The sequence below is a fragment of the Mesoplodon densirostris genome, chromosome 18 (genome assembly GCF_025265405.1).
Source record: "Mesoplodon densirostris isolate mMesDen1 chromosome 18, mMesDen1 primary haplotype, whole genome shotgun sequence".
Classification (NCBI taxonomy): Eukaryota; Metazoa; Chordata; class Mammalia; order Artiodactyla; family Ziphiidae; genus Mesoplodon; species Mesoplodon densirostris.
In genome coordinates this window covers 56020368-56164546 of record NC_082678.1, presented here as the reverse complement: position 1 = coordinate 56164546, position 144179 = coordinate 56020368, and the positions used below count along the sequence as shown (strand labels likewise).

The window sequence follows — 144179 nt, the reverse complement described above, 5'->3', positions numbered from 1 at the left end:
CTGCCGGCCCCAGAGAAATCCAGGAGGCTCAGAGGACCATTCCAGAACCCCTGCTCTGTCCTATTGTCCCTACGAGGAAACCCTCTGAATCTTTGTCAGACGGAATGAGCCCACTGAAGAGACTTATGCGGGTTCACGTTATGAGATGCTCCTGATTTAGCCACCGCTGGATTTGGTCATTCCACATCTATGAGAGGTACAGTGGAAAGCCATTGACCTCACAGTCAGGAACACTGAGCACCAGCCCTCGATCTGCTACTCACTTGCTGGGCCACTTTGGCAAGTCACTGGCCCTCTCTGGGTTCTGCTTTTCTTAATTTTAAAAGGAGATGATTGAGCAAAATGAGCTCTAAGATCCCTTTCTTTGATCCTACCTCTCTATAAAGTACCTCTTCGATGTAGTCATTGGACCAGGCCGGCAGTGGCAGATACAAAGAAAAATAAGATAAGATCCTTTGTCTCAAGAAAGTTTGATTGGATGTTTAACCTCTTTTACTATTTCTCAGCTCCCCACAGTTTCCTGGAAGCTCACAATCTCAGAGAGTATACACAGGGTGGCCACAGGCACGTAATAAATTATTTATTGATATATTACAATGCATGTGTAAATAATATTGTCTGCTTCCCTGAAATAATATTGTCTGGCCACCCTGAATTTTTGTACAGGTGACCACACACTCAGAAGGCCAACATATAAATAAGTAGACCTATAATAACAGTTACATTTACGTGTAATAATGGCCATAATTTATTGAGCACCTACTGTGTACCAAGCTCTTTGCTAGATGCTTTAACATTTTTATCTCAAGAATCTTCATGACAATTTTGTAAGGTAGGCTGTGTCATCTCCATTTTACACACGAGGAAACCAAGACTTTTAAGAGGTTGAGAAACTAGCCCAACCTCTTATTTATAGTAAGAGGCTTCACATCCAGTTCTTTGTGGTTCCAGAGCCTGTACCTCTAGCTTTGGGTGTAATATTTTGCAAAGTATGTATATGTGTGTGTGTGTGTGTGTGTGTGTGTGTGTGCACGCGCGCATGCGTGCACGTGAGTATACATATCTCTGCAAATTTTGAAGATAAGTAGATTCAAGCACAGAGAGCTTAAGTAACGTGCCCCAAACCCCTCAGCTGGAGAGTGGCAAATACGGGACTCAAAACCAGGTGTTCTGACTCAAAAAACCACCTCGCCACACTGCTTGTGCAGCATTCTCTGGCTGACTTGCTTTAGTAAGATCTTTTGAACCACCCCCTTCAGGTGGGGCAGGCATGCCACCTGTATCTCCCCCTTCCTACTGTTTATACACAGCTTCCTATTTCCTTCCTCAAACCTGCTTTTCCTGCAATCTCTCCCAATTCCGTAAATGACAAACCCGTCTTTCTACCTCCTTGTGCCTCCAAACAAGGAGGCATCCCTTTCGCTTATACCTGTATCTAACCCTTCAGCAAACCCTGTTGGATCTTCCTTCAAAATAAACCCAGAAGCTGACCACTTCTTGGCCCCTCCATCCACATCCTCTCAGTCACCCCAGGCATCTTTCCTATTTTGCCTAATCTGGTCCCACTGCTTCTGCCCTTGCCCCCTAGAGTCTATTCTCTACAGAGCAGCCAGAGGGATTTTGTTAAATCGAAAGTCAGATCATGTTCTTCTCTGCTTGTAAATATCCTGGTGGTGTCCCATCTCACTCAGAGCAAAAGCCTGCTGTGAGGTACTTGACTCCAGCCATAGGGCCTCCTTGCTGTTCCTGGAACCCACCAGACACATTCCTGCCTCAGGGCCTTTGCACTTGCTGTTTCCTTGCCCTGGGGCACTTTTCCCCCCGGATATCTCCCTCAAGTCTCTACTAATTTGTCATCTTCTCCATGAGGTTTTTCCTGCCTACCTTTACTAAAACTGTAGCCCACCCCCTGCTTGATATTCTTGAGCCCTATTCCCTTGCCTTTTGTCTTCTTCTTCAAAGCATTTATCATCACCTGACAACCTATGTATTGAACAACTTAATTCTGTTTATTGTCTGTTTTCTCAACTAGCTATAAGCCCCAGGAAGGGAGGGATTCTTTTTTTGGGGTGGGGGGCAGGAAGGTCTGGTTCATTCACTGCCATAACCCCAGAATCTAGAACAATGCCTGGCACTTATTGGTTCCCAATAAGTGTGTTTTTTTTGCGGTACGCGGGCCTCTCACTGTTGTGGCCTCTCCCATTGCGGAGCACAGGCTCCGGATGTGCAGGCTCAGTGGCCATGGCTCATGGGCCTAGCCGCTCCGCGGCATGTGGGATCTTCCCAGACCGGGCACGAACCCGGGTCCCCCGCATCAGCAGGCAGACTCTCAACCACTGCGCCACCAGGGAAGCCCCCAATAAATGTTTTTTGAATGAATGAATGAAAGAATGGAACTCCCCTGGTGTTTGAATTTCAACCCTGCTGGGTCTCATCTTTTCATGATCTGCAGAGCAGATCATTTTTATCTCAGTCACATGGCCACTTCCAAGGTATGGTTCATTTATCACTGCCTTTTCACCTGAGCCCAGCTCCTACCCAAGAAGCTCTCCCAAGAGACTTGGGTGATGCGCCACAGTCATGGGAGTTTCTGACCTAATCCACGTTCTGTGATTGTAACAAGGGACATGGACTCAGGCGCCATCCTAGACTCCTCCATGAGATGTTGCCTTCTCCTATAACACTCTCATTTTTAGGAGTCACTCAGCGGCTGAAGGTCAACCATTCAGCTTATTGAATATTAATTATTCAAATGTGCCTGGTCATATGGGAAATGTTCAGCCAGCAATGACATGAGGGTGAATCAGGGAGAGAAAGAAAGCTCATATTAATACCCATGTTTTCCCCCCTCTCTAAAGGGGTAAATGCCCTTGAAAGAGCCCCTGTGTTTCTGGACGGAAGAGAGCGCAGGAGCACAGGAGGAGAGACAAGGCTATTCATTTTGTAATTTGTGAAAAAGGAGTCAGTTATGCAAGTTTCTGCTTGAGATATTGAACGATGGAGTTGCCATTCAAAGTTTCTTTCGGGGTAACATTGCCGATTGAAAATGAAGCATGTGCTCCCATTTTGTGAATGAGGAAACAGACATCAAGGGACAGTTGTATTTGCCTCCATCTACCTGAAGTGCCCCAGACCGGCTCTGGAGGGTGTGTGTCATTATGAAATTACCCAGCAGTGAGAGAAAGAGGGAGAAGTGAAACTCCCTACTCAAGCCCCCCACAGTGTGGAGTCAGGGGTGGCAGCAGAGAAGGCAGGGCTGGGAAGAACCTTCGAAGTGACATCAGAGACCCAGCTGGAATGGTCCCTAGAGGTCGTCTAGAGCAACCTTAGAGGTCATTTGCACATGTAGAAGCTGGGGGGCAGAGAGGATGACTCTGGGTCCTGGTCACACGGGGAGTTCGTAACTGGAGAGGAGCCAGGATTCTCCTACCTTCAGGCTCCACATGGAGCCATGTCCAGGGTCCTCAAATGACCTTGGTGACCAGCTGGTCTCATAACCTCATTTTCCAGATGATGAAACAGAGACCAGTAAGGCAGAAAGAGCAGTGAGGCCGAGGAGGATATTTAAAATGGACCTTTGCCCCTTTGGGTTCTCTCGAGTTTATTTAAGCAGGACTTGCAGTTCTCTCTGTCCTTCAGTGTCAGAGTAACTGATACATCAATTCTGTCTAGTCCTCGAGGAAATGGTCTTGAACTTGAAAAACAAATGCCTAACTTCACTGGACCACGTTAGTTTCTTGTACTGTCCCTTCTGTTCCATGCCAGTGTTTCTGTCCAGAAGTGGGGTCGGTTTGGTCACAGCAGGGGAAGGAGGTACAGTGGACCCCCAGAGCCATCGCTTAGCAACGAGAAAAGAGGGACCCCTAGGACAGTCTCCCCAGAGTGGACCATCCCAGTGTTCTTGGCGTACAGCAGACGCTTACAGACGATTGCTGGAATGCCTTGTTAGATGCCATGGTGGGAAACTTGTAAGCTATCAGTTCCACAACTGACCAATAGATGAGTTCACTGACCACCCAAATACTCTATGTGCAGAATTATACTTGGAATTGTGCAATAGTCAAGACAGATATGTGTGTTTTTATTCTTACCCTCAGGGGCCTGGAAATCCTGTCCGGAAGTCAGTTCTGTCACACGTGACACAAATTGAGCAAAATATAAAACAGTTCCCAAGTAAGACCATATAACTGATAGGACTGGGGGAGTGGATGTAAAAGCAATTTCTCTATCATTGTGCTGATGTAATAGTAATCATAGTAATAATAACAGCTGCCTTTCTCTGAGCAGTCACTGAAGTTACCATCTGCACTTTACAGATATTGTCTCATCTAATCTGTACAACAACCCTACCAGTTTAGTACTAATGTTACCCGCCTCGTCTGAGGCCTCATAGCTATGGGGTGAAGCTAGAATTTGAACCCAGATCCATCTTGCTCCAAAGCCACCTCCTCGGTGTTGACACCCACAGCAAGAACTCAGCCTTCAGCACATACTTTACGCCTCTGTGTGTGTGTGGCTTCTTTAAATATGACTCTGAGGGTTTTTAAACCCTCTCCTCATCCTCTGGCCACCATGTCTTTCCAGACCAGTGGTTCTCAAACTCACAGAATAGGGTCCAGACGAGTGAGAAAGAGAGGGGAACTGCTCATAACCTGGGGCCCACTTGCTTCCACCCCAGCTGGCAGTGAGGGGCGCGAGCGAACACTGTCCCAGTGTTACCCGCCAGGTGGAACATCACCCCTACTGCTGTGCTCCCGCTTTGCCCCTGTACTCCCTGCTTTCCTCTGTGCCAGCTTGCTCTCGTGAAGTCTGCCTTAAGTGCTAGGAATAAAATTGTCTCTAAAATGGCCTCTGTTCTTAACCCACGTGTGTTTCCCTGGGGGGTTCAGACACTGTGGGTCCCGAGTCACTGCTCCCCTCTATGGTTGTGCCTGGGAACTGCAGCTCTCCTATTCCATTCTCAGGGCCTCCAGTAGTTAGGTGCTGGGTTTCTTTCTTTCTTTTTTTGTGTTTTGGCTGAGCCGCGCGCGTGGCATGCGGGTTTTCAGTTCCCGGACCAGGGATCAAACCCACACTCCCTGCGGTGGAAGCGCAGAGTCTTAACCACTGGACCGCCAGGGAAGTCCCTAGGTGCTGGGTTCCAATTCCACCCTCTCCCATTCCTGTACTCACTCAATCTCCAGGTTAATGTGGAAGTACACCAAGTTGACAAACCCACTTGACCTCCTCAAATTACTGCCTTGGCTTCTGGGTACACTGAAATTAAAACCACCCTGATATTACTACTACTACTACTATCACCATTACTACTACTATCACCATTACTACTATCACTATTACTACTATCACCATTACTACTACTATCACCATTACTACTATCACCATTACTACTACTATCACCATTACTACTATCACCATTACTACTATCACCATTACTACTACTATCACCATTACTACTATCACCATTACTACTACTATCACCATTACTACTATCACCATTACTACTATCACCATTACTACTACTATCACCATTACTACTATCACCATTACTACTACTATCACCATTACTACTATCACCATTACTACTACTATCACCATTACTACTATCACCATTACTACTACTATCACCATTACTACTACTATCACCATTACTACTATCACCATTACTACTACTATCACCATTACTACTATCACCATTACTACTATCACCATTACTACTACTATCACCATTACTACTATCACCATTACTACTACTATCACCATTACTACTATCACCATTACTACTATCACCATTACTACTACTATCACCATTACTACTACTATCACCATTACTACTACTATCACCATTACTACTATCACCATTACTACTACTATCACCATTACTACTACTATCACCATTACTACTATCACCATTACTACTACTATCACCATTACTACTACTATCACCATTACTACTATCACCATTACTACTACTATCACCATTACTACTATCACCATTACTACTATCACCATTACTACTACTATCACCATTACTACTATCACCATTACTACTACTATCACCATTACTACTACTATCACCATTACTACTACTATCACCATTACTACTATCACCATTACTACTACCATGACTGCTACCACTACTACCACTACTGTTACTACCACCATTAGTACTACCACTACTAGCACTATCACCACTACAGCTACGGCCACTATTACTATTACTACTACACCATCACTACTGTCTCTGTTAGTACTGCTACTACTACCACTATCACTAGTCGCTATAGCTACGACCACTATTAACACCAGCACCACCACTCCTCCTCCTCCTCCTCCTCCTGCCATCACTACCACTACTACCACCATTAGTACCTCCGCTACTACTACAAGTACTACTACTGCCCCTGCTACAGCTGCTGCTGCTGCCGCAAACGACTTGCTGTGTGCTTGGCTCACAGTATTTTACTTAAATTGTCTCATTCCATTCTCACAGCAATCCTTGAGGTGGGAAATACTCCCATCCCAATTTTACAGATAAGCTAACTAAGCCTTGAAGAGACCCATGAGTTCTCAGAATTTCCACTGCTGCTAAGAGTCGAGTCAGACTCTGAATCCAAATTGTCTGACTTTCAGAGCCCATGCACTTAACCCCTATGCGCAGTGGTCTGCCACGTAAGGAGGTGACATTGGCTTTGGAGTCAGGGCGGCCTGGGTTAGACTCCCCACTTAGCTGGGTGACAGGCAAGTTAGTCTTATCTGTAAAATGGGGTTTTCACTGACACGTATAGAGTTCTTTTGAGGATTAAATGAGAGGATGTATATAAAACACATAACAGAGAAGCTGCACATAATCTACCCTGACTCCCAGGGAGCCTAAGAGACCTTCTGTCTGTGACTCTCCTCCCACAGCCAACAACAGGTCCTCTGCAAACGTTTGCAGAATGATTCACTCTCCACTCAGGCCGTACAGACTACACGTTAATCATTCATTCGTTCATTCACTCATTTATCACACAATTATTGAGCACCTACTGTATGCCAGGTACAGTGCTCAGGCCATGGGGCATAAGAAGGTGAGGAAAGGAGATACGGTCACTGCCCTTGCAGACCATACCCTAGTGGAATTGTCTCTGTACAGACTCCAGGGTACGCAAAGGACAGTGTGGACAGGCAAGGCACACAGGTGCTAGTGGGTTGGGAAAGATAGGTAAAATAAGGCCACCAAGATGAAGAGGTAAAACGAGGACCTCACAGTGAAGATTAAGATAAACGTCTTAAGAGACTGGGGAACAGAGAGCTGAAGGGAGAGAACTCCCATCAAAGGAAAGAGAAATTCCGCTGGTGGATGGATCAGGCAAAGCTTGTGAAGGGAGAGGAAGGGGCCAAAGGTAGAAGCCTGGAGGTGCCTGCCCGGTGACTGGTGCCTTATTCCTGAGGGCAGTAACCAACTATTCTCTCCTAGCAGTTTCCCTGAGGAGGGGGCACGGAGACGGTAGAGGTTCCTCTAGAATCAGTAAGGGACAGATTACTAACCAAGTGGAAATACTCCCATCCCATGCCAGGCACTGGACTGGACTCCAATCCTCACCACTGGTGAGTGGGCCCCCACTTCACAGATGAGAACATGGAGGCTTACAGACGTTCAGCCACTTGAATTCATGTTACTGAATGGGGGAGTCAGCATGCAAACCTGGATCCATTTCGTTCCACAGGCCACACTCTTTCCATCATAGGACACGCTGCCTCTATTTTACTGAAAAGGCAGGAAGCTCAGTGAACTTTCTCACTCAGATCTGATAGCTCAGGGGAGGGGGGCCTGAGGCAAGTGTTTCCTGAGATCTAAAGGAATGGCAGTGTCTTCCATATGAAGGAGGCAGTACCTGGTGCCACACAGGGTCATTGACAGGAAGAGGTCAAGGCCACCAGGCAGTGTGGCATAGAGAGAGGCTGCAGAGAACAGCGGTTGCTGTCAGGCAGACCTGGGCTTGAATCTCAGCTGGGCAAGTTTTTTAACCTCTTTAAGCCTCAGTTTGCTTATCTGTAAAGTAGAAGGTAAACCAGTAGTACTTACCATAGGATTAAATCAGTTAATACAAGAGGAGCTCCAGCAAATGCATGTATATGGTAAGCAGCCAGTGCGTATTACTAGTTATCAGTATTCTTTTACTAGAAGGTTGTAGGACAGTGCGAAGTCCTCAGGATGCAGCTACTCCGCTTCCTTTTTTCCAGAGCCTGACAACATCCTGGCCACCATACCCGTAACCCATGAGTCAAGTGGGTGCTTCATGAGCTTATGAATTTTTATAAGGTTCTATTTTTGCAATTTCATGTAATGCTCCAGTGCCATTGGACACGTCAGCTCCTGACCTTTCAGCCGGTGGAGCGCTTCCCATAAACAGAGCCATAAAAGCCCACTGGTTTTCTCCTTGGCATGTGAGCGTGTTTGGTGCTCTCGCTCTCTCCTTCACTATTTGAATAGTGATGTCATATTCCAATATCCTCTCACCTCTACTGAAAAAGCCCTCCGCGTGATTCCCTCCTGAGCACTCAGCAATCCCCAGAGGGGAAGTTGTGGTTTCAACAAGGTGCAGGCATCATGAAACCGAGAGAGAACTGGCAGGGTGGAGAAGTTACTCAAAGGTAGGAGACAGAGAAAAACATCCACGTGGTTTATAAATCTCCAGTCAGTGGCCAGTGGCCGAGTCAGGTTTTTTTTTTTTTTTTTAAGGCTTGCTGTTAAGACGCTGGCGTAACAACATTTAAGGACATATAAATAGAATAAAGCATCCACCCATTTCCTCCCCTAAATGCGAGCCCAACTATTTTCCTCTGTGACTGCTTTCAGTTTTTACACATATTTTTATGAACTTTATAATCAAGCTGTAGGTTTAATTTGGAGTCCTTCTCTGGTCTCTTAATGTTCTTTCAGGAAGGATTCTTCTGCACTGCTACATCTTCACACTCATCACAGAGGCTGTGGTGTCCAGCTTCATTCCTGAGATTCACTCACTCGCTCCAGTGTCTTGGTCCTAAGCAATCCTAGGGATGAGTGGAATAAAGTCTTTGGTTCAAGCCTTGGTTCTGCCATAATAGCCATTTAGTGACTGCCTAGTGCTCCGAGTCTTGGTTTCCACATCTGTGACAGAGCTGCTGTGAGGTTTTGAAGCATATCCAGACCTGTCAGAGAATTGCTTCAACAAATGGCAGCTATTAATAGAGATGTGCCGTGGTTTACCTGTTGTTGGATAGTTCTAAACAACACCATGATGGACATCTTTAATAAATTTTCTTTTCCTTTTGACTTTTCTTTTGATTATTTGGCCCAAGGGTATAGACATCTTTGTGGCTTTTGATATGCAATGTCAGTTTGCCTTCTAGAAAGCTGATACCAATTCACAGAGTTGGAAGCGTAACCTGCATTTGATCCAAAGCTAGCAGCAAAGGAAGGTGCGGGGACTAGTAACGTTAGTAATGTAGCTCAACAATAGGCAGGTTCTTTAGGAACCAAGATGCAGCAGTTAGTGGAACTTTTGTGCTGGAAGCCAGCAATTGGCAAGACAGTGTGGAGGGCTTGGAAGTTAGGCTGGGCATAGTTACAGACCAACCAAAGGCAGATATTTATTTTCTGGGTGTTTGTTAAAGCAGGTACTCCAGTAGGGCTCAAGTCTTTGATATTAAAATGTGACTCTTGGGCCTCCCTGGTGGCGCAGTGGTTGAGAGTCCGCCTGCCGATGCAGGGGATACGGGTTCGTGCCCCGGTCTGGGAGGATCCCATATGCCGCGGAGCGGCTGGGCCCGTGAGCCATGACCGCTGGGCCTGTGCATCCGGAGCCTGTGCTCCGCAATGGGAGAGGCCACGACAGTGAGAGGCCCGCATACCGCAAAAAATAAATAAATAAAATAAAATAAAATAAAATAAAATAAAATGTGACTCTTCCCAAATATATTTCTGATATAAAGCCTAAACAAAATTTCTGCTTAAATCTTGCCTTTATGTTTAACTCTCTTCCTCTAATTGCTGCATCTCTAGTTCTTTCCGTGGGGAGTTAATTAACCTGTTAAATAGAAATTGCTCCATTTATCTATTCTTGATTTTTATAATACATTGAAGCTATTGCTTTGCTGGTTTTTATATTTCACTTAGCTAGACTGTAAACCTCAGTGCACAAATACTGTTTTCCCATTTGTGGCGTGGGAAGGTCAGTGCTATGATATTTTCATTTATGCTTTACGACTTAACACTATACCTCTTCAGTGGGGTAGAGAGAGCACTGAGTTGAGAATTATTTGATCCGGGTTCAGGGCCCTGTTCTCTCATTACCTTATAGTGTAATTTAGGGCAATCACTTCCTCTTCCCCAAATTCTGATGCTTCCCTCCATGGAGACTCCCTGCTGTGGGGGCCATGTTACAGGTGACAGGTGGGAATATAGCCCTTCGACCAGAGTCTCCTTAAATTATTTTTCATTTCTGGGACTTCCCTGGCGGTCTAGTGGTTAAGATTCTGCGCTTCCAGTGCAGGGGGCGTGGGTTTGATCCCTGGTGGGGGAACTAAGATCCCACATGCCGGTGCAGTGCAGCCAAATAAAGGAATAAAATTATTTTTCATTTCTAAGTGTTAAGATGATCTGAATTCCTAAGTTCAAGGGCATGGTTTCCTTGACTCTGCCCTGTCCATCATCCACCTATACTGTTCTACAGCCCCATGGGAACTGCTGTAGGACTCCACACCTTTAAATTGAAGACACTGAACTAGGTAATATTGAAGGTCTCTATCTAGCTCTTATTTCCAAACAAGATTTAGAAAATGTTGGAAGTGACCCAGGAAAAACACTTGGGCAATGAAAAGTACTAAGGTCATTATTCCTTTTCTTAAGTTTGATTTACAAAGGTGATAACTGGAAACGAACCTAGTGTCCAACACTAGGAGAGGGTTAAGCAAATTGTGGCACATTCACATCATGTAATGTTTTGGGGGCCATTAAAAATATAAGAGTTTGAAAGAACATGGAAAAAGACTTCTGGGATAATGTTCAGTTAACAAAATCAAGTATGACGTCAACTAAGTACTAAAAACATAGCTGTGAAGAGGAAAAAAAAAAACCGGGAAGGAAATATCCAAAGTGCCTCTAATGATTTTTTTCTGGGTATTCAGATTTTGAATGATTTTATTTTTTCAACTTTTCTATATTTTACCAAATTTTATATAATTTATTTCAATTTTTTTAATAACCAGAAAAAAATTTTACTCAGGTGTTATAAAATTTTTGAGACTACTTTATTCTAACCAGGAATCAAATTACCCCACGGTTTAAAACTTTCTAGTATTAGAAAGTAAGGTCAAGGCTTCCCTGGTGGCGCAGTGGTTAAGAATCCGCCTGCCAGTGCGGGCGACAAGGGTTCAAGCCCTGGTCCGGGAAGTTCCCACATGTCGCGGAGCAACGAAGCCCGTGAGCCACAATTACTGAGCCCTTGCACCACAGCTACTGAAGCCCGCGCGCCTAGAGCCTGTGCTCCTCAAGAAGAGAAGCTAACGCAATAAGAAGCCCATGCACTGCAATGAAGTGTAGCCCCCACTTGCCGCAACTAGAGAAAGCACGCACGCAGCAAGGAAGACCCAACACAGCCCAAAATAAATAAATAAAATAAATTAATTTAAAAAAAAAGAAAGCAAGGTCAGAACAGTCAATTATGACATTAAAATAAAAATGCGAATGAGAAAAATGGGCAAAATTTCCTGCTTTTTACAAAAATAAAACTACTCAGCATGATATATAAAAGTGATTTGGGCTTCCCAGGTGGCGCAGCGGTTGAGTGTCCGCCTGCCAATGCAGGGGACACGGGTTCATGCCCCTGTCCGGGAAGATCCCACATGCCGTGGAGCGGCTGGGCCCGTGAGCCATGGCCGCTGAGCCTGCGCGTCCGGAGCCTGTGCTCCGCAACGGGAGAGGCCACAACAGTGAGAGGCCCGCGTACCACAAAAACAAACAAACAAAAAAAAGTGTTCCGAATTTGAGTCAGAGAACATGGGTTCAAATCCCAGTAGAATTCTGGCTGAATGACCTTGGGCATAATTAACTAATATTCCTGTCAGTTTCATCTGGGCCATAAAATGCACCTCTCAGGGTTGCTGTAAAATCAAATGAGACAACGTCTGTAGAACTCTTCTGTAAAGTGTTAAGTTTAATAGGGTAGGCTAATAACTGGGAGAAAAAAGGGAAGGGGCGCTTCTCTGCTTTCATTTGAAGGAATAGAGCAAGATTGTTCAAACCATGGGTCCTGACCCATTTAATGGGTTATAAAATCAATTTATTGGTTCACAAACAGAAAGCAGTTATTTATTTATTTATTTTTTGTGGTACGCGGGCCTCTCACTCTTGTGGCCTCTCCCGTTGCGGAGCACAGGCTCCGGACGCGCAGGCTCAGCGGCCATGGCTCATGGGCCCAGCCGCTCCACGGCATGTGGGATCTTCCCGGACTGGGGCACAAACCCGTGTCCCCTGCATCGGCAGGCGGACTCTCAACCACTGCGCCACCAGGGAAGCCCGAAAGCAATTATTTTTAAAAGAATATGATTGTATGGCAGAGTAGTGGCATTGTTTTGTGAAGTATACACATCAGATAATAATGTAAAACATGTATCTTACTGCCCTGAGGCCCTAAGATGACTGCATAGGGCCAGAGATTCTTTGGCTTTGAGGTCAATACCCATGGGGAAACCAGAATAGCAAAGGCCCCTTTCTCATGTTTGCTGCCTGAAACTCAACGGAATTAATGTCTGGTGGCTCGTGAGTTAGTTTCAGGAGGAGAGGGGAAGTTAACGAGGGGTATGGTTTACTCTACTGCCTGACAGTAAAATATTTACATTTGTAACATGCTCTGCCATTTGTAAATATCTTAGCGCATAGGATCCATCCTTCTTTCCTTCTTCCCCCGCACCCACCCCCCAAAAAAACCCCACTTATTAGGCACTCAGTGTTGTGGACTGAATTATGTCCCCCTCAAATTCACATGCTGAAGTTCTAACACCGAATAGGACTGTATTTGGAGCTAGGAACTTTAAAGAGATAATTAAAATTAAATGAGGTCATAAGAGTGGAGCCCTAATCCAGTATAACTGATGCCCTTTTAAGATGACGGAGAGAAACCAGGGGTATACACATACAGAGAAAAGGCCTTGTGAAGACATAGTGAGAAGGTGGCCATCTACAAGCCAAGGAAAGAGGCCTCAGGAGAAACCAAACCTGATGATATCTTGATCTTGGACTTCCAGCCACCAGAACTGTGAGAAAATAAATTTCTGTTGCTTAAGCCACTCAGTCAGTGATATTTTGTTAAAAGCTCTAGCAAATTTATACAAACTTATACACTGCTATGTGCAACGTTTGGTCCTAGGTCCTGGGGGATCCAGAGGTGAAAAGATCAGGCCCCTGTCTTCCTGGAGACAGATACACAAATAAGTACTTAAAACACAATATATTAATTGCAGTATGATGCAAAATGCTGCTCAAGGTTCAAAGGGGCTCGGAGGTAGCTGTCTCTAAGTCTTCCCAAGGGAGTCAGAGGAGGAAATTCTAGAGGCTTTTTCATTCATCCTATTTTCTGACACTGTTAATACCAGATCAAAGTACAGGTTCCTGATTCGGATATCTTTATTTCTAATCTCTGACTATACCTATAGCAGACACAGGGTCTCAGATTGTAGGTATACCTGTGACACCTACACAGGAACTGCAATGGTCTTAAAGGGACATGTGGAGGGGACCACCAAAGGCTCTAATGGAGGGACATTCAGGGCTAATGTAGGTTGTTGAATGCATGGAAGGCCCAGAAGTGACAGAGATAGCTCACAAAGACACGGTTCTGACTCTCTCCGCACAGGGAATTAATCCTTGCCCTCTCCACACATGGTCCCCTGTAAGCCTGTAGAGAATTTTCTTCATGAGTGATGTGTCTTCCCCCCCATCCCCCTTGGAAGTTTCTAGCTTTAGATGGCAAAGCCTGGGATCACTTCCAACATCCTACTCCAAACCTTTATTCTCTATGTGAAGGGCCTGCAAGCTCTTTCTGTAAAGGGCAAGATGGTAAATACTTTTGGCTTCGAGTACCATATAGTCTGTCCAACTGCTGGACTCAGCCATTGTAGTATACAAGTGGCCATGGTTAATATGTAAACAAACTAATGTGGCTGTGTACCAACAAGATTTTACTTATAGACACTGAAATTTGAATCTCATATAATTTTCGCATGTCATGAAATGTGACTTTTTGTTTGTTTTCTTTTCAACCATTCAAAAATGTACAAACCATCCTCAACTCATGGGTATTCAAAACAGGGGGCTGTAGTTTTCCCACCCCTGACTCACATGGTCACATATATTTTTCATGAATTTGATGCTTTTTTTCCCCCAAGTGAATCCAGAGAATCCTAAAAGTATCAAGAAGAAAGTTAAGGATGGTTGAGTTTGCTTTACAGCTTTTGAGTTTTCATAAGTCAGTTCTGAAGTTCTCTATGACAATAGGCCAAGGGAATTTTAATAAAAGAACATCCCTATATTTTAGTCAATTCATTTAAAATACCCTAGGGGGGGAAAGTAATAATAAAATAAGATACCCTAGAGGGGGACTTCTCTGGTGTCGCAGTGGTTAAGAATCCACCTGCCGATGTAGGGGACGCGGGTTCGTGCCCCGGTCCAGGAGGATCCCACATGCCTCGGAGTGGCTGGACCCGTGAGCTGTGGCCACTGAGCCTGCGCGTCCGGAGCCTGTGCTCCGCAATGGGAGAGGCCACAACAGTGAGAGGCCCACGTACCGCAAAAAAAAAAAAAAAAAAAGAATCCACCTGCCAATGAAGGGGACACGGGTTCGATCCCTGGTCTGGGAAGATCCCACAGGCCACGGAGCAACTAAGCGCGTGCGCTACAATGACTGAGTCTGCACCCTAGAGCCCGTGAGCCACGACTACTGAGCACACGTGCCACAACTACTGAAGCTAGCGCGTCTAGAGCCCATGCTCTGCAACAAGAGAAGCCACCGCAATGAGAAGCCCGCGCACCACAAGGAAGAGTAGCCCTTGCTTGCCGCAACTAGAGAAAGCCCGTGCGCAGCAACGAAGACCCAATGCAGCCAAAAATAAATAAATAAATTTATTCAAACAAACCAACAAACAAGCTATAAAATACCCTAGGGGTATTTGCATAGTGACTTGGGGCAACTCTTTCCCTGGCTGGGCCTTGGTTTCCCCATTTTTTTTTTTTTTTTTTTTTTGCGGTATGCGGGCCTCTCACTGTTGTGGCCTCCCCCGTTGCGGAGCACAGGTTCCGGACGCGCAGGCTCAGCGGCCATGGCTCACGGGCCCAGCCGCTCCGCGGCATATGGGATCCTCCCAGACCGGGGCACGAACCCGTATCCCCTGCATCGGCAGGCGGACTCTCAACCACTTGCGCCACCAGGGAGGCCCGGTTTCCCCATTTTTAAACAAGGGGCTGATTTAGGCAACCGCTCAGGCCCCTCCCTCTCCAACATTCCAGTGTCCTGGAGAGAGCGGCCCCACCCCCACCCCATGCTACCGTTGAGGCTTGCCGCCACCCTTGGGCTCTGCCTCTGGCCATGCGCTTGGGGTCTGTGGACTTGGAGGCGTTCTGCTCAGTGTAGCTCCCTTTCCCCCGTTAATCTGTAAGAAAGAACGGAGTAAATATACAGAATTGGAGAGCTAGGCCCTTTGCATCTTTCTTGGCAACCACACTTGGGTGGCCCCTTCGAGGAACTTACTTCCTCATCTTTGTTCTCTTTCCCAGCCTATTTCAAAGAACCCTTTGGAGAACCTGCTGTCAGATTTGGCATGCCCATCCCCATGGGGAATGGGACAGATTCTGGGTACCCACGCGGCTCTGGGCTGGCTCGGGGGACCCCATCTCAGTTTCTCTTGCAGGAAGGGATTATGGCCTGAGGGCCCTAGACACTGTTTATTGGCCACAATCATTGCCAGTGAAAGAAAAATGCCCAGGGCAATGTAATTAAATGTAAATGAGATTATTACTGGAACAAGGTGGGTTTTTTTTGCTTTTGTGTTTTTCCTTCTTTAAGAAAAAAACCCCAGCAGGTTCATGGAGTCAGAGTAGCAGAGTTAAGGGCCTCTCACTCTAGAATAACGCCAGCTACACGTATGAAAACGAATCGGCACACGGCCACCCTGTATCGTCACAATTTCCCCCTCTTCCTACCACCATACTTAGAAGTCAGGCGTTCACAGCCTGTCTAGGACGGTTTCTCAAAACCAGGTGGGCTCAGAGGAACCAGAGAGGCTGAAGTCTGGGTCAATATAGTCTGATTAAATGACCTGGTCTAGTTATGGCCCCAGTACTGCAGCAGCGTTGGGGGTACCGGAGAGGATGGGGTCCCTGGGCCCATGAGTATGCATGCCTGAAGGAGGCTGCCTTGGTACACTTATGCTTGAAGACTCAGAAAAAAAATATTGTTGGCATTAGTCACTAGAGAGGGAAGTGACTGCCCTGCAAGGAAATACATTGAAGTCTCCTGTGGTTAACCCAAGAAAATAGTTGGTTCTTCCTTCTCCCGTCACCTAGGATACTATGAACAGACTTTCACTGTAACCACACATATTTCCTGTCTGTATTTTCCTGTAGCCTTTGAGCTCTAAGCTTTCACAGTCTGGGTCTTTCTTTTTTAAATTTTGTTGCTCTTTTCCAACCTCTTACCGCCAACGCACATGGCCTGTGTCCATAGCACAGTATCTGTCTTGCATTAGACCTTTGCTAGTCAGAGTGTAGTCTGTGGACCAGCAGCACTGGCATCACTGGGGAGTCTGTTAAAAATGCAGGGCTTCCCTGGTGGCGCAGTGGTTGAGAGTCTGCCTGCCGAGGCAGGGGACACGGGTTCGTGCCCCGGTCTGGGAAGATCCCACGTGCCGCGGAGCGGCTGGGCCGGTGAGCCATGGCCGCTGAGCCTGCGCGTCCGGAGCCTGTGCTCCGCAATGGGAGAGGCCACAACAGTGAGAGGTCCGCGTACCGGAAAAAAAAAAAATGCAGAACCTCAGGCCCCACCCTAGACCTCCTTAATTAGGACCTGCATTTAAACCATCTCCCTGAGTGATTTCTGGTACATTAAAGTCTGAGAAGCACTGAATTAGACAACAGGTGTTTGCTGAGTGTATCATGATGACATGGTGTTGCTGTCACTGTCTTGGTGTGCTTCTTTTCTTAATGGCCGGCGCATGCTGCGTGGCATGTGGGATCCTAGTTCCCTGACCAGATATCAAACCCGCGCCCCCTGCACTGGAAGTGCTGGGGAATCTTAACCACTGGACCACCAGGGAATTCCCCCACTGGTGTGCAATTTTTAGCAAGCTGTTTAACAGAGTTGGGACTCAACTGCCTTTGGACTAGATCAAATCAGACAAAAGCAGTATTTTAAGCAGAACTTCACAGAACTATAAGATGAAACAGGCATGAGCCCTGCCCTCAAGAGGTTTGGATTCCAGTGATGGAGAGGAGACAAATATGCAAGTAGTGATAATACAGGGTGAAAAGTGGCAGGTGCCCCGAGAGAAGTACAGAGAAGGGGCTCTGGGCTTCAGAGAAAGAGGAGGCTCCTGCTGGCTCGTTCTACAATTGTGCCCTTCTGTGGCTTCAAAGGAAAAATGAATTTGATGGGGAAGGGCTGGTTGAGACACCTCACACTTTACAAGCTACTGTGAACTAAGGTCCACAAACGCTGCGGCCACTGTTCAGGAGGAAGGGGAATTGCTTAGGAGGAATGTCAAAGATTCTAAGTAGGCGAATAAATGAAAAGAAAAAGAAACATAAGAAAAAACCACAGAAAAGTTTCTATTTCCCATCCATGTTCAATATCACCCAGACTGTGAGATTTGGAGATCGGGGCCTCGTGCTATTCTTCTCTGTGTCCCCAGGGTGTAGCACAGTGTGTGAGCCGCAGCGAGAGCGCGATAAACATTTGTAGGACTGAACCGAACTGCAGTGATTTTCATGGGCAAGACGAACACACCTTTGGGATGGAGGAACACAGTCTTCTCTTGGGTAGTTTCAAGGCAGTGTGAACAAAGTCCTGCAGTGTAGCAAGTTATTATCCTGTCTTCATTCTAGAAAGGCAGATTGTAGAAAGTATTTCCTTTAGTTGCTCAGGCTTGAGTGGGAATTTTCTGAGGACCATGTTTCAGTCTTCTTTCAATAAGCCTTGCGCATTTCTAATGCCCATGAAGAAGAGCTTATCAGTGATGTGCCTTGACATTTGACTGTGAGCATTGTTGGGAATACATCTCAATACACAGAAAGCTCTTTAGAACAATTCTTTAGCTCTTCTAATACTCCACAAGTTGGGTCAATAGAATTGCTTCCATTTTAAATAACAAAGAAGCTAGGCATATTTTCTGTTCATTGTCACCAAATATAACTGGGAGAGAATTTTGGTTTATGGGTTAAAACATATGTCCACTGGAGTCACTGGACCCTGTGTCTATTTCCATAGAAAGAGAGAGGAAAGATGGAAAGAGGAAAGACATCTATTGCTGATGTCAAGTTTCTCCTTTGAGTACATTTAAAACTACAGACTTTATAACCTGGAATCTTGGGTATCATTCATTCATTCATCATGAAGAAATTTCTGGAGACATCTGGTTAATGAGACAGACTGACTGACACGAGCTTGCTTCTCTACAAATTCATAGAAAATCTGGATTAAGTAGAACAAAAAAATTTTTTCCCCAAATACATTGTTGAGTTTGTAAGAAATAAATAAAGAGAAGGGTTCAAAGCTAGAGTAGCAAGTAGGCACCGAGACCATGATGCTTGACCGGGGTCTCAGATTCAGAGATAGGTTTTAGGTGCTGGAGAGGCTAAGTTTCAAAATTAAGTGAAGGCATAGAAGAGGAACCCTGAGGATAAGGAGAGGTGAGGAAGTGGGGTGAATTCTAAGGGCTCCCCTGTACACGAATGGGAACTGGACAGCTGCTCACCAGCCTAGGGAATTTACAAGGAATCTTAATACCCACCTGGGACTCTGGATGGAAGAATAGACACTCATGAGAAATTGTAAACCCAAGCCTGTGTCATATGTCAGTGTGGAGTTTGAATTTATAATATCTAGGTGGGGCAGTGTAAGAACCAGTTCAAACCAGTAAAACCACTAGGGCCCTACAAGAGGCATATGTGAGACTTCACAAAAGATAATTTCTGCTGAAGAAGAGCCCATGATAAAAACTTACAAATTACACAAGGAGCCAAAGCAACATGAGTGAGAGTTAACAGAGACAGTAAGTAGGAGCATTTGTATCCACAAAACTATTGATAATAGAACATTCTGAAAAGATTATAAAATGCATGTGTTTAAAATATTTAAAGAGGTAAAAGGCTAAGAATGGGATACTAAGAAATAATCAGGATATCTGAAAAAGCTGAATTTTTAAAAATGAAAAATATAGGTCACTGAAACCAAAAACTTAATGGATTGGCTAGATGACAGAACAGCTACAAATGAAGAAAAATCAGTGATATTAAATATGGACCTAAGGAAGTCACCCAAAATGAAACATGGATAAGTAAAGGGGTGTATGTTATGGAAGGAGGTTAAGAGACATGAAATATAGAATGAGAAGGTCCAACATACTCTTAATAGAGATTCTAAAAGAAAGTCTAGAGAAAATGTAGAAATGGCAATATTTAAAGAGACCTTGGCTTCCAAATTTGAAAAAAAGATATGAGTCCTTGGGTTAAAGGAGTATACTGAGTCCCATGCAGGATAAGTAAAAGCAACTATACACTTAGGCACATCAGCATAATGAAGCTGCGAAAATAATACAGACCAAAACAAAACAGAACACAAAAATGTTAAAAGCTACCAGAGATAAATACAAACACATTTCCTATACAGGAATGTCAGTTAGACTGAAACAAGACCTCTCATCAGCCACCAAAGGTACCAGAACACAGTGGAAATAATCTTCAAAGAGCAAAGGAAGAATAACCATTGGTGTAGAAATTTATACCCAGCTGAAGTATTATTTGAGAGAGATGGCAAAATAATGATATTTTCAGGCAAAGACAGAGTTTATCATCACAAACCCTCACTGAAAGGACTACTAAAGGATGCACTTCAAGAAGAAGACAACTGAGTCCAGATAGAAGGAGTGGTACTGCAAGAAGCAATATGAGCAAAAATAAAGTATACATGTAAGCATACTGCTATATCTAAATAATCATCAGCTATAAAAATTTTTAAAACAGTAATTTGAGTGAGTTTAAAAATAAAATGAAACTAAAATAGCAAGGTACAGGATTTAGGAAGAAAAAGTTAAAGTATTCTAAAGTTTTTCTATTGGGGGAGATACTGGTTAACTTTATAGTCAGTAAGACAAGAATTTATGTTAAAATTTTAAAGGTTCCTACCAAAAGAATGGAAATACAATGCAAAACTTCCAAACCAAACCAAAGAAAATACAGTCAATTTGGTAGAATGCGAAAAAAGAAAAGATCAAAAGAAAACACAAAACAAAATGGTAGAAATAAATTCACAAATATTGATAATCTCAATGACTCTAATTGGATGAAACTTAAAATTTCTGAACACACACTTGATGCCAGGCACTGTTCTACGCACTGGGGATACAAAAATAGATAAAATACAGCTTCTGTCTTCAAGAAGCTCACAGTCTAGTGGGTGGGGGTGTGGGGACAAATGAAGCAATAATAACAATGGACTAAGTGTTATGACAAAGGGGAACACCGAGTGCTGTGGGGCTAAAAGGAGGGGCACCTAACTCAGCCTGTAGGGAGAGGGTTGGCGAAGACTTCCTGAAGATGGTGACCCTTCAGCTGTGCCCTGAAGGATGAGTAAGAAGGCACAGGGGATAGGAGGGGTGTACCAGGCAAAGGTAACAGCATGTGCCAAGGCACAGAAGTGTGAGAGAGCATGGCATGCTCTGGTCCAACCTTCTTTTGTTATGGATGAGGAAACTGAACCTCAGAAAAGGTAAGGAGACTAATCCAAGGTCACCCAGCTGATTAGTAACAGAACCAGGATTTGGACCCAAGACTCCCACCTCCTCGTACACCCCCTTTCTACTGGACCACAGTGTCTTAGATGTGTAGCAGGAGGTTTGGGAACTGCATGTCACTGAGACGCCAGCCGACTTTGAAGAAGAGCTGCCTTTGGGTGTGGGTGCTGGCCGTGCCTCTGGCCTATCCTGGGCTGGGGCAGAGGCAGGAACTTGGCAGTTTCCAGAGCTGAGCAGCCCAACTCACCCCAAGGAAACCATGGCACCGATGCCCAGTTTAATCATTAGCTCCAAGTTCACAGGGCTGGAGCTGGAACGCACGGGACCTGGGGAGCTAAGGAAAGATGGCTCTTGAGATGGGAAGGGACCCAAGTTTAGAAGGGGGTCTTTTGTTCCTGATCGGGTCTATACCCTGGGCTCAGGAAGAAGGGCTCTTGCTGTTCCTCTCAGTTTTGTGGGAGTTTTACCCATCATGCTGTTGGCTTGATTTCAGGATCCCTGTCAATGTTCACAATATATCGTACTAGCCTCGGCCTCAGCCCTTACCCTTCAGGGTAAGTCTTTACTCATCCATCTACCCCGATAAACTGTGACCTCCTGGAGGGCAGGACTCAGTCTTTTATCTCAGCACCCTCGGTGCTTGGCACAGCCTGGCACGTGGTAGGTGCTCATTAAATGTTTGCTGACTGGTTGAATAAATGAGACCCTAACTCTGCATAAAGGGATTCCAAAGCACATGCCTTTTTTTTTTTAATTAAAAGGAATGAAGAGTGATTTTGCATAAAGACTTCAACAGAGGTTCACGAACATCTCTTGAGATGTTCTGTGGTGTCTTAAAACATCACAGAGCCAAGATGAGGTCCGCTGGTCTAAATGGGATGGAATGTTCTTACGGAGATGAGTCTCCTCTTTCTCCCTCAGTGTTTGGATGACAGCAGGGTATACTGAAGGTTGCTTGGGCACACACGGGAGAGGGGTGCTCTTCAAGCATGAGGTGGCATTGTATTGAGGAAACGAAAGCCCCATAGAGGGCAAATTCCACCAGCATAATAAAGCTAATGGCTGCTTATAATTTCTGAAAGCCTGCAGCCTGCAGTTGAAAAGACTGTTAGTAGTAGCATTACCAAACCTTGAGAACACAACTTTAAAGAGAACAGAAGATTCCACAGAAGAAAACTTCCACTGGAGGGTGAGGTGCAGGTGTTGGCAAAATTTTTGTTTCTTTCTGGTGAATCTGATTTTCCTGATCTGCAAAGTAGAGGCAGTCATCTCTTCTTCACAAGGCACTTGTCCAGATTAAATGGAATAATGGCAAAAGGGCCTTGGTACCTAGAAGATGCTCAGTCATGGTGCAGACATTTCCTCTCTCTCTCTCTCTCTCTCTCTCTCTCTCTCTCTCTCTCTCTCTCAAGAATCCTGAACTTATACAGAAACAGAGATGTGGAAATAAATTCTGCTCTTAAGGCCATGTGACTGGTACCCAGGGATTCAGCAGCCCTGTCTGGAAGGGACAGTCACTCTGCTGACTCCTGGCTTCCAGTGCAAACATGTGCTGGTAGTATTGTATAGTCAGCCCTGGAGGATGCTGGGAGAAGAAACGTTCCTTGTAGGAATAGTCACTCTCCTGGAAAAGCCAGCTTGCCTGGTTGGAGTTGAGCCCGAAAAGCTTTCTCACCCTAGCAAATTCTCTATCACTCCAAGGTCCCGGATACTCTGGGAAGACTGCCCAACGTCAGGGAGCCTCCTTCTGTACCAGCCTCTTGGTCCTTGCTGGTTGGTGGCATACAATCCAACCAGTTTGCATGTCCCTTTTTACACCACCTGTAAGTTCTCAGAGATCTGTAAGTTCTTTAGAATTCTAGCACTCAGTGATGGTTACGTGAGTTAATTCAGGAAAGACCCAGGCTTGGATTCCTCCAGCTTCCCACCTGCCCTGGGTCCCAGCACATCTAGAGCAAGTCACTGAGCTGCCCTGGTCACCTGATTTCTTTCCCCTTGGCCTTTCCATTTCTCTCCCTTGCCCCAAGGAACTGATATGAAATGAGAAGTAAACTGCCAAAGAAGATCCTCTCCTGGGGCAAATTTCCTGTCTTGACTTAGGGGCACAGAGACCCTGAGTGGGGAGGCCAGTGCCAGGCACTCTTCTAGAACCAGCCCTGGGGTGACAGGTGCAGGGAGCATCCACCCTTTCATGGCAGGGCGGGGGTGGTTAAAAAGAGGAGGAGGAAAAAGAAAGACTGTGTAGGAGACCCCAAGGCTGCCCCCATTCCTCCAACCCTACCCCATCCCGAAACTGTCAGTCTCCACCAAGTCTCAGCAAGAGAGAGAGAGAGAGAAAGAGTGAGAGAGAGACAGAGAGACAGAGAGAAAGTGGGGGTGGGGGAGAAAGAGACGGAGGGGGGAAATCAAAGAAAATTGCGAAAGTCAATGGCCTGGAACAAGAGGCAGCCTCAGCAACTGCAGTGTGACTTTGATTCCCCTATCATAACCCTGAATTAAAAATTCAGGCAATTATCTGCATGGCTTCCTTCTGATTAGAACGAGCCGGAGCCTCATTAATGCATCGGCACAGAGGAAAGCCATTAGGGTCTGTGAAATGGAATGTTTCTCTGAGAACAGGTTCCGCTTGATGTAGAATACCCAGCAAAAAGAAATTTCACACATTTTTGAGCTCAGAGTCACAGGACGGCACCCTGCTTCGGGGCTGCAGACCCCGCCACGGTCATCCCCTCTCAGCTGGCTCTGGGTGAAAGCCACCTTTGTTTCCCAGCCTCTCTCTGGTACCTCCATCTGCTGGAGTTGTGTGGAGGGAGGGTGAGGGAGTTGAGGGGCCAGAAGGGACTTCCTGGCCGTCCTAAGTCACCGAGTCAGCCTGGATGCCTGATCTCAAAGTCCTCAAGCCACGAGAAGCACCGGAACTTTGGGGGAATGCACTGCCCTCCTTTGCTAGAAGAACCAGAAGCAAGCTTGTTGGGGACAGAGAAGGTCCGAGACTCCAGAAAAGATCAGACTATCTGCATGTTCCCAAGAGTCTTGGTGCTTTCCTGACCCATGTAGTTACTTGGGCATCCCAAGGTGGCCCAAGCAGGATCTGGTGAAGCTGAGCCAGCCGTGGGGCTTGTTGCTTAGAAAGGGGTGAAGGGTTGGAGGTAAGGAGGGCACCCTTTATTCATCTCTTATTCTCTGAGCCCAGAGCTTCCAGGGATGCAAATCTACCACCCCGTGCCTAAGCGGGTGAACATCCACACGATATCTGGCATTCGGAAGTTCTCGTGCACCCCTCTTTGGGATTTCTAGGGTGCAGCTTTCTTCTTCAAATGACTGTGTTATCGCTTACAGGGGAACCCAAGAGCAGTTTTCCAAAATAACCACCCTTGCAGTCCTGGTAAGTTCATCTCTTGGGCTTGACCCTACTTCATCTAGATTTTCCTCAAGCCAGTGGATGGCGCTTGGGTTCCCTCAATTCAGACAGCTCCACATTCCTCTAATACAGTGTTTCTGGGGACACCAAACATTGATCATTGGGATAAGTCACATAAATAACCTCTTTAGGAGAAAAGCCAGTCTGACATGGTGAGAACTGGAAACCACGAGAAAGGTTTTGTAGGAAGAGAACTAGTTACAGTCAATAGGGTGCCAACCAGGAAAGCGTTATCCTTCAGTGTTTGAGCAAAGCCACATTCTTCTCCTGGCACACCTGTCCCCTATTCAGTGTTAAAAACCAGGGCCAAGTGTCTGCAAAGCTGTAAACACAGCCAGACCGTAATCAGAATAATGGAATCAATGTGTAGCTGAACACAATTTGTACCAATGGCGCCCCCTACTGGACAGCAGCAACCCTAGGCAATCCTAAGCAACCCTAGTGGTCATTCAGGTTTTCAGAATGTTTCCAGTCCTGTCCCACGTTGGAAGGGACATTCCTGGTCACCAGGGAGTTTTTCTGCAGCATGTTTTCAATACTGCAGACAGTTTTATGGATGAAGGCTCCGAGAGGTTACTTCACCCTCTAACACAAACAAGATGCTTGGTGTTTCAACCATGTTCTTTGTGGGCTCTGAGGGTCCGATTTTTCTAACACTTCACTCTCTCTGGACCAACACTCACCAGAGTCAAATGCAGTTGAGAATGACTTGTGACTACAGATGATCCCTGTGTAAAGGGCTGACCTAAAGGCACCTGGAGTCTTGGGTGGGTGGAGGTTGTCTCTCAAGCTTCACCGGCTGGTATGAGAGTAAAAGGGGCCAAAGGTCAGGAATGTGGGCCTTCTGGAGAGGGAAGCCACCGCACCAGCTCCACAGCTGAGCTCTTCTCTCTGCTGTTGGAAAATCTCAGCCTTTGTACCTTAGCCCTATCCACTGCATTCCTCAATATTTTAACCATAGACTCTCTCCTTAGTCAGACTATCCCTTTCTTCCCAAGATAACCCAGTTTCTACCTTTGCACCTTGTCACTCCGTATTCGTTCAGCAAGTATTTTTTGGACACAACGCGTATGTGCCGGACACTGTTCTAGGAAGGGGAGCTACAGCACTGAACACTGTGGAGCAGACGTTCTTGTTGGGGAAACACTTACAGAAAGACAAGTGTGTGTCAACGGTGTAAGTGCCACGAATAAGCCAAGCTGGGAGAGGGGGTAGAGGGGGGAAAGCTACTTTTCTGGGGGAGCGGGTCTCTAAAAAGCCCTTCGGAAAAGCGTCGTGATCCATCCACCCTGGTGAGGGTCTATCTGCTTTCTCTCCTTCAAAACGGGGATTGCCTCTTCCATAAAACCTCCCCAGTTCACTTTCCCTCTCCAGTGACATTCCCTTCAGCACATCTCTGCTCAAGCTTCTTCATCCTTAGAAAGATGTTCAGTTATATCTTGGATTATCATCTCCTGGAGAATAAGGGTCCTGGTCCTGTCTTCTATTTCTCTGCTTTGCTACCAGAGCAGGAGGGTCGGGGAGGCAGGGAGGAGACAAGCATGTCTACTTTGTGCTAGAAACAGTCACACATTCCTTCATTTAATCCCCGCAAAACTCCTGCAGACTCTGGTTTATTGTCCCCATTTTATAAGCAAGTAAAGTGAGGCTTCATTTATCCAAGGGCACACAACCACTGAGTGGGGGAACTGGGGTCTGAACCCTGATCTATCTAGCATCGTGGTCTGTACTATTCCCACCCTGGAGCCTAGAGTATTTGTGAAGTGTCGCCAGTGAGTGATGAGTTTGGTTTCTCGGTGAATGGCAGGTGCAGAAGAAGTGAGGAAACTCCCCCTGTCTGCTGGATTGGAGATCCTTCCTTTGCTGCGTTATAACCAGGGAACCACAGGCACCTCACTTCCCCTTCCAGGGGCTCATAACCCTCCTCTGTAAATTGAGGTTAGACCACACGACCTCCCAGGTCCTTTCCAGCTCTGACATTCTAAGGAACATCATCTTCTGCAAGGAATGGGAGAGGATGGAGTGCGGGGAGAAGTCAAGTGACTTTACTGCATCGAATCCGATTTTTTTAAGAGACAGAGAATGAGATACAACAGTTTGTTCATTCAATTAAAATTCAGGGCTTCCCTGGTGGCACAGTGGTTGAGAGTCCGCCTGCCGATGTAGGGAACACGGGTTCGTGCCCCAGTCCGGGAGGATCCCACATGCCGTGGAGCGGCTGGGCCCGTGAGCCATGGCCGTTGAGCCTGCGTGTCCGGAGCCTGTGCTCCGCAATGGGAGAGGCCACAGCAGGGAGAGGCCCGCGTACCGCAAAAGAAAAAAAAAAAATTTCAATATATACTGAATACCTACTATGTGCCAGACCCTGGTGTGCGCTGAGGATACAGAACTAAACTTTTAAAACATTGTCCTTACCTTGGCATATATGTAAAGGGAAAGACAAGTAGGACACGAAATTATCACAACGATAATAATGGCTAACATGGCACCCACCCTTGGCCAGAAATTGTTCTGAGCACTTGAAACCTTTGAACTCATTTTAATCTTCCCAACCATCTACGAGGTGAGCACTATTATTATTCCTACTTTACAAGTAAGTAAACCAAGGCACAGAGAGGGGTGTATGCCAACGAAGTACTGTGAACATTAATAATACATGAAGAGTGCTTATGTACGGGGCCTGAGATGTCAAGATGAGGACAGGGCGCTATGGTGCCGTATCAATACTGATTTTGTCCACTTGATATCACAGTTATTCCTCGCTTGACCCTGTGCCGCTTGGAATCAGCCACACACGTCCGGTTGGAGGGAAGGGCTTTCCTGGAGTGAGCAGAGAAGGCCTTGGTTTTTGAAACTCAAAATCCATGGCTGTGAAGTAACTCAGGACATGGAATAAACCGGGTGAGTTAGAGCCAGTTTTCTGCCTGCCGGGAAGAGGAGAGGGGGAGGGGGAAAGAGGCAGGTATGGACCCCCTGAGAAGTGGAGCACTAGCCCCTAGGCCCACCTGAGCCAGATATCCAGCAGGTCCTGGGGATCAGGCCCTGGACCAGGAGTGGCTGGTGTGCAAGTTAGATGTGCCTGATGGCCCCTGTGCAGGCGCTCCCTGGGCACTGACGTGGCGGGAGCAACGGTGCCCTGGGCTCGAGAGCAGTTGGAAGAAGAAGTCTTAGGCCTGCAAGGGTCCCTCTGGCCAGCACAGTGTACAGAGCAGAACAAATGTCTGTCTTCCTAGGAGAAGCGTGGAAGGAAAAAGAGGGTCGCTGAACCCAGAGCCCTCTAGAGTGGGAACCGGGGGAAATGCTGCCCCAGGATCAAGTGAGGAGTGGATGTCTCATGGCTGCTGAAAAGAGGCAGTGGGGTATAGAGGCCAGGATGGGGGCTCCTCGAGGGCAGGGGGCTCTGTTTGCTTTGCTTGCTGCTCCATCCTGAGGGCCTGGGTCAGGTAACAACGATCCATAAACATTCGCTCAACGGATGACCTTAGGTGGGCTGCCTCTAAAATCAGTCTGTTGGGTTTCAAACCTCAGCTCTGCCCTTTACTAGTTATGCCATCCTTGCGTAAGTCTCTTCCCCTCTCTGTGCCTCATGTGTAAAATGGGGATAAAAATAGTGCAGATCAATGCTGATCTGAGATAAACAGAGAGAATGCATCTGAAGCACTTAGTGTCTAGTGTAGCACAAGGGCTCAAGGAGTATTTGCTCTCAGTAACAGATGCCACTGCCCCACCCTTGCCCTGCACCTTAGCACCCCACCCTCACCCCCAATGGCACCCTGAACTTATACACAACCTTGAAGAAAAGAGTAGGGCTCCAGAATTGGCTAAGATCAAGCTCCCACCACCACAGTACAATGGAGACTTCTAATACTTCTAATGGAAATGAAACTAAGTGCTTTAAAAAAAGTTATTTTTCTTGCACAGTGAATTTTGTAGCCTGATAATCATATTCAAGAAGAATGCAAGCCTGTGAAAGTCAGGTGTCCCTTGGAGAGCCCTGCCAGCATCTCAACGAAACAGCTTTCTCCCTCGCAGGTATGTCTACTCACAGAGCAACCTACCTCTCACCGTACTCGTCTTTCTAGAAAAAGCACAGTACTCCAGGTGAGTTATCGTCTGCAAGTGCTGCTAACAGAACTAACTTGAAGGCAAAGAGGTCAAGTCTAGGAAACAGAACTCTGTCCTTCCCCCCCAAAAGAGCGCTAAACTTTCCTGAAGAAATTCAGTACCAAGGGTTTTATTTCTTGTTAAGATATGCTCTCCTGGGCTTCTCTGGTGGCACAGTGGTTAAGAATCCACCTGCCAATGCAGGGGACACGGGTTCCAGCCCTGGTTCGGGAAGATTCCACATGCCGCAGAGCAACTAAGCCCGCGTGCCACAACTACTGAAGCCCGCACGCATAGAGCCCATGCTCCGCAACAAGAGAAGCCAACACAATGAGAAGCCCGCGCACAACAAAGAGTAGCCCCGCTCGCCACAACTAGAGAAAGTCTGCGCACAGCAACGAAGATGCAATGCAGCCAAAAATAAATAATTTTTTTAAAAAAAGCTCTCCTGAAGGTGAGTGATAGATATTATCGTTAATTTTTTATTTTTAAAAAAACCTATCTGTATTTACCTGGCTTCACACTTATCTAACTGCCAATAGGTGACTAACTGTCCTCTTTGCCCAGATTGTATGAGTTTTAACACTGAAAGCTTCATAGCCCGGGAAACCCTCTCAGTCCCAGACAAACAAAAATTCTCTTAATGTCCCAGATAATCCCTAAATGCCAATGACAAATCAGGTGGACTTGTCAGCCCAAGGGAGTGTCTGCAGATTTTTTTTTTTTTAAAATGGGCAAGGAAATTTACTCGTTTCAAATCAGAAGAGCTCACCTCACAGAGGAAAAACAAAGCTGATCCCCTGGAGGCACTTTCCACTCTGCTGAGTATTGGCAAGCCTGGCCCTGGAGACCCTGCAAAGGAAGATGCAGCCTGCCTGGCTTGACGTTGAGGAAATGGGAGGGCAGAGAGAAGACTGTTTCAAATGGGGCCACCGGACAAGGCTGCCAAGCCTCATCTTGGCATCGTTTCCATAAAGTCCCTCGTTTTTGGTCAGGCTCTCGACCCCTCAATGAATCCCAGCCACTGCGTAGGACAGTTCCCACATCTCCGAGTCACTGTCAAGCCTGTCTGCCTGTGCAGAGCCCTGTGGTTTGTCCGCATGCAAGAGTAACCCAGGCATGGCAGTTCCCCTCAGGACACATGGAGTGGCTGCCCCAAGCCTCTGTGTGCGTCCCTTTCCCTCAGACCAAGTGTCTTTTGCTGTTTTTCTGGTGTCCTCAGACCTGATGGAATTGGTCCACTGCATGCAGCTTGAGTTTCTGGTCACAGAGAACGTGGCACAGCCTATTTCTGCACCTTGTGGGTGAGTGTAAGGGCCCATCAGGATTGTGGATGTTTGGCTCCGACGTTGGATTCCTGAGGCTGCAGTGCTCGTTCTATGGGTCAGGGTGTCTCATGAAATTGCAGTCAAGATGTTGGCAGGGCTGCATCATCTGAAGGCTTGACCAGGGCCGGAGGGTCTGCTTTCGAGACAGCTCATCATGTAGCTGCTGGCTAGAGGCCTAAGTTCCTCACCATAACATCTCTTCATAGGGCTGCCTGGCATAATTAGCTTCCCCCAGAGTGAATGGTCCAAGTGAGAGAAAGCCAGAGGGAGGCCACAGTGCCTTTTAAGACCCAATCATGCACCATCATTCCCTCTATATTCTATTTGTTAGAAGAAAGTCACGAAGTCCAGCCCCACTCAAGGGGAGGGGAATCAGGGAGGGAAGAGTATCAAAGGATTTGTGTACATAGTTAAAAACCACTGTTTCCCCAAACATTAAAGGGCTGGACCATGGACGAATTCCCACAAACACTGGTTCTGGTAGTAACATAGTAGGAAAAGCACAGGCTTCAAGTCAAATCTGAGTTTGGTGCAAGGCTTTGCTTCTTTCCAGTTTGTGGGATCTGGGGCAAAATGATCATCTCTAAACACTTAGTTTCGTTATTTGTAAAATGAAGATAACAATGGTAATTCTTTCCCTGAGTTACTATAATAATTACATGGGATGACCTAGGAAGGGACAGATCGAAGTTGTACAGGGCACCAGGCTTTTTTTTTTTTTTTTTTTTTTTTTTGCGATACGCGGGCCTCTCACTGTTGTGGCCTCTCCTGTTGCGGAGTACAGGCTCCGGACGCGCAGGCTCAGCGGCCATGGCTCACGGGCCCAGCCGCTCCGCGGCATGTGGGATCTTCCCGGACCGGGGCACGAACCCGTGTTCCCTGCCTCGGCAGGCGGACTCTCAATCACTGTGCCACCAGGGAAGCCCCACCATGCTTTTATAAACTGACAGGCCCTCTTAAGAAAAGAGAGCGCAAAATGACAATCAGAAGTTAGGTACAAAATGAACATTGACATAGAATTAGAAATGACCCCAAAACCCCACACTTTATTTAAAAGCTGATAAATACCACAAATATCACAAAACCCAGAAAAAAATGACAATTCAAAAATGTAACTACCTAAATATACCTCTTTAAAATACCTTCTTTCATTGTTGGTGTATAGGAATGCAAGAGATTTCTGTGTATTAATTTTGTATCATGCTCATGCAGCTCAATATCAAAAAAAACAAACAACCCAATCCAAAAAATGGGCCGAAGACCAAAACAGACATTTCTCCAAAGAAGACATACAGATGGCCAACAAACACATGAAAAGATGTTCAACATCACTAATTATTATAGAAATGCAAATCAATACTACAATGAGGTACCACCACACACTGGTCAGAATGTCCATCATTCAATAATCTACAAACAATAAGTGCTGGAGAGGGTGTGGAGAAAAGGGAACCCTCTTGCACTGTTGGTAGGAATGTAAATTGATACAGCCACTATGGAGAACAGTATGGAGGTTCCTTAAAAAACTAAAAACAGAACTACCATATGACCCAGCAATCCCACTACTGGGCACATACCCAGAGAAGACCATAATTCAAAAAGACACATGCACCCCAATGTTCATTGCAGCACTATTTACGATAGCCAGGACATGGAAGCAATCTAAATGTCCATCAACAGAGGAACGGATAAAGAAGATGTGGTACATATATATAATGGGATATTACTTAGCAATAAAAAATAACAAAATATTGCCATTTGCAGCAATGTGTATGGACTTGGAGATTGTCATACTGAGTAAAGTAAGTCAGACACAGAAAGACAAATATCATGATATTGCTTATATGTGGAATCTAAAAAAAGGGGTATAAGTGAACTTATTTACAAAACAGAAATAGAGCCACAGATGTAAAAAACAAACTTACAGTTACCAGGGGATAAGGGGGGAGGAGGGATAAATTGAGAGATTGGGACTGACATATACACACCACCATATATAAAATAGATAACTAATGAGGACCTACTGTATAGCACAGGGAACTCTACTCAATACTCTGCATGGCCCATATGGGAAAAGAATCTAAAAAAAAAAAAAGAGTGAATACATGTATATGCATAACTGATTCACTTTGCTGTACAGCAGAGACTAACACAACACTGTAAAGCAATTATACTCCAATAAAATTAATGTTTTAAAAAACCCTGTCTTTCCTACATTTTGACTGCACATTTTTTGATCACTCCTCAGCATGACAAAGATTTTGTAATATTTCATATAGTCAGAAGACGATGATAATTCAGTCTTTCCTTAGCATGGCTGATTAAAATTTGGTTTTTATTATTGAGAGTTTATAATTCAGCTTCACAACTCATTGTTCGTAACATCAGGCACTTCTTCAGGGTTGTTGTCAAATTTGGAAAACTTCTATCATGTTTCTTCTACAGAGAAGCTCAGGGTATTTCAAAGTGTCCTGTGTATTGAATTGATGGCACCCATTACGCAGGGCCATTAGAGAGATCTGCACAAGGGAGGGCCTTAAAGCTTCAGCTTCCCTGTAAATCTTCCCCTAGAAGCAGGTATACGTGTAGCCGGAAGACTGGCGTGTACTAGGTGCTCAGGAAATGGGAGAAGCGTGGAGACAACCCTCATCTTCCCTCTCCATTGCTCCAGGCAGTCAGGGACTTCTCATCCTTGATTTCATCTTCCTCCTTCTCCAGTAGGCCCTCCAGGGACCTTCAGAAGGCAGGGACAAAAATACACCCCTTGTTATGATGCAGTGGAAAGAACACTGGACTCAGAATGAAAAGACCTGGGTTTGAGTCCTGACTTTGTCGATTACCAGCTGCGTGACTTTGGCAAATTATCCAACCTCTCTGTGTCTCAGTTTCCTCATCTCTGAGATGGGCATTGCTATGCCAGCCTCATGGGTTGCAGAGATTAACGGCAGGATATAAGTAAAGGGGCTTTGTAAATTGTAAGCAATTTTACTAATGTAAAGTGTTTTATCTGGATGTCTGGAAGTTACCGAGGAGCCAGTTTGGACACTACCCAATGTCTATGAACATCTTGAATTCTTTGTTCTCTGTGGCCTAATGGAATTGGAAATTCAAATTGAACTTTAATCAAACTTGGCATAAAGACCAGGATAACAACATAGTCCACTCTTTCCACAGAAAGGTATTGGGTCCCAGCTATTGCCATAATTTGTGCTAGAGATGAGAATGCAAAGATAGACAAGACACAATCCTGGCCGTTTGTAGATGGGCAGATGGAATCCCGCACGGACATCTGCAGTTTACAGCCTCGGCCTCCCTGTGTCTCAGTGCCTCCTTCTGCCAAGGGGTGTGGCTAAATGCCTGAGAAACAAATGGGTGAAAGCCTGCATATCACGGAGACTCCTTGCGCAGGTGTCCGGCAGAGCCATTAGAGGTTTGCACGAAGCCCCGCCGAGACTGACTGTTCTCCTTGGAGAATTTTCAAGAAGCTTTGAAGTGCCGCCAGGGCAAGGGAGGCTGCCCCATCCTGGAGGTGCATTCACTTGTAATTTACTCCTCCACGTGGGCTCTGGAGCTCCAGTCTCAAAAATACATCACCCACGCAGCCCTGCCCTGTGTAAAGGGAGATGGAGAGAGGAAGGGGGGCCAGGGGAGAGGAATCCCTAAATTAAGGAGGTCCCTGGAAGTGACTGGCCTACAGACACAACTGAGTCCCCCGAGTTTCTCTCCTTGACGCATAAATACTTCCAACTAAGATCACAGACGCCCTTGTCATAAAATCAATGAAACCACAAGGGAAAATGACCTCCCGCTTGACTGCACCAGAGATATCTTAAATGGAGTCATTTCCCCTCCTGCAGAAGCAAGTGTGCTGGGGCTCAGGAACTGATATCCAGGCTCTGCTGTGGAGAATTTGAGGTGAAGAGGAAATCAGGTGGGTTGGGTGCTTGTCTATCTTGTTTTACTTGCTACATTTTGTGATGGCTTCTGAGCAACCTCTGCTGCAATGGGGAACTTTTTCCTGGAGTCAGACTGGGTCCAAGCTCCAGCTCCTCTAATTACTGGCTGGGTGTCTTTGGGCAAAGTAGAATCTCATCCCAGTTTCCTTATCTAGTAAAAAGCGGATGATACTGTAAGGTCTGACTGCCCTACAAGAGAGGTGACAAGATCAAGAGGTCTGTCTATGCAAATGCTTTGTAAACCATAAAGCTCTTGATAAATAACAGGTTTTATTATTAAAAGATAAAAGCACCAATCCAGCTAGTGTACCTGTTAGAACTTCTTAGGCTGCAAGTGACAGAGAACCTAACTCAAATTGGTTTAAACCACATGGGGCTATTTCTCAACTTTCATAACTGAAAAGGTCTGAGGTAGGATTGATTCAGGTGAAGATCAGATTCTAACAACGTCACCAAGGGCCAGCTCCTCCCCATCTCCCCCAGTGACCACAAGCCTCACATCTTAAGATGCCATCCAGAGGAAGGGAGATCCTCTTTCCAGTAACTTCTGTTGAAGAGAGATGGAGAGAGAACAGTGAGGGGCTCTTCTCTTTCCAGACTTAGCATAGGTATCACATTTCATTGGCTCTCTTTATATAGCCAGGGGATAAGACATACTGGCCGAAGAGGATCAAGGCCCATCTCTAGATGTGGGGGGCAGGATCATGATGCCAACCAAACCACATTTGAAGGAGGTTTTTTCTTTTTTTTTTTTTTTTACATCTTTATTGGAGTATAATTGCTTTATGAAGGAGTTATTTTATCAGAAGAAAAGTGAGTAGATACTGAGTTGCATAAACAACATCTATCCAGTACAGTCCACCCCCTTTACCTACTCAATATCCACTCTCACCTATATCCCCATAAATATACCTTCAAAAATACCCACTCTCGGGCTTCCCTGGTGGCGCAGTGGTTGAGAGTCTGTCTGCCGATGCGGGGGACACGGGTTCGTGCCCCGGTCTGGGAAGATCCCACGTGCTGTGGAGTGGCTGGGCCCGTGAGCCATGGCCGCTGAGCCTGCGTGTCCTGAGCCTGCGCTCCGCAACAGGAGAGGCCACAACAGTGAGAGGCCCGCGTACCGCAAAAAAACAAAAACAAAAACAAAAACCCACTCTCTACATAAACACGGGCAACCTCTTTTCCCAAAATGACAAGCCACAGTTTTACCCAGTCTGGTTCTCTGGAATAGAACCTTGTAAATGGAGCTCTTTTGGTCATATGTGGTCCAGTGAGGCTAAATGGTAAATTTAATCACTATTATGCACTCAGTAAACTGTAATGGAGAGAGAGACAGGGTAACTGCAGTTAAAAACTCTCATTTGGAAAAGAAAAGAACAGGAAACAACTCTCAATGGTCATCTGTCCATACATAGTACATGTCATATTCTGGCAGAAACTACATGGACGACCTGCTCCAGCAGCAAGTATATATCTTCCCCAGTTCTTCCCTCTGGAAGGCTCCCCTTTGCCCTTTGCCCTCTGTGGCTCCTGCTTGTCTCTTCCGTGAATTGTCCTTCATGGACCATATGACATGTACAGCATGGAGGATGCCTCTTCTGGGGGCTGCACTGTTTTAGCAGCTCTCTTCCTGTGATGTGAGTTTGGGGGCCTGGAGATAACTCTCACAGACCACTGTAGGCCAGGTTTGAGGTTTCTTTGGCAAAATGATGCCCTTAAAAAGTTAATAGTCTGAAAACTATAAGACAGTGATGAAAGAAATTGAAGATGACATAAACAGATGGAAAGATATACTGTGTTCTTGGATTAGAAGACTCAATATTGTTAAAATGACCATAATACCCAAGGCAGTCTATAGATTCAATGCAATCCCTATCAAATTACCAATGGCATTTTTCACAGAACTAGAACAAAAAATTTTTAAATTTGTATGGAAACACAAAATACCCCCAATAGCCAAAGCAATCTTGAGAAAGAAGAATGCAGCTGGAGGAATCAGGCTCCCTGACTTCAGGCTATACTACAAAGCTACAGTCATCGAAACAGTATGGTACTGACACAAAACCAGACATATTGATCAATGGAACAGTATAGAAAGCCCAGAAATAAACCCACACACTTATGGTCAATTTATCTATGACAAAGGAGGCAAGAATATACAATGGAGACAAGACAGTCTTTTCAACAAGTGGTGCTGGGAATACTGGACAGCTACACTTAAAAGAATGAAATTAGAACATTCTCTAACACCATATACAAAAATAAACTCAAAATGGATTAAAGGCCTAAATGTAAGACCAGATACCATAAAACTCCTAGAGGAAAACAGACAGAACACTCTTTGACATAAATCGCAGCAATATTTCCTAGAGTAATGGAAATAAAAACAAAAATAAAGAAATCAGACCTAATTAAACTTAAAAGCCTTTGCACAGCAAAGGAAACCATTAACAAAATGAAAAGACAACCTATATAATGGAACAAAATATTTACAAATCATGTTGCTAACAAGGGATTTTAATTTCCAAAATGTACAAATAGCTCATACAGCTCAATATCAAACAAACAAACAAACAAACCCAACCCAATCAAAAAATGGGCAGAAGATTTAAATAGACATTTCTCCAAAGAAGACATACAGATGACCAACAGGCACATGAAAAGATGCTCAACATTGCTAATTATTACAGAAATGCAAATCAAAACTACAATGAGATATCACCTCACACCAGTCAGAATGGCCATCATCAAAAGTCTACAAATAATAAATGCTGGAGAGGGTGTGGAGAAAAGGGAACCCTTCTACACTGTTGGTGGGAATGTAAATTGGTGCAGCCACTATGGAGAACAGTATGAAGTTTCCTTAAAAAACTAAAAACAGAGTTAACCATATGATCCAGCAATCCCACTCCTAGGCATATATATCTGGAGAAAAACATAATTTGGAAAGATACATGCACCCTAATACTCACTGCAGCACTATTACAATAGCCAAGAATGGAAGCAACCTAAGTATCCATCAACAGATAAGTGGATAAAGAAGACGTGGTATATATACACAATGGAATATTACTCAGCCATAAAAAGAATGAAATAATGACATTTGCAGCAACATGGATGGACCTAGAGATCAACATACTAAGTGAAGTAAACCAGAGAAAGACAAATATCATATGATATCACTTATATGTAGAATCTAAAAGAATGTTACAAATGAACTTACTTACAAAACAGAAAGAGACTCACAGACATAGAAAACAAACTTATGGTTACCAAAGGGAAAGGGGCGGGGGAGGGATAAATTAGGAGTTTGGGATTAACAGATACACACTACTATATATAAAATAGATAAACAACAAGGATCTACTGTATAGCACAGGGAACTATATTCAATATCTTGTAATGACCTAAAATGGAAAAGAATCTAAAAAAGAATATATATGTGTAACTGAAACAGGTGTAACTTTTTTGTACACCTGAAACTAACACAACACTGTAAATCAACTGTATTTCAATAAAAATTTTTTTAAAAGTTAATGGGATTCTGGTTTATTTGCTTTTGGCTAATGCCATGGATAGTAGCGACAGTCAGAGATATTCCCTCTTTTACTTGTGGGTGGATTAATCTGATCTTTCTTGGAAGATCTTGCTGAAGAGATTATCAGCGCACTCCAAAATTTGAAATTTTCTTACAGTATTCTTAATGTTGAAGCCTCAGGAAGCACACAGTCTGAATCTCAAGGCTTAATAGGCAGTAGGTTACATAGTAACCAGGTGTTTACTGTGACATAAAAAAGAATTACTAAATTCTCATATCAACTCTTTCCCTTCACCCAAATATCTCCCTGTAGCCTTGCAATATCCCACTTCTGGCATTAGATTCTGTATCAGTTAGAAATCTTTTTGTTGAAGCTCAAACCAACTTAAGCAGAAAAGAAATTTGAAGGAGACTGGGAATCATGGCTGGGAAACCTCAGCAGTGACCCCCTCGGAGGAGCTGCCCAGTCAGTGCTGGCCATGGTGGAGATGGTGCTGCAGCCATTCCCTGCTTATTTGCTCTCTGCTGAAAATTCCAATCCCAGGGAAAAAACATCAGATCGGTCAAGCTTGGATCACCTGCTCACCTCATAGCTAGGAGTAGGTAGGACCCAACAAACTATGCTTGGTGCAGAAGATATGATTCCAATAAAGGAAACTAGGGTGATGTTAGGGAGGAGAAGTGATGCAGAGCAGTCCAAATCCAACAAGCTCCCCGTGTACCTAGCAACGTCAATCATATGGCACTGCAGCTGTTATTCCAATTCAGTCACAACAGTTGGATCAAAATGAGAACAAGTTGGAGAGAGGCTTAGAGGAAATCAAATGGCAGTTAGGTGAACGTCAAGGACCATGACTGCTCCCAACCAACACTTATCCTTCGATGTCATCTTCAGGGACAAAATTCTACGTTGGATCTGAGTTATTGTGGTAAGACTCAGGCTCTCAGGGGTTAAAATGTAACAAAAAATATTTGCTTTGATTGATGTTTATTTGTTTATTTCAGATGTTTGTATCTAAGGGACAAAGACAAATGTATTTAGCTGTCAGCATATAATAATGCTCTCAGAAGCTAGTGATTCACTCTCTTACTTATTCACTCATTTAACAAATCACTTAATAGATATTTACTGAGCAGTTTCTTAGTCCTGGGCACTGTCTAGGAGCTAAGGAGATACAAACATGGATGATATAATCTCTGTCCTCAGAGGCTTAATATATGTGTGGTGATACAAGTAGTAGAAATACTTCAGTCTACTTGGAAGGAATGGTTCAATGTGAAGGCTCTTAAGTCAGACATGGAAAAGTGCAGCATTCGGTTTAAATTCCGGCCATGTGATCTTGGGCAAGTTACTTAAGCTCTCCAAACCTCAGTTTTCTCATCTCTATAATGGGGATAATAATAGTTCCTAATTCAAAGGGTTGCTATTCTCTCATTGATTAATACATTCAATGCAATTCCAATCAAAATTCCAGCCAGCATTTTAAAATGGAAATTGATAAGCAGAGTGAGTCTGAAATATACATGGAATACAAGGAGCCAAGAATAGCTAAGACAATCTTGAAGAAGAACAGAACAGGAAGGATCACACTACCATATAACATGCCCGACTGTAAATCTACAGTAACTCAGACAGTGTGGTATTTTGGCCCAAGGATAGACAAATAGACTAATAGAATAGTCTAAAACCAGACCAACACATATAGGTCACTTAATTTATTAATTTATGACAAAGATAATATTGCAGAGCAGTGGGGAGAGGATTTTATTTTTTAGTAACAATATTTGTTCTTTTGTTATCTTCATTCCTTCTTAAGGCTGAATAGTATTCCACTGTGTGTATTACCACATTTTGTTTATCCATTCATCTGTTGATGGACATTGGGTTGTTTCCACCTTTTGGGTATTATGAATAATGCTGCTTTGAACTTCAGTGTACAAATAGCTGTTCAAGTTCCAGCTTTCAATTCTTTTGAGCATATACTCTGAAGTGGCCTTGCTGGATCATATGCTAATTTTATGTTTAATTTTTTGAGGAACTGCCATCCATTTTCCACAGTAGCTACACCATTTCACATTCCCATCAGCATTGCACAAGGTTTACAATTTCTCCATATCCTTGCCAACACTTATCTTCTAGCTTTGTTTGTTTGTATTTGTTTTTGATTATGGCCATTTTAATGGGTATAGCCCATTTTTTAAAATTTACTTTTCGTACTGCTAAATGAGTGTCTCACTTTGTTTCATTATGGTCACTGGTCACTATTTATACTATGAAATTTAACAATTAACATTTAATGGGTGGGGACTTCCCTGGTGGCGCAGTGGTTAGCATCCGCCTGCCAATGCAGGGGACACGGGTTAGAGCCCTGGTCCAGGAAGATTCCATGTGCCACGGAGCAACTAAGCCCGTGTGCCACAACTACTGAGCCTGAGCTCTAGAGCCCGTGAGCCACTACTACTGAGCCCATGCACCACAACTACTGAAGCCCGCGTGCCTATAGCCCATGCTCTGCAACAAGAGAAGCCACCACAATGAGAAGCCCACACACTGCAGAGAAGAGTAGCCCCTACTCACTGCAACTAGAGAAAGCAAGCACACAGCAACAAAGACCCAACACAGCCAAAATAAATAAATAAATAAATAAGTAAGTAAGTAAATAAATAGATTACTGCTAATTAAAAAAAAATTTAATGGGTGCATGTCATAGGCACTGAACTGAGTAATTTATTATCTTATCTAATCCCCACAACAATTCTTCAGCAAAATTTTAATTGAAATATAACATACATAGAGGAAACCGAACAAATCATAAATGTACAGATTGGTGAATTTTTACAAAGTGAATACAGCTATGTAACCAGCACCTAGATCAAAAGCTAAAACATTACCAGCATCTCAGGAATCCCCTCGGTGCCCTCTCCCAGTTTTATCCAGTCCCCTACTATCCATCCACCCCAATAGAAAGCAATGATAACTAATATATTGACTTTTAAAAACCCATAGATTAGTTTTGCCTGTTTCTGAATTTTTTATAAAGGGAATCATAGAATATAAAATCTTTTGTGTATTGCTTCTTTTACTAAGTATATGTTTAAGAGGTTCGTTCATGTTTCACACATAACAATAGTTCATTTATTCTCTGTTAATGTAAAACAATAAAACAGCTAGTTATTTTACCAGCAAAACAGGTTTATTCAGGAGCAGCAAAGAATTGCAGTTTGGGACATGTAACTATGGCAAACCACATGCAAGTCCAATAAAGCAGAGGAAACTCTTTTATAGAGGAAAAGGGGGAAGCTGGGAGGGGCTGTTATAAACAAAAAGTCCATTGGAAGAAACTGGGAGTTCAAAGTATAATGGCTTTTCATTGGCTGGGCTGTGACAATCTCCCACTGGCAGAGCTGTTGCCAGTCAAGGAGAAAATCTTTCCTTCTCCTGCTGGTGGTAGTGAATTAGTGTCAACTTCCTGCTGAAGATGCAAAATACACCCCTTCCTGTTGGGATCTATATTGACGTGGAGGGTATGTAGGTGAAGCCTCCCCTTCTGGCTTCCTAACTCCACTTTTGTGAGGTCTCCCTTTATTTTCACATTTTATTGCTAAATAGTATTCCATTTTATGACTATGCCACAGTTTATTTATCCATTCTACTGTTGAGGGATATTTTGGTAGTTTCCCATTTTAGGCTATTACTAATAGTTCTGCTGTGAGCATTCTTTTGGTAAATACCTTTTGATGAACATCCTCAAAAGAACATATGTACACAATTCTCCTGGGTATTTACCCAGGAGTGAAATTGCTAAGTCAAAGGATATGCATATGCTTAGCTTTAGTGGCTATTTACAAAGGGGTTGATAAGTATACATAACCACCACAGACTATGAGAGCCTGAGAAACTCCAAACACTTGCCCACATTTGGTATCATTTCTCTTTTTCATGTTAGCCATTTTGGTAAGTACTATGGTCTGAATGTTTGTGTCTCCCCAAAATTCATATGTTGAAACCTAATCCCCCAGTGTGATGGTGTTTAGAGGTGGGGCCTTTAGGAGGTGATTAGGTCATGGGGGCAGAGTGCTCGTGAATGGGATTAGTGCCCTTACAAAAGAGGCCCCAGAAATATTCTTCTTTTCTTCCGTCATGTGAGGTTATAGCTGGAAAGCACAGTCTGTGGACCAGAAAGTGGGTCCTCATCGGACACCAAATCTGTGCCTACATTGTGGGACTTCTCAGCCTCCAGAACTGTGAGAAAAACACTTCTGTGGTTTATTAGCCACTCAGTCTATGGTATTTTGTTATAGCAGCCCAAACAGACGAAGACTGAATGCATAGTGGTATGGTATTGCATTGTGCTTTAATTTGCATTTCTTTGATGAATAGTGAAATTGAGCATTATTTTCATGTTTATTGGCCACTTGGGTAACTTCTTTAGTGCAGTGCCTGTTCAAGCCTTTTGCCCATTTTTCTATTGAGTTGTCTTCCTTTCTTCTTATTAAATGTGAAAGTTCTTTGTACATTCTAAAGATGAGTCCTTTGTGTATTGTATATCACAAATATCTTTTCTCACTTGCCTTTTCACTCCCTTAATGGTGTCTTTTAATGAATAGAAGTTTTAAATTTTAATCTAGTCCAGTTTATTGTTTTATTTTAATGGTTAGTACTTTTTGTGTCCTGTTTAAGAATCCTCCAAGGGACTCCCCTGGTGGTGCAGTGGTTAAGAATCCACCTGCCAAAACAGGGGACATGGGTTAGAGCCCTGGTCCGGGAAGATGCCACATGCTGCAGAGCAACTAAGCCCATGCACCACAACTACTGAGCCTGCGCTCTAGAGCCTGCAAGCCACAACTACTGAGCCATTGCGCCACAGCTACTGAAGCCCGTGCACCTAGAGCCTGTGCTCCACAACAAGAGAGGCCACCACAGTGAGAAGACCATGCACCGCAACAAAGAGTAGCCCCTGCTCACCGCAACTAGAGAAAGCCCACGCTCAGCAACGAAGACCCAACACAGACAAAAATAAAAATATAATTAAAAAATAAAAAGAATCCTCCAAGGACATGAAGACAGTTCGTTTTATTCTAGAATATTTATCAGTTTTTCTTTTATATTTAGATTTATAAGCCACCTGAATAAGTTTTTCTGTATTATATGAGGTAGGACTTAGAGATTCATTTTTTTCCCATATACATAGCCAATTGAAAATGAATTAGATTGCAAATGTGGCCTAGTCCAAACACTTAGCTCCTTTCTAAAATATTCCCACAGAATCCTAGTTAGAATCAACTAATTAATTAATCATTTTAAATAAATTTGATAAATCTTTTTTGCACATCTAGTATTCGCTAGTTTAGCTAGGTTTGTAAGGGAAGGCCTCTCAGAGCTGACATTTTAGGTCAGACCTGATTAATGAAATGAGGCCAGCCATGAGCAGAGTTGGGAAGAAAATTCCAGGAAGAGGGAACAAGTCGCAGGTGGCTTGATATGTGCAAGGAACAACAAGAAGGCCGGTAGAGCTGAAGTATAATGCTCAAGAGGAGGAGAAGCCCAAGCTCACTCTTTCGAATGTGAGATCAAAGGAAAGCAGCAGACTGCAGTCATCACGAGACAGTGGAGCAATGCCTCAAAGTTCTGAGGGAAATTCTCTCCGTCAAGAGTGAGGGCACAGGCTTCCCTGGTGGCGCAGGGGTTGAGAGTCCGCCTGCCAATGCAGGGGACACGGGTTCGAGCCCTGGTCTGGGAGGATCCCACATGCCGCGGAGCAACTAGGCCCTTGAGCCACAACGACTGAGCCTGCGCGTCTGGAGCCTGTGCTCCGCAACAAGAGAGGCCGCGATAGTGAGAGGCCCGCCCACCGCGATGAAGAGTGGCCCCCCGCTCTCCGCAACTGGAGAAAGCCCTCGTGCCGCAACGAAGACCCAACACAGCCAAAAATAAATTAAAAAAAAAAAAAAGAGTGAGGGCACAATAAAGGCATTTTGAACTCACAAGAACTCAGAAATTTTACCTATAAAGCAAGTTTTCTTAGGAGTTTTACACAGCAGTCTACTCCAACAAGGAGAGGACAAGAAGAGGACGACAGGAGCCGACCCAGGAAGACCAGGAGGGACACCCCACCGCGAACGCAGTGCGACTTCCCTGGAGGACACTCTGCGGACCCAGCAGCTTTGGGAGAGGTTTGTATTTGTAGCTTCTGCCTGTGCCCCTCCCAATCTGTGATCCACAATGTTGCCCAAGTACACTTGGTACAGTTCTAGGTTCCCTCCCCACCTCAGTTGAAAACCCTCCAATGGTTTGCCCTAAGTTTCAGAATAAAATCCAACTTCCGGTGTGACAGGAAAGTCCCTTTGTTATTGACCCCTGCCCATCACTCAGCAAGCTGGATGGCTGCTCGTACCCTCTGTTCCAATCACTGACCGTTTACAGACTTCTTACAGCTTGGAGCCTTTGTACCTGCTGCTCTCTCTCTGCAGGGAAACCCTTCTTCCCCTCCTCTCCCTGGTAGATTCGTCCTTGTTTCTCAAACCTCATTATCTTGGGGGGAACTTCCTTGACCACCTTGTGTTCCCCTCCTCCCACCACTGGTTTAAGTCCCCTTGGTTTTACCCCAGGATTTCTCTGTGTTACTCACCTCTGGTACACATCTGTGTCTATTTAGTTTTTTGTTTATTTACTGTTCTCCTCACTAGATTATAATCTCCTTGAGAGTAGGAGATTATTTTAATCATTGCATTTTAATCATTGTTGAAGTTTCTATAATGGCTTCCCTGTAGTCAGCTTGCTTATGTTAAAATTTCTGCTGCATCACTTGCTGTGTTGTCTTGGGAACTCGAGTCTCAGTTTCCTCACTTGCCAAGCGATACGGTATTTTTATTTGCAGCACCTGGCACACAGAAGGTGCTCAGTAAGGTGTGTGGAATGAATCCAGGAAGGTGGGCAGAGTTCTGGGGTCGGAGGCTCTCAGCAGGGGAGTAAGGGTGACTCACTCCAGTCAATCTCGACTCCTCCTTTCCCCTCCCAAGGAGGAGTGCTTAGCTTCCTCTCCAGGACCGTTAAGCCCTGAGGGTTGTGAGGAAAATCTGGAAAACGCAGGCTCTTTTCCTGTTCACCCTTACCCATGTGTTGACCTAAGGAATTCAGGATATCTCCCAAACGTGTCACTGTCTGACCATTCCCATGAGGCTGTTTAAATATGGTGTTACTTTAGGACCCACATTTCACTAGATGTGGATGTCTTAATGAGGGGCTGCTGGGAGGAAGCAAAGGGATCATGTACCCGTTCTGCAGATGGAAGACCTCATGATCTTCTCCAAACTTCTCAGAGCCCACGAACTCACATAAGTTGTCACGGATCTACCAAGAAGAGGTCCCTGGCCCCCGGGTGTCCCCTCTCCTCCAGCTAAATGAATATTCTCTTTTGGTTCTTATGGTGGGGGCAACATCTCCATGGGACTGCTCTACTTTGAATGAGTTTCTAGAAACAAGAGAGGGTTGACCCTTCTCAGTGTTTCACAAGATCTGGAGCAGAGTCAGGAATGGATTGTGAACTGGTACATGAGGGTCGTAGCAGCATTAGTCACAATAGCTCCAAAGTAGAAACAACCCGCATGCCATCAATGGATGAATGGATAAAGTAAGAGCAGAAAGAGGAATGAAGTACTAACACATGCTACAACATGGAGGAACCTGGAGGACACTCTGCTAAGTGAAAGAAGCCAACACAAAAGACCACACATTATACGACTCCCCTTCTATGAAATGTCCAGAGCAGGTCAATTGGTAGAGACAGAAAGTAGATTAATGGTTGCTTAGGGCTGGGGGTGGGAAGTGGGAGCAGTGGTGAGAGACTGCTAATGGGTAGGGGGTTTCTTTTTGGGGTGATGAGAATATTCTAATAGTGATTGTGATGATGGTTATACAACTCTGTGAATATATTAAAAACCATTGAATTGTACACTTTAAATACGTGAATTGTATCTCAATAAAGCTGTTCAAAGGAAATAGATCTAGGGAAGTGTTGGGGGGGTGATGGGAAGAAAAGGATGGCTTGTGTCTCACCTATATGCTCTCCCATGTATCTGCTCCTGCAAGCAATCATCTTGCAAGGGAAGAAACCAGATCCTAAGAGTGGGTTTGAGACAGATTTCTGACCATCAGCTCTTCCTCTCCCCCTCAGCAGAGAATAGTCAGATATCAGAGTGGGCTGTAGCTGGGTAGCCTTTAAGGTTCACTTTTTCAAACTCTAACTTCTCCATTTCCTTCCTTCTTTCTTCTTCGCAGGGACCCAATTGCCGTGCAGGGAGACCGGGTGGACCACAGCTTGGATTACACAACTGGGACAACCAGTCTGTCTGGAAAGTGCATTGAGTGCAACAGTGATTCAGGGGACTTCAAGTGCATGTGTATTCAAGGTTGGCCTTCAGCTTTTCTCTGTGCAGGATGCTATAAAGATGGTCCCTGCCTGTAGAAAGCTTGTGGTCAAGCAGGGAGATTGGCCAATTTGTGTCAAGAAAGAACTCAGAATGCAGGTAAAGTGCCTGCTTTCTTCTCGATGAGGCATTAAACTTGAGGCTGGCCAAGGGAGGTCTGCTATGGGAACTAAACTTTTCATGTTTGCCACCAAATTGTTCAACGTGTAAAACTTGCTTTTCTTACAAATGACAAACACCATTCTCTGTCAGATTGAACACTGAGATTGTGTGCCTCAAAGTAATGTAGGTCCAACTTAATTTAAAAGCTAGGAGGCAGAGGGTAAGGCTGCATTCAAGCCAAAGAAAGCAAGGGACTTTGCTGGAGTTTCCAGAAGTTTGCTTGATTACATGAGAGGTGTGACAGGGCAGGAACAGCTGGATGCATACAATGACATGGGGCAAATCAGGGAGTTGAGGGTTAACCATTAGGGCTTTGGACCCTGAAGACAGTGTCAACTATAGGTGTTGAGATTGTGTTGTAATAATTGCTAGCTTGTTTCATGTTGCTTTGAGTCTCTTGATCCCTTCAGGTATGCCACCAAAAATTCTAGTATCTGACAAAGCTGAGAGCCACAGATTATCTACTTACTCCCTGAAGTCCCTTCTGATTAAGATGGCCAGGTAAAATACAGGCAATTCAGTTAAATTTCAATTTCAGAGAAACAACGAATAATTTTTTAGTGTAAATGTGTCCCATGCAATATTTGTTTATCTGAAATTCAAGTTTAACTGGGAGTCTTCTATTTTTATTTGCTAAATCTGGCAACCTTACCTCTGATTCGCTTCTGGTCACTGCAAAAATGATAAATGCAGCCCTGCTTCCAGGCTAATATTTTGTAATGTGCACCATCTAGTGGTTACATGAACAAAGAGGAAACCAAGAACCGTCTCCAAGAAACAACTTGAAAACAGCAATCCAGAAAGCCGAAAAGAAACAACTAGGCTTTAACTTTAAAAATTCTTTAAAAAATTTTTTTGACTTACTTCTTTGGATGTGGTGTCTGTGATCAGGTCAACAGCTTACAGTGTCCAGTGAATATCTGAAATCCCTGGTAGATCAGCCAGTGTTTAAACAGCAACCCTCACTGGGCTGAGGCCTTGGGCTCCTCCATTTACACCTAAAGGCAAATACACAGCCTTGTCCTTGATCTGTTGTGGTTCCCAGCGTTCCTAGTGATGCTTCACAATAAGCATGTGGCATCCAGCCACATCTATCAAGTACAATAAATGTCAGGCTGGTGCAATTTTATTAAACCCAACCAGGCCTGTACGGAGATTTGAGGAAGCAAGTATTTCCTGTTTACTATTTTACCAAGAGGGTATAGGGTAAGTGCCAAAGGGAATTGGCCCCATCCAATGGGCCTCTGGCTGCACATTGCAATCACCTGGGGTGTTTTTAAAAGCACCAATGCCTGTCCTTTCCCCCTTCCTCCTCTTTCTCTCCCTCCCCCTTCTCCTTCTCTTTTTCTCCTGTTTAAATCATGTGAGTTTATACAACCACATGGTATTACTTTAAAGGAGTGCAGTAGGCAACGCTGAAGACGATAAGAGATGGTCACTGAAATCAGATTTCACCTTAAAACGTGAGATATTTTATGGACAAAACCTCTCATCCTCAGCATATCCACTGAGGCTGTGTTTGTGTTTTTGTTTTACAGGCAAGGCTAAAAGACAGAGGAGCTTCCCTGTCTCCAATTCAGTGTCTGTGGTTGTGTAATTTCATCATAAATACTCACTATGAAACGGTATAGAAACTCCATTGGCAGTTTAGCCCAGGAGAAAATTCCAGAGAAAATTCCAGTCTGTTCTTTGAATAGGTTTTAGAATAAACTGGAAGGTGAGAGGGAGCTTGGGGATGGAAATTTTTCAAATACCCTCCAAATTGACAAGGTGTCTCTATATAACATAATTGTATAAACAATGAAAAATAATACCTGCAATTCGTTGAGGGTCTTTTATTGGCCAGGATGCTTTGCACACACTATCCTTTTTAACTCTCAGAGCAACCCAAGGTGGCTGGGGCCTATATCGCCATATTACACACGAGCAAACTGAGCTCAGGATTTGTACTAGGTTGGCCAAAAAGTTCACTCGGGTTTTTCCTAAGAGGACACAGCTGGTGAGCGGCACGGCTGTTTTTCACACCCAGCTTTGTCTGACTGTAAATCCTGTGCTCCTCCGGCTCTGATATTCTGCCAAGACTACAGTGCATAGTTCTGCAGATTTCCTTCCCCACGGGTCGGGCTTGTGACAGAGAGCTGTCTGCCAAGTCACTCACATGTCAATGACACTCCACTGCCAGCCTCAGCCGCCCAGTATTAAGGCACTTGAAACCAGATTTTCAAAAATATTCACTTCCTTCTGGCTGGCTCAAGAAAGTCAAAAGGCAGTTTTCATTTTTTATGGCACTTACCTTTGGGTAGCTGAGTCACGTTGGGGGTCTTATGGGGGCTTTGGTGATGATATTAAAGGCTATCTCTAAGGATCTATGAAGCCCTCCTTGGAAGGAGGAACAGGAAAACAACCATTTGTGAAAGGTAGAGTGGAGATATACCGACCCAGAAACCATGTTTCAGAATCAATCCATTCCTCGTGTGTCAAGGCCCCTCATGCTGAAATGTCACCTCCTCTGGGAAGCCTTTGGGGACCTGCCTCTGCCCCAGGCTCATGAACTGCTCCCCCTTGGCACTGGCCTCTGTTCTCCTTCTCAGCACACAGCAATCAGAAGCGGAGTGTGTGCATATACACCTCTTTCTCTAAACTGTGAGCTCCTTGAGCAGAGCAGAGCTGGTCTAGACCGGTTCAGGCTTCTGCAAGTCTGTGGTGTCCAGAGGAAGGGGTCCCAGGGAGAAGGAGTAGGCAGTGGGCTGGAAGGAGGCGCCTTTGTCAGACTTTGCTTGGTGAGTCAGGGTCACATGGATTAGTCACAGGGGAGGGCTTTGAAAATCTTCATGGTGTCCTGGGACGGTCAACCTTGTCCACGTCACAGCCTGTGGGTTTTCTGAGCACCCTGGATTTTTCTGAGCACCTTTAGCCTCTCCTCTGTGACCTCGTAACCATCGTAGGACTTCACACACTCAATCTTTCATTCAGTAAGTACTTCTTGAGAGCCTGTTAGGGGCCAGGCACTATGCTGGGTGCTGGGATCAGTAGTAAACGAAACTATCACGGCTCCTGTCCTGTGCAGCTTATAGACAAGGGGAAAGGCTTACATTTGCCTGGACCAAAACAGTCTCCCCCAGCACACCGGGAGCTCCTTGAAGGAAGAGACTAAGTTGTATTGACTTTTTAACATTTTCATTTTATGTTTTAGTTTATTATGTAATTCACACCATAAAATTCACCCTTTTAAAGGGGACAGTTCAGTGGTTTTAGTATATTCACAAGGTTGTGCAGCCATCACCATCATCTAATCGCAGATCATTTTCATCAGCCCCACAATAAACTCCTTGCCCATTAGCAGTCATTTGCCACCTCCCCTGCCCCCAATCCCTGGAAACCACTCATCTACTTTCTGTCCTGTGGTTTTGCCTTTCCTAGACATTTCACATAAATGGGATCATGCAGTCATGTGGCCTTCTGTGTCTGGCTTTTTTCACTTAGTGTGATATTTCCAAGGTGCATCCACATTGTAGCAATGCTCAGGGCTCCATTCGTTTTTATGGCCCATAATACCCTACTCTGAAGGTACCACCTTCTGTTTGTGCAGTCATCGGTGGCTGGATGGTTACAGTTACTTTTGTAGTTTGTACCTTGATGTCTTCCTCCTCCGTGTCACCTTGTCTTCTCTGTCTCTCCTCTGTCCATCCCTCCCTCTATGTTCCTGCTTTCCTCTCTCAGATGCTTGTTATTCCTCACCTACCATGTTATGGGCACTGTGATTAGACATCTCATAAAGGTTCCAGTCTGAGGTAAATCAGAAGGCACTATTTAGGGCTTCCCTGGTGGCGCATTGGTTGAGAGTCTGCCTGCCGATGCAGGGGACATGGGTTCGTGCCCTGGTCCGGGAAGATCCCACATGCCGCAGAGCGGCTGGGCCTGTGACCCATGGCCGCAGAGCCTGCGCTCCGCAATGGGAGAGGCCACAACAGTGAGAGGCCCGCGTACCGCAAAAAAAAAAAAAAAAAAAAAAGGCACTATTTAAACATTTTAATTTTTTTTTTTTTTGCGGTACGCGGGCCTCTCACTGTTGTGGCCTCTCCCATTGCGGAGCACAGGCTCCGGACGCGCAGGCTCAGCGGCCATGGCTCACGGGCCCAGCTGCTCTGCGGCATGTGGGATCCTCCCAGACCGGGGCACGAACCCGTATCCCCTGCATCGGCAGGCGGACTCCCAACCACTGCGCCACCAGGGAGGCCCTATTTAAACATTTTAAAATAAATGCCTTATTTTAAAAGTTCCAGATGTATAGAAAAGTTGCTGAGATAGTGGAGAATTCCCATACACCCATCTCCCGGTTTTCCCGTTGGTAACATCTTACCTACTGTGGGACACTTGTTCCAACTAAGGAGCCAGCACCGTTACCTTCCTATTAACTAAACTCTACACTTTATTCCGATTTCACTACGTTTTCCCTAACGTCCTTTTCCTGTCCCAGGATCCCATCCAGGACACTTCACTGCATTCAATTATCATTGTCTCCTTAGGCCCCTCCGATCTGTGATGGTGTCTCAGGCTTCCCCTGTTTCTGATGACCTTGACGGTTTGGAGGACTGGTCAGGTTCTTGATAGAATGGCCCTCAGTTGGGGTTTGTCTGATGTTTTTCTCATGGTTAGATGGGGATTATGGGTTTTCTGGGGATGACCACTGAGGTGAATAAAGCCATCATTTTTAAATTACTGAAAAGCCCTGGAACTAAGAAGTGAGACCAGATTTTTCAGGATTATTCAGAAAAACCAGGGAAACTTTACTTTGGAGACCTTCAAATGGTAGAAGTGCTGTATGGAAGGATTCCCTGGTCTTTTTTCCAAAGAGAGTGGTATGCTGCCTACCCTCACGGTGGTGAAGAAATGAGCCTTTATCTGACATACAAACACAACTTGACACGTGTTCTTTCTCTCCTGTTGGCTCTAAAGTGTGACCTTTGGTGAATCAAGCCCTCTCTCTTGGTGTCTATAGGATTAGGAAGTTGCGACTGATGATCTCCAGGGCCTCTTCCCACTGTGACGGTTTATACTCTAAGAGATGACCTGTAAGTTCCCTCAACAGCCATCAAATCCCTAAGTTTGGCTCCCCATTCTTCCATTCTTCCACAGTTCCAGCCTGTTGTATTCAGGTGGCATTTGTCCCCAGAGGATATATCCACCCCCAACCCCATTTTAAAAACCTTCCTTGCAGACAAACATACTGGACAAACAAACCCCAGCCCTTTGCTGTGCGGATCTCCACTTTGAGGGGCTGGGGGAGCGTTCCAGAGCAGCAGTGCCCAGAGCGGGACCCTGGCCTCCCTGTTCCCCTGCTGACACAGCACAAGGCCCAGAGTGAGGAGGGTCACAGGCAGAGCTACACACTGCACGACGCTGGACACTCTTCACCCCAAGGGGCTGTTTTGGTTCAGCAGCTCCTGTGGCTCGAGTAAGTTAATCACTGATGCCGAGAGATTAATTTGTAACTGGACAGCAGACAAGATAGTTCAGGCTCCGGTGTGGCGGCACTGAACTGTGGCGTGGGCATTTCTCAGAAGACGCCTGCTCCACAGCTTGGTGCGGACGCTGAGAACTTCAGATCCACACCGGTTCCTATGGGCCACCCCCCTTTCCCTCCAAAGGGGGGGAAAATGTGCCCAGGACTCTCCCTTCCTCTCTGCAGCATATTCTCTGGTCTTAGAAAACCTGTCCAGGCAACAGCCAGCCTCAGTAGAAAAGTCCGGTTTAAAAAGTCCACTTAAGGGGGAGCACGTGCCTGCCAGCCCAGACGAGGCCCGTGGACCAAACCGTGCAGGAGCGGAGAAGAGGAGGGAACGAGCGAGGAGGAGGCGGTGGAAAGATGTGGAAGGATGGATGGGAGCCCAGGGTGGGGGTGAGAGATGGTTCCTACAGCCTGAAGCCCCCGGCTCGTGGATTGCGGCCACTCCAGGAAAGGCAGGTCATTGAGGGTCTGTCCTCCCATCCCACGTGCATCCCCTCCGTCATTTCCAGTCTTAGCCCACCGCCCCCATTCTGGGTCCAGGAAAGACAGGTGAATCATGATGTGCAGGTCCCCCTGTGGCCTGACCCTCATGCTCCAGTCATCACTTCTTTATCAAGTAAAATGACCCTTTGTTGCCATACTGGATACGCATGGCCATAGCTGTTGGCTGCGGATGCTGCCATTTTGTCAGCTTCAGCCATCTCTTATTTCTAGCCAGGACAACTTGGAATTCTTAAGTCAAGCCTATTTATCAAGGAAGGCCCTGGCAATACTGCCCTCATGGCACTGGGCTCAGAAGGCTATTCTATAAGGCCACAGTCTCAATAGAGAAAGAAGATAAGAAAAGGTAAATGGAACCAAAAATAGGAATGGGGCCTGCATTAAAAGGGGGTGCAGAAGAACTTCTCTGCGGGTTGCTGCAATGTGGGCTCCCCACCCAGAAGTTTCTGGGAGCCCAGTTGAGTAGTGGGTGATTTGTGCTTGGTTTTCTACCAGGAGCCCGAATTCTTGTCATTTTGGTTCAATCCCACTGCCCTTGCCCATGAGCGCGCCTCACACAGTCTCCGGTCTCTGTTTTTGTTCATGCTGTTCCTTTGACCCAGAAGCCTTTCTCTCCTTTCTCCATGTCACTCACTTTGATCAAGACCTGGCTGAGGTGTCATTTCCACCAGAAAACCTTCCATGAGCCTTCAGCTTGGCCCTCGGCTCCTGCTCTTTGGTATCTTCGGTTCCTTACACCTATTGGCAACAACACCTGTGGATTCTCAACCCTAATAGGCAGCTTGGCAGCACCTGGGGCACCTTGTTAAACATACAAATCCTAGATGCCCAAGTCTCTTGGGGTGAGCTTGTAAAGCTGTATTTTTATTAGTCTTCATGTGTGTTTTGGATGCCAGGCCAAGGTTGGGTGTATCTTCTCTAGTCTCTGTCCCCTAGGCCTGGGCACAGGGCTTAGGTCATGGAGACTGCATGTCTCTGTGCCCAAACAGGAAGGGCTGCAAAAGTGCAAGACCCCTGCCCTTTCATTCACACAGTTTCCATCCTTTTTCTGTTCCTGCTTTGTGCCCCAGACGCTGTGCTGGCGATCCAAGAGCAAAGCCCAACACAATCCGCCTCGTACAGCTGACGGTCTGGTCGGGGAGACAGAGGTGAATCAAATTACTTACACACATCTTATTGCAAAGTGCCACATGAACCTTATAAAGGAAAAACAAAGCTGTTCTGAGGACTTACAGCAGGGACTCTGGCATCAGCTGGGAGGCCAGGGAAGGCTGAGCTGAGCCCTAACTGAGGGATAGTGGAGGACAGGGGTAGCGGGGAGCAGTCTCACTGGGTTCTTTCAAGTGCTCTGTTGGAAGCCGACTGGGAGGCACTGGGGGTCCATGCCCCTCCAGACACTAAGATGGTCTGCAGAAGGAGCTTCTCCTCACACCCACCCCAGGACCCCACCTTCACTTCTGCTCTTCTGCTGTCTCCTCTTGCCATGAGCCTCTGGAAGATGATGTGTCCTAAGCAGAGGAAAGGCCTGTTTCTCCAGGCTGGGGGCTGTCTGCTAGCATCTATGCTGCCATTGCTGAATTCCCAAGAGGTGCGCCTCCCTTTGACCTGACGTAATCTCCTACTGGGCACATGGCTTGGCTAGTGGAGGGCAGGCTCCCCTCCGACGTCCCTCCCCTCTCAACAGTGGAGCACCTTGTGCAGTGAACAATGTGGACAACCTTCTGGGGTGGCTTTGCTGCCGTCGCGAGCAGGACGTTCTGGTTTCTTGGTTCTCCCTCGTAGCTGGAAGATTCCTTTATCCCAGAAGGAGATAATTACATCTTCTGTGGCCATAACTCTGTTTGGACATTTAGACAAAAATTTATATGTATTTTCTGGAGGACTGGGTGTTTCTCTTACCTAAATTGAAAAGAGGCTTCTTTTAAATAGGATCCAAGAGAGTTCTTTCATATGGTAATTCACATACACTTTGGCTGATAAGCCCTAGACTTGGCAGAAGGTTCAAAGCAGAAATTGTGTTCAGATGAGGCACATGGATGCTTTTTGATCTGATTTGCTTTTAGCCACTGACGTTGGGATAATTTTGGCCTCAAAAACCAGGTAAAATGAGATCTTTTTTAAACAAAGTCTGAACCACCTAGAGTGAGTGGAGGAGTCCTTATACATTGGGAGCTGGGAAAAGAAGCATCTTCTGGTGGAAGACAACCCTCATCACATGAAGGCCACGCTGGAGTGGCCCTGGAGGGGCACCTCATCCAGATCCTTCCTTTTACCAGTGGGGAAACTGAAGCTCGGAGAGAGAATGTGGACTGGCTTAGGTCACAAAGTGAGTGGCAGAGCCAGGCTGACCCCTGACAGGCACTTCTTTCTGCACCTGAACCTTGCTGATGGCCAGCAGTGACCAGTGTGAGGATGGAAGGAGCTATGCGGGTGACCGTGTGTATGGGAAGGTGAGAAGGGGACATGTGGGCTGGAAGACAGGGTGTCTCACCAAGTCCAGTGCAGTCCCTCCTCTTTCAGATATGGGAAGCTGCTTTTCCTACGTAAGAAGGGTTAGGGCTACGCATCACCTACAGGAGAGAAAGCTAGGAATACAGTGGGAACTGGGAAGGAAAAGAGAAAGAGGGAAGTTCATCTTACAGACACCAGCGAATATACAAGTGAACCATGTGCCATGCCACTGTTTCACAAATGACCGTAATACTGGTTTGGGTTGGGGGAGGGTTGGGTGTCAAAGTGACATCCTACCTCGGGTACCATATCTTTCCACGTCTGACATGTGTGAAAACACTTCCATTTGTAAAGATAAGTTGAACTTACTGAGCACCCACTAGCTGAGCAACCTAGTGGGTGCTCAGTAAATGGTAGCATCTCTCAGTAGAGATCCTGCTAAGGAAAGGGACAGAGGAAGGGAACATGTTTTCTCCTTCAATTCCCTTAACAATGCCTTCAGGAGGTATGATTCTCCCCACCTAACAGATGAGGAAACAGAAAGGATACGTTTCCTGCCCAAGTCACACAGCTCAAGAGCAGTGAAACTCGGCTCTCCTGGTTGGGAGCTATTTCCACCAGCGTAACTCCCATCAGCTTCAGCTGACAATTCCTCCCCTTGCCTCCAGACCCTGCCACCTCTCCCTGGTGGACATGTAGCAGAGATGGTCCCTAAATTCGAGTGCATTCGAGTAGAGGTGTGGTGCCTTGTGCATAAGCTTTGATTTGGGGGGGACGTGCGTTGGTGGCTCAAGCATTTGAGAATGCTGGAAATGGGAGTCTTTCCCAAAAATGCAAGCTCAGTGGACATTGTGGGACATACCTGGGTTTGTTTTTTATTCCAAGACCAGCTTGTTTTCCATAGGCCCAAGCTCCATCAGCAGGCCAGGACCGCATTCTGATTCAGACTTAGAAAGTCAGCACACACATCTGCAGCTGAGGCCGCTCCTGCTTGGGCCTGAGAAATCCTGGGATCCCCTTTCCTTCTCTTGTCTCCTGGTTCCTCTGCCTCTGGTGATGAGGCAGGGACAGCTTGGAACAAAGACCTTCATCATTTCTGTTGTGAAACTGTCCTAAGATTAGGCAACTGTGAATTTTTCATCCATATTCATTTCTCTAGTGGATTTCAACAAGATTAACTCTAAAAAATAAAAATTAACATTTCCATTCCCCGTGAAGGGTACTGATGAATATGGAAAGAAAAATTATTTTTAAAAAAAATTAATCTATTTATTTGGCTGTGTCGGGTCTTAGTTGTAGCATGTGGGATCTTCGTTGCGGCATGTGGGATCTTTCGCTGTGGTGCGCAGGCTTAGTTGCCCCGTGGCATGTGGGATCTTAGTTCCCCGACCGGGGATCGAACCCATGTCCCCTGCATTGGAAGGCAGATTCTTAACCACTGGACCACCAGGGAAGTCCCGGAAAGAAAAATTCTAAAGGTGAAATCGTCAAACTCTGAAGGGCACATGCAGGAGTCCTGACCAGGCTGGGAGTGAGGAGACCTACATTTTGGTCCTGATTCCCTCCTGCTGCCTGTGTGTCTTGGGCAAGTTGCTTAACCTCTCTGGGCCTCCATGCTTGTTAAGGACTCTTTCAGTGCAAATATTTTATGGTTATAAACAGGGAGAGAATCACCTCAATAATGTAGTTCCTTTGTAGTATTGACTTTTACACATTCACCATGGAGGATACTTGATGAGTTTAGAATTTTCTCTTGGTTGGAACAGGGACTTGAGTTCTTTCCAACTGTGGCCCTAAGTCTGTGGGTTTGGTAGGCCCATCAGGCTGTACAGTCACGTGCATTTGACATTGTAAACATATTTCCCATTTGCTTAAAATAAAATCCTGGAGGTGAAATGGTGTTTCCAAATTCCACTGAACTGTAGCCTCAGAACTAGAGCTGGACCGTGTGGTCCAAACTCCTCAGTTTCTAAGTGTGAAGGCCCAGAGTCACGGAAGGAAGGAGCCCAGGATTCCTGGAGAATTTGAACAGAACTGGAGCTAGAGCCTGGGTACCATCACGCCCAATCTAGTGCTTTGCTTGTGTCCTCTCTGTATGCATAACATTGAATAAAAGCCAGCTGGAAGAGTAAAGGATTATAAATATCAGACCATAATCCTTTTTTTGCGGTACGCATGCCTCTCACTGTTGTGGCCTCTCCCGTTGCGGAGCACAGGCTCCGGACGCACAGGCTCAGTGGCCATGGCTCACGGGCCCAGCCGCTCCGCGGCATGTGGGATCTTCCCGGACTGGGGCACGAACCCGTGTCCCCTGCATCGGCAGGCGGACTCTCAACCACTGCGCCACCAGGGAAGCCCCAGACCATAATCTTAAGAACAACTTTAATCCATGTAAATACAGGCACAGAGATTTTTATTTATATTTTCATTTTAACATGCATCAAAACCCTGCAGTCTTCAAACACCATTATGGACATTCTATTTGCATTTCCTGAAGCCACCCCAGTGAGCAACTCTGAAATAAATTAAAAAGAGTGGTCAAGCCTGAATGCACACTGAGGTTTCCATGTGCTCAGCTCAGCAGATTCAGGTATGACCCCTACAGAGCTTGGACTCTGAACTGGCACTAACATTCTCTACGCTCAATGACCATTTCACACAATGAATTCATCTGTGTAATTGTGCTTAGCTGTCCCAAGATTAACTCCATGTTTGCATGAAGATCAAAATGCTTACTTTAAAAAGTTTGGTTTTCTTCCATTTCTGTCTTATCTGGGGAGGTATGCATGCTTGGAATTTCTTGGGCTTTTCTTTTTCAAATCTGTTCTAGGGATTGAGAATGTGAGGGCAAGTGTACGTGTGTGTGGTGGTGGGGTGATTTACCTTTTATTTTTCTGTTTTTGAAACAACAATCGGCAATCATTCTTCTCTGTTTTGATGTCCTCTTGTCAAAGGCAACCCAGAACATTGGGATCTTAAAGTGGGTAACAGCATTCTTGATTGCCCCATGCCTAGATCCTACATTAGTTAGGATTCTAGAATTCTGCTTTATTAAAATTTTTATCCTGGGTTACAATTTACGTAAAGAGAACACATCAGAAGTGTGCATCTTGGTACACTTTTATATATGCATATACTTCTGCTTTGCTTATACCTTCAGTTATTGTTTGGTACCACTTGGTAGTGAAATATCCATTGAGTTTTTCCAAAGACTGCTGCATCCGCCTGGGGAGGAGGCTGACATTTGGAGCTGCTGGTGTGACTGGAGTCAAGAGGATTTGCTTTCCACTGTTTCACCTCACTTGCACTCCAGCCACAAGTTCTGGGAGGAATATTGGAAGGCACACTGCACTTCCGCTCGCAATGGGGATCAGCAGGGAAGAGGGAGACGTTTGAATGGGGTGGGGTGTTTCCACTTAATCATTACCACCACCGACATCAATGAAAACTAAGTAATGCAGATCGTCCGCATGGGCACCTACAATGAGTGGAAAGGAGACCAGATTCTTAGTAAGTGTTACAATGAGGTAAGGGATGGACAGAATATACAAAACTGAGCGGGGGAAGCAGGGTGGCTTGCATTTCAGCTTCAGTATACAATTGATTTTTGTAGCTGAAGGGTCCAAATTGCCCTGGCTATTTCAAAACAACATCAGGAGAGGAGCAGTTGTGTTTTCCAGCACCCCAGTGGTGGCCCAGGACACGAGGCAGCCTTGAGGACAAATAACGTCCCTCCCTGAAATAGGAAGCCAACTATTTACTTATACAAATAACACTATAAAAAGGCTTTAGAAGTTGAGCTGCAGCTCCTGAGCTTTGACCAGCCCCTAGGTTTGTCTCCAAAGGCTCCTTCCGGAGGAAGGAAAGTCCTGAGGCTCTCAGGTTGAGCACTGGCTCAAACAACAACTTAAATCAAGCAGAGCCTCCACTGTCTCCAAGTTGAACCTGCCCAAGCAAACACCCTCAAGACAGCTTCCAAACAAAGAGGACAATATGACCATCTCAACCTGAACGTGCATCACAACTAGGTTTCAAAATTCATTGTGTGAAATTTAAAAAAAAAGTTTTTATAATAAAATTCACTTTTAAATCCTATGATTTTTCATCGCATTCACTTCTTTACATCCTCCCAATTCTCATCCCCTTCCTTTATCACACTCCTTTGGCAAAATCACAACCCTGGTTAGATCTGACTCTCCGCTCACTTAGTACCTGACCCCATGTATCTGAATGAAGTTCGAGAAAAATGCACAGCTAGGCTGGAAGCTCACACTTTAGATTCATGACCTCAAACCTTGATGGCTCCTTAGTGCTGCCAGGCAATCATATATTGGCATACCAATATATATTGGCATATCCCACTCATCAGTATTTGTTGAATGAATGGGTTAAACAAATGAATTTTATTTAGGGTCCCATGGATGCTATAGTTCTGCTTGTCCAAGTTTAAAAGAGAATTTTATTTTAAAAACATTTTTTTTAAAGTGAGCACTGACCTTGGACGCAGAAGACTTGTATTCCAGGCCTAGCCCCGCTGCTTACTAGCTGGGCGACCCGAAGCAAGTTACCCTTCCTCTCTTGGACTCAGGCTCCTCTATGAGTGAGGCAGCTGGACCAGGACACTAGCAGATGGAGAGTCTCTCTAGATGTCGGTTGAGTGAGATGAGGTTCCTACCTTCTGCCAAAGTTCACAGATCCATGATTCTTCCTTGAGCCAAGCAAGCCCACAGCTGGGTGTCAATCAGGAGAGCGAGACGTGAGGTCACTGACATTTAAAGGAAGCAAGGAGAAACACTTGCAGGAGGACCCTTCTCTTCTTTATTGGTCTCTGATTTTAGTTTCTGGTCCTGCAGCTGGAAAGAGATTCCAAAGTAAGCAAACCTCTCATGATAAAAGCAAACAGTGACTTTGGTTCTGAGCAAACTTCAGATGGAGTGCAGCAGAGAGGTGACACTGGACTGGGATTCGGGGACCCGGATGTAACCCAACTCTGTCACTGGTCATCGGTCCCAACCTCCTCTTGGGCCTCAGTTTCCTCTCTGTATAATGAGTGAATTTAAGTGTCCTAAGCTTTTATCTGGCCTCCACCATTTCCAAGCACTGGTGGCATCTCTTCGCCCTTTTAAACTTGCCTGGCCTGTTTCAGATCAGAACTGGCACACTATCAGCAAGTTTATGGTTTTATAAGCCCAGAAACATGCTTTGCAAATAAATGATGAAGGCATTGGAGTATTGCATGGAAACACCAAAGTCTTGAACAAGAGTAGGACTTTGGAATTGTAAGAGGAATGGAAAGGCGTTCATGGTAGAAACACCTGTCCTTGACCTTAAAACCAGATGGACAAGTGGCCACAGATTGAGGGAGGTCCACTGGTGCTAGGAATACTGTCTGGCACTTTCCCCCAGGATGTGGTATAGTAGGCAGTTTGGGTGCTACCTGGGCAAATCATTAAAAACAAATCAAAGTCTACAGTGAGAAGATCACTTCAATTATCTTTCAATCTCTCTGATTCCTGGGGTCTATTGATGGGCTAGGACATTTTAATAACTCTCAAAACTTTGCTAATCTGTCCCTTTCTCCCTGACAACACTCTCACCTCTGCCCCCACTTTTTATTAAACAGAGAGAAAAAAGGACTCAAGCTCAGAATCTTTACCAGTCTAGAATTTGGTAATATTGTTTTGCTTTATTGCATTTATTTTTGTGGTTACGTTCCATGAATAGAAAGTGGTATTATTTTTTAATTTTAGAGTAGTTAAAATTTTACCTTAAAATACATGTAGTTTAAAAAACTGAGTTAGTTTCTATAAAATTATTAAGGAATAATGTGTGTTCTACACAGATACTACAACATAGGGCAGGTGGTCCCTGGGGTTTGGTGGGTGGCATTCCCCAGTCCAAACTGGCATCATTCAGATAGGGGAAGTTCTTCTGGACACCACAATAGTGCTTATAATGCCATTTATATTTACTGGGTAACTCGGTTTTTGGTCTTTTTTTTTTCTTTTTAAATAAATGTGTACTTTTTCCTGATCACTTTGTGTAAAACTTGGAACTACACAAAAACATGTAGAATAAAAGAACAAAATATTTTTTTTAATATATGGAATAGAATGAAAAATCACTCATTGTCTCTCTACTCAGAAATAACCACTCCTAATACATTGGAAGATTTTTCTTCCTTAGTGTACCAACAGAGCTATTATTAAAACATATGCATTAAATTTTTGTAGCCTATTTTATTTCCTTAACATTATAACAAATGTGTCCCCACACCATTCAAAACTCTTCATAAACATTTTAAGTGGTTGTAAGGTCTTTAACATAGAGAGGTCCCATAGTGGATTTAACCACTGCCTAGCTGTTTTTTTTTTGTTTTTTTTTTTTTTTTTTTGCGGTATGCGGGCCTCTCACTGTTGTGGCCTCCCCCGTTGCGGAGCACAGGCTCCGGACGCGCAGGCTCCGGACGCGCAGGCTCAGCGGCCATGGCTCACGGGCCCAGCCGCTCCGCGGCATATGGGATCCTCCCAGACCGGGGCACGAACCCGTATCCCCTGCATCGGCAGGCGGACTCCCAACCACTTGCGCCACCAGGGAGGCCCTGCCTAGCTGTTTTACATCTGGGTTATTTCCAGTTTTGTCCATTAAAATGTTGTGATGGATAGCCTTATGCATCTCTGTTTGCCTGCATTTTATTTCTTTAATTTTTATTAGAGTATAGTTGATTTATAATGTTGTGTTAGTTTCAGGTGTACAGCAAAGTGAATCAGTTATACATATACATACATCCACTCTTTTTTAGATTCTTTTCCCATACAGCTTATTACAGAGCATTGAGTAGAGTCCTCTGTGCTATACAGTAGGTGTTGCCTGCATTTTGGATGGTTTCCTTACAATAATTCCAGAAGTGGCATTCCTAGGTGGGAAGATTTTTAAGGCTTTTGGGATACATACTGCTTTTCCAAAAGTGTGGGGACCTGAAGGTACTCCGATCTGAACCCATGTGATGGGACACACTTGGGTTTGTGTATGTAAGGTGGGCTTGTTACTGCAAAGAGCTCAGACTCCGCCACTTTGGGCCAGTTACCTAACTTCACCACCTCCTGCTGGTGAGGGTCTGACCAGTCCCTCCCCGACCAAGAGCAAGTGTTCTTCACATCTAGGCTCATGAGTGTTCATATTTCAGCTCAAAAGGTACACATGTCATGAACTTCACCATATGTGATCCTCCCTTCATGTAAAGGGATCAACAACCATTGATTTTTTGAGAAATCTCCATACTGTTTTACATAGTAGTGGCACCAATTTACACTCCCACCAACAGTGAATGAAGGTTCCCTTTTCTCTACATCCTTGCCAACTCTTGTTGTTTTTTTGATGATAGCCACTCTGAGAGGTGTGAGGTGGTATATCATTGTGGTTTTGATTTGCATCTCCCTGATGATTAGTAGTATTGAACATCTTTTCATGTGTTTATTGACCTTGTATACCTTTTTTTGGAAAAATGTCTATTCAGGTCCTCTGCCCATTTTTAAATTGGGTTGTTTGTTTCTGTGATGTTGAGTTGTATGAGTTCTTTGTATATTTTGGATATTAACCCTTTGTCAGATATATTGTTTGCAAATATCTTCTCCCTTTCAGGAGGTGGACTTTTCATTTTGTTGATAGCTTCCTTTGCTGTGTAAAAGCTTTTTAGTTTGATGTAGTCCCACTTGTTTATTTTTGCTCGTTTCCCTTGCCTGAGGAGGCATATCCAAAAAATACTGCCTTTATTTTCTTCTAGAAGTTTTATGGTTTCAGGTCTTACATTTAAGTCGTTAATCTATTTTGAGTTTGTTTTTCTGCATTGTGTGAGAAAGTAGTCCAGTTTGATTACTTTGCAGGTAGCTGTCCAGTTTTCCCAACACCATTTATTGAAGAGGCTGTCTTTTCCCCATTGTATACTCTTGTCTCCTTTGTCATAGATTAATTACCCATATAAATGTGGGTTCATTTCTGGGCTATTTGGTTCCATTGATCTACATACCTGGTTTTGTGCCAGTACCACACTGTATTGATTACTGTAGCTTTGTAGCATAGTTTGAAATCAGGGAGCATGATACCTCCTGTTTTGTTCTTCTTTCTTAAGATTATTTTGGCTATTCAGGGTCTTTTTGTGGTTCCATACAAATTTAGAATTATTTGTTCCAGTTCTGTGAAAAATGTCATTGATATTTTGATAGGGATTGCACTGAATCTGTAGATTGCCTTGGGGAGCATGGTCATTTTAACAATATTAATTCTTCCAATCCATGAACACGGTATATCTTTCCATCTGCTTGTGTCATCTTCAGTTTCTTTCATCAATGTCTTATAGTTTTCCAAGTATGTTTTAATTGTTTATTGATCACCTATCACGTGCCACACATTGTGCTAGGTCCTGGGGATACAAAGGTGAGTAAAACACTCGTGTCTTACTGGGAAGGGTCACATTCTTGCATGTGTATGTTTATGTGTGCAGGGGTGAGATGGAGGGATAGACTTGCAGTAATAGAGCTATCCCGTGCCCAGATGCCACGTGGACCCTGAGGAGTAGGGTGTAGGATTGGTTAATAAAGGCTTCCTGGAGGAGGTGGCTCCTGAGACGTCAGAGAGGCTGAGAAATGCTCTGTGCACTTGCTGTTCCCCTCCTGTCCCCACTGCAGTGTTTGCCTGGGAAATAGAATAGCAATCACTGGGAGAGTTTCTTGGTTGCCTAGTGGTTAGGATTCCAGGCTTTCACTGCCATGGCCCAGGTTCAATCCCTGGTCAGGGAACTGAGATCCCACAAGCCAAGCAGCACAGCCAAAAAAAAAAAAAAAAAGCAATCACTTCTTTGCAAACCATAGAAACTGCACAATAAGCAGCAGATTTATGATAAAAATTCAGATAAAATGAAAGGTCTAGGTCGAGAAATATTTCAACTATTGATGGAATTTCCCTCCTGGACAAGTTGGATTTACTCTCCCTTTTCTGTACTTCCAGAGCATTCTGTACCTCATTATTGCCTTGACTGAGAGGTTTCAGTGTTTGTGAGGTGGGGTCAGAAGCTTATTTTACTCATCTTGGTATCTGCCCTGATGTCTTCAGCATAATACTTGCTCAAAAAGTAAAATTAAGTTGAACCAGCTCTTTGGGTTTTGCTCTCTTTTCTGCGACATTCATTCCAACGGCCTCCAAGTTTGAAGTCAGCGAAGCTGCCAGACTCTTTTGGGTGCTTCAGCCCCACCTGTTTGCTCAATGGACATCTCCACATAAAGGTCTCATAAGCATCCCCACTCCCTGTGCACGCTCCCCCTACAGCCTCGAGCAGCGGTTCTCAATGGGGTACTTTTGCTCCCCAGGGGATGTATGGCAGTGCCTGGAGGTGCTTTTGGTTGTCACACAAGAGTGGAGGGGGGTCCTCCTGGCACCAATAGAGATTAGGGGTGCTGATAAACATCCCACATGCACAGGGCAGCCTCCATAATGAAGCATTATCCTGCCCCAAATGTCAATAGCATCGAGGCTGAGAAACTAGAACGAGAGGGAATCTTGTACAAGGTAGTGAGGCCATGGTACTGCTCTGCTCACAGCCCTCTCAAGGCTCCCGACCTCCTCAGAGTAAAATCGGCAGTCCTCACACCTCCCCTTTCTCTCTAACACTTTCACTGAGATTATAATCCATATGCCCTAGAATCCATCCTTCTAAAGTGTAAAATTCAATGGCTTTTAGTAATCAATTGTGTTCCCATCACCACCATCAATTTTAGAATACTTTCATTATCCCCCCAGAAAACCCACCTATACCCCCTAGCCATGAACTCCCAGTCTCACCTTCCCCTCCCGGTCCTAAGCAACCACTAGTTTACTTTCTGTCCCTATAGATTTGCCTACTCTGGACATTTCGTATAAATGGAATCATACAATATGTGTATATATGGTTCCTTTGTTACTGATTTCTTTCACTCAGCATAATGTTTTCAAGGTCCACCCATGTTGTAGCATGTATCGGTACATCATTCCTCTTTCAAGGGAATAATACAACAATTTACCACATCTTATTTATCCCTTCAACAGTTGATGGACATTTGGGTTGTTTCTACTTTTTGGCTATCATGAACGGTGCTGCCTGAACATTTGCATGCAAGTTTTTGCGCACGTTTTCATTCCTCTTGTGTGTATCTAAGTTGCTGGGCCATACGGGAACTCTGTGTTTAACCTTTTAAGGAGCTGCCTGTTTTCTCCTCCTTTTCTCCAAGGATCCACATCCGACCAACCGCCACAGGCTGTGATTCTTCCTCCTGAAAGTGTGCCCTCCTCCATCTCCGGAAACTGCCTCTCCACTTCTCACCTGGACAGCCACAGTGCTTCTAACCGAGATACCTCAACTGCTTCTCAGAGTCACAGGGAGGAGGGGTTTCACCACCCCAGTGCCCGGGCCACACCCCAGACCACTTGCTGCAGCCCCTCTGGAGGCCGACCCAGGCATCAGCCTTTCTAAAGCTCCCCACGTGGTTACAATGGACAGCCCAGTAGGAGATCCACGGTGCCTCTTTCCCTCTAATCACCACCCTCCCAGCTGAGTGCTTTTTCTAAAGCAAATCTGATCGTGGTACCCACACTCTTCTCGAAACTCCTCTTTGGCTCCCTCACCATATAATCTGAACTCCCCAGGATGCACACCTCCATCTACCTATCTCTTTTTCCTCCCTGACTCAGGGCGCTGGCATGCCCGGCCATGCTGAGCCACACACATTTTCCTCTGTGTGCTTGCTAACCACATCTCCATGCCTCTTCTGAGAGCCTTTTCCCATCTTTTCATCCTCCTCTGGGAAGTCTTCCCTGAGGCTTCCCTGGAGACCTGGCTGAGCGCTGAGCAAGTCTCCCCTTCGGGCGGCCTTCCCTTCCCACAGACTGTCACATTGTGCTCACTGGCCTTGGGCCTGTGAGTTCCTCGGGGCCAGGGCTGGTATGTCATTCATCTTTGTATCTTCCTTCTGCTGATACACAGTAGGTGGCATGCGTTTGTGTGTGTTGGTGGGAAGGGTGATGAATGAAGGTGTGAAGGGGTGAAAACCTACTGGCCCACTTAGGGCAGGGTCCAGGGAGGCAGTCCTACCAACTGCCCAGCTGTACACTCCTGAGTCCCAACAGTAATCCTGGGGCAACAAGAGGCCCTGCTCAGTGCCCTACCCGGACCGGTGAGTCCACACATCTTCCACGCCATGGCCACATCCAGCTGAATTTCCTGTCTCGAGGCTTACATGTTTCAATTCTCTAGCCATGGGCCTGGTGCCAGCACGTGTTGGCAGGAAAGTGGGGGCTGGGTGGGACAGTCCTTCTGCAGCTAAAGGCAAAGTGCCCCAGCGCAGAGATAAATCATATACATTCACTTCCAAAGGGCCTCAGTGGGGTGGAACGTCCCTTGTCCTGTCTTTGGCCATAAACCTCCAGGCTGGAGAAGTTAGTTACCCTCCCCTGGAGAAGCTATAAACAGCATGGCACATCAACAGGCAGCAAAGAGCACAGGCTGAAACATCCCTCTGGGTGGGGCCTGGACTGCCGATACTCTGCCCACTCGGCTTTCCTGGGCCTCCCCTCCTGGCATGGGCTGCGCTGTCTCTGGGGGGACCTGTTGGAGGCTACAGGCCTTGCCTGCTGGTGGAGGCGTCCAGGGAGCATTTGCCCTGTAAGTAACTAGGCTCTTTTCTGCTGCTCTGCCTACACGGATGCTGCTTTCCTTCCCATGAGTAAGAGGGGCACTGAAAAGGGAGTCTGGCTCTGCTGTCAGCCATATGACTGTGGGTGGCTCACTTCTCCTCCTGGGTTCATGGTCCCCTTTGAGGTAAAGGGGTGTGGCGGGGGATGGATCAGATGACCCTGAAGGCTGCTCCAATGTCACAGCTCTCCCCACCTGAGAGCAAAGCTGTGTGAAGTCTTCCTCATAGGGCCTGAGTTGTTAGGAAAACCATAGCTGGGGAGATCAGAGACAAACACATCAAAAAATAACAAACTTGAAAGTAACTTCTGTTTCTATTTTCGTTTCTTCTATATCTGGCCTCTGCATACTCCAGGGGATAGCAGTGCAGCGGGAACAGCACCGGACGAAGGAGGCTCCCAGACCTGAGTTCAGCTCCTGCTCTGACTGGCAGCACCATCTGGGGCAAGTCATTCTTCCGTCCATAGGCCTCAGTTTTCTTACTGGAGAATGGGGATATTTCATACCTCCACTGTTCATTCAACAGACACTTGCTGACAGCCTGCTGTAGGTGTGGCCTGGCACCAGGTTGGGAGGGGGGGAGATAGAAAGGTGGGTGAGATGGGATGCTAACTCTCAAGGAGCTCCCGGTCCAGCTGGAAGACAGCCACGAAAACAGGTGATTGTGGTCCAGTGTTGTGAGCGGCACAAGGATCATAATAAAACGGGCGATAAGAGCTGGCCTTCAGTTAGGTCTTCTCAGCGCTCGGCTCTCTGCTAGGGGCTTGCTTGTTGCATTCAGTCCTGTACTGACCCTATGAACTGACACCACAAACATCCCCATTTCACAGGTGCTCAGGAAAGGCGTCCCAGAGAAATGACGCATGTGTCTGCCGAGACTTGCGGTGTGTAGACTGTGGTGCAGTCTGAAGGGCGGAACCAAGGCCTGGGCATGCACGAGCCCACATAGCTGAAGCCCATGGGTCGGGGGCTGGTGATGACAGGGAGGTGGGGGAGCAGCCACGAAGGCTCTTTTAAGCCATGTAAAGGGGCTGGTGATGGCCCCGGAGAACCAGCTTGGTGGCTGGCAGTTTGGAGAATGGGTTGAGCAGGGTGAGAAAGGAGACCACAGCCCCACAGACCTGCCAGTGACCAGGGCTCTCTGGGAGACTGTTGTCATAATTTCAGGAAGAGGTGAGGACCTGGGCTGAGGGCCGGAGGTCAGAGGGGACTGATGGCCAGAACTGGTGACTGTGGGCCATGGGGGTAGAGGGTGACCAAGGCCAATGAGGTCACGTACCAGGCGGCCTCTTGGAAAGGTGGAGCCCACGTTCCAGCGTCAGCCCACAGTGCCTCAGGCTCACCCTCAGAATGACCACTGGCCCACCCGCCATCTCAGCTGTCAACACGCTGGGAGTGACCCAGAGGTAGAGGAGGACCAGGCCCTCCTGGCCTGGCAAGGACTCCACAGAACCAAGATGGCCAGAGGCCACGCTTTACAGAAAAAATACTCTATGGACACTTGTTAAATGGAAAAAAGCCTCTTTTCTTCCTCTTACAGCTAATATTCATTTCCTCTTAAATAGAAGGTGTTTAAGTGTCAATACTAAACGTTCAGCAACAATTAGCTGCATCTGAGATTCCCAAGTGAAATGTGGAGTTAAGCCCTATCTAGTCAAGAAGGCCGGGCAGAACCACTCTCGTCTCGTGGGTCATCTGGCTACTGAATTTCCTGCTATAAAGCCCAAGAGTTAAAGAAGTTTGGGACTAGCACGAGGATAGAGGAGCAGTAGGATGAAGGGACTAGGAAGCTTACATAGTCCTGCAGGAATATAAGAATGTGGTATCTCAGCAAGGAGGCAAGGCAAACCCAGGGGGAAGGATGGCGTGATTACTACATCAGTGGTGTAGACACCTGGCTGACTGCTTGGGAAGGCACACAGTCACACCTCTGCCTCAAATCACACATCCCGATAAAATTCTAACATCTATGAAAGAGTGCATATAAATCAACAAACAATTGGAAAACAACGTCCCATAGAGAACTGGATAAATTATGGAATACTGATACTATGGACTATTATCAAATCATTAAAGTCATGTTTTAGAAGAGTATTTAGTACTCATGATACATTGTTAAGTAAAATAGCAGGCTACAAGAAAGTATACAGGTTATGATTGCAATTTTGTAGACTAATTTCCCACAATATATCTGGAAGAGTGTTCGTGTGCACACACACATAACTGAAGTGTGTGTGAGTCCACATATATAGTATATACACATACATAGACATGTATCATGAAACATATCAAAATGATAATAGTTATTATCTCAAGTCATTTTTACTTACATATATTTATTGTTTTGTTTTTTCCTAAAGTTCCACAATGAAGATTCATTACTTGTATAATATGGAAAATCAATAAATGTTATTTAGAAAATGAATCTATGATGGTTCTAAATATTAAAATAACTTAAACACTTTGGTGAAAGAAAGTGGAAAAAAATTGGGGGAGCCTGCCCCATGAAGGCTGGGAGTTTGGTTGCCTGAGCAGCTCTACTTTTTCCTGATGCCCTTCCACGACTATAAACTTCTGGAACCCGACACCACGTGTAGGCTATGTTTCTCTGACGAGGGAACCTGCTGGCCCAGTCTTGGGAACCTTGCTCGTGTAACACAAGACAGTCTAGGGGTGGCCCAGGGCATCTCTCCATTACCAGGGGAAAAATTAAGTTCATGGTTAGCGCTTTCTCAATTAAAATTTTTCTCCTATAAAATCTTCTTAAACATTTGATGCCTGAAGTTACTCTGATATATTAGAATCTAGTCTGAGACTCTATCAGATTTAGTCCTGATTATATATGTAACTGTCTTAAGTTGATACATCAACATTTCAGTATGCACTGGTTCTCCAAAGAATGAAGACTACAACAGTCTGGGTACCTGTTTTTCACAAGTTCTCCAGGTGATTCTGAAACATGCCAGCTTGAGACTGCCTGTTGGTGTGTGTTCTAAAGTAGTGGGTCTGAAACTTTGCTGTAATTAGAATCATTTGTGCAGATTTTAAACCTCCCAAAGGCAAAAGTACCCCCGACCGCTAAACTCAGAATCGGTATTTTTTTTTTTAAGTTCCCCAAGTAATTCCAATGTGCAGCCAGGTTTGAGAAACACCGCTCTAATGAGAGCAACCTGAAATCCAGGTGCTGCAGCTTCCGAGCTTGAGAATCACAGCTTTGGTAAAAGCCCTGAGTCTGAATCATTTTGTGTTCTCTGTCTCCATCTGCTGGCCATCCTGCTACATAGCTATAGTTTACAACTTGAGTTTCCAAGACATGCTGCAGCTTGCATGTAGTTTTAAGAATGTTCGCCAACTAGTGAATATAACAAAGAAACAGATTCACAGATATACAGAACAAACTAGTGGTTACCAGTTGGGAGAAGGAAGCGGGGAGGGGAAAAATAGGAATAGGAGATTAAGAGGCACAAACGACTATGTATAAAATAAGTAAGCCACAAGGATATACTGTACAGCACAAGGAATATAGCCAATATTTTATAATAACTGTAAATGCAGTATAACCTTTCAAAACTGTGAATCACGATGTTGTACACCTGAAACTTATATAATATTGTACATCAACAATATCTCAATTAAAAAAAATGTTTGGGACTTCCCTGGTGGCCCAGTGGTTGGGAATCTGCCTGCCAATGCAGGGGACATGGGTTTGAGCCCTGGTCCGGGAAGGTCCCACATGCCACGGAGCAACTAAGCCCGTGCACCACAACTACTGAACCTGCGCTCTAGAGCCCGGGAGCTACAACTACTGAGCTCACGTGCCACAACTACTGAAGCCCATGCACCTACAGCCCGTGCTCCACAACAAGGGAAGCCACCACAATAAGAAGCCCGCGCACCGCAACGAAGAGTAGCCCCTGCTCACCAGCAACAAAGACCCAAGGCAGCCAAAAATAAATAAAAAATAAAATTAAAAAAATGTTTACCAAAAGAATCAGAGAACCAAAAAGATTTAAAATGTTTAAGTAATAGAAATAGCTACCAAATATATTCTTGTTTATAATAGGATGGTTTAAGTGTTAGAAATGCATTAACATAATGCATCTAGGATCTTTTTTGTGCTTGGCAAATAAAAAGCAGCCAGTAAATGTTGATTATTACCGTTATAATTAGGCATAAGATAAACCCCCATCTTTTAAAATATATTTTAAAAATATATTTAGTGCTACTATACCTGGCACACAGTTGGCTATGTGTACCCAATGGTACAAAGATACAGTCTGTACCGTGAGAAAGAGAGATCAAGAGAGTGTGTGTATGTGTGTGTGTGAGAGAGATTTTTTAAATGATAGACGTTTGGGGGAGTATTCTGTACTGTGGGTTCTGCCACGTGCATAGATTTATGTAACTACCACCACAGTCAGGACTCCAAACAGTTCCGTCATCCCTCCAAAGCTCCCTCATGCTTCCCTGTAGTCGAATCCTGCCCCCATCCCAATCCCTGGAAACCACTGATTGGTCTTCCATTCCTAAAGTTTTGCCTTTTCCATAACGTCATGTAAATGGAATCATCGTTTGTAACATTTTGAGAATGGCTTCTTCCACTCAGCATAATTTTGTTCTTTCTGCTTGCTCTAGGTTTTTCTCTTATTTTCCTAGTTAAATTTGAAATTTAGGTGATTGTTTGAAACCTTTCTTCTTTAAAATAAGTACCAAATATTATAAATTTCCATCAAAGCTTTGCTTCAGCTGCACCTATACATTTTGATATGTTATATATCAAATACTATTATATTTTCATTTTGTTCAGTTTCAAGTATTTTCTAAGTTCTCATTTTCCAATATCCTTTGAGACTTCCCCCTTCGACCTCCTATTGAATACTTAGAAGTATGTTATTTAATTTCAAGTAATTAGAGATGTTCTGGTGATTGATTTCTGGCTTAATTTCATTATGGTCAGAGATCATACTTGGTATGATTTCAAATCTTAAAAATCTGTTCAGATTTGTTTCATGATCCAGAATATGGTCTATTTGTCCTATTGGTTACTGAGAAAGGAGTGTTAAAAGTCTCCAACTGTTAGTTGCTGACTTGCCATTTCTCCTTTCAGTTCTATCAGTCTTTGCTTCATGTGTTTTGAAGATGTGTTGTTAGGTTCATATCCATTTAGGATTGTTAGGTCTTCTCTGTGACTTGACACTGTTATCATTATGCAAGTTCCATGTTTATTCCTGGTAAATTTTCTTGCTCTGAAGTCTATTTTGTCTCACAGTATATAGCTACTCCAAATTTCTTTTGGTTAGTATTTGCATGGTGTATTTTTCTTTCTCCTTTTATTTTTAACCTATACTACTTATTTTAAATGGGTTTCTTATAAAACGCATATAGCTGGGTCTTGGATATTTTTACATTCTGACAATCTCTGTCTTTTAATTAGTATACTTAGACCTTTTAAACTTAATGTAACTATTGATATGTTTGGATTTAGGTCTACTGTTTTTTTGTTTTCTACTTGTTCCCTATGTTTTTCATTCCTGTCTTTCTTTTCCTGTCTTCTTTTGGATTATTTGAATATTTTTTAGTATTCCACTTTACCTATTGAGTTTTTAAATATATCTTCTGTGTAATTTGTGTGTGTGTGCATGTGGTTTCTCTAGCAACTACAAAATACTTAACTTTTCATAGGTTGTTTGGGATTAATATTTTATCATTCAAGTGAAATATAGAAATCTTACTACCGTATAAATCTCTTCACACTTCCTCTTTATGTGGTAACTTTCATGTGTATTACACCTATATTCACTGAAGACCCCATCAGACAATGTTATGTCTTGTTTTAACTGATTATACATGTTATAAAAAGCTTAAGATGAGAAAAATAGTCTATTTATCCAAATATTTCTCATTTCTGTTGCTCTTCCTTCATTCCCACGGTTTTGAATTTCCCTCTGGTGTCACAGTTCTATTAACAAAATATTATCACATCAAGAGGTCAAATGAGAAAACCCAGACAGCAAGAGAAAGCAATGGGCATCACTCTCTTGCTGTTGGGACCCCACTTCCTCTGGTCAGAGAAAAGGGTTCCCTTCCCTGAAGCTTTAGGCACCTGCCTGGCTGTGACAGCCTCTGCTGCAGTAGGACTGCCAAGGGGCTGGAGTGGGAGATGAGAAGCAGCAATAAACAGGGATCTCCCTGACTCTCTCTGACTTACATAAGCCCTCTTGCCCCATCCTAGGACCAGAAATAGACAGCTTCTCTGGTAGCTCCTTCTGCCTTCATGGTATGCAGGTCCAGGATTCTGTCTGCTTGGAGTCCAGGCCAGGAGACACCAGAGTGGGAAAAACAGTAAACTTACTGCCAGTTTGGTGGTACTCGGAGTTCTCCTTTCCTTCCCTGATCTTCCTGTTATTCTTTCCTTTCCAACATAGCTGCTCCATGCATTGAGTCCAGGCACTACAGCTGCATGCAGTGGGAGAGACAGGGTGGGCTAGGACTGGAATGAGAATAAGAGATGGATTTTTATGTAACAAACAGGGCCGTGGATTTACAAAGGCTGAAAAATGCTCCCTTAGGGCACCCTAATTGAGGAAGATTCTCTTTTCCCCTGCAGTGTGGTAGGTGGCTAGAAGTCTAATCCTTGGTTTGAATTTTTACATTCATTTTTCCAGATGAACTTTAGAATAATTTTGCCATTAAAAATATTGTTTTTGATTTTGGTAGGACTTAAGCTAAATTTATAGATTCAGAGAGACATGGTCTTTTTATAATAAAGGGTCCTTCTATCTAGGAACATGGTATATCTTCTCATTTTTTTTTGTTTAATGTCATCTTCAATGACCTTCAAAAAAATTTTTTTTTTAATTTTTTCACAAAATCCTTGCATAGGCTTTGGTTAGATTTATTCCTGGGTATGTTATTTTTATTACTATTGGGATAGAATCTTTTTTTAACATAAAAAAATCTTATTGGTTATTATTGATATATAGAGAAGCTATTGATTTTGGCATATTTACTTTGTAACCAGCTACCTTACAGAACTTTTATTCTATTGTTTTCTGAGTTGATTTTCTACAAATAATTATTTGTGAATTCCATCCCTCAGACTTGTGTTTTACAAATAAAGATAATTTGGAACCTCTCTTTGTAAAAACTTGGAAAATTCTACTTTTGGTTTATTTAATCACACTGATCATCAAATCTTACACAATGGGGCTTCCCTGGTGGCACAGTGGTTGAGAGTCCACCTGCCCATGCAGGGGACACGGGTTCGTGCCCTGGTCCGGGAAGATCCCACATGCCGCGGAGCGGCTGGGCCCGTGAGCCATGGCCGCTGAGCTTGCGCGTCCGGAGTCTGTGCTCCGCAACGGGAGAGGCCACAACAGTGAGAGGCCTGCGTACCGCAAAAAAAAAAAAAAAAAAAAAAAATCTTACACCATGTTTTAGGTAACAGTGGTGCTGACAGGCTTGCTTGTCTTGGTTGTGACTTTTTTAGCAAAGTCACCGTCAAGATAGAAATATTTTATGATGTTAACGAAGCATCTTTTTTTATTCATTTTTTAAAAGGATTTTTGATGAGAAAAGAACATTTGAGTTTTATCAAGTGCTCTTTCAGTATCCATAAAAATGACCATTTTAATGAGTTTTCTTATTTGACCTATCAATGTGATAACATTTTGTTAACAGAACTTCTAAATTTAAAAAATACCTGTGTTCCTACAGTCAATCCTACTAGGTCATAGAATAGATTGCAGAGCAATAATTCTCAAGGGCTTCTTCCATTGACACAGCTGCTCCTGTTTAGAATTATGTCTCCAGAGAGGCTGCACTATATTAATGAGGTGAAGGCCAAATGAACCGGAGTAACTAGAACTCACTTAGCTCTTACGTTGGTGAGGTTCTGCTCCTCGTCTGGATTCACATACGTTGCTGCCCTGCTACTCTATAGGTTTCTGTCTACCCTCTAATCACTTTAGGGCACTGGCTCTACCATTAACTAATTCTACAAAAGAGGTTACAGTGTGCATCTTCCTCAGGTTCTAGAAGTGGGCAGGAATTAGTGGGTTTCACAGGAAAGGTTCGAATATAAGTGATGTTTCCTAATGCTGTCAGTTCAATGAATAAAGGCTCTAGACATCTGTGCCAAGCGGACTCCTCCAAATTTTTCTTTTAAGTATCAAAAGAAAGTTCAGAATTTGGCATTCTGAATTAGAATTCTGTATCAGAGCCAGACTTCCTACTGTTTCTGCATCAAATAAGTTCTGGCCCTTTATTCTTTGAGTGGCTTCCTTTCATAATGGCAGCTTTACTGAGGCCCCAGCCCAGGTGTCTGAGAGGAGCCCCTGGCCCAGGTGTACACCCACAAAGCCACAGGGAGAAGAGAATCAGCACCCCATTGGGACGGAAGCCCACACCCTGCATTATGGAATTTCTAGAAGTGCTTACCCTTGCTTTTTCCCTGCATAGGAATATTAACATCTGTTTTCAGAAACCTGGACACCTTAACGGAAGCAAAAGGTTTAGAAAGAAAAAAATTAGATTTTATTCAAGATAAGCAAAGGATGAGAGTGAATCATCAAGTAAAACCATTCGAAGTCACTTCACAGATATTTTCCCAAGGAACCCACCAGTGAAAGCCCAAAGAACCAGGAATAAGTTATATATGCCACATTTTTACTTTCATGAAAACAACAAGCAAATAAACTGCTACTAAGAATATATTCCTTCAAGAGAAGGAAGCCATAAGATTCACTGCAGGGTCAGTACAGGTTCAACTCAGTTCCACGGCCTCTATAAGAAATCGTGTCCAGAATCATCTCCCAAGAAAAGCAAGTCTAAAGAATGCTCTATATGGTAGTTTTTACTGTGCTGGTAGTCTCATTCTTTAGAAACTTGTACTCTACCAACAGAAAAGTGAGCCTTCAGCTATCTGAGCACTCAGTTCCCTAGTCTTTGCCTGAACAGTATTTTCTGAACGTACAACAACACAGAGGGAGAAGAGTAACTTAAGGGCAAACAAGAAAAACTGAGGACGTATGTATGCTGTGAAACATGTACTTTAAGCTAAATAACCATAGTTAAAAAATATATTGCCAAAACCCACTCTACGTATCTTGATTCTTATTTATCCCATATCAAGTATAAGTGTGGAATCTTTTCTTATATATCTCCAAATTCCTGACTGAAATCATTTCCAATAAATTGTTGGTGGTCAAGGGATGCACGCAAAATTTAAATGTCAATAATTTTTCAGCGAGAAATTACTTTTTATAACTGCTTGGGCATTATCAAAATATAACTTAAAAACCTTTCTTTGTAATCATCTAAATTAAACAAATAATTCTTTTTTAAGGCACAAATCCAGAAGTGGCAAAACCACCATAAATTTAGCATATGGGACCACATTCGCCTAAAGGGCGTTAGGAAATTCAGATAGAAGCTGATGTTACGGCCAGGGTGAAATGGACATGGGCCTAGGCCAGAGGCCCTTGCGTGCCAGGTCACTCTTTACAGGCTTGAGGGAAGGCGTGGAGGCTTCCAGGGCTGCCACTTGGGGAGCTCAGTGCAACCGCTATTTATTAACCTGTAAGGAACCGTCTCAGTATTTTAGCAACTGATGCAGCTGTACCAGAACGAACTGGCTGAACAGCAGCTCTGCTCGCAGCTTTCTATAAATGCAACTTGATAAAAATGGTAGATTACGGGCACACTGTTTTAGTTTACTATAAAAGAAAAACAATTCCCAGAGACACAATATACAACATTCTAACTCCTAAATCCTTTTGCTACTCTAAAAATACTCTTCTGAGACTAAACACTCTTTACAACCCCCAGTCTGCTCAGCCCACAAGACAACCCAACTCCTTGGCTCCCATGTGCAGAGGTCAGGGGTTCCAACCACCATGGCCATGGCCAACACAGTGAAACCACTCTCTAAAGCGGCTGAGCCCTTTGAGAAAAATCTAAATAGCGCTAACTCAATCTAAATAAATAGTGAAAGGACTGTTTCTGCCCCTAAGATTAAATCCCACACATCTGATGCTCAAGCTCAGGTCTTCCTGTCATCACTTGACACCTGGAAGGTCCAGTAAAATATTCACCGATTTGTTAATCCTAAGAGTGCTACTTGTGATCCAGATGAGTCAAAATAAACGGTCAGGATATCTTCTAAAAAGCCCATGATGGCCCTTTTGGCTGTGTCGCCAGCCAGTGCCTGGACACTGCTTATGTGCTCCAGGGCTGTTCTGACCATCTGGTCTCTTTCCTGCGGGCTGTTGGGTGCTCCAGTGTCATCTCTCTCTGTTCCTGATTTTAAAAACTGTAGGATATGGGACTGGACCATGTCCCCATTCAATTCAAGGGTTTCTTTGATGCAGGACAGGTCTGAGGCACTGGCCAAGCTCAAGAGGTGAATCAGTGCCTGGCAGATTTGGGTCCGTAGGCTAGCACAGTACTTGAATTCCAGAAAGTCTGTGGTGTCTTCGCTCTTCTGTAAGGCAGTGACCAATGCATTCCAGATCTGAGCGTACTGGTCAACAGACCCATAGTGCTCTCTCTTGCCTGGGACGGAAAGGGCAGCGGCAGATCTGATGCGCACTTTGAAGTTCTTGCATGACGTCACAACTGATGTCAGGGCGTTGTAGGCCTGGGAGGTCCACAGGGCTGTTCCTAGAAAGAATCCATAGTCATTAAAGCAAATGGAGGTTTAAAAGTAAGTGGGGTGAGAGGGGTAGAAGGAAGCAGATACACTAGTGCTCAAGTTAGTCATTTTATGTTTTCATTTAATTCTCACAATAATCCTACAAGATCGGGGTGGTGAGTGACTATGGGACCCTAGGTAAGTGGCCAAGTACCGGCTCCCAGAGCTCTCCCTTTCTCTAGATGAGCACGACATGTGCTCAGGACCTCTGCTACCCTGAATAGGAACTTTGGTGACTTAGAAAGAGGCTCCTTCTCTGGGAAGATGCTCGTCTGAGTGGGTAAGGCTTGGTGGGAGGAGCAGGGACTGAACTGCAGCCCCAGCTGTCCTCTCGGCTGGGTGCTTCTGAGCAGTGCACAAAGTGCACAACTGTATGCCCAGCCCTGCTCATGCTGGCAAAAAGCCATTTCATCACCCAGATTAGCACCCAGACCCTGCTCTGGACAAAGCAAGTCATGCAGTTAATTGCAAAGAAAAAGAAAATGCTGTCTAGGCAGTGACTGGGGCACAGAGGACTCGGATTAACCGAAGGCTCTATTTTCTAATCCTGAGAAGATGATGCCTGGATTCCTGGCTCCTCTCGCTTCCCGTTGGCCCCAGGAAATCGGCCAGCTTTATTCCTCGTCAGAGTTACCACTTACTCCATTTCGGGAGTTCTCAGTCCTCAAGGTCGGCAGCAGAGTAGAAGGCAGCTTCCCTAACGCTCCCAGCCCTTCCCAACATCTCTGATGTCTCTGAAGACAGGCAGCAGATACCCAGCTTCCATGAGCTCCAACCCCAAAGGTGACTTCAGGCTGCTTCCACGGTGGAAAAAGCCACGAGGCTACACCTCCACTGGTGCCCGGCTGACTGGCCCCTGGACGCCCTTGGCAGTAAAGGGGAGCAGGGCCAGATTTCCCTAACATGCTGCAGGCTCTGCCGGTCCAGACCGGCTTCACCTCTCCAGGAACACACACTGAGGTTTCAATCTTGTCACAGAGACAAATACGTAAGGTAAATGCTGGCAATTCAAGCGACTGGGATTAGGAGGCTGTGATCCAGACACCCAAGCAGCTGTCAGCCACTGATGATATATCAAGGTGACAGCACGTCATTACTCAGAGGCAGATCCCTATGCAGCATTCCACTTCAGTACCAAGGGCGCATATGGAATTTCCAATTTATACCCTCTTTCTCCCAGGTCTGTTTTCCCCTTTACTTTTTTCTTGATTGTTAAAATGATAGATGCTCACTGTAAAAAACTTAGAAAGTGAAAGCAGATAAAACCCTACTCATCATCCCATTCAGAGGCAACCACTGTTAATAATTGACTAATTTCTTTTCAGTCTATCCATTTACTGAGATCGTACTGTACAAACAATTTTCATATCCTGTTTTGTTTTGTTTTTTTTGTGGTACGCGAGCCTCTCACTGTTGTGGCCTCTCCCGTTGCGGAGCACAGGCTCTGGACGCGCAGGCGCAGCGGCCACGGCTCACGGGCCCAGCCGCTCCGTGGCATGTGGGATCCTCCCGGACCGGGGCATGAACTCGTGTCCCCTGCATCGGCAGGCGGACTCTCAACCACTGCGCCACCAGGGAAGCCCCATATATCCTGTTTTAATTTGCTTAACATCAGAAGTATTTTCCCAGATTACCAAAATCTTTTTGTAAACATAATTTTAAGTGGCAACAAAGTATCTCTCTGAATATATATACCATGATTTATCTCACCTTTTCCCTAAACTGGGGTGTTCAGTATGTTTCCATTTTTTAAAGCATTATGAATAAAACTGTGGCTTTACTAACAATGCACACTGGTGTGTGCTGTCCAAAGAGGCCCTCCATCAGAGAGAAGAGGGAGACGTTCTTACCTAAGGGAAGAGCAGAATTTTTAAATACATTTCCCATTGCGTAACAAGCATTCCATCGGACTTTCATGGCAGCCTCAATTAGAACAGTAGAAATTAGGGCCTGGATAGCCTCCTCAATGATTTCAGCAAATCTGGGTTTTTCTATATGAGACGGTTGCAGAAAGTGAAGCAAATTTCCAAGGGCCCGGACTGCATTGCTTTTTACCTAGAATCAAACGTAAAACATGCTAAAGACTTGTGTCAGAAAGTATAATTTCCACTTAAAAAACCCAGGAGGCCCAAGACATCTTAAAGCAAGAGAGATAATGAAAAATGCAGCCTGTAAAGGTGCAAGTTCTTAGAACTCGGCAAGGTCTTGTGTGGTTAACGTCCTGAGCCATCAGAGAGGTGAGGTTCTGCAGAGCTCCTCGCCCTGATTTTTTTAATGTTAGACTGGACTTCAGAGAGGTCCATTTTCCTTGTTGTACAGAGATGGTGTGTAAGGCCCAGGGACAACAGGACACTGGTGGTTTGCAGCAAGGCTTGGAGAAAAAGCTAGGTTTCATAATTCCAGTCAATACTTTTCTGCTAGATAAGTCTCAACCTTTGCAGCATACTAGAATCATCTGGGAAGCTTTCCTTTTTAAAAACCAATTCTGACTAAATTAGCCTGATGTAGGGCTCCCCAGAACCACTGTACTAAATTAAGCACTTGCTATCAGTGAGGTGCTATGCTAGGTGCTATTAAAAAAAGGCAACTTGTCAATGGAACAGGATAGAAAGCCCAGAGATAAACCCACGCACATATGGTCACCTTATCTTTGAAAAAGGAGGCAAGAATATACAATGGAGAAAAGACAGCCTCTTCAATAAGTGGTGCTGGGAAAACTGAACAGCGACATGTAAAAGAATGAAATTAGAACACTCCCTAACACCATACACAAAAATAAACTCAAAATGGATTAAAGACCTAAATGTAAGGCCAGACACTATCAAACTCTTAGAGGAAAACATAGGCAGAACACCTCTGTGACATAAATCACAGCAAGATCCTTTATGACCCACCTCCTAGAGTAATGGAAATAAAAACAAAGATAAACAAATGGGACCTAATGAAACTTAAAAGCTTTTGCACAGCAAAGGAAACCATAAAAAAGACAAAAAGACAACCCTCAGAATGGGAGAAAATATTTGCAAACGAAGCAACTGACAAAGGATTAATCTCCAAAATTTAACAAGCAGCTCATGCAGCTCAATATTAAAAAAAACAAACAACCCAATCCAAAAATGGGCAGAAGACCTAAACAGACATTTCTCCAAAGAAGATATACAGATTACCAACAAACACATGAAAGGATGCTCAGCATCACTAATCATTAGATAAATGCAAGTCAAAACTACAATGAGATATCACCTCACACCAGTCAGAATGTCCATCATCAAAAAATCTACAAACAATAAATGTTGGAGAGGGTGTGGAGAAAAGGGAACCTTCTTGCACTGTTGGTGTGAATGTGAATTGATACAGCCACTATGGAGAACAGTATGGAGGTTCCTTAAAAAACTAAAAACAGAACTACCATATGACCCAGCAATCCCACTACTGGGCATATACCCTGAGAAAACCATAATTCAAAAAGACTCATGTACCACAATGTTCATTGCAGCACTATTTACAATAGCCAGGACATGGAAGCAACCTAAGTGTCCATGGACAGATGAATGGATAAAGAAGGTGTGGCACATATATACAATGGAATATTACTCAGCCATAAAAAGAAATGAAATTGAGTTATTTGCAGTGAGGTGGATGGACCCAGAGACTGTCATACAGAGTGAAGTAAGTCAGAAAGAGAAAAACAAATACTATATGCTAACACATATACATGGAATCTAAAAAAAAAGGTTCTGAAGAACCTATGGGCAGGACAGGAATAAAGATGCAGATGTAGAGAATGGACTTGAGGACATGGGGAGGGGGAAGGGTAAGCTGGGACGAAGTGAGAGAGTGGCATGGACATATATACACTACCAAATGTAAAACAGATAGCTAGTGGGAAGCAGCCGCATATCACAGGGAGATCAGCTTGGTGCTTTGTGCCCACCTAGAGGGATGGGATAGGGAGGGTGGGAGGGAGACGCAAGAGCGAGGAGAAATGGGGATAAGTGTACATGTATAGCTGATTCACTTTGTTATACAGCAGAAATTAGCACACCACTGTAAAGCAATTATAGTCCAATAAAGATGTTAAGAAAAAAAAAAGGCATCTTGGAATCCAATGAGGTATATGTAACGACTTCCATGTTACAGAAGAAATTCACCTTCTAGAAGTTAAATAATGCACCAAAGGTCATTCAGCTAGTCACTGGCAAGCCAGGATTTGAACCATGTCTGCCTGACCCTAAAGCTTAGGTCTACATTTTTTAAACTTAATAGTGTAACAGGGAATGTTCAAAGCCAAGCTGCTCATCTTTCTGACTTGTCTATTCTACTTAAAGATTTTTGGAAAAAAACAGCTACATGGACATATCATGGAGTAGTCTTACAAATGGCACTGACGGGTTGCCCTGCTGACGCAGTGGTTAAGAATCCGCCTGCCAATGCAGGGGACACAGGTTCGAGCCCTAGTCCGAGAAGATTCCCACATGCCGTGGAGCAACTAAGCCCGTGTGCCACAACTACTGAGCCTGCGTTCTGGAGCCCAAGAGCCACAACTACTGAAGCCCGTGCGCCTAGAGCCCGTGCTCTGCAACAAGAGAAGCCACGACAATGAGAAGCCTGTGCACCACAAGAAAGAGTAGCCCCCGCTCACCGCAACTAGAGAAAGCCCGCGCACAGCAACAAGCACCCAACGCAGCCAAAAATAAATAAGTAAAATAAATAAATAAAATAAATAAATTAAAAAGTAAAATAAAATAAATGGCACTGATATTTTTCATGAGACAGGAAGGACACTGTACAAGTGTGGCGTATACACTACATACCCTGAGTACACCCTCAATCTCCTTTGAACAGGGATAAATTTGGTGGGATAAAACTATAATACACTAAGTATCTAACTGGAAAATATGAGGTTTTGCTGTCAGTCTACCTTGTCTTTATCCTTGGATGCCTCTATAGCTGATCGCAGCATCTTCAAGAGCAGGAGGCCAGAGAACTCTTCCTGGAAACTTGGGTCTGGTGTTTCCCTGTCCCACCCAAAGCAGGCAAAACATGTTAAAAGGTAAAGCCCAGTTAAATATAGACATGTACAAATTATATTCACTCAGTATAACTATAAAAACAGCTCCACAAATCTGTTCAGATCATACCAAGAACTTACAGTTTATACCTTTTGACCTAGTAGGTCCACATTCTTTTGGATGTAACCAAAAAGAATATCTCAAAATGGGGAGGTTTCATGCACAAAAATGTTCAATGCATACAAAAGCCTAAAATAACATGAATGTTCACTTACAGGGTAATGGTGAAATAATCATCACATAGTGATGACTGTGTAATAATAAATACCAATTTATAAAAAGTCAGTAGAAATCAGGAGAATGCTTATAAATGTTATACGTTAGAGATAAATGACAAAAAGCAAGATACTTGTGTATGAATAAAGCAGTCACCTCTGGGGAGGGAAACTAGGGGATTAAGGTAGGAGAAAGGCTTTATACTGCATACCCCTTTGTACTGTTTGAATTCTTTTTTTTTTTTTTTTCTTTTTGCGGTATGCGGGCCTCTCACTGTTGTGGCCTCTCCCGTTGCGGAGCACAGGCTCCGGATGCGCAGGCCCAGCGGCCATGGCTCACGGGACCAGCCGCTCCGCGGCATATGGGATCCTCCCAGACCGGGGCACGAACCCGTATCCCCTGCATCGGCAGGCGGACTCTTAACCACTGCGCCACCAGGGAGGCCCTGAATTCTTTTTTTAACCTGTGAATATATTACTTAAAAAAATACAAACATAATATTTAAAAAGTAGGGCAACCATTACTAAGGTTTTGGTTTTATAATAGGGCTCAAAGATATCCTCCTGGGACCTTAGGCTTGGAAGTCACCCAGGAGAAATGAGCTGAGTCACCTACATGTTGACAATCAGAGTGTCTGTCAGGTTGCCTAGAGACCAGGCTGCTTTGGCCCGGACATTAAGAGACTTGTCTTGAAGTGACATCAATATTGCATTTGCTGTGTCTGCAACAAATATGACATCCTGTAAGATAAACAAAACAAAACACTGCAGTCACTTTAGGAGTTCACACTGCTACCTTGAAAATTCTCAAATTTATTTGCAGATAAAGCTGTAAGCCTTTACCACAAATCTCTATTTGGAAATCAAAATTCATTTACTCAATCTATTTACTCTTCTTCTTATATATTACAATTTGGACACTCACTAAAATCCCAGGGGAAGGTCTCCCACGATTCTGGTATGTGCCATGCACACCCAAGGAGCCTACAGATTTTGCTCTTGTGAACATCTTATAACCTGGCCTGCGACAACTGTCTATGAATTCTGAGCTTGGCTTGATTTCCACCTCAGGAAGAGATATGGACAATGAAACACATTTCCGAAACACATTTCCAAAACACATCCTGTTCACTTGCACACTTCTCAGAGAGATAAAGGTCACAAGTACGAGTGAAGGAGAAATTTATTTCCTTCTTAGTGAAAACTCTATTAGCTTTCTAAATTATTAGTATTGTATGGTAATGTCCCATTTCATTTTTTCCAGTTATCCATTGATTTAAATATTTACTGCTCTAGGGTCCTGGCCAGTGCGCAAAATAGTTAAAAACAAATGAACTACAGGCAGTAGCATATTTTAGTAGCAATTAAGGAAACCAGATTACAAAGCAATTTCCTTTACTGTCCAACTCAGGAGCTCTACATCCACCAAAGAGAGTAAGAAAATGGACTGCAAAGAGGCGCAGTGGAGCTACACGGGCTCACTCTGACCTGTCTGAGACAAGGAAAAAGCACGTAGACCCCAAGGGCCCGAGAGGTCGCAGCTTTCACTAAACGGTTCTTGCTGTCGTTCAGCCCCAGCAGCATGGTGATGCACAGGATCTGCCTGTCACTCTGCAATGAGAAAGGTTGGCCAAGGAAAAGTGCGAATGAAACAGCCATGAGCCGATGCCTTCCACAAGTGACTGTGACACACCTATGTTGAATCCACATTCAGGAGTTGACCACAACTGAGCCCTTGAGGCCAACTTGGCAGAGAACAAAGGTTCAACTCAGATCCAATTATCATCTGAGTACCCACTCGGGGCAGGGGTACACACAGCATCGTGATTACATTTAACCTCTACCATCGTGAGTCAGGTCATTTTATTCTCCTACTTTAGTCAAGCTGCCTTCCTTACAAAAACTAATTTACATAAATAAGAATGGATGCAAATGCCATTAAGGATTAAAGGAAGTAGCAGTCTGACCACTATGTGTGTTGGGCACCAAGCTATGCATTTTCACATGCTTCATATTACTACTCACGTCATTTACATTTTATAGGTGATAAAACTAACTTTTAGAGAAGTTAAGATAACCAAAGAGCTAGAAGTTAGAAGAGCTGAGATTTAAACCAGTTAGGATTTGAATCCAAAGAGCTAGGATTTTCTAACTTTTGGATTTGAAATCTGTCTGAAATCTGACTTCAAAGCCTCTGCTTTCACTTCTCTCTCCCTGCCTTCTAAGCACAGGGAGTAAAAGCTCCTCTGAGACATTAAGATTTCAGTGCTGCTCCCCACTGCCCTCACCCTACACTCAAATAGAACATGCACCTTTTCCTCAGAGATAATGCTGAATACTGGTTCAAAATGAAAAGCAGTTAAAATCAAACTCAAGCTCTCGTGCTCAGAGTCACAAATTAAAGATGATAAAACACCCCTAAGGTTACCAGCAGATTGCTGAAGGCTTCCGGCAAGATGGAAGACAGGGCATCACAGGCGCTCGCCTGCAGAGTCGGATGCTCTGAATTCTGCAGGGCTCTGGGTAAAGGACCGTTCAGCATCACAGTCCAGAACATCACCACCTGGAACAGAGGCACAGTTACAACTGCAGCCCAGGAGACAACAGTGCAACCAGTTCGATGCTAAGACTACCACTAGCAACCACAGGGATGGAAAGTTTCTCCTTAACGTAGTAGCTTTACTATAAATACTTTTACTAGTACTTCTTCCACAGCAATGAAAGGAACTTTAGAAAACAACTCATTAAATGCTTCCATTTCATTCATTAGGAAACTACAGTCTGGTACAGTCAGGCAGCAGGAGTGATGATAATAATGGGGAGGAAGATGAAGATGAGGATAGCAGTAACAGCAGCAGCAGCTGTTTTTCAGAGAGCTTCCCAGATGCCAGGCATTGTTCTAAGTGTTTTACACATATCTACTCATTTTAATCTTCAGCCCAACTAAATGAAGAATATATCCTTATCTCCATTTTCACACCAGGAAACTGAGGCAGAGAGAGAGAACGTAACTTGCTAGTGGGCAGCAGAGCTGGTCGAGAATCAGATCAAATGACACCCAGCCAGGGCTCTTTCAAACCTCGAGGGCACAAGGGTCGGGAGTCCCAGAGCAGCCCAGAGGCCATGTGCCCGAGTGCAAGGAGCACGGGATCCAGAGCAGGAGCTGGGGTGGAGTTAGCCCTTCAGCTTCTGCTTCCTGTCTCCGCAGCCTCAGGCAAGTCACTGAACCGGTCTAAGCTTTGGTTCCTCTTCAGTAAAACAGGACAAAGAGATCTACTTGGAAGAGTTTGTGTGATAATAAAATGTAAGACTGTGTAAAGTCCCTAGCACAGTGCCGGGTTTACAGTGGAGATTCTTAAATTGAACAACAGGCTCTGTTGTCAGCACTTTGAAGAATTTTCTCACTTCAATGCCCCTCAAGGTAGGCCTCTGCAGAGTATCTTTAACAGCCTCCTTCCCATGCTTTATAAAAACCCTGGGATTTCATGCCCCACGTGCAAATCTGTCTGGGGATTTGGTGTCTCCATTTCCTGCCTCGTGGACTTAGTCCTCAGTTTTGCCATGCACTCACACACCAATTCTTTCACCCCACAATCCTAGCTCCTGGACACCCAATCTGGGTCCTCCTGCCCCAAACCAGAAGAATGTGGACAGGTGTGGTGGCCAGCCTCCAAGATGGCCCACAATGATTCTCACCTCCTCATGTTCAGGAGGCCATCCCCTCCCACACTGACTAAGGCTGACCTGTGTAACTAATGGGGTATTGTGGGAATGACAGTGCAGAACTTCTGAAACTAGGTTATAAAAATCCTACAGCTCTGTTTTGCTCACTCTCGATTCATTTGCTATAAGGGAGGCCAGCTGCCTTGTCAGGAGCACACTTGAGCAGCCCTCTGGAGAGGTCCTCATGGGAAGGAACTCAGTGAGATCTGCCATCAGCCAGCACTAACTTGCAAGGTATGTGAGTGACCGGGCCACCTCGGAAGGAGCTCCTCCAACCCCCGTCAAATTCGGCTGTGACTGCAGTCCCTGCCAGCACCCTGGCCGCAGCCTCATGAGACCTGAGCCAGAACCATCAGGTAAGCTGCCCTCAATTCCTGGTCCACAGAAACTATGTGAGAGAATAAATGTAGGATATGGTTTTAAGCTGCAAAGTGTTTAGGATAATTTATCACTCAACAGATCAGTAATACAGAAAGTATATCTCTTTTTTACATATGAAACAACACTTCAGTACGAACAGTTAAGAGCCTTGCTCAGGGCTTCCCTGGTGGCACAGTGGTTAAGAATCCGCCTGCTAACGCAGGAGACACGGGTTCGAGCCCTGGTCTGGGAGGATCCCACATGCCGCGGAACAACTAAGTCCGTGCGCCACAACTACCGAGCCTGTGCTCTAGAGGCTGCGAGCCACGATTACTGAACCTGCGGGCCTAGAGCCCGTGCTCTGCAACAAGAGAAGCCACTGCTATGAGAAGCCTGTGCACCACAATAAAGAGTAGCCCCTGCTCAGCGCAACTAGAGAAAGCCTGTGTGCAGCAACAAAGACCCGACGCAGCCAAAAATAAAAATAAATAAATTTATTAAAAAAAAAAGAAAAAAAAAGTCTTGCTCAAAGTCACTTGGAACAAGGGGAGAAGTCTGGATTAAAGCCAGGTCTGTCTGATGGCAAAGCACAACTCAACTCCCTGCAAACAGTAACATTTCAGTTTTAGTGGCAGTCTAGGGAAGGGACTAGAGCTAGACATTCTTTTTTTGAAATTTATTTATTTTTGGCTGCATTGGGTCTTCATTGCTGCACACGGGCTTTCTCTAGTTGTGGCGAGTGGGGGCGTCTCGTGGTGGCTTCTCTTGTTGCGGAGCACGGGCTCTAGGCGCGTGGGCTTCAGTAGTTGTGGTGCACGGGCTCAGCAGTAGTGGCTCACGGGCTCTAGAGTGCAGGCTCAGTAGTTGTGGCGCATGGGCTTAGTTGTTCCGCAGCATGTGGGATCTTCCCGGACCAAGGCTCGAACCTGTGTCCCCTGCATTGGCAGGAAGATTCTTAACCACTGTGCCACCAGGGAAGCCCAAGCTAGACATTCTTAATTCTAGCATTCCATCTAGGGTGATGGAAATTGTGAAGAGAAAAAGAATAGGCAGGATGAGGGCAGAGGGAGGAAACATCCCTAATGTTGAGCTGATTTGGTTTTTGGCACTAAGTAGAAGGGTTTTTTTATCGGCTCACATGTTCCTCCTCCAAAGAATGACTGGCACAATGTGGGGCAACACACACAAGCTCAGACCACAGAAATGAACGGGAATAAGGGGGAGGGGCCTGGCAGGGAGGGGCTAAGGGAATTAAGACTCACTGAGCATCTACTATTTGCCAGAGTCTTCACATCTCATTCAATCTTCCACAAGTCCAATGAGTTAAGGACTTTTACTCCTCTTTACAACAAAGAAACTACGCTCAGAGTCACATATTCATTAAGTGGTTTAATCCCATGCCTTCTGATTCCAAATCTTGGGCTCTTCCCACCATTCTAGTCTGTCTCTTGGGCACACTGTGCAACCAAAGTAGGTTTTGTGGGGAAAAAACCCCCCAAAAAACTGGTTCTTCCATTGCTGGCTGTATGTTACACATAATCTTACCACACACTAAATTGCAAATAAACTGAAATGCAAATAAAACCTATTCATCCTAGACTATAAACCATAATTTCTGATATTGGAAGAAACCATACTCTCTATGTCACTTTATCACTGAGCCTCAAAATAAAACTGACTGAAGCACTAAGAAAAGAGAAAACCATGAATATACATTTACTTACCAAGGTGAGTGGCACTCTCTGATCAGGTGCTATGGAAGAATCTGGTTTATACTGTTGTATTAAGCCTGTACCCAGTTCTTCCAGAAGCTGCCAAGATAAAAGAAATAGATTATCAGAGATGAATATTAGAACCATGGAGGTAAAAAGCCACTTCAGTTTGGAGATTACCTCAAATCAAGGGGAAAAGTAATTTCCAACTGATTTTCTTTCTTTTCTCAGTAACTGCTATCTTAGAGGCATTCTTTCCAGGAGCAAAATCACCAAGTATATATTGTTCATTTATTACCAAATCAATTCTTTGGGTTTACATGTAGAGCTGAAAATAGAGGAATGTATTGATATCCCTTCCCTACCTGAAACCTCCTAAAGAAACTCAGAATTGATGGACATGCAGCAGAGGGAAGAACATAAAAGGAAGAGAAGAAAAAAGCACACAGCTTTTTTTTTCTTCTTTAAAATCGGGGTATAGCTGCTGTACAATGTTGTGTCAGTTTCCACTGTACAACGAAGCAAATCATCTATATGTATCCATGTATCTCTTCTCTCCTGGTTACCCCTCCCACCCACCCCCATCCACCCATCTCGGTCACCACAGAGCACCAAGCTGTGCTCCCTGAAGCACAGGGCTTTTAATGAAAATTACCTTTGCTCCATGAAGCTGGACAGACGGATCTGCCTCCCCCAGGCACTTGCAAATCACCTCTCCAAGCTCCATCAAGTAGACCTGAGTCATTGAAAAGTAGCCCCTTGCCAGATGAGCCAACACCTGAAAAGAAAACCGGGGATTAACCCCAAGACCCGAATGCAGGACTGCAATATCCAGAAGTGTTTCAATATTTCAGAAATCACTCACACTCAAAAAGGGGCTGAAATCTGATGTTAATGAAATGAAGAACCACCATAATCTTCAATTAAGTATATCATAAAATAGTATGGTGCTTTATAATTTACAAAATGTGTTTCATTTAGATCATCAATATTATCACACTTAAGCCTGGGAACAGTTTATCTACTGGTAGGCATTTATTGAGTATTTCAGCTGAAGAAACTAAGACTGAAAAAGTTAAAGGTTAAAGAGGTTAAAGGACATGTTCAATATTAACCAGATAATTAGCAGACCCTAGGACCAAAAAACAAATACTTTAATCTAGGGTGTACAGAAAAAACAAATACTTTAATATTTTTAAAATATTACAGAAAAACAAATACTTTAATCTAGGGTGGTTTTCTTCCTCTGAAGGAGCAACTACTTTGTTGGCTCTAAGCAGATATAATACCAAAGAGAAGTTTATAGAAAATTAAACATTTATTTAACTTTCAGATGCAGAAATCAAAGATTAACTCTACAACTGCTTTCAGAATTATTATATAATCTTATACTGACCTGCCATATAATACCTGAGGTGACTAAAATAGCTTGCAACAAAAGGGGACGAATGTGATGCTTTACAACCAATCCCCCCCCCACCTACTCCCCCCAAACAAAACAACAAACAAAGCATTCACACCTGAAGTGTGAATTCACACACAACTCCCGCCAACACCAATGACACACGGCTTGGTTTGACCTTCTTTTCACAGGCCTACTCCTCAGGAAGTAATCACCCCATGAAGAAAGAATGATGACTTCCATTTCAGAGAGGAGGAAATGAAACCTCCTACCTGTAAGGCCTCCAGTCGCAAGGGGAATGGCTCATAGGTGCTTCCTCCTGTGGAGCCAGCATCGCTACCTGAACAGGCATCTTCCTTGGGCAGAACAACAATGGAAATGCAGAGTCGGATGAGCCAGCAGGGCTCTGAAGACGCCTTTGGTGAGCTAAGTGCGGCCTCTTCCAGAAAGGGTCCTGAAGGGGCTTTCTTCCACCAAGCAGGAGGACTGACGTGAGGAGTGGCTGCATTGCTATTGCTGAGTCCAGAAGAACAGGGCTGTTGTAAAAGTAGCTGGACTTCAGGTAGAGGTGCGTGAGTGGACACTATGGCCCCCAATAGTGTGAGACTGGACACACGAACATTAACATCTGTCAGAGGAATCAAAAAGAAACTATCACCACAGGAACGGTTACCATAAGGATCATAACTATCCCCGCAGGCAATTAAGAATTATGGCTTCTTTGTTTAACCTGAATCTAATTAAACCTCTAGACCTAACTTCCAGTTTATGGGACAGAAGTGTAAGTTAACACTGTAAAGAAAATACCCAACAAACTGAGAGTAGGGCTTCCCTGGTGGCGCAGTGGTTGAGAGTCCGCCTGCCGATGCAGGGGACATGGGTTCGTGCCCCGGTCCGGGAAGATCCCACATGCCGCGGAGCGGCTTGGCCCGTGAGCCATGGCTGCTGAGCCTGCGCGTCCAGAGCCTGTGCTCCGCAACGGGAGAGGCCACAACAGCGAGAGGCCCGCGTACCGCAAAAAAATAAAAAAATAAAAAACTGAGACTATACGACATACTATAAGACAATTGGCTTGGACCCTTCCAAAATCAGTGTCATAAAAGAAAGAAAAAGGGCCACAGACTACTAGAGTCAAAAAGACTAAAGTGAGGAGGCAGGACAAGATGGCACAGTAGGAAGATGCTGGGCTCTCTCCTCCCACGGACAGGAAAATTACAACTGCATAGACAGCAACTATCTCTGAGAATGACCTGAAAGACTAGCAGAGAAGATTTTCCATAACTAGAGATAAAAGGAAAAAAAAAGCCACATTGAGACAAGTAGGAGGGGCAGAGACACGGTCTGGCAGGGACCTACCAGTGCTGTGGACCACAGACAGGAGGGATTTCACAGCCTCAGAGGTCGGCTCTGAACCCCACATTGGGCTCCCCAGCCCAGGGGACATGCATCAGGAAGATGAACCCCCATAATGTCTGGCTTTGGAAACCAGAGGGCTGCAGAGAATCCACTCTAAAAGGCTGTGCACAAAAACTCACTCACTCCAGGTCCTGGCACACAGACAGCAGTTTGAAAAGTGCCTGATCATATGGGAAGGAGATTCATTGACTAATAGACTCATTGACTAATATTAAGGCGGGTCACCAAGAGGTACTGAGGAGCTGGCAAGTGCCACTTAAAAATTTTTTTTCTTTGTCTCCCTTTCTACCTAGGTGTCCAGGCACTGGCAGTCACCAGTTTTTTTTTTTTTTTTGGCTGCACCACACAGCTTGCAGGATCTCACTTCTCTGACCAAGGATCCAACCCAGGCCACAGCAGTGAAAGCACTGAGTCCTAACCACTGGACTGCCAAGGAATTCCCAGGTGGTCACCAGTTCTAACTCTCCCCATCTTATTTACTAGCATCACTCAACCCACCCTGGGTTCACCTGTGGATTCCACCCAGCTAGTGCTAATCTAATGCAGTCCCCAATTACAGCCAGCTGCACTGGGAACCAACCCCACCCCCTAGCACACCTGCAGAGAGCATGGTCCAGCCTCAACAAAAGGGCACATGAAACCCACACAGGAGACACTCCTGGAGCACCTAGCTCTGGTGACCAGGGGGGACCATACTACTGGGCCTCACAGGACACCTTCTATACTTAGCCACTCTATCAAGAACAGGAAATGTAGCTGATCTACCTAATACATAGAAACAAACAGAGGGTTAGGCAAAATGAGGAGACAAAGAAATATGTCCCAAATGAAAGAACAGGACTAAACCTCAGGAAAAGAACTAAATGCAATGGAGATAAGCAATCTTCCACATAAAGTGTTCAAACTAATGGTCATAAAAATGCTCTCTGAACTCAGGAGAAGAATGGAAGGACACAGCGAGAACTTCTACAAAGAGACAGAAAATGTAAAAAAGAACCAATCAGAGCTGAATAAAATAACAAAAATGAGAAATACACTAGAGGAAACCAAATGCAGATTAGATGATACAGAACAGATCAGCAATCTGGAAGACAGGCTAATGAAAATCATCCAAATGGAAAAGCAAAAAGCAACAAGAAAAATGAGGATAGTTTAAGCGACCTCTATGACAACATCAAGTGTACTAACATTCACATTATTGGGGTCCCAGAAGGAGAAGAGAGAGGGACAGGGACAGAAAATCTCTTTGAAGAAATAATGGCTGAAAACTTTCTGAACCTGGCAAAGGAAACATACATCCAAGTCCAGAAATCACAAAAAGTCCCAAACAAGATGAACCCCCAAAAGACCCACACCAAGACATATTATAATTAAAGTCAAAAGCTAAATAGAGGGCTTCCCTGGTGGCACAGTGGTTAAGAATCTGCCTGTCAATGCAAGGGACACGAGTTCGAGCCCTGGCCCAAGTAGATCCCACATGCCACAGAGCAACTAAGCTCATGTGCCACAACTACTGAGCCTGCGCTCTAGAGCCCACAAGCCACAACTACTGAGCCCATGTGCCACAACCACTGAAGCCTGCATGCCTAGAGCCTGTGCTCTGCAACGAGAAGCCACAGCAATGAGAAGCCTGCGCACCGCAACGAAGAGGAGCCCCCACTCACTGCAACTAGAGAAAGCCCGTGCACAGCAACAAAGACCCAACATAGCCAAAACTAACTAACTAACTAAATAAATTTATTTTAAAAAAAAGTTAAATAGAGAATCTTAAAAGCAGCAGGAGAAAAACAACTAGTTACATATGGAGGAGCCCCAGAAGATGATCAGCTGACTTTTCAGCAGAAACTTTACATACCAGAAGGGAGTGGCACAAGATATTCAAAGTACTGAAAGGAAGAAAAACCCTTACAACCAAGAATATTCCCTCTGGCAAGGCTCTCATTCAGAACTGAAGGAGAGATAAAGAGTTTCCCAGACAAGCAAAAACTAAAGCAGTTCATCACAACTAAACTGATCTAACAAGAAATGTTAAAGGGACCTCTTTAAACAGAAAACACAAAACTGTAAGTAGAAGTATAAAAATTATGAAAGAGGGCTTCCCTGGTGGCGCAGTGGTTGAGAGTCCACCTGCCAATGCAGGGGACACGGGTTCGAGCCCTGCTCCGGGAAGATCCCACATGCCGCGGAGCAACTAAGCCTGTGAGCCACAACTGCTGAGCCTGCGCGTCTGGAGCCTGTGCTCCGCAACGGGAGAGGCCGTGACAGTGAGAGGCCCGCGCACCGTGATGAAGAGTGGCCCCCGCTCTCCGCAACTGGAGAAAGCCCTCGCACAGAAACGAAGACCCAACACAGCCAAAAATAAATAAGTAAATTTATTTTAAAAAATTATGAAAGAAAAAAAAATCTCACTATAAAGGCAAACATATAGTAAAAGTAGTGGATCAACCACCTATATAAGTACTATGAAGGTTAAAACACAAAAGTAGTAAAATCCTATATATCTACAATTAGTTAAGAGATACACAAAACAGAAAGATGTTAAAGATGACATCAAAAACATAAAACATGGGGGTAGGGAGTAAATATGTAGTGCTTTTAGAATGTGCTCAAACATAAGCGACCATTAACTTAAAATAGACTGCTGTATACCAGGTTGTTATATAATAACCTCATGGTAACCACAAATCATAAAACAATACTAGATAAACTCAAAAAACAAAGAGAAAGGAATACACTAAGTCCCCTACATATGAACCTTCAAACTGTGAACTTTCAAAGATGCAAACATGCGTTCCATCAATGTCAGGTGTGAGTAAAATAGCAGCTTGCCCTCCATCTCCTAGCTGACAATCCTTCAGCTCTACCATCTCCCACCTCCACTCCCTCCTCCAGTCAGTAACTCTTCTTGCCTGTTCACTCGATGCCAGCCCCTGCAGGCCAGCCATTATACTGTACTACTGTACTTTTCAAAGTACTGTAAGATTAAAAATGTTTCATTTTTTGTGTTTGTTTTTTATGTATTAATATTATAAAACTATTACAGTACAGTACTATATAGCCAATTGTGTCAGTTGTGTACCCAGGCTAACTGTTTGACTTATGATCAAATTGGACTTACGAACGTGTTCTCAGAACGGAACTTGTTCATATGTAGGGGACTTACTGTACAAACATAACACTCAAGAAAGTCGTTAAATCACAAGAGAGCAAGAGAAGAGGAAAGGAACAGAGAAAAACAACAAAAATAACCAGAAAACAATTAACAAAAAGGCAGTAAGTACATAACCATCAAAAGTTACTTTAAATGAAAATGGACTAAATGCTCCAATCAAAAGACATAAGGTGGCTGAATGGATAAAAAAGCAAGACCCATATATATGCTACCTACAAGAGACTCACTTCAGATTTAAAGACACACAGAAATTGAAAGTGAGAGGATGGAAAAAGATATTCCATGCAAATGAAAAGAAAGCTGGGGTAGTAATATTTATATCAGACAAAACAGACTTTACATGTACCACAATGTTCACTGTGGCACTATTTACAATAGCCAGGACATGGAAGCAACCTAAGTGTCCATCGACAGATGAATGGATAAAGAAGATGTGGTACATATATACAATGGAATATTACTCAGCCATAAAAAGAAACGAAACTGAGTTATCTGTAGTGAGGTGGATGGACCTAGAGTCTGTCATACAGAGTGAAGTTAAGTCAGAAAGAGAAGAACAAATACCGTATGCTAACGCATATATATGGAATCTAAAAAAAAAAAAAGGTTCTAATGAACCTAGGGGCAGGACAGGAATAAAGACGCAGACGTAGAGAGGACACGGGGAGGGGGAAGGGTAAGCTGGGACGAAGTGAGAGAGGAGCACTGACATATAAACACTATCAAATGAAAAATAGATAGCTAATGAGAAGCAGCTGCATAGCACACGGAGATCAGCTCGGTGCTTTGTGACCAGCTAGAGGGGTGGGATAGGGAGGCTAGGAGAGAGACACAAGAGGGAGGAGATATGGGGATATATGTATACATATAGCTGATTCACTTTGTTATACAGCAGAAACTAACACAACATTGTAAAGCAATTATACTCCAATAAAGATGTTAAAAAAAATAGACTTTAAATCGAAGACTGTAACAAAAGACAAAAAAGTGCATCACATAACGATAAAGAGATCAATCCAACAAGAAGATTAAACACTTGTAAATGTATGTGCACCCCACATAGGAACAGGTAAATACATAAAGCAAATATTAACAGACATGAGGAGATACTGACACTGACAGTAATATAACAATAGTAAGGACTTTAACACCCCACTTCTATCAATGGATAGATCAGCCATACAGAAGGAAACAATGTGTTTAAGGAAACATTGGCCTTAAAGGACACATTATACTACCCTGACTTAATAGATATATATAGAGAGAACATTCCACCCCAAACCAGCAGGATACACATTCTTTTCAAGTGCACGTGGAACATTCTCCAGGATAGATCACGTTAGGCCACAAAACAAGTCTCGATAAATTTAGGAAGACTAAAATCATATCCAGCATCTTTTCAGACCAAAATTCTATGAGACTAGAAATCAACTATAAGATAAAAAACTGGAAAAAACACAAACAAGTGGAGTCTAAACAACATGCTACTAAACAACCAATAGGTCACTGAAAAAAAATCAAAGAGGAAATAAAAAAATACATTGAGACAAATGAAAATGGAAACACAGTGTTTCAGAATCTGTAGGGCACAACAAAGGCAGTTCTTAGAGGGAAGTTTGTAGCAATAGGGCCTACTGCAGGAAACAAGAAAAACCTCAAATAAACAATCTAACCTCATACCTAAAGGAACCTAAGAAAAGAAAAACAAAACTCAAAGGAGAAAATAAGGATCAGAGTGGAAATAGATGAAATAGATACTAAAAAAAAAAAAAAAAAAAAAAAATCAATGAAACTAAAGTTGGTTCTCTGAAAAGATAAACAGAATTGATAAATCTTCAGCCAGACTCATCAAGAAAAATAGAGGGCCCATATCAATAAAATCAGAAATGAAAGAGGAGATACAACCAACACCACAGAAGTATAAAAAGATCATAAGAGATTACTATAAACAGTTATATAACAACAAATTGGACAACCTAGAAGAAATGGATAAATTTCTAAAAACATACCATCTGGGCTTCCCTGGTGGCGCAGTGGTTGAGAGTCCGCCTGCCGATGCAGGGGACGCGGGTTCGTGCCCCGGTCCGGGAGGATCCCACATGCCGCGGAGCGGCTGGGCCCGTGAGCCATTGCCGCTGAGCCTGTGCATCCGGAGCCTGTGCTCCGCAATGGGAGAGGCCACAACCGTGAGAGGCCCGCATACCGCAAAAAAAAAATAATAATAAAATAAAAAAAAATAAAAACATACCATCTTTCCAAGACTGAATCAGAAAGAAATAGAAAATCTGAACAGACCAATTACTGAAACAGACCAATTAATGAAATTAAATCAGTTATCAAAAAAACTCCCCCAAAACAAAAGTCCAGGACCAGATGGCTTCACAGATGAATTCTACCAAACATTTAAAGAAGACTTAATATCAACTGTTCTCACACTATTCAAAAAAACTGAAGAGAATTCAATTTCCAAATTCATTCTACCAGGCCAGCATTACCCTGACAGCAAAACCAGACAAAGATACTACAAAGAAAGAAAATTACAGGCCAATACCCCTGATGAACACAGATGCAAAAATCCTCAACAAAATATTAGCAAACCAAAGTCAGCAATACATTAAAAGGATCATACATCATGATCAAATGGGATTTACCTCAGGGATGATTCAGTATCTGCAGATCAATCAACCTGATACACTACATTAACAATATGAACAGTAAAAATTATATATCATCTCAATAGATGCAGAAAAAGCTTCTGACAAAATTCAACATCCCTTTATGCTAAAACCTCTCAACAAAGTGGATATAGAGGGAACATACCTCAACATAATAAAGGCCATATATGACAAACCCACAGCTAACATACTCAACAGTGAAAAGCTGAAAGCATTTCCTCTAAGGTCAGGAACAAGACAAGGATGCCCACTCTTGCCACTTCTATTCAATGTAGTATTGGAAGTCCTAGACACAGCAATCAGACTAGGAAAAGAAATAAAAGGCATCCAAATTGGAAAGGAAGAAGCAAAACTGTCACTGATGACATGATACTATATATAGAAAACCCTAAAGACTCCACCAAAAAACTATTAGAACTAATAAAATGAATTCAGTAAAGTTGCATAAAATTAATATACAGAAATCTGTTGCATTTCTATTCACTAATAACAATCCATCAGAGAAAGAAATTAAGAAAACAATGCCATTTACAATTGCATCAAAAAAATAAAATACCTAAGAATAAATTTAGCCAAGAAGGTGAAAGACCTGTATTCTGAAAACTATAAGACATTGATGAAAGAAACTGAAGACAACACAAATAAATGGAAAGATATATATACCATGCTTACGGACTGGAAGAATCAATATTGTTAAAATGCCCTTACTACCCAAAGCAATCTACAGGTTCAATGCACTCACCATCAAAATACCCATGGCATTTTTCACAGAACTAGAACCAATAATCCTAAAACTTGTAGGGAACCACCAAAGACCCTAAATAGCCAAAGCAATCTTGAGAAAAAAGAATAAAGCTGGAGATATCACATGCCCTGATTTCAAACTATACTACAACACTGCAGTAATCAAAACAGAATAGAGAGCTCAGAAGTAAACCCACACTTATATGGTCAATTTATCTATGACAATGGCAGCAAAAATATGCAATGGAGAAAAGACAGCATCTTCAATAAATGGTGTTGGGAAACCTGGAGAGCTACATGCAAAGGAGTGAAACTGGACCATTTTCTTGTATCATATACAAAAACAAATTAAAAATGGGTTTAAGACTTAAACGTAAGACCTGAAACCATAAAACACCTAGAAGAAAACATAGGTAGTACACTCTTTGATGACAGTCTTAGAAGTATTTTTTTGGATTTGTCTCCTCAGGCAAGGGAAACAAAAGCAAAAATAAGTAAGTGGGATTACATCAAACTAATAAGCTTTTATGCAGTGGAAGAAATCTTTAATAAAATGAAAAGGCAACCTACTTAATGGGAGAAGATATTTGCCAATGATATATCCACGTGTATATATATATATTTCTTAAAAAGGAAACCATACAACTCTGTAACAAAAAAAACCAATCCCATTAAAAAATGGTCAGAGAGCCCTTTCTCCAAAGAAGACATACAAATGGCCAAGAAAAACATGAGAAGATACTCAACATTACTAATCACCAACAATCATCAGGGAAATCAAAAGCACAATGAGATATCACCTCACATCTGTCATAACGGCTGTCATCAAAAAGACAAGAAACAAGTGTTGGCAAGGATGTGAAGAAAAGGGAACCCTCGTGTACTGTTGGCAGGAATGTAAATTGGTGCAGCCACCATGGAAAACAGTAAGGAGGTGCCTCAAAAATTAAAAACAGAACTAGCAATACGATCTAGCAATTCCACTTCTGGGTATTCACTCTAAGAAAACAAAAACACTGATTTGATATATGCACCCCAATGTTCACTGCAGCATTATTTACAATAGCCAAGATATGGAAACAACCTAAATGCCCAACCTAAGTGGATAAAAAAGATGTGGCATATGTATATAATGGAATACTACTCAGCCATAAAAAAAAAGGACTTCCCTGGTGGCGCAGTGGTTAAGAATCCGCCTGTCAATGCACGGGTCACGGGTTCAAGCCCTGGTCCGGGAAGATCCCACATGTTTCAGAGCAACTAAGCCTGTGCACCACAACTACTGAACCTGTGCTCTAGGGCCCATGAGCCACAACTACTGAGCCTGTGTGCCACCATTCCTGAAGCCATGGGCCTAGAGCCTGTGCTCCATAACAAGAGAAGCCACTGCAATGAGAAGCCAGGGCACCGCAACTAGAGAAAGCCCGCATGCAGCAATGAAGACCCAATGCAGCCAAAAATAAAAAAAAAACAAAAAACAAACAAAAAAACCCCGAAATCTTGCCATTTGCAACAACATGGATGGAACTAGAGGGTATTATGCTAAGTTAAATAAGTCAGACAGAGACAAATACTGCATAATCTCACTTATACGTGGAATCTAAAAAAACAAAACAAATGAACAAACAAAACAGAAACAGACTTACAGATACAGAGAGCAAATTGGTGGTTGCCAGAGGAGGTTAGGGGATGTATGAAATAGGTGAAAGGGATTAAGAGGTTACAAACTTCCAGTTATAAAATAATTAAGTCACAGGGATATAATATACAACATAAGGAATATAGTCAATAATACTATAATAATTTTGTATTGTGAGAGATGGCTAGCTACTAGACTTATCGTGGTGATCACTTGTGATGTATTTAAATGTTGAATCATTATGTTCACCTGAACATAATGCCAACTATACTTCAACTAAAAAAAAAGTTAAGGGCTTCCCTGGTGGCGCAGTGGTTGAGAGTCCACCTGCAGATGCAGGGGACACGGCTTTGTGCCCTGGTCCGGGAAGATCCCACATTCCGTGGAGCGGCTGGGCCCGTGAGCCATGGCCGCTGAGCCTGCGTGTCCGGAGCCTGTGCTCCGCAACAGGAGAGGCTGCAGCAGTGAGGCTCGCGTACCGCAAAAAAAACAAACAAAACAAAACAAAACAAAAAAGTTAAAAAGGCTAAAGTGACATAAAAACTAAATATCATGCATGAACCTTGAATGAACCCAGGTTTTTTAAAAAAAGCTATAAAAGACTTTTGGGGACACATAATCTGAATGTGGACTAGACATTAGATAATACTATGGAATCAATGTAATTTTCTTAGGTGTGAGAATGGTATTGTGCTTTTTAGGAGATTGTCTTTATTTTGGGGAGATACATACTGTGGTATTTAGGGTGAAATATGTCTGTAATTTACCTTCAAATGATTCAAGGGAAAAAAGTCTATATAAATATGTACACATAGACCAAAATATGCATATAAACAAACACACGTACACATATACACACTGATACATATATGTAGAGAAAGAGAGAAAACAAATATGACAGTGTTAACAACTGTTAAGTCTAGGCAGAGGTAACAGGTGCTCACTGTACAACAGTACAGATTTTCTGTGGGTTTGAACATTTTAATAATAAAAGGTTGCTGGAGGACAAAGTCACACACTCGAAAGGGGCCTTTGAGACATGGTCCACTCCCCTCAGTTCGCAGATGAAGAAAAGCTAGTGCAGTGGAATGAGCAGGGGACTGAGCCGGAAGACTTGGGCTGTCTTAATCTTAACTTCTGCAACTAAAGTGATAAGCAAATCTTAAGGCAAGATTTACCTTCCTGGGTCCCCTTTTACACATTGGTAAAAGGGATGAATTGGACTTTGTTTACATATCATTATCTCATTTAAGCCTCATAAAAATCTTATGAGGTAGGCATAGATCTTCCTGTTGGGAGGAAATTAGGGTTCAGAGGTCATGGCTATGCGATGGCAAAAATGGGTGTGAGCTGCAGGCTGACACTGGGTCCAGAACCTCTCCCAGGATGGCACAAAAACATCCGTGCCTCCTTCAAGTTGTACAATTCTGACTAAGAACTCAACAGAATGTGGTCTGATCCTGAAGCTTGCAAACAAAAGAAAAACAAATCTTCTAAAGGCAACACATATATATTATATGTAGAAGTAAGTCAGGAAATAAGAAATAAGACTGTAGTTAGTGAAGATTTGAGGTTCTGAAAATCTATCTGAACTCCAAAGGAGATAACGTTAAAGAAGTTAGGTTTTATATTCCACTTCTTCCTTCTAAAATGAGGATACTGTCTGTCTATCTGACTGTCCATCCGTCCTCTACTTATATCTAAAGGATATGAACTATTACATACTAGGGTGGGACCCTCTGGGATTTTGCTCCGTCTCAATTCTAAAGGGATACTCTGGTCACTGCACTGATGCACTGAAGAGGCATTAAACTTTACAGTTAATTCTCCAGGTCACTTCTTTCCAGTGGTGTCCACTGGGGCTTTAGGGGTCAAAAGTGGGGTTCTAGCAATAGTTGATTCCTCCCAAAATTTGAGGAGAATAAGCAGAGATATCTTAGAGCTATAAAAATGCTCTATTTTTTTAAACTAATGATCTAGATCTGATTGATATAAAGAAGCAATCAGTTTCAAACTACCACCAACCTTTGTGGCGGATATAAGGCTTTATCTGGTTCCAGACTTTGGTCAGCAGGCTGAGTTTCAGACGGTTATAAGGTGAATTTGATACTAAGTTTGCAAGGCACTGCAAAACACAAAGAAGAGCTCATCAGTGGGCCCGATATAGTCACAGCAAAGAGACAAAATTTTAGAGCCTTTAATTTAAAAAGTCTTTATACTTATTTAAAAATCAGTCCTTTTCTTTTTTTTTTTTTTTTTTTTCAGGGGGAATAGCACTTGTATTCTCATTGGTCCAACTTAATACTAAAGATAAAGCAGTATTTTTAGTAAAACATTTATGCGGACATACAGAGATTGTAGGTATGATCAGACAAGTAGGAACAGACTTTCAAACAGGATATCTTTAATAAAATTACTACTTAGTTATATTCTTAAGTCAATTCACTTTTGGGCAATATAAACATGCAAAATGAGAGAAACTGCCTTTGTTAACTCACCAATAACTTGGCACATTTACCTTAATTATCTGAGTAAGGGTCTGTGAGGATGATTCAGCCACCAAAGCTAACAAAAGACATCTGTGCAACTCTTTAATGCTAGAAGCGATCATTACAGAAAAGGGAGTGAAAGCCCTTCTGTGGTCACTGGTATCTTCAGCAACAGAAAGAAACTGCTTTGAGCCTTCCAAGATGGCAGATAAAACTTGCAGAGCACAGGCACGCGTCTGAAATTTCAGGATGATGCACATCAGTTAGAACTCAAGAGTCGAATCCCCTTCTTCCTATATATATGTTTTTCATTTTCAAAGTATTTAGGATCCCTTTAATTAGAGGAATAAAGGCAATGTGATTATCCATCAGGCCCTAAGAGCAGCCGTGAACTAAGCCACCTGAGCGCTGCCCCACCCCCACACTTCAAAAAACCAACAGAGCCTCAAATCACATGGCTGTTAGGGTTTGCTACTGTAAGGAATAAGCCTAAGCTGCACCACAGTATAAAAACCTGATGTCACAAGCATGAAAATAACTTAAAGATGAGAAGCCTAGTTTATTAAAGCATAGAGCCAAATGAAAAGAGAAAAGCAAACTGCCTGTGGGCAGGAAAAACTACATGCATCTAGGGTCTGTTTCATATCAAAGTTCCTGAGGACCTTCTGCTTTACGTTCCAACCTAAAGCATCCATGAGTGCTCAATATTAATTATATAGGATACTAGAAACTTTGTGCATACTCAGCTTGGCAGGCACCATTAGTGACCCAGCTTTCAGAAATATTCTTAGGTACAGAAAATAAAATCTGCAATAAAATCTTTGATACTCAAGGGAATACTATTAAATATAACTTTATGGATAGAAAGGAAAACGTGCACCTTTATCAATGGACGGCTGTATCTATCAGGAATAGTGCCACTGCATTAAGATTTTCTTTATATGGTTAAAAGATTACTTGTAATTGGTATTCTGATGATTCTGCAGTATTAAAACTCAGAAAAGAAAAAAAGAAAGGAAAAGAAAGCCAATTTAACCAAAATGGAATGTAGGTGATAAATGCAGGACTACTAATATGAAATAATACTGTACCCTCTTTGGTCAGCTCACCCCAAAATGTCAATTAAACCTTTCAGTCAGATATTTAAAAAGCAAGGAATCAACATTATAATTCTAGGATCTAATCTAAGTATCTACTCAATATGAAGCATATCTGAGTTTGGTGTGAAAAAGGTTTTCCAGAAAATCTTCAACTGTTATCTCCAAATTACCAAGAAATAAATCATTTCTGCATGTTTTTTGTAGAATGGAATCATAAACAAAAAACTAAAGATTTATTGCTTTGAGAACAAATTTGTAGTATAGTAGTACGAGTCTTTGGAATTAAGCATAATCACTTAAGGAAGGCAGGAAGTTGACAATGTATTAGGAAAGTGTGTGTGAGAGAGACACAGAGAGAGATCGTGCACAAGTCAGCTGGTCCAAGAACTCAGATGAGGTGTTAGCAACCCTCTTCCATAAAGCGCCAGGAGCACAAACTTTATAGTCTAGACTTCGCAGCCCACAGAGTCTTTGTTGCGACCACTCAACTCTGCTATGGGAGCACAGACACTGTACAAAGAAATAAATGTGACTGTGTTCAAATAAAATTTTACTTATGGACAGTGACATCTGAATTTCATATAAATTTTACATGTCAAAAAATATTATTCTTTTGATTAAAAAAATGTTTTTGAAAGCGTAAAAACCATTCTTAGATCATAGGTCATACAAAAACTGGTAGTTGGCCAGACTGGGCCCACAGGCCATAGACTGCCAACCTCTGATTAGATCGCTGGCTGGTCTTAACCGAAAAAGGCGGATGTTATGCTAAACCTCCATTTCTTTAGAACATAATTAAAAATTACAATTTCAACAGCTCACAAACCAAATAAAATTAAAAGCCAAGTTGTAGAAAGAAATAAACTAATACTCAAAAGTAAAAATTTTTCAGCTCAATTAACTTTGGTACCCAAAGTGGGAAAAAGCATTCATAACTATCACAGATGAAAACAAAAGAATGTCACTGAAATTAGTCATTTTTTACCATCGAGGTATAAAATCTATATGGAAATACGATACTATATCGAATTTTACTTCTCATAGTGCTGATTTATTTCCTTTAAACACAGTTTAATATACCTTTGTTGTTATAAAAATGCTATTCATGACCCTGAATCAGGTTCAAGTTCTGCTTCATTTATTTTTATATCAATATTTAATACTGTTTACCATTCTAATCAGCACTTCCAGCAGAAAGTACTGATGTACAAGCAAACCATAAGAGGTGCAGCTCTCCAGAGAGCTCATTTTGTTAAGTTTTTATTGTCTGAATATTTACATTGGTAGATGAAAGCCTTTTTAATCCTATAAACATCAGTGCACTCAGTTTCACTAGAGGGTAGTTTTACCTCCTTGGGCACGACGCCTTGTTCAAAGGTAATGAAACAAGAAAGCACTTTTCCTTTTTTGCTATTTAAGGATATAGTAGAAATTTTTGCTGAGGTAGCTCAGTCAATCCTTATTTTTTCTTTTTTTATGTATGTTCAGTCTCAGCATATTTCTGGGAGAGTGATGAAGTCGTCACTGCTGGGAATGGCTACCACTGAGGTTTCAATGCAGGGCACCTGGCTGTGCTTGTCTTTGTCCAAGTCCTGATCATTCTTCACATATGTTCAGGGTTAATTTCATTTGAGCACACCCCCAAAGTTGGGTGCCTTTTAGGTGGAGGCATGTGCATACTGTGTCAAGGTCTCTAGATTTAGAGACCTCCAAGCAAAGGTCACCTGTTCTTAACTGACCATAAAAGAGGAAACCTGATTACCTACCATTCTGTGACAGTTAAAAGTTTCAACTCTTTATTCTCTTTCCTAGTTATGCTATCTACTATCTAGATTTTGATTTGTTTCCACATTTCATAGCTCTCTAAAAGAGAAACAAATAATCATCGTGGAATGTGAAAATCAGGATAATTCTAAAGGTACCAAGAGGAAGGTATGCCCTACAGTTTGTCCCTTAGGTCACGTCTTGTTGATATATATACATAATCTACTTTTGTAACACCTGAGGGAATCATATAGAAGAAATTCTTAAATTAGTCATATTGTTACTAGTAGCATTTCTGAAGCACATTTCCAGCATGTAAACACGTGACAATTTCCCAAGTACCATCACACTGCCAAATCCTAGAGGAAATTTCTAAGTTTTCTCCTTCTCATTGAACCATTCTAGCATCTTACATTCCAGTTTCCTGAGAGTAATCCCTGTCATTGTTGGTGTTCTGAATGGAGTAGTCCAATCATGTTTCCTTCTGTCCATTTCTCTATGGAAAATTTCTCAGTATATCAGTGACAATTGTGCTTCCAATTGAATCTACCATAGGTCATATAAGAGCTGCCATGAACTCAAAACCATCATTACTGTGTATTTCAAGGAGAAGAGACACTATTTTTGTTTTGTCATGTTTCATCCTGCTAAGACAAACTTCAGTCTATACTATCCAACTCTATACTCAATAAGCACCTGAGATGACCACTCAGCTTTTACACATGGCTGCATCTTTTAACCTAGCTCTGATTAATCCAGAATGCTGTTCTATTCCAATGACATGAACTAGTACTTTTTTTCTGGCCATTTCTTGTGGCATGTGGGATCTTAGTTCCCCAACCAGGGATTGAACCCGCGGCCCCCCGCAGTTGAAGCACAGGGTCTTAACCACTGGACTGCCAGGGAAGTCATGAACTAGTACTTTTAATTTTTGCACGTAACTTTCTAGAAGTCTTTCTAAAAAGCCTCTCTCACTGACATCATCTACCCAAACACTTTTTTCTAACATGGGCATTGGTTCACAATTAATTACACTATGCACAGTTTGCAGTGGTGCGCTCCAAGACCCGTTGTGGACAATTACCATGACCCTTATTTACACCCTTCTAAACCTAGTATCTGCTAAAAAATCTGAGTATATTCATTTCGCTTGCCATTACACTGAACTCATGAATTTTAATCATTACTTTGATCTTTTAAAAAACCTGTATAAGAATGATGACTGGTCTTCCCTTTCTCCAGGACCTTTGTGTGGCTTTCGTGCTAGGCCTAGGGCTTCTCCAGAAGGGAGTTCTATATTTTTTTTCACTCATCATGTCTCTTGCATTACTGAAATTAAACAGCAAGAACATATGTAAGAAGTACCCAAATCAAGGAGGACCACTTTGCAGTAAGTAAAATTTCTCATGGAAATTCAAATGTAAATGTTTGAAAAATACAAAGATATATACATCATGAAAATTATTTCAATCTACTTTCATCTCCATCTCCTTGGCTACTTATGGCAGCTCCCCTCAGCTGGAGGGTCTTCAAAAACATAAATACGTATATATATATATATATATTTTCAACCTTCATAGCAGTTTTCCTTCCAATTACTAGAATGGCCTCATTATTTATTTATTTGCCACCACCATTTTTCAGGTTCTCATTTGCTGATGATTCAGTCAATCTGAAAAATTTCTACTGGTTTAACTATTTAGTATATTGGGTATTTGAAATACCATACAAGGCATTTTTTTGTGTGCATAATAGAGGCTAGTTTATTTTTCTTCACCTTGTAAAAGTGTTGAAGGGTCATTTAGAAGTTTTCTTATATAGTAATTAGCTAGTCAAGGAGATGATCAAAGGGAGTTTCAATGTATGATGGATTGCTAGTCCTCCTTACTTTTAAGGGAAACATCTTAAAACCAGAAAATAATACTATTGGCCTAACAAAACTATTCATTTTGAGAGGGTAGGTTAATTACCTGAGGATACCAGATGCCATGTAGCATGACTTTTTAATGTTCATTATTGTAAGAGGAATCTAAACAGCAGACTGTTTTCCTTATTTGGGTAAAAAGCTAACTTCTGGAAAAGAGCTAACATATCCAAGAAGAGGTAAATATTTGATCAGCCATAGTTACCTTGCTGTAGCTATCCATGACTGCCAAGTTACTTTTCCTTCTTTTCTAAACATAAGTTTTTCTCATTAAAATATGTATTACTATTTATTACATGTGACTTGAAAAATATGGAAAAGTTGAAGAAAAAAACCCACTGTTGGGATCATATAATTCTATATCCTATACTTTCATAAAGCATCATCAGCATTTCCCTAAGCCTTATACATCTTTCATAACCATTATATACCATGATATTCCAGTGAGTATTAAAGCCATTTTTAATTTCTTTCTATTATAAACACCATGGCAATCAACATTTTCATAAAAGAGAGAGAAGCACAGCTGCTTCGGCGCAGCTCAAAGAGGACACTGAAGCAATAACTCAGTGTGCTCATGCTTCAAGCAAGCCCTGGGGCAGGAGGTGAGCTCAGTGTGATCTCCCTCTACCTGATATTCACATAAGCCCATTTCCTATCCTCCTGCCCATTTAGTGGTTCTCAAGTCAGGACTTGGGTCGGTATTAATAAGAGCCTTGTTCAGATAAGATCAGATGGGGCAGAGAAAACAACAAAGACTTGTAAAGATTTTCTTCCTTGTTATAACACTTAGAATTTAAATGCTCTTACCTTTGGAGAAGGATCTTTTAACGTAAGAGTCATCAAGGACACAGACTGTGGGCTTCCAAGCTCAGGTGTATCAGGAACAAAGGCTGACCAGTAGCCGTAAAGAACTTTTTTTTCTATTGATTTTATAGTAGAAAGAAAACAGGCTAACGCTCCTTGGCGAACTTTGGCTTGGTAAGACCTTTAATAACCAAAAGAAGGAAGAAAAAAGCCTTTTAATTGTTTTGAAAAACATAAGCATGAAATGCTATTTATTCCAGCCAGCTCAAATGATACAGTGGGAAATTCAACATTCTAAATGAATCTGAAAGATGCCAACATTTAAAAAATTATTTCAAAATGTGATCAAAACATGTTAAAGCAATTTGTTTATCTAACAAGTTAATAAAGTCAACAATTAAAAACACACTAGATAGAGAATAAGAGGGCAACATTGTGATATTAGGAAATCAGTATTAAATATGAGGTACTGCAGAGTATCCATTCATCCAACAGATACGTATTGAGAATCCGTACGTATGTGCCAGGCACTGTGCTGAGGCTGGCAGACATAAACTAAGCCCCTGCCCTTGACAAGCTTATTAATGGCAGAGACACAGAGTTAAAGAGATTACAACACAGTAATCAGAGATAAGTCAAACAGTCCCATAGGAGGGGTACCTAAGCCGGAATGGGGGTCAGAAAAGGCTTCTCAGAGTATATGATCGCTGAGCTCATACTGAAGATGGGTAGTGGTTAACAAGGCAAAAGGCAAAAAAAGTGAAAGAAAGAATAACTCGGGCAGAGGAACCACATGTACAAAGGCAGAGAAGAGAACAATGCAAAATGCATAGTCATACCAAGTCCCAAATAAAGGAGACCCTTCCAAGTTAAATCACACGCGCGGCAGTCAGACTCTTAAGCAAGGTCAGAAACGTATACACATAACTTAGAAGATAAGGCGTCAAAACAGAACAAAATACCACTACCTCACTTTACTCTGCACGCCTCCTTCAGCATCGGAATAGTCTGACTCACTACTGCTGACTCTCTTCCAACTGCAAGAACTGAAGGATGAGGAGACTTGGTCTTCTCCTGCAGCTCCACTTGCAGCTAATGGCAAACGCGGAACACCCAGGGAGGAGGGGCACTGAGTGTCCCCTCTATGCGGGTTCAGTCTGCCTGAGCCAGTGACTGGGGCTACTTCTCTTTCACCACTGGATTCTTCCTCCTCCTCCTCTCCTTGCTGGATTTTCTTCGCTTTTACTTTTGATTTTTTCCTTTTATTCTGATTTTAGGAGCAAATGAAAACATGTATATGATAGCTATTGGTAACTTCTCATTTGATAATTACTAAATATGTCCCCAACACGTAGTATGGATAAAGAAGAGGAGAAGAGAAAAAAGCGGCACTTCATACTCCATGCGTCAGGCACCATGCTACGTGTTTCTGTACACCTTACTGAACCATAAGAAACAAGGTGGGAAATACATGGGACAGAGCAAAACTTGTGACCTGGGTTTAGATTCTACATCTGTGATCCTGGGCAAATCACTTAGCCTGGCTGAGCTTGCCTCATCTGTTTAAGTACGGACTAATGCCACCTTCCTTGCACGGCTGTGAAAGCATTCAGCCTTCTCAACAAAGGTTCTGCAAGAGATCAAGGTCTACAGAAAATGACTTGAGTGACTATTTTCTCAGGTCTCCCAAACAGGATACGCAGCTAGCACCACTCCAGATGCATAGGAGGGATGTTACTCCTTTACATACTATCCAGGTTTTAGAGCACTGGGGCTTTGTAGATATAAAGTAAAAGCCTGGGACTTCCCTGGTGGTCCAGTGGTTAAGACTCCACACTTCCACTACAGGGGGCACGGGTTCGATCCCTGATCGGGGAACTAAGATCCTGCATGCCGTGCGGCGCAGCCAAAGAAACAAAAAACAAAAAACTTAAAGTAAAAGCCAGTTTCTTTCTCTTCTGCTACTTCCTTCTTTCAGACATCCAAAGATCTTTGGAATCTGTGCTCTCCTCTGCATTCTCAAGGTCCCTAACCTTTAGGAGAGAAGGTCCTCATGACTTCTACCTTGAGTTATTAATGTGGCTCCAGACTCACACCCTTTTATTTGCTATCACAGTGATTTCTCTGAAATGCCCATCTGATCATATCACTCCCCTATATCAGATGCTTCATTTCCACCACCTATAAGATAAAAACCCAAACTCCTTAGCACACTGTATATGACCCTTATGATTTGGCCTCTGCTACACACTTGTCCCACCTTCCCGTCCACACACCTGACACTCTAGCCCATTGTTCAACTCGCATTCCCTAAGTCTGTGTACCTGTTGTTCCCTTTGAATAAAACATTCTCCTTCCTTCTCTATACTATTACTCATTCTTGAGGCTCAGGTTAGCCACTGTATCTTTTAAAAAGCACCTCCTTACTCCTCTATTGGTTGCCCTGAATGTGCTCCTAGAATACCCCGTGAATATTCTGTTGAAAGAAATCATAATACTGCACTGTAGTTGTTTATTTATCCACCTTCACTTTCTCCCCCAAATTCCTAAAACCACAACCTATGTTCCTAATGCTTAGCACAATGTCTGGGATATAACAGATGCTCAGTAAATGTTGAGTAAGTGAATGAGTGAAAGAATTTCTAATTATAAGCATTTTAATCAGGTATTACATTTCTAGGTGTAATACCTCAGCCGTATATCTGTATGCTTTAGGTTCTCCAACAGAAACAGGAGGGAGATGACAGCTATCTGGAAAGACTGGGAAATTTGGCAGGGGCAACAGAGACCTATAATATTTACCAGCTAGCCTTTTGGAGAAAAAGTCTGTTGACCTGTGGTGTTGAGCATTTGAGGGATGCGGATGCTTGGCTATGGGTATAAAGCGAATGCCCATTTTTATAGCTGTTACATTGCCTAGACCGCTTAGAAGTGTAAGATGTTCTAACTGGTAGTTTTAGCAGTCTGATGAATTTAAATTTACTATGCTAAAAACCCTAAGTTGAAATAAAATTCAAGGTGAGCCTTTGGCACAGCAGTGATGCAAATCATAGAAAACACACATAGCAAGCAATTAAAAACAATCCACAACTTAAATCTAAATATACGTAAATGTACCACAGCTGGTCGAGAAGTGCTGGATTCTGTCTGCTGCAGTTTGATGGGTGGTCGTCCATCATACTGAGGAAGTGGAGTGGGGTACAACACCGTGGGCATCTCTATGTTTAGTCCAGGGAGTCCATGGAACATGGTTTTCTAATGATGATGATTAAGGAACAAACACACATACAACAAATCATAAAACAGAATTATTCACCATGTTCTGAATCACACAGATGAACAGATTAACGTTTAAAAGCTTTATTAAGGAAACTGAGATGAGACAGAAAATAGATACCCTGAAGGTTTAGAGCTTAAAGGAGAGTTTAATTTCACCTAGACCAGAGGGATCTGGCTTGGCCAGATCAGGTTAAACTTTAGATTCTAGTTTATTTACTTACTACTTTTACTTACTAATTTAAAAAATTTATCCAATCAGTTTTGTCCAATATTTTATCTATAATTTTTTTAACCAATCTATCATTTTATTTAGCATATCCATGTCCAAATCTAGCTTTCTGTTATCTATTAGAGAGTAGGGGAGATGGTACAGGAAAAGAATTAAAGTTTTAGTCATGCTAAGTTATCATACATGGCTTTGATCTAAGGCCACCACAAAGTTTCTTACTATTTCTTGGCTGAACTGAAGACAGCTGGATGCCCAGAGAGGTTGATCTGACTCTCCCACTGACTGGCAGGCTCAGAAGCCAAAGAATGGCAGCCTAATGATACACATCTTGATTGGCCTGCTTACTACATGGGAGCTAAAGCCAAGGAGACGCACTGGTTCCTCTTTCAAGTCCAAACAGATTCAAGATAATCTAAAATTAAATAATCTACAGATCATACCTCATAACCTATTCCCAATAAAATTTTAGAATTTTCATAAATTTACTAAAGCAAGATTCAGTCTTTTCAGTTCTTAATTTTATGTATTTTTAATTAATTTATTTATTTTTGGCTGCATTGGGTCTTCGTTGCTGCACATGGGCTTTTCTCTAGTTGCAGCAAGCGGGTGCTACTCTTTGTTGCAGTGCACGGGCTTCTCACTGTGGTGGCTTCTCTTGTTGTGGAGCACAGGCTCCAGGCGCGCGGGCTTCAGTAGTTGTGGCTTGCGGGCTCCAGAGCGCAGGCTCAGTAGTCGTGGTGCACGGGCTTAGCTGCTCCACGGCATCTGGAATCTTCCTGGACCAGGGCTTGAACCCATGTCCCCTGTGTTGGCGGGCGGATTCTTAACCACTGTGCCACCAGGGAAGTCCCAGTTCTTAATTTTAAATACGTTTAAATATGAACATTGCATTCTTCTCTCTTAAAATACAATACCCTAAAGCTAGCCTTGGAGTAATGATGTAAACTGGTCCTTATGTCTGGGGTGTAAAGAGGAAAGACACTAACCACATGAGGACCTGGGGTTTAAACGGGCAATGCCTTACCTTTAGCACAGCCAGAAGAGCTCCAAGTTCATCAGTCTGTGTCAGTTTCATCTTCCCACCATTTAGAAGAGACTGTATACCTTTTAATGCATTTTGTAACAACTAGAGAGAAAAAGGAGGCCAAGTTAAAAGGTAAATGAAATTTGGTTGTTCAGGGACCAACTTTCTAGCACCACGTAGGATGGAGAAAGGAAAGTCTTTAGATGATGAAAAAACTTTAGACAGGGGAGGGGAAAAAAAAAGAGCAGAGATGAGGATCCAGAGAAGAAAGCTGATGAGCTACTACTAATTATTTTCTAGAAGAATGGAGTGCTTCTATTGAATAAGAGTGGTCTCTTCGTACGTGTTTATAAACCTGCACATACTAATCATGAGCAAGAAAAAAAAAAGAAGAGATGTTTAGTGGGAAGAGTACGATAGGAATAAAAATGTGGCAGCAGAGACTGGAAACAGGAAATCCCTATCATGCAGTAACCAAAGCAGCTCTTTTCACAGCAGCTCTTAAAAGCAAAGAAATGTATGTGGGGACAGGTTTCTAGAGGGCAATTCTGATCAAGATTAATTTTTTGGCCAGTAATGTCATTTCTAGGGTTCTGTCCTTAAGAAATACTCCCTACATGGAAAGGCTGTGAACTGCAGCCTTGTTTGAAATAGTGGAATCGCTGAAAAAAACTTTAATTTTCCATCAATTATGATAATTATTTAAGAAGCTAACCCTCTGCTACATATGAAACTTAACAATAATAGCAAGCACTTTTCCAAGCATATTTAAGTGCTTTTACGAACAGTTCATATACACCTCATAAGACCTCTACAAGGTGGTTATTTCTCCCATTTCAGAGATGAGGAACATGTAGGCTCAAGAAGTTAAGTAAATTGCCAAGGTCTCCCAGCTACAGCAGTTAGAAAGCATGAAGTGCATCAACAGGTATTGAAAAGATGTCCAAGATATATTAAGTTTAAAAAGGAGTGAGAGGGGCGTCCCTGGTGGCGCACTGGTTGAGAGTCCGCCTGCCGATGCAGGGGACACGGGTTCGTGCCCCGGTCCGGGAGGATCCCACATGCTGCGGAGCAGCTGGGCCCGTGAGCCATGGCCGCTGAGCCTGTGCGTCCAGAGCCTGTGCTCCGCAACGGGAGAGGCCACAACAGTGAGAGGCCCACGTAGCGAAAAAAAAAAAAAAAAAAAAAAAGGAGTGAGAGCTGCAAAACAGCATATTAAATATGATCCCATTTAAAAATTATAAATATGCTCATTTATATACAAAAAAAATCTGGGGGCATGTAGAACAAATTGTTCCCAGTGGTTCTATCTAAGCTGGGGACTATAAGAAACTTTCGCCATCTTTGATTTGTAATTTTTGAAATGTGTCACTTTGAATTTAAATCATGTTAATAAACTGTCATATTTGCATCGGTTTTTTTAAAAAAATAAAATATTGCGGATATTGTTGAAATCCACTCCTTTCCCTTCCAACTAAAAGACAGTCACTAGTCAGAAATTTTTTATTTCCACTTTTACAGTCAGGAGGGTAAAAATAGTTTAAGAACCTAGAATTGTAAAACAAACAAACAAAATGGCAAAACAAAACAAACAAAAATAATTTCTTGTAATTTAAACCTGAAAGATATGGGTTCAGCCTTTTTAGGTTATAAACATCCCCTTATGCCTATATCTCTAGACAAAACTAATACAGCAACAAAATTAAACTCTTTAATAGCAGCTTTTGTTCTACTGCTGCTTCTAAACACATCTGTAACAGTCAGAGGATTAGTGGTCTCACCTACCATGCAAAACGTGATATCATCCATATCAGATGATTTTGGAGACTGTAAAGTGGTCAAGAAAGCTTGGAAGCAGATATTTTGGTAGGGCTCCTCCAAGTACGGCTGTCCTGGCACACTAAAACACACATAGAAAAAGCAGCTCCAACTCAGTCGCCTTTGAAATGGGGCTTGCAAAAGAATAAGAATTAAAAGTAACAGCAATACTGACTAATGGAGTTGGAATATACCCTTGAATGAAACTGTATCATAGAAGATTGTGCACTCCGGTTAATTAACTACTGCTGTGGACGGGCACGAGGCTGGAACGAATAGGAAGAAGAATGGTTTCCACAGGGAAAAGTTACAGAAGTCTGCAGTGAAACAAGTACACAGAAAGCGAAATCTTTTTTTATTACGCTTTTCAGTTCTTAGAGGGAAATAATGCAGACAGGTTGTCAAGCTAGAATCACACAGCTGAAGCTGCCTTCCTAGCCACTGGACAACACTGCAATGTAGAGACAAGATATTACACATCAGTTCAAGCTTGTGCCACTCATTTTCTATTGCATGAATTTAGAATTGGGCAGTTGGGATTGGTTCTGTTTTCTTCAAAGAAATTGGCTTTGACAGATATATCTCACCAAAGCTTAAATTAATATGAATATATCCTTCTAGAAGATTTAATATGGTTAGAATTTATACCAACAGAAAACCTCAACATACTGCACATATATCACTTTTACCATATTTTAGAAATAAAGTCCTAGTCTAAGGTCCTAGTCCTTTACTTCTTCATAAGCTTTCTTCACAAGCAACATTGAAATTAAAAATAAACAACATAAGATGATGTCATTAGCAAAAAGCATGGGAAATGCAAAGTAGGTTATTTTTCTAAGTTGGCTCTGGCTTCAGACAGACTGAACCACCTACAAAGGGCCCATGAGAGGCCCTATCTCATTACACCTGGGAAATCTGACTGAATCCACATACCTGAGACATAAGTTTGCCATACAATGCACTGCAGCTCTCCTAACTTCAGGGTCCGACTGAGCCAAGTCACTCAGCTTCATCAAGAGTCCGCTCTTGCCAAGCAAGTCTGGGAGGTACTGAAACAACATCACAGCCAGTGTTGGCCGAAGAAAAGCTTCTAGGAAAACATTACTTTTTAAATAGATTTCTTTCTTCTTTTTTTTTTAACTAAAGGGACTTTAGGTACCAAAAGACTAGCTGCTAGGTAAATCCTTCAGATAGGCATGCAAAAATATGCCCCAAAAACATCAGTAAGGATCAGCACTCCCAGCCTAGGTTGTTGCTGAAGCTCTTTCGTCTTGGCTGCATAGCTGAAGGGTAATGATAATAATAATAATGATTAATATTTACCAAGTGCCAAGCACTTTACAAGTGGACTTCACCCTCAGAGGAACTATTTTACACGTGAGAAAACGAGGCTCAGAGTGACTGAGGAAGGGTGACTCGACGTTACACATCTAATGAATGGCAGGACAGAAACCTGAACACAGGCTTGCTGGTTCAGGGCCTGTGCCCCCAACCTTTCAAAGGAAAGACAGATGCAGTTTAAACTACCTTTTGACACTTTGAGCCATTGCAGTAAACCAGGGCTGCCAAGGCTTGGAGAATCTGCATGTGTGTCCAGGAACTGCACTGCTGAATAGCAGAAATAGTATATGCCAACAGGAAATCCAGGTTCTGTTCATCAACAATCACCTATCAAGAGAGGGGAAAAAATTATATGATCTAACTTCTAGAAAAATAGTCAATCCTTTTCAGACATGAATGTTCACCTGAATCAAGCTGTGTAAGAGACAGAGAGCGCACGTGTATCCATCCTTTTTGTGTCAAAAAAGATCAGCTTTAAAGACCATGAAAGTTTGATCGAGAGGACCCCCTCCCTGCCCCAGGGCCTTGCTCATTTCTTCCCCTTTACTCCCTCCACTCAAAGTAGAACCTGGCAAAGTCCTTGTAACTTTTCCTTGAACCAGACACTGGCCGCTATAAATACTCAGATATGTAAGACTCAATCCGCTGAAAACTTTTTTTTTTTTTTTTTTTTTTTTGCGGTACGCGGGCCTCTCACTGCTGTGGCTTCTCCCGTCGCAGAGCACAGGCTCCGGACGCGCAGGCTCAGCGGCCATGGCTCACGGGCCCAGCCGCTCCACGGCATGTGGGATCCTCCCGGACTGGGGCACGAACCCGCGTCCCCTGCATCGGCAGGCAGACTCTCAACCACTGCACCACCAGGGAAGCCCCGCTGAAAACTTTTAATTCAACTATGTTTCCTAGTAAACGCTCAACAAATACTTTGTGATTAAATATGTCTGCTGAATAGCTACTATGTCTCTGCCATGATGTGGGGAATATAACAGAAAGAGATGGCATATTCCTGTCCTTAAGGAGTTTATAATTTTATTGGGATAAAGTAGGCTAATCCAAGTACCAATTCATGGACAACTGAAATAAACTGCCACCAAATGTTAGAAACTTGGTTAAGGGCTGTGGGTGCCATGGGTGATTAGGAACTTTTCCAACTGCCAGTGTTAAAAAGATGTTACTGCTGAGAACAGCAAACATTCAGAAGCCACCACATCAGTTTGAAAAATTCTGAACTTGAAAAGAGCCTTATTTCATTTAGCAAGTCACATGCAGCATACACTGTTGCCTGGTTACCCACTGTTACCTTGGTTACCTCCAGCATATTCAGCCCCTCTTTTCTTGCTGGCAGAATACTGATCTTTTTTTTTTTTTTTTTTTTTTGCGGTATGCGGGCCTCTCACTGTTGTGGCCTCCCCCGTTGCGGAGCACAGGCTCCGGACGCGCAGGCTCCGGACGCGCAGGCTCAGCGGCCATGGCTCACGGGTCCAGCCGCTCCGCGGCATATGGGATCCTCCCAGACCGGGGCACGAACCCGCATCCCCTGCATCGGCAGGCAGACTCTCAACCACTTGCGCCACCAGGGAGGCCCCAGAATACTGATCTTATTTGGGTGTCTACCTTCCCCACACGAGACCTGAAGGTAAACCCCAATTCTGCTAAGACAGTGGTTTTCCACCAGTGGCAATTTTGTCCCCCAGGGAACACTTGGCAATGTCTGTAGACATTTTTGATTGTTCGAATTGGAGAGATGCTACTGGCATCTAGTGGGTAGAGGCCAGGATGCTGTTAAACATTTTCCAATGCACAGGACAACCCCTCATAGCACAGATTTATCCAATCCAAAATATCAACAGTGCCAAGGATAAGAAACCCTGACATAAGGGCTGAGCTGCATATTGTAACCATCTAGGGAGCACAGGTCTTCCAGGTGATTCTAATGGGCAGTCAAGGTTGAAATCCCTTGTTTAAGCCATTCATGGTAATACCATTCCCCTGATCAGACTGCTATAGAGGGGTTCTCCTATGACCTAGGTCTCTCCAGCCTGATATCAGGGAAGAGACTGCTGGAGAGTGAGGCAAGCTTCCTCATTGTTAAATAAAAGAGACCAAAAATAAATAGCTCTTTTGCTTCTGCTGGGTGTTATTTATTTTCCATGGGATGCCTGGATTTTAAGTGTGAGAGTTGCTAGCTGAGGATAACCCATCCACTGAGGATGGCAGAAGAGAAAGATGCCAGAAAGCCTCTTAATTATTAAGTGCCCTTAAAGCTGCATCCCTTGGGGCCTGTGATGTAAGATGCTTTTTAAAAAATTATTTAGCTATTCTGGCTTGGCTCTTCTGTTTCTTGCAGCCAGAAGCATCTTAGATTACATAATGCTAATTGATAAGTTTTGTGCTAACTACATTCACATACTCATGTGGTATAGCTTATAGTAACAGCCTCAAATTTTGAACTGTTCCTAAAAACAGATACCGGATTTATTTAGCAAGTTGGAGAAGATTCTGAAGAGAGGGGAGCTACAGTACAGACCTTGACATAAATAACAGGGATCTTTTTATCTAGGTCACCTTGCCCCTAAGCTACTTCTTATGTTTCTATGAAGACCAAAAGTAGGTGACAAAAATGGTAGCTTTGGGAGAGGGGAAAAAGTACTGGTAGGAAAGGGGTAGGGAATATTTCAATTTATTCATAGATATGTCTTAGTCAAATATACCTTTCCTGAAAAATTCTAAGACCTGGGGGCTTGAATGATATTGGTTTCCTGAACCAAATGGATAGGAATACCTCTGATGGACAAATCTGTAGAATCTTTTTTTGGGGTCAGAGTTATATTTGTTTTAATATAATTCTTAGTAAGGCATTGGCTTCTCACATTTGCACAGCTTCTGAAAAGACCAGCCTATCATACTTACCACAGATGGAGTATCTCAAAGGTACTTACTTATTCTCAAAATTCATGATCTGAATTACCTATATGATTACCTGTAGTGTATTAAGTAAATGGTGGATAAGCTGAGACAATTTGCTGACAAGATGATTCTGATTAAGAGGCACCAGCTGGCAAGCTTGGACAAGAAGAGTACTGACGTCCTACCAAAAAAAAAAAAAAAACAAAAAAAAAAACAGACAATGAAAAGGTGTTATACCTGTTAGCCAAGAGAAGACCCGCCCCCAACACAGCCAAATGAGAAAATAAAAGTGAACGTTCACACTCAAAAAGGGAAAGATAAAATATGAGGCAGAGAGTAGGATAACAGCATGTGCTAAAAAAGGAAAAGAATCAATATGATTTTTCTCAGGCTAAAGACTCCAGAGTCTCTACCTATGTAGAGACAGTACAATTAAATAACCAAAGAAAGGATTCCAGAATATAAAAGCACACACTTAAATTAAAAATACCAAAGGGTAAGCAAACCAAATTTGCAATGTCACTGGGAAAATCAGAAATGACACTTGTACAAATTTAATGTAAAATTAGGAATTCTTTTTACCTATTTGCAAATCACACTATTCATTCATCTATTGATGTTTATTGAATTAAAAGGCTCTGAGCACCTTCTCTGTGCCACGTAGTGTGCCAGGTCTTTGGGCTCCAGACATGAACAGACATATTCCTGAATCTCAAAGAGCTCACAATCTAGTGAAAGAGACAGAAATACTATTCACAAATAATTAAAGTGAATTAGGTGCTGAAAGAATTCAGTACAAATTCTGCAGGAATACAGTAATTAGGGAGGTCTTGTGGAGGTGATTTTTAAGCAGAATCTGGAATGATCTGAAGGATGAGTAAAACTCTGCCAGACAGACAAGGCACCGAAAGACACAGCAAGCAAAGGGAATGGAGTGGGCAGGCTTGGAACAGGAGTAGGTGTGGAACACCAGTATGTGGTTGAGGAACAGTAAGTTTTAAAATGACCACACACAGGGCACAGAAGCGGGAGATCCTCCCAAATCAGAGTTTTACTTTTCTAATGAGATTCTTTTCCGCTAAAGAAAAGGTCACTCTGGCAGGAGAGCAAAGAATGGTTTGGAGAAGGGCTGGAGATAATAAGTTAGAGGGGACCAGTGGGACAATCCAGGAGAGTCATCTTGCCTGAGGGCCTAAGGCTTTGGCAATGGGAAATGGGGTGGGGGGTGTGGACTGAGAAACATTTCCGACATAGATTCTGGAGAATCCAGATTGGATAGGATCTGGGAGGAAGGAAAGGTGAAGAACCAGTGTCTGCACCTTTGCTCTGTGCGACTGGGCAGACTCCATGTTTGTGTGTGTTGGGGGATGGGACGGATTGGGGATGTAGTGGGTGTATGGAGACAATGAACTAATTTTTAAGAATTGTCAAGTTTGAGGTGCCTCTGAGCACCAGAAAACGGTGGTAAGACTGGGTCAAGAGTTCAGGGAATTCAGTAGCATCCAAGGCCTGATGTGTGTGAATACTATTGCTCAGAGCCAAAGTACTTCTAAAGAGGCGGCAGAGAGTGCGGAGCTACATGGAATAACAGAAAATGGCCGGGACTTTGAGACACTTTAGTTCCCATTCTAGCTCTGCCTTTTGCCAGCAATATGACACTGGACCTTTTTTGTGAGCCTCAGTATGTTTATCAGTAAAACAGACCTAATAATACCCACGTTCTAAGATCCCTAAAACCGTGTACGGTACAGTACAGTACGTGGTAGTAAGGAATTTTATACACAAAGTGCTCTGAATGCGGGGAGCGGAGGGACGGGAAGGTGGCACCAGAGATGACACCTGCAATGTTATCAGAGCATAAGTTATCAAGCTGGGTTTTGAAAGAAGCTAGTTTGCCAGGCACGGCACGGTTCTTCCAGAAAGGGAGGGCGGAAAATGTGCCACGGACGGAGGGAGCAAACGAGCCTGCAACTCAGCACTGCGGAGTGGGGGTGCGAAAAGGCTAGAGAGGCGGGCGGCAGCCACCAGCTAAGGTCCCTGAAGGGTGGGGCCGGGGCCAGCGAGCCTACCTCCGGGGCCACGCCGCTGCCCTCGCTGTAGTTCTCGGAGATGAGCTGGTCGAAGAGCAGGTGTATCTCGGTGCGGCTGGAGCTGCTGTCATCCGGGCGCAGGGCGCAGAGCCTGGCTGACAAGCAGCGGAATCCACGGCCCTGCTCGAGGGGTGGCTCCCGCTGCGCCTCTTGCGCCGGCCCGCTCGGCAAGGTACCCACAACTTGAGCCGCCGCCATCTTTCCTACGTAGGGCCACAGGGAAATCCTTCCGGGGTATTCCCCGCTTCCGCGCGCCAGTTCCGGAAATGCCTGTTTCAAACCGGAACCTGAGGTGGGAGGGGTTCTGAGACTACAGGACCGATCCTCGGACTAGTGCCCTGTGAATGTATATCAGAAATTATGTGGGAGACTTTTTCGCCGCCCACCTCTCCTTGAGCCCTGACTGAAAAGGGGGGACTCTATTTGTCCTCCCAGAGAGTTTGTCACTGGGCAGGGCTGACATTCCTGTTTAGTACTAAGCGTTTCAGATTCAGTCTAGGGTTGCAGGAAGGCCGCTGTGGAGGGGCGTGGCAGAAACTGCTAGGTCGACATCCTTCTCTTCTTACATCGTATTGGAGCCCCTAATTTTTTCCCTAGACACAAAACCACCCCGAATAAAAACTGTGTTCCCCAGTATTCTTTGCAGCTGGCCGGGAATCCTGTAGATCTTAAAGCACCTAAACACACAGAAGTAATCTGGGAGTTCAAACTGAACCATGTAAAATATAACCTGCCTAAGGGTGACATGGTTGAGATTGGACACCCCAAGATCTCCTGAAACCTTAAAAGCAAGAAGCTGGAAAGGAAAAATAGCCATTTAAAAAGCTGTGAACAATTTTCAGTCACACCGGAAGTGAAGGCTTGAAATTTACATTTGGGCAGACGGGGAAAACCGTCTCTAGGACGTTTGAGTTATGCAAATATAAAGCAACTTCTCACCCATAACTCTTAGGGAAACCCTTGAAGTCACCCACATGTACATATTTTATCCTGTGAATAAAATACTTATGTTTAGCAATGAACATTGGTGATACGCTTTAGAAGAGCGAGTTCTCTGAGAACTTTGGGATTCTTTGAGGAGAAATACTTACTTTATTTTGAATTTAAATTTCATTATGTTTGTATATTATTTCTTCTTGGATGGGCGTATACATATGTATGTGTATTTGTGATACTCAAACATTTGCTCAAAGATCAGGAACTGAGAACTAGTCACTTATTTTTTTTATTTTTTTATTTTTTGGCCACGCTGCACAGCATGTGGAATGTTAGTTCCCCGACCAGGGATCGAACTGCGCCCCCTGCATTGGAAGAGCAGAGTCTTAACCACCGGACGGCCAGGGAAGTCTCTAGTCACTCATGTTTTAGTTTGAATTCTCCTAAAGCAGAGCCTCAGGTGAGGTTGATATGTGAGTGATTTACTCAGGAATGAACAGGAAAGAAAGGGGAATCAACAAACATATGTGCTATCCAGTTGCCCATTGCAAGGGCTGAATGATTGCTCCGTCCTCGGGACTTTATGAGAAGCCTTATGGAATGCTCTCAGAACCCCTGTCCTGAGAAATGGAAGGGGGGAGCATATACCTGCCAGCCTTTGACCTCTGTTGTCAAGTGTTGCTCCACCAAGCATTAATTCTCCAGTGCTTCTGAGTTGAGCATGCATCAGTGTGTAGTGGTTCCTGCAGGAGTCTCTTGTTGCATGGACAAAGAAGTCCTGAGGCAAAAGTGAGAGGTGTGGGCTACTAGGGTAGGAGTCTGACATGTTAGCTTGTGCTGACACGTAGTAGATGCAGGAGATAAAGTGGTTCCTATAGCAATGATTAGGATAAGACTATAAGGCCAAGAGTATGTGAAGCAGTGCATAGGAGTTGTCCAACACACTGGGCTAGAAGGACTTGAGACTTGGTCATCACCACAGTGAAGGTGGCATGAAAGAAACTGTGGAAAGGACCTAGGTTTGGTGTGGCTAATCTTAGGTCGAAATGTGGATGACCCACACTTAGTGTTATTCAAGACTGAATGACTCAGAGATTGTGAACTGTACCAGTCTGTTGAGTTCTGATGGAGTATACCCTTGTGGATGGCAGTGTGGTTTCTCCAAGGAAATGAACATGTCTACTCTCTGGTGATCACCAGCTGAAGGAAATGTATATCAAGCTCTCATAGAGGCCTTTGAAGGCCCCCGGCATTGGCTTGTATTTGGACATTAACCTCCAAACTGTGAAAAATCACCGTTTGGCAAACGCCCTCCCAAGAAAATCTCCTCACACATCCTTGTCTTTCCTCACTCTCAGTATTTTTATAATCTTACAGTGACTGAGGGGCTTTAAAAGGTGCTAAGTAAGTTCACAGATATTTCCTTTTATAAATTCTGCCTAAGGTGATCTGGAGCCTTACTCTGGAATTTCATTTCTTTCATGTTTTGGAACCCTGTTAAGACTTCGTTTTTATTGCCTCATTAGGGTCTGGATCAGACCCTGAAGTAGGCTTTACTTTACATCCCCCTCCATTTCTAATTCACATCCTTACTTCCTTCAGAACATTGACCATAATGTGTAGTTATCTTCTTTATCTGTTTACTTGTTTATTACCTGTTTCTTCTTATAGAATGTGAGCTTTGTGAAGGCACAGATACCATCTGTCTGGTTCACTACTGTATCCCCAGTGCTAGCACAGCACCTAGGATGTGACAGGCAACACACAATACCTGTTGACAGAATAAATGAAGTTACTATTATTATCAGAGCCCCCTATTTGCCATCTGTTGGTTGATATGAAAATCAAATGTTCTGTAAACTGTAAAGTTCTATTAACCTTAGGATCCAAATGAGGTAGATATTATTATTTCTCCCTTTTTACAGCCAAAGAAAGTTTAAATGGTTGAAAGAGAAAAAATTTAAGGTTTAAATGGTTTGTCAGGGGCAATGAAGGCAGTAGATTAGTCAACATCAGTCTACAACCTGGGCCAGTTGAATCTTAGGTCTGTGACTGTGAAACACATAGACAAGAAATTTCAAGTCTATTTTAACCTCCCACATTTCATAATGGGGAAAACAGGAGAGAGGGGCTGGCTTTCAGTATCCAGATCAACTGTGAGAGGCCAGGAAGGAAGATTAGCCTTGTGTTCTGTTCTAGAGTCTTAGAAAATTAGGACTAAGAGTCATTAGCCTATCAATTTGGTAATAATAATAATCATTTAGTCAACATTTACTTAATGTTTCCCACGTGTCAGGCACTATTCCAAGCACTTTATGGAACTAACTGTTTCTACCCTTGCAGCTCTATGAAGTATTGGGGTGGCCAAAAAGTTCGTTCGGCTTTATGGGGAAAACCCGAACGAACTTTTTGGCCAGCCCAATAGATCCTGTTATATAGATAAGGAAACTGAAACACAGAAAGGTTAGAACACTTGTTGAAGGCCACACAGTTGTGTGGTGGGCCTGGGTCTGAAATTCAAAGTTGGATCTCTTAACCACTATGCTATTTATATAACGTATAGGCCTTAGATTGTGACATGGAAGTATAGTTAAGGCCCTGACACTTATCTGCTATATGACTTTGAACAAATTACTTAATTTCTCCGAACTTCAGTGTCCTTATATGTAAAATGGTAGTGAGAAGAAGCATTGTCACAAGGTCATTGTAAGGATAAATTAGATGATACTTGTGGGGCGTATAACACAGTCCTTGTTGCATAGCAAGTGCCCAACAAATGTCATCTCACCCCCACCACCGCCTCCTCCTCCTATCACCCCTCACCAAATAAATTAAGTAGTATGGGTACTTTTAATGATGATGATTTTTTGTGGGGGGGCGGTTCGCGGGCCTCTCACTGTTGTGGCCTCTCCCATTGTGGAGCACAGGCTCCGGACGCGCAGGCTCAGCAGCCATGTTTCACGGGCCCAGCCCCTCTGCGGCATGTGGGATCTTCCCGGACCGGGGCATGAACCCGTGTCCCCTGCACCGGCAGGCGGACTCTCAACCACTGCGCCACCAGGGAAGCCCAATGATGACAATTTATTAAAAGAAACAATTAGTTTCCCTTCCCCACCACACCCCTGGTCATCTCCATCCACGGGCCCCCATTTTCATCTGTCTTCCTAGGCAAGGAGTTTCAAAGAGTCACATCTCTGAAGACAGGAACTCCAGGAAGGGATGAACAAGTATTAGAGAAGGATGGCCCTTAGGATGTCTTCATCTGCAAAATGGACAAAAAAATTAGGCATGAGACCTGCTGTTTGGGGGACCTGGATCCACAGAATACAATTGAGAGGCAAGAGTTCCCAGTTCTGGGAATCAATAAGAACCTGCCAGGAACCAGCAAGGCCATAAGCACCCCAAGGATTGTGGGTGGGTAGGAAAAATAATACATTCTGAACACAAGCAGGTTATTTTTAAAGTATGTGTTGATTCTGTTGTGTTCAATACAACTTAATTTATAATTAAGACTGAATCCTTGTAGCTTTCTATTATGCATTTTTTTCAATCAGTGGCTATTGACAATAAAGGAACTACCATGTTAGGCCCCTGAAATATTTTTATAGTAAAGGGGTTCTTATAGTATAATATGGCAATGTGCACCTAAGGCTTAAAATAAGCATACTCCTTGGTCATCAATTATACGCCTTAGAATTTATTCCAAGGAAGTTAATAAGGGCATATATACCAATTCAGTATTCACTACTGCCATATTAATGATGTAAAAAATAAGAAATATATTAAATGTGTATTAATGGGGGTTGCTAAGTATATGAACATACATGTGCATGAACATATGTGCATGAACATACATGCACATATGGAGCACACGTGAAGGGTATTAAAGATGATGGGATAGAAACATCAGTGTTGGTATTAAAAGTTGTTCACTAACTATTTCTTTTTTTTTTCTTTCTGGGCTGCACTGTGCGGCTTGTGAGATCTTAGCTCCCCGAACAGGGATCGAACCCGCGAACCCGGGCCCTTGTCAGTGAAAGCTCAGAGTCCTAACCACTGGACCTCCAGGAAATTCCCTCACTAGCTATTTCTAAGTGAAATAATCAAGAAATCAAAATAGGTATAAGATTACCTCATTTTAAAATAAATATTATGTATGTGTGTATGTGTTATAATATGTACCAAAGTGTTAAGCAAACATCATTTTGGGGTGGAGGGTTATGGGTGATTTTTATCTTTTTTTTTTCCCTCAGATAAATAGTCTGATCTTTCTCTAGGATATACCGGATAATGAAATTATTTTAAAGATTTGGAAACCACCATCCTGTGATAGGTGCTTCTTTTTCTTGGGAAGGGTGGGTGATGAGGCAGAGGCCACAGAGAGACAGGCTTCCGTCCCACTCATTTTTGGAAGGTCCTATTAGGGCCAAGCGTACCACCTGCCTGGTTTGGACATGGTTTGAGGAAGCAGGGAAGGGCCTGATATTTTTACCTGTCCTTAGTCCGAGACACATTTGTGGCCACAACCATTGCTGGCGCAGTGCTCCTCCGGATCACAGTCCCAGTCACCACTGCAGAGCTCAACGCAGGTGCCTACGTTAGAACAGACCAGCTGAACACCACCATGCTATAGACACAGGTGCTAGAGAGGACAGCCCTTGATTAAGGAGCCAATTCTACTTTCTTCTTTTGGTTCAATCCATAGTGTAATTTATAAATGATTACTCGCAGAATAACACTCATTAACATCTTATATGTTTCAGTGAAAAGCAATGCATTCACACAGTCTCAACAAAGCAAGGCCTACTTTAAAGGAGGGGAAATGCAAAGACGTCCACTTCAATGTCCTCACTTCTCCTCTCTGTAGGGAAAGGGGCAGAGAAGGGGAGACTCACATTTACCAAATATCAGCAAGGGTGCCCTGCAGTCACCTTGTGCAGTGAGTCTGACTGGCCCCATTTTATAAGAGTGGCCGCTGGGGTGCACAGAGGTGACTCTCCTACTAGTCAGTACAGAAGTGGGATCCAACCCAGACCCGCCTGGCCCCTAGGCCAAGCTCCCTCTGCCATCCCACAGGGTAAAACTGACCGTGACCTGAAGAGCACATCTCCAGATTTCAAGGAGTCACTCCTGACCTGAGTGGAGACTCCCCATGTTCCCAGAGCCTCAAGGTTAGTGTTCGAGGGCCAATGAAACAGGTCCAAGAAGCGGGTTAAGACCCCGCAAGGGTTTCTAACAAAATGTGTGCAGAGCTCTGGACAAATGTGTGCTGTGCTTGGGTTGGTTACTCAGCTGTGATCAGGAGATTCTCTACCTGATTCTGTCTCTGCACTTCTCTGGGTCTTTGTTTTCTCATATGTAAAAAGAAGCCCTTGGATCCAGCAGAGGTGGATGAAGTTCACTCTCCAGTGTCAACTCCAATCAATAGAGGTGGCTATTCTGATGCTGGGTTGAGAAGCACTGGGACACCCTGTCCAGGCTCAAAGAGAAAGAGTGCTATGATTGATTAGCAATGTCTGAGGATGTAAGATGGGGGCCTGGTGGGATGTCTACAATGTACCTGCAGACCTCAGAGAAGATCAACACCATCCCTCCATGCTTTTATTAGCCGTTGTTGGTTTATGGTAAGAGAATTGGGAGACTTGTCTCCACTCACAACAGTTTGGTCACTCATTAACATCTATTGATTTCTTACTATGTACAAAGCACAGAGGTAAGTTATTCAGGAAGTACGAAGATGTAAGATCGGGTTATTACCTTCAAGCAGCGTAGAGTCTAAGAATGGAGATAGGATTTATGTTTAAAGTACTAAAAGCAAAGCAGTATGTGACATGTGCCCTGAGAGAGATTTATCCAAAGGACTAAAGGAGCACAGAAAAGAGAGGACATTACTTCTAATTAATCAGGAAAGGTGAGTCTTGAAGTATGGAAATCTTTAAAAGGCAGAATTGAGACGGATGGTAGAGAAGAGAAAAGAATTACTAACCAAAGTTCACAAGGGGAAAATGCAACAGGGTGGGACTAGGGAGAGGTGCGTGAGGTACCCGGGGCACAAAATTTAAGGAGGCACTTGTGCAATCCTGGGAGTGAGCACCTCCTTAAATTTTGTACCCTATACGACTCATCTCCTTACTCTTAACCCTGGAATACAAGAAATACAGGAAGAATAGCAAATGGAAGGCTGGATAAGTATTAGGGAACATTTGGAAGTCAAGGCAGAAAGGTAAGCAGGGGACAAAGTTACAGAGGGCAGATCTTGAGGACCTGAAAAGTTGAGATTTCATTTGGTAGGTCAAGAGAGGGATGTGATGGCCGTTTACTTATGAAGATTATCTGGTGTGAAAGCATAGAATAGACCAGGATTCCACAAGCAAGCAAACTTCAGAGGGAAGAGAGGGGCAGGGAGAGCTGTTAGGAAATGATTGCACTGGCCCAAGCATGGAGTAATCAGGACTGGAAATACAGTGTGGCAATGGGGGTTGAAAAGGAAGGAACATGTGTAAGAAACAATTTCAAAGAATGAATGGTATTTGGGAACCAATTTAATGTAGCGGAAGGAGAACAAAGAGGAGACGAGTTAGAGTTGAATCCAATGACATTTAGGGAGAAGAAGATAGTGACGATCATCTAAGAGAGAAGAAAGTTGGAGGATTGATGGAGTGACAAACAGTCTCAGATGCTGCAGAGGTTAAAGGCTCTGGCTACTGAAGAGAGTCAAGTGATTTGTCAAGAAGATCTGGGAGAGTGATGGGGACAGCAATGGAGACTACAGTCAGTCTTCAAGGGATTAAGGAATGAGTTATGGGGAAGAAAGGGGAGAATGAAGGTTACCCCTTTGAGAATGTTGGTGGTAAAAGGAAACAAAGAGATTGGGATGATTCTTGGTTCACATATTTAAGAAAATATTTTCTCTAGGCGATCCAATTTATTTGCAGCAAGAGACAAAGAAACTGGAGGAGAGAGAGATGCTGGGGAGATGGAGGGTGGCTGATGAGGGTGCAGAAGTCTCCCCTTTTGGAGAGTCTAGATGGAGGGGTGACCCGGGGAAAGGAGGCGAGAAAGTAACAGCAGAAGCAGAGAGATCCTACAGTCAAGGTGGGTCCCTGCAGTGGCTCCTTGACAGGAACATCTTCCCGTCTCTCCTTTCTTCCCCTCCTGCCCCTGCACCCACTGGTCCCCGATGGCTTACTTTCTGGCTCCTTCATACAAAAAAGGACAGGGCTACCTTCTGCATGGACTTACCCAGAAGTTTCAAGGGTCTCAAGGCAGCCTGAAGCTCCTGTACCTCTGAGCTGAGGGTGACTAGGGTCACAAGGAGGAGGAAGCCTCCCAAATTCGTGCTGCTGTCGGAGGTCTTTGGTAAAGATGCAGCAGGGCTGAGAACAGCTGAAATGTATCCTCTTCTGTCCCCTGAGCTGGGATGAAAGGCCAAGGGTGGGGCTAGAGTCTGTGGGAGCCTAAGCCCTGCCCAGAAGCTGACATGTCCGGAGAACACACACCATGTATACCTCGGGTTATGCCACATTGTTACCTAAGCAAGTCTCTGAGCCAAGGGAACACCATCCTCTGACGGACAAATATGACTCCTAAACCAGGAAAGCAGTGAGTGACTGAGAAAGAAGGTGAATTCATTCACTCATTCCTTTTTCAACACAAGTATCAGATGTCTTCTCTGGGCCAGGCACATGCTGGGCATGAGGAATATGTCCTTACAGTGCTTACAATGTAGGAACTCGGTGCTAGCTGGTGAAGGTACAACCTGCTCTTTCACTTCACCCCTCCTTGTTCTGGGCCCTGGCACCTCTGGCCTAGAGGGCAGGGAGAGGCAGTACAACAGCCAGCAAGGGTGCTCTTAGGTCACTAAGGAGGTGACTTGAGCCTCCTTCTGGCTTGGTCTGATTCTTTCTACTCCTGGGCACCAGGCAGACGTGGTGGCCTTTGCCTGTATGGTAACGTGTAATTGTCTTGGGACGGAGTTCCACCTCTTCTTGTCCACGTTCATTTCTGAGGACCCAATTTCCTGATAGACGTGTTAAACTCTTCCAGAATGTCTCCTATCATGAAGCACTGGGGTGGGGGTGGGGTGTGACTGCAGTTACCAACCAGCTAGGCAGTGAATTTCATTTCCCCCCTTCTTGTACACACTCCTACACTAGAGGAGTGATTCTCTGAAACAAGCACTCCCCTTGGTTTTCTGGAGGGACAGGCCCTCTTCCCTCCCCAGTAGCAGCGGGGATGGGGGGGAGGCATGTATGAATTCTGGCCATCAAAACTGTGTTTCAGGGCTTCCCTGGTGGCGCAGTGGTTGAGAGTCCGCCTGCCGATGCAGGGGACACGGGTTCGTGCCCCGGTCCGGGGAGATCCCACATGCTGCGGAGCGGCTGGGCCCGTGAGCCATGGCCGCTGAGCCTGCTCATTCAGAGCCTGTGCTCCGCAACGGGAGAGGCCACAACAGTGAGAGGCCCACGTACCAGAAACAAACAAACAAACAAAAAACAAAACAAACAAACAAAAAACTATGTTTCATACGATGTCTCTCTTAATGTGGGATGAGGACGACTGCGCTGGTGGGTAATGGCAGGACCAGGTTGTAACCTCTTAACAAGGCCCTGGGAGCTGGTTGACTTCTCTTTACAAAGTGCAGCACTTGACATTGCCCCAGGGCCCCTGGTTCCTAATTCTGGGGCTGCAGGAAGAGAGCTGCCCTGTTCTGCTCCATTTGTCACAGTTCCTGAAATGCACCAGTGAGAGGTCCTTTGGGCAAACAGCTGACCTCACAAATTGCTAATACCCCTAGGTGGGTTAAGGAGTACATTTATGGGTTATTCATTATGCAATTTTGCAAACTACCTTAACTCAATCCTGCCTATCCCAACGCTGAGATTGGTTGGTGTCTAATTTCTGTAACAGGGTAAGAGCCAGAAAGAAACTTTTAGAGATGCTGAACGCTGACAAGAATATCAATCCATATGTAATTCCAAAATTTTTTAAATGCTACAAAAAAGTTTAAATTGCGCAAAACTCAAAGGTATGTTGAAATTAAATTCATTTCCTTTTAGATGTCCTCTTTTCTGATTTTATTTTGGGTACTCTGTTTTGCTGGTTCCCTAAGCTGGTTCCCTTAGTTTGTCCTTTTGGTTACTCAAAGCTGAGTGGGGCCTTCAGAGCCTTGGTAATGAGGCCCCCGTCTTCCCTGGATTTACCTTGGCATGCAGTTATTTTGTGCTGCCAGCTAAATAGACATTTAAGCCTTATAGTTTTATAAAGCCTAAGGAAAATTTTGTCCTGTGACAAAAAAAAATCTCAACAAGACCAGTAACCTGATTTGAAGCCCACCCCAGGTGTGACTGAAGGGCATGACAACTCCCAAATGCCATGTAGTGAGCACTGGCTTTACTCCAGGCTAGGTTCTTTACCGACCTCCTCACGTTTGATCCTAACAAGGCTGTGAGGTGGTCTGTTGGTTAGGAGTCTGATTGCTAAAAGAGGGAATTTAGTATGAAAATGCAAGGGCGTCATTTTGGCTTCCCTGGTGGCACAGAGGTTGAGAGTCCGCCTGCCGATGCAGGGGACACGGGTTCGTGCCCCGGTCTGGGAGGATCCCACATGCTGTGGAGTGGCTGGGCCCGTGAGCCATGGCCGCTGAGCCTGTGCGTCCGGAGCTGCAGCGGGAGAGGCCACAACAGTGAGAGGCCCGTGTACCACAAAAAAAAAGGAAAAAAAAATAAAGAAATTATTATTTATTTAAATTAATTTATTTTTGGCTGCGTTGGGTCTTGGTTGCTGCGCATGGGCTTTCTCTAGTTGTGGCGAGTGGGGGTTACTCTTTGCTGCGGTGTGCCGGCTTCTCATTATGGTGGCTTCTCTTGTTGCAGAGCATGGGCTCTAGGCACACAGGCTTCAGTAGTTGTGGCTCGTGGGCTCTAGAGCGCAGGCTCAATAGTTGTGGCACACGGGCTTAGTTGCTCCATGGCATGTGGGATCTTCCCGGACCAGGGCTCGAACCCATGGCCCCTGCATTGGCAGGCGGACTCTTAATCACTGAGCCACCAGGGAAGTCCTCCGCTTCACTTTCACATCTACTTCATCTTTCTTTCTCTGCTGACCATCTTCCTCTGTTTTTCAAACCATATGGTAGGGGGAATGTTACCTCCCCTGAGCCCTCTAGCTCAAGATGAGTCCAGAAAGTACTACATTTTCCCAATCACAAATTTAAAATGCCAGAGGAGAGAATTTTCTTGGCCTGGTTTGAGTCAGATGTCACCCCCGCCCCCCAAACTGACAATACAAACAAAGCTGCTGAGGGCTCTGTGTGTGTGTTTGTGTAAGGGTGTATGTGTGTGTGCGTGTGTGTGTGTTGCGGGGGTATTCAGGGAGCAATTGTAATTAGGAAGACACACAACATTGTTTCCAATACAGACAGGATTATTGCCATTTTACAGATGAGAAAACTAAGTCACAGAGAGATTTAGTAGCCTACCCCAAATGACAATTAAAAGGCAGAGCCAAGCTCAAACTCCAAAAGTAATGCTCTTCTCTAGAACACGTTACTATCAGGTTAGGTCCAAATCCTTAGAAAATAATTTTGATTCCTCTCTGTGGCACAGATGGATGAGCTTTTTTAAAAAAATAAATTTATTTATTTTTGGCTGCATTAGGTCTTTGTTGCTGTGCTAGGGCTTTCTCTACTTGTGGAGAGCGAGGGCTACTCTTCACTGCAGTGCGTGGCTTTCTCATTGCAGTGGCTTCTCTTGTTGCAGAGCACAGGCTCTAGGCATGCAGGCTTCAGTAGTTATGCCATGCGGGCTCAGTAGTTGTGGCACGCGGGCTCAGTAGTTGTGACGCATGCGCTTAGTTGCTCCATGGCATGTGGGATCTTCCTGGACCAGGGATCGAACCCATGTCCCCTGCATTGGCAGGCTGATTCTTAACCACTGCACCACCAAGGAAGCCCTTAATGAGCTTTTGAGGACATAGAATTCTACTTCATCTAGTATGGCACTAATTGTCAAGATTTCATTAGCAGAGCACAATTGCTCTGAGCTAAGCCGCTTGCTAGAGAGGATTCTGAGCACTCAATCAGATCAAAGGGAGGGCTCATCCACCTAAAACTGTACCTTTGGTTTTAGGAGACTTGAGGAACGACAGGTGGCTCTTATTTCTGGCTGTTCAGTAGGTCATTCCGAGGTTGTGAAGATAAGACCAATGCTTGTATAGCACAGGAGATAAGAAAGAGGACTTTAGAGTATGACAGATCTGGTTTACATCTGGCTGCACTGCTTGCTAGCTGTGTGATTTGGGGAAAATTACTTTCCCTTTCTGAGCCTTACTTCCTCATCTGCTAAGTGGGCATAATTCCTACCTCATAGGGTTGTTGGGTAGACTAATGTATATGGACATATATGTACACATACCTAGTCCTGGCAGAGTCCTCAAAGCTATTAAAAAAGTAAAGGGAATGTATGTCTTTCTATTCCCTATAGTAGGGCACTTGCAGACAACTCAGGCAAAACTGTATCCGTTCATTAAAAAAATATCACAGAAGAAAGAGGAATCGGAATCTGTCCATATTTTATTCTGCTGGAAATCATAAACCCAACCAAGAAGAGACTCCAGGGCTTAACCTTCTATTACTGTCAGCTCAACGACTATCTGTGGGTTCATGATTCCTGTATGGAGGTCAGGAAGCTTAGCATGTCACTAATGTCTATCTAAAGAGTCATTAGCAGAGGAGGGTCAGTTGAGTCACAAACAATCTTTTTTTTATTTCCAGGAAACTTCATTGTTTTATTTTAAGAAATTGCTGCAGCCCCCCGAACCTTCAGCAACTACCACCCTGATCAGCCAGCAGCCAGCAGCCATCAACATCGAGGCAAGACTCTCCAACAGCAAAAAGACTATGACTCACTAAAGGATCAGATGATGGTTAGCATTTTTGAGCAATAAAGCATTTTTAAATAAAGGTATTTTTTAAGACATAATGTTAATGGAATACAGTTTAGTGTAAGCATAACTTTTATTTGCCCTGGGAAACCAAAAAATTCCTGTGGCTTGCTTTATTTGACATTTGCTTTATTGCAGTGTCTGTAACTGAACCTGTGATATCTCTGAGGTCTGTCTGTACGTTCCTCCCTTCTGATATCTAAGTGTATTCCATAAGAAATAATGAGCATTGTTTTGACTGTGGGTTTTTTTAAATTGGAGTATAACTGCTTTACAATGTTGTGTTAGTTTCTGCTGAACAACGAAGTGAACCAGCTATATGTATACATATATCCCCTTCCTCTTGTTTTTTTTTTTTTTTTTTTGCGGTACGCGGGCCTCTCACTGCTGCGGCCTCTCCCGTTGTGGAGCACAGGCTCCAGACGCGCAGGCCCAGCGGCCATGGCTCATGGGCCCAGCCGCTCCGCGGCATGTGGGATCTTCCCGGACCGGGGCACGAACCCGTGTCCCCTGCATCGGCAGGCGGACTCTCAACCACTGCGCCACCAGGGAAGCCCTCCCCTCCCTCTTGGACCTCCCTCCCATCCCCACCCCCCATCCCATCCATCTAGGTCATCACAGAGCCCCAAGCTGAGCTCCCAGTGAGTCACAAACAATCTTCTATCATTTTTCCACAAGGTGATAAAGAGCATGGCAAGTGTCTAGAAGGAAATGTCCCCACCCAAAGAGTTCCCGCTCCCAGTGAGAGCCTTTGCAACTTTATTATCAGCAATAACAGGGGCTTATTATCAGCAATGACTGCTCCAAATAACAGCTCTGTTGTTCCCTGTGCTCTGCAATTGGAGCGTGAGACCAAGTTTGAGATGACTGGCAGGCACCGCAGGATAAGGTCTGGACACCACGAAAATCGTAAGCCTGTGCCCTCCCACCTAGACCTCTTTGTGCTTCTAGATCATGCAGCAGGCAAGAGTCTGAGCTTAGGAACCTGGGTCAGATCCTGACTCCAATTTAGTAGCTGTGTGACTGTGGACAAGTCATAGAACCCCTGTGAGCTCTGTTTCCTCCCCCTATAAAATTAACATAAGAATAGTACCTGCCCCAGTGTTGGCGTGAGAATTCAATTGGATAATTATATTCAGAACAATACCTGGAAGATAGCAAACACCCAATACATGCCGCTGTTTTCAAGGATCCATGATAGTTTTTTTTTTTTAAAGGAATTCTTCCTTATAACTCAATGCACCCAGGCTTAAACCTCAGCGTCACCCCTGTGTGACCTTGGATAAGTCATGCCCTCTCTGTGGGATTCAAGCTTCCTCATCTCTAAGAAGAGTTAGTTTAGAACTCCACTGATGCGAGCGCTTTTCTTTTTAAAGGATGCTCCTCCTTTAAATGAAAGGAACTCTGTATTATTGGGCATTCATTATGTGCCCAGCAAGACACCGTGGTGAGTACCAGTGTGTGCAGGAGCATAGGAGGCTGGTGAGAAGGGTGGGGAGTGCAGCTGGAGGCTGAGTGTGTGAGCAGATGCAGAGGTGGCACTTGAGATGTCTGCTTGCTTTTTTTCTTCGTATACAATGTCTCGTTTCCCCGACTTTTCCACTCCCTTCCCCTTCTTGTCTTTGTACCAGGTCCTGTACCTTCCTCCTCCTGACAGTAACAGGTAGTTGCTACCAGGACGCTCCAATCGCCTTGCGAGGTTTTTTTTTTTTTTTTGGCTGCGTTGGGTCTTTGTTGCTGCGCGCGGGCTTTCTCTAGTTGCAGAGAGCAGGGGCTACTCTTCGTTGCGATGTGTAGGCTTCTCATCGCGGTGGCTTCTCTTGTTGCAGAGCACAGGCTCTAGGCGCGTGGGCTTCAGTAGTTGTGGCACGCGGGCTCAGCAGTTGTGGCTCGCGGGCTCTAGAGCGCAGGCTCAGTAGTTGTGGTGCATGGGCTTAGTTGCTCCGCGGCTTGTGGGATCTTCCCAGACCAGGGATCGAACCCATGTCCCCTGCATTGGCAGGCGCATTCTTAACCACTGCGCCACCAGGGAAGCCCACCTTGCGAGTTCTCAGGGCAGCCCCTGCAGGTCTGTGTTGACGATGGGGAGGAGGACGGGCCCCCCTCCCCGCACGCCCCACCCCCGCACGCACATCACGCTGCTGAGTGGCGTCTCCTTTGATGACAATGCAGATGGGCAGAGATGCGCTGTGAGTTACACTCTTCCCCTGTGAGCTCTGCAGCGTGTGGAACCTGGATCAAGACACAGGTAATTGCAAGCGTAATCCCTGATAGGCAGCTGACCTTTCTGGATGATATAGACCTGAGGTTAGCATTGAGTAATGTTTTACTTTCAAATAAGCTCTCTGAGCCAAAAGAAATAGCTTGTTCTACCTAATATTCAAAACTACTAAAGAAGGCTTCCCTGGTGGCGCAGTGGTTGAGAGTCCGCCTGCCGATGCAGGAGACACGGGTTCATGCCCCGGTCCGGGAAGATCCCACCTGCCGCGGAGCGGCTGGGCCCGTGAGCCATGGCCGCTGCGCCTGCGCATCCGGAGCCTGTTCTCTGCAACGGGAGAGGCCACAACAGTGACAGGTCCGTGTACCGCAAAACAAAACAAAACCAAAACCCCAAAAAACTACTAAAGAACAGAGCCCACTTTGAGTGACAGAGAGAAAGGAGGTAGAAACAAAGGGACCTGGTATTTATTGGGCACTTCTATGTGCCAGGTTTTATAAACACACACATACACTAATACACATATATGTATTTTGAATAATATATATATATATAATTATATTGTATATTGAATAATATATATAATTATACATATAATATATACATATAATTATTTCTATATACACACACACACACATTATCTCCACTCCTTTTAAAGATCAAAAATACTCTCAGGGGTTATCTCCATTTCATACATGGGGAGATAATAACTTCCCCAGGTTCACACAGCTTCTTAATTACCCGAGTCTTTCTGACTCCAAATCCTAAGCTCTCTCGTCCATCCAACACTGTTTATGCCTTTTCCTTACACATTCCCACTCACTATATTCTAGACCCAAATATTAATATTACAGGACTCAAGGCTTGATCTAAGAATGGGCATGTACCCTCTCGTCTTCTCCCCCCAGCCTCCATGGAACACTCTAGAATTCCTCACTGGGTCACGCTACTTGAACTGCTAACAAGTAGAAATTCCCTTGGGTAAATAAGCCTCCTGCCATGTTCAGATGGAAGGAAAACCCCATATCTGAGTATCATAGCTTTTTTCCCTCCTTCTACCTGTAGAGAATCCTCAGGCCTCCCTTTATTATAAGTTCTCAGAAATGTGGATCCAGCTTTTTGTATAAGTTTTCATTTTTCCTTCTGTAAAACTGTTTGGAAGGCCTTTTATTTTACAAGGATGGCTCTATCTGACCATTAGGATAGGCCTACTTAACCCATGAGCGTCAGACTTACTGCGTAAATGACTTTACCAAACTCATTTCTTCTTCCTAAGAACACAGTAGAGTACAGCTCCCAGCTTTCCTTGCAGCTGGCCATGGCCATGTGACTGAATTCCAGGCAATGTGAGCAGAGGTGATGTGCCCCACTTCTGGAGCAAAGCCCTTAACTCCCCTCCCCACCCCAAACCCATGCCATCCATCCTCTTCTTCCTATTGTTAGCCTGAAGCACTTAGGCAAGTGATCCTGGAAGCCAAATGTTGAGGCTGATGAAACTACAATATGGAAGGAGCCCGCTTACCAAATTACCACTTGGAGGAAATCTGCCTGCTGTTCAAGGATACCCATTTTGGATTTCACACCAGGGAGGAATAAACCATAACTGAGTTAAGCCAGTAAGATTTGGGGATTTATTTGTTGCAGCAGCTAATTAATACAATGTGAACTCTAATTAGTCACATCACTCTCTCTCTCTCTCTTTTTTTTTTTGTATTTTGGCCACGTGGCATGTGGGATGGCTCCCTGACCAGGGATCAAACCTGGGCCTCTGCAGTGAGAGCACCAAATCCTAACCACCAGGCCACCAGGGAACTTCCCTAGTCACGAAACTCTTGACAAATCCATTTAATCTCTTGCCCCACACCTCCCCCCAACCATCCGACACACACACACACATGCATGCATGCATACACACACACACACATACTCCACTGCTAAAGAGGAGGGCTATTTTGGGGGGGAAATTCCAGTTTCTTTTTTTCTTTTTTTCTTTTTTTTGCAGTACGCGGGCCTCTCACTGATGTGGCCTCTCCCATTGCGGAGCACAGGCTCCGGACGTGCAGGCTCAGCGGCTATGGCTCATGGGCCCAGCCGCTCTGCAGCATGTGGGATCTTCCCGGACCGGGGTACGAACCCGTGTCCCCTGCATCGGCAGGCGGACTCTCAACCACTGCACCACCAGGGAAGCCCCCAGTTTCTTAAAGTCACTATTATTTTTCCTGAATAGTGGTGATAGTGCAGCCGTTATGGAATACTACATTCTTATGGCATTTAAGAAGTGCCAGCCTATGCTATAATTCAGATGTGATTTCATTCCTTCCTTATAGGCTGTGAGGCTCAACGACTTTGGGGTAACCCTACTGTGCATTTTATTGGCATAGGAGAGGGAATATTTGTGAGCCCTGGGATTTCAGCATGATATTGAGAAAGTGGAATTCAGTGAAGAGGAGAAAAAGGTAATGTAGACAAATATTTTGGAGTTGGACCAGCTGGGAATAAGTACAGATTTTTGGGCCACCAGTGACTTTCCATTGCACAGATCCAAATGCACCAGCCAGAAAGCACTGCTTCCCCAGCCATATCATGTAGACTTTAGACTCCAGGGACATTGCAATCCACGGTCAGGTGAGATGGTGCTATTCTCACAACCCAACCTTTGAGGCTCCCTCTTTATCTCTCAAAGTTTCAGGAGGACCCAGCACCCATAGCCTCTCTGTGAGGGACTAATTAGCTTGGCACAGAGACTGTGTAATTGATCCAGGTCTTTCAAGTGCTTGGTTGCCCAAATGTTAACACAGATCCTGTAACAAGTCACTAACCAAGTGTTAGGAAACACTGCAGTGTCAATTCCTGAGGCCCCAACACTATGAGTGCTTCCCACTGTGGGAGGGGGGTGAGTACAAGAGCTTTCAAAGTGGTTGGCTGGAATTAAATTTGCAGATAAATATGCATCCTGCATTTTTATTTTTGGAGGTAGTATAGTATAAGAAAAAGAGTTTTGGAGCCACTAAAATCTGGATTTAAATGCAGGCTCTACTACATCCTGGCCATATGGCCTTGACAATTAATCTCTCTATGTTTCTTCATCAAGAGTTAGAATAAGTGGTGCTGGGAAAACTGGACAGTTACATGTAAAAGTATGAGATTAGACCACTCCCTAACACCATACACAAAAATAAACTCAAAATGGATTAGAGACCTAAATGTAGGGCCAGACACTATCAAACTCTTAGAGGAAAACATAGGCAGAACACTCTATGACAACATACATCACAGCAAGATCCTTTTTGACCCACCTCCTAGAGGAATGGAAATAAAAACAAAAATAAACAAATGGGACCTAATGAAACTTCAAAGCTTTTGCACAGCAAAGGAAACCATAAACAAGAAAAAAAGACAACCCTCAGAATGGGAGAAAATATTTGCAAATGAAGCAACTGACAAAGGATTAATCTCCAAAATTTACAAGCAGCTCATGCAGCTCAATAACAAAAAAACAAACAACCCAATCCAAAAATGGGCAGAAGACCTAAATAGACATTTCTCCAAAGAAGATATACAGACTGCCAACAAACACATGAAAGAATGCTCAACATCATTAATCATTAGAGAAATGCAAATCAAAACTACAATGAGATATCATCTCACACCGGTCAGAATGGCCATCATCAAAAAATCTACAAACAATAAATGCTGGAAATGATGTGGAGAAAACGGAACACTCTTGCACTGCTGGTGGGAATGTGAATTGGTACAGCCACTGTGGAGAACAGTATGGAGGTTCCTTAAAAAACTGCAAATAGAACTACCATATGACCCAGCAATCCCACTACTGGGCACATACCCTGAGAAAACCATAATTCAAAAAGAGTCATGTACCAAAATGTTCATTGCAGCTCTATTTACAATAGCCAGGAGATGGAAACAACCTAAGTGTCCATCATCGGATGAATGGATAAAGAAGATGTGATACATATATACAATGGAATATTACTCAGCCATAAAAAGAAACGAAATTGAGCTATTTGTAATGAGGTGGATAGACCTAGAGTCTGTCATACAGAGTGAAGTAAGTCAGAAAGAGAAAGACAAATACCGTATGCTAACACATATATATGGAATTTAAGAAAAAAAATGTCATGAAGAACCTAGGGTTAAGACAGGAATAAAGACACAGACCTAGTAGAGAATGGACTTGAGGATATGGGGAGCGGGAAGGGTAAGCTGTGACAAAGCAAGAGAGTGGCATGGACACATATACACTACCAAACGTAAGGTAGATAGCTAGTGGGAAGCAGCTGCATAGCACAGGGAGATCAGCTCGGTGCCTTGTGACCACCTAGAGGGGTGGGATAGGGAGGGCGGGAGGGAGGGAGACGCAAGAGGGAAGAGATATGGGAACATATGTATATGTATAACTGATTCACTTTGTTATAAAGCAGAAACTAACACACCATTGTAAAGCAAATATACTCCAATAAAGATGTAAAAAAAAAAAAACGAAAACAAAACAAAAAAACACTTAAGTCTCAGGAGCAGGTACTAGGAAGGGGCTGGAGCCAAGAATGAACGGAGGTAGCATCTACATTTTATCACTTTAACAAATTATGTAATTTATAAAATGTCTACTATTGCAAAAAAGTTCACAATCTGAATAGAACTTTACAGTTTAAAGAATGCTTTCACAATGTACATGATGTAATGAGATGATATTACTCCGAGATGTTGATTCAATGTATCTTTTGTTCCCAATTCTTCCTAGTTTCCGGCTGCCCATTGTCCCCACCCCCACTCATTGAGTCAATGGCGGGCCCTGCTTCGTGGGGAGGGCACATCAGCCTGGAATAAAGGGGCCAGGGCTCGGCAGTGAGTTTCAAATTAGGCTTTGTTGAATTAGACAACAACAGGCTCTGCTGAAAGAGAAAATTTTTTCGAAATTTCAGAAGCGCCTTTTAACACACACAAGGCTTAGAGCTCTGAGCAGAGAGAAGATGCTGGACATGATGTGAGTTCTCATCCCATAGAAAAGGGGAAAGTCCTTCTGGTCAATGAGGAAGATGGGGGAGGGAGGGGGTATCAGAAGGAAGGAAGGAGAGGGCGGGGAGGGAAAGAGAGGGGGAGGGAGAAAGAGGAGAGGAAAGGGAGAGAATATTTATGAAAACAAACATTCATAAACTTGACCTTTCCATTTCACTCCTAAGAAATATATTCTACAGGAAACATTTCCACCTATGGACAAAAATATAAAATCACGTTCATTACAGCAACCTGGGCAACAGCAAAAAACGTCACACAAATAGAATGACCACCAAAAGGGAATTGGTTAAATGAATTATAGTAAATTTATTCATTAGTCATCACATAATCCAAAAAGAATGAGATGTATTTGTGTGGACATGGAAAGTTTTCCACAATTCATGTTAAATTTTAAAAGATGTATGTCATGCATGATAGGATACTTTATACAAGAGAATAGGATATATTCTAATTTATGCAAATGGAGGCCACAATAGAGGGCTTTCAATATGCCCTTTCAATATGCTCCACAGGCAGACCTGGGCTCTCCCTCATTATCTATGTGGCCACAAGAAAGTCATTTCACTGCTGTAAGCCTCAGTTTCCTCATCTGTATAACAGTGATATTTGTTACTACTGTACCTCTGAGATTTAAAAGCAATCATCTCAGAACCTGCCTGGCAAATAGCAGGAGCTCAGAACGTGATGTTTCTTCCCAGAGTGACTGTGTGTCTGTCAGGGAATTAGTTAATGCCTAAGGTTGGTAAATCCTTCTAGACACCACATATTGTCAAATAGTACACACTGCTGTTTTTCAAACACACGTGGAACCTAATGTACCCAATAAATTACAAAACAGTTTAATAGAATCGCTGAGTTAACTGGATAATCAACCATCATGTGGGTTGACTGACATTTTTTACATAATTACATTGTCCTTATGGGGTGATTTTGAAAATATGAATCAAAACACTTAAAGGTGTTCAGGGCTGTGGGTTTGATTGAAGGCTTGTTAATTGTCCTCCAAACAGAGACATAGGTGATAATAGCGGAGGGCCCGTGGCGAGGCTGGGATTCAATTGGAGATTTTTGGACTCTGGACATCCTGTGTTTTCACAGTCACATGAGGGTGATGCTCCCTTTCGATGAAGGGCACCTTCAGAAATGGGGCATTTCTGGCTCCCATGCTCCCAGGGACTTTTTCTACCATTTAGTGAGCGCTTGTTATTGTGCCAGCTCTAGGCAAGTGAGTCACATCTGTGATCTCATTTATTTGTCACAAGGTCTCTAGGAGATAGGTCTTTGTAATCCCCATGTACAGAAACTGAGGCTCTGGGAGCTCGAGGAAATTCCACAAGACCACAGAGATAGAAAAAAGCTGACACAGAATCTGATAAGTCTGATTCCAAAGAAAGATTTGACAAGAAGCTTCCTCGTTACTGCTCCCAGGTCTCTGTGGCGCTAGCATTTGTGTTCACCCACGAACCAGAACAGTGATGACAGCCCCAGGAATAGCTGCTCCCATCAGAAGCCCTTCTCAGGATGGGGCTATGGGTCCTGACTAAGGGAAGGGAGCGGAGATGTGGAGGAAGGCCAGGTAGCCGGCCAGACACGGGGAAGTCCCACTGGGACAGGGCCCGCTTGCTCCAGTTGGGACTTTCAGAAAAAAAACAGAACACCCCATACGCAGAGATGCTGGGTCATTTGTCCTCAGCGTTTCTGTGCCCCGAGGAAATGAATGAAGAAAGAGGCAGAAGTGGGCGAAAGGTGACTCTTGAAGGGTACCTCCTGCAGGGAGGGTGTATGAAAATGTTCTGGGTTTTTTCAAGTTAAAGAGACTGGCTTTGCCGTGTATTAACAGGTCACGTCACCTTCCTGAGCCCCAATTCCCGTGTCTATGAAATGGGCATGACACTACAACTTAAAAAGATGTCATGAGGAATCAAGGCATGCATACTTCCCCCTCACCCACTCTAGCCGGGGCTGTCACGTATGGTTTTACAGGTTGTGAGCCACACAATTATGTCTGGTGACAGGATGAGTGGGACTGTAATACCTCTCGACCTCATTTCTGAAGTCCTCCACCCAGAGGGAGGGGCACCTTTTCCATAATGGATAGAGGTGTTTGTTTACCAAACTGGGCACCCACTGGACTCTGGCCGGTGTAAGGGGCCTTTTCCTAGTTCTCCCAAAAGTGTCATTTGAGCTAGTGGTGGTCTCCATCCAGCCCGTCATGACTGCCTGCATTTCAACACAGGCTGCTGCCATAAAGATTTCTCACCCTCTCTAGGTTTGAGGCTATGGTTTTCCTGTCTGGAACCAAGCCACCCCTTAGTACAAATTGGGAGACAACTGTAGGCGTGAAAATCTAATGGGACTCTCTTTGCTCTGGGAATAGGGGAGATATAAACCCTGGCAGAGATGAGAGAAACGAACAAATCTTTCATTCATCCCGTTAAGAGAAGGGGCCTGTGGCAACCAGGGGTCTTGGTCTTTCCTGAGTCCCTGGATGCCTCTGAGATTTTAAAGGTTAACAGAATTTGGAAGGTCCAACTCCCAGTCTGACCCTCAACCTCCAGTCCATGTCACAAGCACCTAAGGAAACCAGAGTTGGGACCTAGAGCCAGGGAGTGATGTGGCGGCCCAAGCTCCTGGGGCCAGGTTCCTAAGCCTTGTACATGTCAGGCAGGACCAGACCGCAGGGTTAATGCATACGGTTAGCAAGTCCCCATGAAACCCATACATTGTCTATAAAATGATTAAGTGTTGTGTTACTCTTTTCAAATATAAGCACAGACAGCTGTAAATAATAGCATAAACTTCCATTTAGTGGCATTACTGAATCCATTAGGCATGGTGTCCTTATGCATGTTACATACTAAAAGCTCCGTTATGTTACGTTTCAACGTTTTTGATGTTTTCAAAGGGTCCTTTGAGGCAATTTGGAAATATGTATTTAAGCCTTAGAAATAGGTGGCGCTCTGAGCTTTACTAATGACTTGTCTATGGGTCCACAGAGAGGAGACCCAAGCTCACAAAACGATCTCACAGCCAGTAAGCGGCCGAGCCTAAAGCCAAGAGAATGTCTGTCTGACTCCAGGCCCTGAAAGCTTCACTTTCACATGGTGCTAATGCTCTGAGCTTTACTAATGACTTGTCTATGGGTCCACAGAGAGGAGACCCAAGCTCACAAAACGATCTCACAGCCAGTAAGCGGCCGAGCCTAAAGCCAAGAGAATGTCTGTCTGACTCCAGGCCCTGAAAGCTTCACTTTCACATGGTGCTAATGCTCCCTCTTGACCAAGGGAGCCTCGGGGAAGGTGTATATTTGGCACCAACCGTTCACTTGTTTCTTGGCCACCATTTATTGAGCACTTGCTAAGTGCCAGGCACTGGGCTAAGTATTTAGCACAACCTCATTCACTCCTTAGAATGACCCTGTGAGGTACGAACTATTATCACCGTTTTAGGATGAGTAACGTGCACCCAACTCAGAGCTAGGAAAAGGGGGGGCCAGGGTTCAAATGGGGTCTGTGCGGCTTCAGATCTCCTCGTTACACTGTACGGCTGCCAAGGCTCTGTGGGGCTAGCAGCCGTGCTCGCCCACGAACCAGGACAATGACGTCAGCCCCAGGAATAGCCTTCCCCATCAGAAGGCCCCACTGCCTCCTCCCATGGCTCCCCAGGGAGGGGCTGTGCGGGTCAGGAGGGGAGTCGCAGGGGAAGCCGTCAGCCAGCCAGAGGTGGGGAAACCCCACTGGGACAGAGGTGGCTTGCTCCAGTTGGCTTTGCAGGGAACAGGACAAGGTGGTCTGAGCAGGATGGAGATGTCCTAAGCGGGGAGCATGGCCACGAGAATGAGTCAGAGTGTGGCCAGTAGCTGACGCACACTTGTGGTCACTCCGTGCAAAGAGGTGGGGTGGGTTTTTTGCTTATAGCTTGAATGTGGAGGAAAGTACAGAACCATGTGGATAATGTCCCCTCATTATTACTTCTCCGGGAGGCAGCGTGGTGCACCGGGAAGTGCTCTAGCTTTGGATGTGAAGAGACCACCTCTGCCTGATATGGGATGAGCACATAATCTCTCTGAGACTCAGTTTCCAAGCACTTGAGATACAGGTAATAATATTTACTTCAAAAATGTGTAATGAAGATTAAATGCAAAAGTGAGATTTACAGACATTTCCACCTCATCAGTTCTAGCCAGTACTGCTGTGTTGATTGGGTAGGTCATGCACTAGACAGTGATAGCCAGCAGATGGCGACATCGTAGCTAACACCATAGCCTTAGCTCCTGAGCCAGGCGCTCAGGCTCTGCCTTCCCTGGA

General features: G+C 43.8%; 1 protein-coding gene across 4 annotated transcripts; it reads right to left on the bottom strand.

Moving 5' to 3' along the window:
- Window positions 1-58954: 58954 nt before the first annotated feature.
- Window positions 58955-119940, bottom strand: HEATR6 (HEAT repeat containing 6). Of its 4 annotated transcripts, XM_060081613.1 has the most exons (22): window positions 119718-119940; window positions 117722-117829; window positions 114931-115071; window positions 114337-114452; window positions 113368-113482; window positions 111583-111684; window positions 110168-110305; window positions 108019-108317; window positions 107054-107231; window positions 101485-101691; window positions 100992-101091; window positions 89593-89948; window positions 88574-88696; window positions 87931-88017; window positions 84552-84686; window positions 83612-83734; window positions 82740-82864; window positions 81758-81854; window positions 78687-78891; window positions 76238-76805; window positions 74583-74637; window positions 72551-72633 (listed from the first exon to the last, which is right to left on the bottom strand). In XM_060081613.1, exons 1-21 carry the CDS (start codon window positions 119934-119936, stop codon window positions 74622-74624), a joined length of 3558 nt encoding a protein of 1185 aa, XP_059937596.1. In that variant the 5' UTR covers window positions 119937-119940; the 3' UTR covers window positions 72551-72633; window positions 74583-74621. The 4 variants fall into 4 exon arrangements, with proteins under 4 accessions (XP_059937599.1, XP_059937598.1, XP_059937596.1 ...); XM_060081616.1 differs by lacking the exons at window positions 74583-74637; window positions 76238-76805 and adding an exon at window positions 58955-59277 and having other exon boundaries at window positions 72496-72633; XM_060081615.1 differs by lacking the exons at window positions 74583-74637; window positions 76238-76805 and having other exon boundaries at window positions 70287-72633.
- Between the last annotated feature and the right edge of the window lie 24239 nt (window positions 119941-144179).

Bases quoted from the DNA above. Each gene is read 5' to 3' on its own strand.
- HEATR6 (XM_060081613.1), bottom strand. From the start codon at position 119,936: ATGGCGGCGGCTCAAGTTGTGGGTACCTTGCCGAGCGGGCCGGCGCAA. The intron at 115,072-117,721 runs GTAATCATATAG...CTCTCTTGATAG, and splicing joins ATTTACTTAATACACTACAG to GTGATTGTTGATGAACAGAA. The intron at 82,865-83,611 runs GTCAGAGTGAGC...TTTATCTTACAG, and splicing joins TTTTTCCTTGTCTCAGACAG to GATGTCATATTTGTTGCAGA.